The sequence below is a fragment of the Nicotiana tomentosiformis genome, chromosome 6 (assembly GCF_000390325.3).
Source record: "Nicotiana tomentosiformis chromosome 6, ASM39032v3, whole genome shotgun sequence".
Lineage (NCBI taxonomy): Eukaryota > Viridiplantae > Streptophyta > Magnoliopsida > Solanales > Solanaceae > Nicotiana > Nicotiana tomentosiformis.
Genome location: NC_090817.1, coordinates 73,085,130 through 73,229,308, shown reverse-complemented (window position 1 = coordinate 73,229,308; position 144,179 = coordinate 73,085,130). Strand labels below are relative to the sequence as shown.

The 144,179-nt window shown below is 38.4% G+C and overlaps 7 protein-coding genes and 1 non-coding gene across 8 annotated transcripts; 6 read left to right on the top strand and 2 right to left on the bottom strand.

Moving 5' to 3' along the window:
- Positions 1-146: 146 nt before the first annotated feature.
- LOC138894209 (uncharacterized) lies at positions 147-787 on the bottom strand. The gene is made up of 2 exons (XM_070178891.1): positions 535-787; positions 147-403 (listed from the first exon to the last, which is right to left on the bottom strand). The coding sequence occupies exons 1-2, from the start codon at positions 785-787 to the stop codon at positions 147-149; spliced, it is 510 nt and encodes a 169-aa protein (XP_070034992.1).
- A 60,879-nt stretch (positions 788-61,666) lies between these two features.
- LOC138894208 (uncharacterized) lies at positions 61,667-65,112 on the top strand. The gene is made up of 4 exons (XM_070178890.1): positions 61,667-61,886; positions 61,935-62,382; positions 64,763-64,896; positions 65,042-65,112. The coding sequence occupies exons 1-4, from the start codon at positions 61,667-61,669 to the stop codon at positions 65,110-65,112; spliced, it is 873 nt and encodes a 290-aa protein (XP_070034991.1).
- A 13,110-nt stretch (positions 65,113-78,222) lies between these two features.
- LOC104098558 (GDSL esterase/lipase At5g62930) lies at positions 78,223-87,073 on the top strand. The gene is made up of 6 exons (XM_009605330.4): positions 78,223-78,495; positions 78,586-78,663; positions 80,337-80,477; positions 85,090-85,166; positions 85,990-86,154; positions 86,611-87,073. Exons 1-6 carry the CDS (start codon positions 78,397-78,399, stop codon positions 86,783-86,785), a joined length of 735 nt encoding a protein of 244 aa, XP_009603625.1. The 5' UTR covers positions 78,223-78,396; the 3' UTR covers positions 86,786-87,073.
- A 2,161-nt stretch (positions 87,074-89,234) lies between these two features.
- LOC104098561 (transcription factor MYB98-like) lies at positions 89,235-91,497 on the top strand. Its single transcript, XM_009605334.4, has 3 exons — positions 89,235-89,995; positions 90,209-90,335; positions 90,714-91,497. The coding sequence occupies exons 1-3, from the start codon at positions 89,382-89,384 to the stop codon at positions 91,278-91,280; spliced, it is 1,308 nt and encodes a 435-aa protein (XP_009603629.1). The 5' UTR covers positions 89,235-89,381; the 3' UTR covers positions 91,281-91,497.
- A 3,354-nt stretch (positions 91,498-94,851) lies between these two features.
- On the top strand, positions 94,852-95,474 carry LOC138894207 (uncharacterized). The gene is made up of 2 exons (XM_070178889.1): positions 94,852-94,986; positions 95,040-95,474. The coding sequence occupies exons 1-2, from the start codon at positions 94,852-94,854 to the stop codon at positions 95,472-95,474; spliced, it is 570 nt and encodes a 189-aa protein (XP_070034990.1).
- Positions 95,475-107,229: 11,755 nt separating this feature from the next.
- Positions 107,230-107,301, bottom strand: TRNAQ-CUG (transfer RNA glutamine (anticodon CUG)). Its single transcript has one exon. It is a non-coding gene; the product is annotated as a tRNA-Gln (tRNA).
- Positions 107,302-111,282: 3,981 nt separating this feature from the next.
- LOC104098559 (large ribosomal subunit protein eL42) lies at positions 111,283-114,577 on the top strand. The gene is made up of 4 exons (XM_009605331.4): positions 111,283-111,421; positions 111,620-111,799; positions 114,018-114,092; positions 114,186-114,577. Exons 1-4 carry the CDS (start codon positions 111,419-111,421, stop codon positions 114,243-114,245), a joined length of 318 nt encoding a protein of 105 aa, XP_009603626.1. The 5' UTR covers positions 111,283-111,418; the 3' UTR covers positions 114,246-114,577.
- Positions 114,578-129,400: 14,823 nt separating this feature from the next.
- On the top strand, positions 129,401-131,977 carry LOC104085302 (uncharacterized). Its single transcript, XM_009589300.4, has 8 exons — positions 129,401-130,217; positions 130,301-130,334; positions 130,414-130,641; positions 130,759-130,848; positions 130,943-131,008; positions 131,100-131,191; positions 131,270-131,317; positions 131,457-131,977. Exons 1-8 carry the CDS (start codon positions 129,856-129,858, stop codon positions 131,572-131,574), a joined length of 1,038 nt encoding a protein of 345 aa, XP_009587595.1. The 5' UTR covers positions 129,401-129,855; the 3' UTR covers positions 131,575-131,977.
- Positions 131,978-144,179: the final 12,202 nt, after the last annotated feature.

The window sequence follows — 144,179 nt, the reverse complement described above, 5'->3', positions numbered from 1 at the left end:
AATATAGAGCCATCCATGTGGCATACTGAGACAATACCTGTGATCACTGTATCTGAAGCAACAACATCTGGTCTGGCAGGAATAGCATAGAATCTGGCCTGACCGCCACCTGATCGGCCTTCCCCTCTTAGGTCACCCCTAGCAGACTAAGCCCCACCCCGAGCTGGCTGGGCGGGTGGTGAAGTAACTGGTGTTAAAGTCGCTCTCTGACTCCTCATCCAAGATGGACCTCCCAAAAGGCGGGGACAATTTCTCTTTATGTGACCCAAATCTCCACACTCAAAATAACCCCTCCCTGCAAATGGCGGTGAGTACTGAGGCTGACCCTGAGAGCCAGAATAACTATCAGAAGGATCTAGTACAGATGAACCCTGAGCTGATGGTGCACGAGATGAACTCTGAGCTGGAAGGTCACTGAGATATGACTAACCCTGATAAGTACTGTATGAACTATGGTTGGATGATGCACCACGGTGAACCGGATGAGCCGTATGGGCATGCCTATAAGGACGACCCCTGCCTAGTAAAATTGACCCCCAGAAGCAACACCGTTGAAACCACCCCATCCATGAGGCCTCTTGGCCTCCCTCTCTCCATACTCCTGGCTACGAACCATCTTTATCTGCCAAGCAATGTCAACCACCTCATGGAAGCTAGCACTAGATACCCTCTCCCTAGTCATAACCAACCACAGCTGATATGTGAGGCCATCAATGAACCTCCTAATCATATCCCTATCAGTGAGAACCAACCAAACTGCATGACGAGCCAACTCAGAAAACCTCATCTTGTACTGCGTCACAGACATGCCCTCCTGACAAAGCTACTCAAACTGTCTGTGCAGCTCCTCCCTGCGAGACTATGGCACGGACCTCTCCAAGAAGAGAAGTAGAACTCATGCCATGTAAGTGGTGCTGCACCGACAGGCCTACGCCTCTCATAGGCCTCCCACCATCAGAAAGCAACCCATATAAACTTAAAAGTAGTGAATGAGACCCCACTAGTCTCTAGAATACCTTCCGTGCGAAGAATCCGCTAGCACATGTTCAAAGAGTACTGGGCCTCCTCAAACTCAGCCCCACTGAATGATGGAGTTTGGAGCCTCCCAAACCTCTCAAATCTTCTCTACTCATCATCAGTCATAACGGGACCCACTTGGGCCTGAGCAACTGCAACCGGCTAGGCTGGTAGTACCCCCGGTGTATGAAGTCCCTGCATCACCCATTTCTTGGAAAGAAATCCATTTTTTTTAAAGTCTTCACTACTAATGAACCTAAAGTTGTGATTTTCGGAATATTCTATTTGTTTATATTTATGATGGTGATCCATGAAAGGAAAAAAATTAAAGTGTGGATTATGAAATACGTCCATTGTGCCATGAATGAAGAATCATATGTATGGCCATGAGAGCTAATGAAATAATGATGTTGTAAGAAATCATAATTCCATACAAAATATCTCCCAAAATTGGGGTGTCACCGAGTACATGAGCATCTACATAAAAACACAGTCTAATACACTATCTAGGAAATAAAAACTGAAATGTAAAATGGAACATAAGGAGGGAGAGTCAAGGTCTGCGAATGCCAGGCAGCTACCTCGATAGCCTCCGAAAATCTGACTCCACAACTCAACAACCACCGTGACTCCACAACTCTACATCAACATGCCGATGCACATGTTGTATGCGATGCACCACACTAAAAGTCTCATGTACTCACACTCTCAAAATACTCAATCGCTCAGTACTGTATATATGGACAATCCAGCCCAGGGAAGATCCATCCCTATATATATATATTTATATATATATATATATATATATATATATATATATATATATATATATATATATATATATATATAGAGAGAGAGAGAGAGAGAGATAGATATATACCTCGACTGACAATCAGTCACTCAATACTGTATAAGGCCAATCCAGCCTAGGGGAAGATCCATCCCCAATTATAAATGATTCGGACAAGATCTATGTCCAGGAAAGATCCATCCCTCAATATAATCAATTGCACTCACTAGGGGTGTGTATAGACTCCGGAGGGGCTCCTTCAGCCCAAGCATTATAATAAGCCATATACAGGCATAAATCCATAAACATGTTGCGGTGTGCAGCCCGATCCCATAATTGTCACTCTCAATCAGGCCCTCGGCCTCACTCAGTCATCAATCTTTCTGGTCTCTCTCTCTCTCAGGCTCACAATGTCGTGAAACTAGCCCAAAAATGATGATATGATACAACAATAAATAGCAACAGAGATAGATATGATATGCAATGAATAAATATGACTAAGTACAAAATTCCAATGCAATCAATAAGTCAACAACAAGGAAAGGACCGATATAGGTCTCAACAGTACCAGCAATAGCCTAAACATGAAGTCTAGTATGAATGGCATCTCTATTACTTATCACATGATGAAAACACATATATCAACAAGATAAATCCACTATACACTTCCATGGAATCGACTAGGTCATAGTTCTTACGGTGCACGCCCACATACTCGTCACTTGGCATGTGCGTCACCTCAACACCAATCATATAACACATAATTCGGGGTTTCGAACCCTCGGGGCCAAGTTTAGAAGTGTTACTTACCTCAATCCAGGCAAATCTCTACTCCAACACACCTTTGCCTCAAGAAACGGCCTTCGAATGCCTCGAATCTAGCCACAAACAATGCGATACAATCAACATGGACTAAAGGAATCAATTCCATAATGAAATACTAAGTTATTAATCAAAAGTCCAAAATCGACTCAAAAGTCGGCCCCTGGGAACACGTCTCGAAATATGTTAAAAGCCATAAAACCCGAAAGCCCATTCAACCACGAGTCCAACTATGCCAAATTTGCAAAACTCCGACACCAAACTGTCCCCCAAATCATACTCTCCAAATCTCTAGCCTCAAACTCCTAATTTACAACTTAAATACATACCAACTAGGTGGAAAAATCAATAGGGAAACAAGATTATTGATCAAAAATGAGCACAAGGGACTTACCTCAAGAAACCCCTCAAAAATCCTCTCAAGAATCGCCAAAACCCGAGCTTAAAATGTTTGAAATGAAGCCAAATCGCGAACCCTTGTATTTAAATGTTCTGCCCATCCTTTTCGCTTCTGCGGACACTTAATTGCTTCTGTGCCGTCGCAGAAGAAACCACTCTTCCGCTTCTGCAATGAACCACTGGAGTTGGGCCTCTACTTCTGTGGTCCTCTCCCCCACATTTGTGCAACCGCAAGTGCGGAATTCCCCATCACACTTGCGCACCTTCCGCTTCTGTGCCCATCTCGCCGCACCTGCGGCCATGCAGGTGCAGAAAACTCCTCATACTTACGACCACCTGCACACTCCAGCTTGCATCTGCGAGCTCGCACCTGAGATCAAAGCTCCGCTGGTGCGGTTACACTAGCACACTCCAGCTTCAACGACCTCTCAAATTCAACTTTTGATCCGTTAACCATCTGGAATCAACTCGAGGCCCCCGGGACCTCAACCAAACATACCAATAAGTCTTAAAACACGATACGAACTTATTCAAGCACTCCAATCACATCAAACAACATCAAAAACATGAATCGTACCCCAATTCAAGCCTATTGAAACTAAGGAATTTCAACTTCTACAAACGACAATGAAACCTATCAAATCACGTCTGATTGACCCAAAATTTTGCACACAAGTCACAAATGACATTATGAACCTACTCCATCTTCCGGAATTGGAATCTGACCCCGATATAAAAAAGTTCACTCCCGGTCAAACAAAAATCTATTTTTGCCATTTCAAGCCTAATTCTACTACGGACCTCCAAACCACAATCCAAATACGCTCCTAAGTCCAAAATCACCCAACAGAGCCAACGAAACCATCGAAACTCTATTCCGGAGTCGTCTACACCTAAGTCCACATCTGGTTAACCTTTTCAGCTTAAGTTTTCATCCTTGAGACTAAGTGTCTCAGTTCATTCTGAAACCTCACCGGATCCGAACCGACTACCCCGGCAAGTCACATAACAGCTAAAAAGTACAAAATAAGTAGTAAATGGGGGAACGGGGCTACAACTCTCAAAACGACCGGCCGGGTCATTACACTTTTGAACTTATAGGAGGTTCTTCTTCCATTTTTGGAGGTGTTTTCATTTCTTTTCTTTTTATTTTGAGGTTTCTCCTGCTTTGCAAGAGTTTTTCCCTTTTTCTCCTTGTTTTTTTGATTTTTCTTTGAATTTGTGGAAATTTTCTTCTTCTTGCTGGATCCTCCTAATGAATGGTTGAGTTTCCCTTTTCTTTTATTGAAGTCATTTCTCTATTATCTTGAACTTTGCATCTTTCTCCTTTTCATGCTTGTCACCTTCATGTTGGTCTTCGTCCAAAGTTACACGTTTTCAGTGTGCTCGAGGAGGTTGGGCCAAAAGAGGGGTAGTGCTCGTAAGCACAAAGAAGAGTATAAGCTAAGATGTGGTTATCCAAAAAAAGGCTTAAGGCTCAAAGGGGGGAATACTAGGTATTAATGTCATTTTGTGGGCTCGAAAGGCTTAAACGGGTCAAAGAAGGCCCACAATCCTTTCCTAAACCAAGCGTTAATCAGGATTTCGCCTCAACAAATATTCGGGCCAAGTTCTAGATTAACAATATAATGCAATGAATTTTTAATATAAAGTCACCACATAATGCACAGGAAATGATGAGGCCGGCTTTGTTCTTACCCCAACTGTAAGCATGAGATTTTTCAAGTGTCACTAAGGTATAATTGAGAGGAACCACAGGAGTCTATGGTTTACCCGAAGTTGATCCTCTCCATCAAACCAATTAAGATGTTCTTTTCCATGCACACTCCTAACTATATCAGTACCAACCAAGTCAATATTTGGTGATTTTTCCTCTCTCTTTTTTTTTTATTTTTGATAAATAGGACCAGAGTCAAAAAAATATTTTCCCTCTTCTTTTTTTTATTTTTGATAAATGGGACCAAACCCGAGGAAGGATTCACCCTTTTTTTTATTTTGGGGTTTTGACTTAACAACAATTTTGTTTTTCTATATTTTATTTTTTGATTTAATCAAAAAAAATTGTGATTTTAAAAAAAATAAGACCGAACCTGAATGTTGCCTACGTATCTCGTTGAAATAAGAATCCGGTCAAGCATAGTTAGGGAGGATTGAAAAAAAATATTTTTTAGATTTTCATTTCATTTTTTTCTTTAATTTTGACTTAATAAATTTTTCTGATTTTTGAAAAAGAGAATTGAATGTAAAACGGGCTTTGTGGTTACCGTTTCGAAGCGCTATCAGAGCATTGAATGTTAGGCAGGCTTTGTTACCGTTCTAATGCGTTATCGTAGCATTGAATGTTAGGCAGGCTTTGTAGTTACCATTCCGTATAGGAGCATGGACAGGAAAGTAAAATGACAGGCTGTGTACCATTCCGTATAGGAGCATTGTTAATACGGGGCTGAGTACCTTTCCGTTTAGGATCGCTGACAGAAAAATAAAAGGATGGGTTGTGTACCGTTCTATATGAGAGCATTGTTATTACGTGGCTGGGTACCATTCCATTTAGGACCGCTAACAGAAAAGTAAAATGACAGGCTGTGTACCGTTCCGTATAGGAGCATTATTAGTACGTGGCTGGGTACCATTTTATTTAGGAGCACTGACAGAAAAGTAAAATGACGGGCTGTGTACCGTTCCGTATAGGAGCATTGTTAGTATGGGGCTGGGTACCGTTCCGTTTAGGAGCGCTGATAGAAAAGTAAAATGACAGGTTGTGTACCGTTCCGTATAGGATCATAGTTAGTATGGCACTGGGTACCGTTCCGTTTAGGACCGCTGATAGAAAAGTAAAATGGTGGGTTGTGTACCGTTTTGTATAGAAGCATTGTTAGTACGGGGCTGGGTACTATTTTATTTAGGAGCGCTGATAGAAAAGTAAAATAACGGGTGGTGTACCGTTCTGTATAGAAGCATTGTTAGTACGGGGCTGGGTACCGTTCCGTTTAGGAGCGCTGACAGAAAAAGTAAAATTACGGATTGTGTACCATTCCGTATAGGAGCATTATTAGTACGTGGCTGGGTATCGTTTTATTTAGGAGCGCTGACAGAAAAGTAAAATGACGTGCTGTGTATCGTTCCGTATAGGAGCATTGTTAGTATGGGGCTGGGTACCGTTCCGTTTAGGAACGCTGACAGAAAAGTAAAATAACGTGTTGTGTACCGTTCCGTATAGAAGAATTGTTAGTGCGGGGTTGGGTAACGTTCCGTTTAGGAGTGCTAACAAATAAGTAAAATGACGGGTTGTGTACCGTTCCATATAGGAGCATTGTTAGTATGGGGCTGGGTACCATTCCGTTTAGGAGAGCTGATAGAAAAGTAAAATAACGGGTTGTGTACCATTTCGTATAGGAGTATTGTTAGTACTAGGCTGGGTACCATTCTATTTATGAGCACTGATAGAAAAGTAAAATGACGGGTTGTGTACCGTTCTATATTGGAGCATTGTTAGTACGGGGCTGGGTATCGTTCCATTTAGGAACGCTGACAGAAAAGTAAAATGACGGGCTGTGTACTGTTCCGTATAGGAGCATTGTTAGTACGGGACTGGGTACCATTTCGTTTAGGAGCTCTGACAAGAAAAGTAAAATCTTTGCACGATGGGAGTAACTGGAATTGAAAATCTCAAGACGATGGGAGAATTTTTGTTTTTTTTGAAAAATGAGATCGAACCTGTGGAGGGTCCTTGATTGATGATTTTTTGATTTTTTTGAAAAATGAGATCAAACCCGGGAAGGGGACTTGATTGATGATTTTTTTTTATTTTTTGTAAAAATGAGATCGGACCCGGAATGGGTCCTTGATTGATGATTTTTTTTTATTTTTGAAAAATGTGATCGAACACGGGAAGGGTTCTTGATTGATGATTTTTTTTTTATTTTTGAAAAAATGAGATCAAACCCGGGAAGGGACCTTGATTGATTTTTTTTTTTATTTTGTTTGAAAAACTGTGACTGAACCCGTAGGTTGCCTACATTTCTCGTCGAAACGAGAATCAGGTCAGGCGTAGTTCCGGAAGATCAGAGATAAAGGAGAGAGATTTTTTATTTTGAATTTCCTCAAGGAAGAAGGATGATATTTTTTAGATTTTGATTTTGATGCAGAAAGACTTCTCGAGAAGAAACAGAGGAAGGAATATATATATATATATATATATATATATATATATATATATATATATATATTTAATTTTTAATTTTTTGGAGATGATCCTTTTGTAACGTTTTTGGTCAACTATGACCCAAGTGGCCAGACTTGACCGATTCGTCAAGTTAAGGACGAGAAAAATCGGACCCATGACAGGTTGCCTATGTATCTTGATACAAGGTCAAGAATCGGGCACGCATGGTTCGTGAAAATTAGGGACAGAGGAAGATGCTTCGGATTTTTTTGAATTTCCTCAAGGAGGAATTATGCAGGGATATGTTTTTTGGAATTTGATTTTCCCTAGATGTCTACAAAAAGGCTTCGAAGCAACAGGGGAAGATATATATTAAAAAAAATCAGAAATGACCCTTTCGCAAGGATCTTCGGTCAACTATGACCCAAGTGGCAAGACTTGATCGACTTGTCCAACTAAGGACGAGAAAGACCTGACCCATGACAGGTACACGTAGTTCGTGAATATTGGAGAGTATGAGATGTATGGGTTTCAACACTTTATTTACTCTCCTATTTCAAGGCATTGCGACTAACTATATTAATTGGATAAAAGATATGTATGAAATGCAAGGGTATAGACAACATCGAAGTGATGCCTCGTTATACCCATGATTGTGTGTGGTATCTCTGGAGTTGAAGAGCATCTCCCTCTAGAAGATCTGCCCCAGATGCTCCTTCGAACAGTTGCTTCGATGCCCCTGACTGATTGTGAGGCAGTTGTTGTGGTTGTCTCCCAATTGACTGTAGGGATGTCTTTGCAACCTTCCAACTGTCCACAGGAACCTTCGCGTGATCGTCCCCGGCTATTAGCCGAGGCGATAATCTGATCAAGATGTAGAAATATTGTAAGAGTAGTGTCATCATAAATAACGGAATCAAGAATGGTAACTAACACTCCCCTGATTGTTCGGTTGATGTTCCACAATGTCCGAGGTAGGATGTTATTTCTTGTGCAGTCTCTAGGATGATACACCTTTCGGTCGTCCATAGGAACCATTTGATGATCGTCCCCGATTGAAAACCGAGAACGATGTTATGATCTGAATATAGAAAGGTGGTGAGAGCAGCGAAGTCATGAAAAATTATGGAGTTCATTGTAAAACTACTACTCCCCTGATTATCTAAGTGATGCTCCCCCAAGTCAAAATCCAGATGATATCTTCCGTGAAGTGCCCAGGATGATGTACCCGCAAAACTCAGAGGAGAAAATTTTAGAGTCCCCTCTTGGGTGAAGTTATAAAATTAAGAGGGTATAGTGTTAGGCCATGCAGCTAGTGGTGTATCAGGTGCGTGAAGAAATGACTTGCATCCCATATGTTGGAATTTAAGTTGAGTGAAGGTCAGAGTAAGGTTGGCATGGTATTTCAATGTTTGGATTTTTTATATGAAGTTTGGTTGACGCTCTCGAAGATTTCTGGGTTTAGAGCATCATTGCATTGTTCCAAAAGAATTGCCCCAATTTCAAGTATTGAGAAAATTATTTTAAAACATTGGGGAAACCAAACCCTTATGTAGGGTTGCCTACGTATCTTGCCAAAGCAAGAAGCAGGTCGAAACGTAGTTCAGGCCAACTACTAGAACTATGGGATCTGTATAGTTACTATGAATAAGTGATTGTTCTTTGAGTAGAATTATGATGATGAATGAGAATCCTTGGGTGGGTGGGTGGAGACTGGTTCATCTTGAATAAGAGATAGATGGTTGCATAGCGCATGGATCTGTCTCAAATAACGGAAGCCAGTGTAAATGTAAGGCATGATTGAGAAGAATACGTCAAAATAGTGGAAGATGTACCAAGTTAGATAGACGTATATCTTAGAAGGATGGTATAGTCCAAATGATGGTATCATTATGAGAATGGTCATGAAGACCGAAATGGGAATGTGTATTTGAAAGATCAAGGTTCAACACAAGTCAACCTGAGTTTAGTCATATAGAGAGCACCTAACAATGGATAACAAACAGAATGTAAATGTAACAGATAAAGGATACATAACAATGGTAGGCAAAGAATATATAACAAATATACCAAGAATATGCAGCAAATAAATGATATGCAAGGATTAATTCAGCTAAAGCAAGCTGCAATATTGTGTGTGCAGTGACCTAGGAATTCTAAGAGTAGATTTACCTCGATTCGGACATGAGTTAAATACAAATGCGAGATGGTACGTAGTTAACCTGGTATGCCAATCTCTAAAACTAGAGAGATTTGAAAGAAATTTCGGAGGGGTGAAAATACAGCCCTCGTGTGACTTGTGTGTGATTGTGTACGAGCAAGAGTCGATAGAAAAGTGATGACAATTTGATAAGGCAGTACCAAAAGCATGTGACAAAGAATATACAACACAATCATGTGTAATAGAATATACAACATAGACATGTGGGGAGCATATACAACATGAGTATCACAGAGAATACACCGCTTGAAGTGTGTGACAAAGAATAAACAACTTAAAACATGACAAAAAATATACCACTTGAAGTGCATAGCAAAGAATATACCACTTGAAGTGCATAACAAAGAATACACCACTTGAAGCACATGACAAAGAATAGACTACTTGGAGTATGTGATGAAGAATCTACGACTTGAAACAAATAATATACAAGTTAAAGTAAGGAATATAAAGCTTAAATCAAAGAGTATACAAATTGGAGCATAGAATATACGACTTGACATGTGACAAAAAGAATAGAAATTGGAGTATTACAGAACCTATAATCCCTCAAGCAATTGATCGAGTCCGCTGTGGTTAAAACTTGAAGTATCCCCAGCAGAGTCGTCATGTTGTTGCACACTATTTTGTACAAGTCAAAACAATGTACAACTTATAGTACTCTACAAGGTTAGCTAAAGTTTAGAGTCACCACCTAATGTTTAAGGTACACTAGGACACCTATATTATACTATATAACATACACTTCGACAATGGTCTTGAGGGAAAGGTGTTAGGCATTCAAGATCTACAAAATGTGGTTCCTGTGGACTTGATCAAATAAGAGGGGGGGTTCAAGTAAATATTCATTATTGTTCACAAAGAATTCAAATAAGGGGGTGATTAACATGTACCCAAATGAATAATTAAATATATAATAGATCATGTGCAAAGAAAGTATGCCATTGACTTTGTTTTTTGAAACGAAATGATTAAGGTATATCGAATCATATAGAATATATGAAAATGTACAAAGAGTCATGTTTTGAAAGAATAGACCAAGTGCGAAAATTAATTTAGACAAAGAATGATTAAATATGTAACACAATATACAACAAGAATAGAGTATGAAAGGTATTAAAAATATATTAAAGAATCATATCGTAGTGTCAGTTGAATAATATAAAAGAATTGTGCTTAGAGAACACATATTGGCTCAAAATATTTAAACAAAGATTTGAATTTCATAAGAATAAGATTAAAAGAATCTACTTACGATTTGAAGACAAAAATTTTGAATGAGTGATTAAAGTACGAGAGAACATGCGTTAAGGAGTAAAGTGAAAAGAAAAGAATGATTATTTGCATATGAGTAATTTGCCCAGAGAAACAAAGTGTGACGATATTAGCATAAATGAGTAAGTGTTAAATAAATGAAAATATAAGATATTATGTAGTGACATGTGGAATGTTTATAAATTAACTAAATGAATATTAATTAAAGGATACACTTTGTAAGATTTTGATTTATGTGCAAGAATTAATAAGTGAAAAGTTAGAAATAGAAATTTACTCTAAATGATTGGTAAGAGTGGAAAAGAATAATCTTTGAACAATCTTAGTAGATAATGGGTAAACTAAAAGAATTAATTTAATGAATGGAATGAGTATGGTATAGGAAAAATGTATCAAAATGTTTATGACATAGAAAATTATCCCATCAATACAAAGAAATATTCGCACTAAAAAGAGTTATCATTCAATGAGTAACTAAAGACCATCTCTCGAGTCATGGTTTTGAACACAAATTATGTGAGCCAAGCCCAAACGACTATAAGGCCTAAGCCTCTCAAATGACTAACTACCTCACAAAGAATTCTTACCAAAGAGTAGCCAAAGTAATTGTCACATAGTGAGTGAATATTTGAAGTACAACTATTTCATTTATAGCAAGATATGTATAATAAAATGTACAAAGCAAATTAATAAACGAAAATCTTTTTGGAGTTTGAGTGGAAGAATTGGATTCGAAAGAAAGTATAAGGAAAAACCTTGACTTATAATTTGAAGCTAAGTGATTAACTATACAAGATCAGCCCTAGTTGAATACATAAAATGAGAGGTAACAAATTATCTTTAAATAAAAATAGTCATCAATTAACTTAAAAGGAATAATCAAGTAAGGTAGAAAGATTTATCACAAATAGGGGAGCAAGGGAAAAAATTATTCACACAAATCTTACATGTAACAATAGAATGATCAAGATTCTATGCTAAAGAGTTAGTCGAATAAATAGGGCTTAGGGAGACTTATTGTAACGACCCGACAGGTCGTTTTGAGCTCTAGCGCATCGTTTGGTGGTTTGAGGCCTTGAGTAGCTTCACTTCATGTATTATGACTTGTACGCATGGTCGGAATTAAATTTCGGGAAGTTTGGAGGGGTTGCGGACGGAAAATTCTAAATTCGGAAGCTTTAAGTTGGAAGAGTTGAGTAAGGTTTGAATTTTGAGTAAATAACCACAGAATCAGAATTTGAAGGTTTCAATAGGTTCGTATAATGATTTCAGACTTAGGCGTGTGTTCAGGTTGAGTATCGGGTGGTTTGGGAGTATTTCGGCGCTTAATATGGAACGTTGGCACTTTGAAGGTTTAAGAATTTTTTAAGTTTGATTTAAAGTGGACTTTGGTGCTATCGATGTGTGTTTGGGGTTATGAGCCTTGGAATAGGTTCGTATCATGATTTGTAACTTGCACGTAAAGTTTAGCGTCATTCCGGGATGTTTAAGTGTAATTCAGACGCGTTCGGCGAAGTTTGAAGGTTGGAAAGTTGAAAGAAATGTTTGGCCGTCGATTCATAATTTTGATGTTGTTTGACGTAATTTGAGGCTTCAACTAAGTTTGTATCGTGTTTTGGGATGTGATGGTGTACTTGGATGGGGTCCCGAAGGCCTCTACAGGTGCTACAGAGATGGATTTCGATTTGATGCAACATTTGGGTAGTGAAGGATGAGGAAGGACATGGCGGGAGGTGTCTCGCGGTGGTTGAATTTTTAGCAGGTCAAGTATGAAAAGCAGAGGTCGAGAAGTTTCTCAAATAAGATGGTTTAACCGAAGTGGGAGTGGCAGAGTAGCATATGGATTCTGTGGAAGGATAGCCACATGCCTTGAGAAAGTTTAGAGTGATTTGGGAATCATGGTGGAAGATGACTATGTCTACAGATTTTATTTGGGATAGTGACTATTGTACTGAGGAAGATTGAATATGGCAAAGAAGAGTTTGCTTGAAATGAAGAGGTGTGGAAACTTGATTATTGTTTTTGGGATGCAACGTGACTTCGAGTTTGGAATGTATTATCGGACTTTCAGTTGATGTCTATGGGGAATCTTTTACAGCCGGTAGATGAGCATGGGCTCAGGAGGGTTTACTGATTTTGTGGTAGTTGTACCCTGTGCAGCGTCATTGGAAGATGTCGGTATGGAATTCCACATGTGGGCTATCTCCTGTGGACAAGTTAGCGACTGCATGATTTTGATGAAGTTTCTACGAAGAGTTCTACTTACTACCCGACAGAAAGTCGAATATGTGATTGTGGCTGATAATTTGGAATGTTCATGAAGAGTTTAACAAGGGACTACGAGAAAATTAGCAAGATGACAATGCGAGATCATGGTAATTGAGAAGGAGGAATCTTTGTGGGTTCTACATTATTTGATGGTAGCTTAAAGCTAAGTGGGGGAGCCCACCATCTACGATGTGTGGTTGTCTGCTTGTGCAGCTTCTGGTTATCAGTGCATTGGTGGATTATTTATTACTAAGAAGAGAAAACATCAGGGGTAATTCGAGCAAAGGACTTAATGAATGTGTGCTATATTTCTCTTTGTCGATTCATGCGCAGGTTTTGGGAAGACTCAGAGTTTATGCTTCTTGTGGATGTAATGTACAAGGAAAATAATTCATCTGGTTACTTATTTGGGGGTGTTCATGTGCTAACAGAGTGTTGGAGTTTGATTATATTCGGGACCAGGTCAGAGTGGGTGACTCTCAACAACGGTTCAAGTGGGTTCAAGAATTTAAGTGCAGTGCCTAAGAATTTTGGGTCCGTTGTGTGGTTAAGGATCGAGTTATTGCAGTGGGTTATGAAAGGGACTTGAAGTGTTCTATGTTATCATCGAGTCTATGGTGCACTATTGGAGAAATGGGAGGAAACAACTTCGGATTCAAAGAGGATCATTCAGAATGGGTGTTCCGGTTGGAGATGCTATTGTGCGCATAAGGAGGGTATGAGATGGTTCATGGGTATCGAGACGATGTGCTCTCGTGATTCTGGTCACTCGGGATAAGTGTTGATTGAGTTCGTTATATTTTCGAATGGAGCTATTATTATTTCTAAGGCAAGCCAAGAGTAAATTGGAAAAAGTTGGGTCGATTAGTAATAGTTGAATCAGCATGATTGTGGTAATGATCAGTTCCTTCGGCGTGTTAAGTTATACATGTGGTTTGTGGTTGCACGTGAGGGCTTGACAGCCACCGTAATTTGATTGATTTGGGAGGTATTTGATTCAAATGGCCTTGTTATCTGTAAATGGATCCCGAAAGAGTTATGGTGGTTTAGACCACAACTGGAGGTTTGTATATTCTGCGGTTATGGGAATTCAGTTGTGTGTTGCGATGGTTCTTCTGAAATAAGTTAAGTGAAAGATTTATAGCCAATGGAGTGCTTATTCTACTAGTAGTTCAAGGGTTATGATGAATTCTTGTACTCTCATGTAGCGGCATGATAGGTGCAACGAGTGGTATGGAAATTTAGAAGTTGATGACCAAGGTCGAGGTTTGGTATTGATAAGAATGTCACGAGCTCGGAGGAGCGGGGGAAGACTTCAGAGGTTTAGAGTGAGCTGGCATTTTCCTTAGTGTCACCTGAGAATGGTGTCCTGTGTAAAAGGCTTTGTGTATTGATTTGCGGATCCTTGATTTTCTTTACAAAATTAGTGTGGTTGCTGGTATGGAGGTGCAAACATTGCTACGTGGTACGGAAGGTCGTGGGAGTGTGTCCCACGGGGAAATTTTTGTAAGTGTGAAATGTTAGTCACTTGATTATTAAGGATTGAAACCAAGTATATAGATTCTGGTACTATCACTAATGTGAGAGTTTATGCCTGAAAGGTGCTCTATTCATTTGGTTGTGGACTGTTGGAGTTTGTTTCAAATTGAACGGTTGCTCATGTGTATCATGAATAGGGCCATTATGGATCCTTGAAAGGTTGATGGCCCAGTATGGTATGATCAAAATCAGTTTAAGGTCCGTTGGTGGGTCTAATGTGAATGTGTTCTCTACTTCAGGTCGGATGTGTTCATTCGGGATAGAATTGCTTACGGAGGAGCCTTCGGGCATTGGATGTTATTCCCACCGTCAGCTATTCCATGTAATACTCTATTGTGCCATGTGGGTTGTGAGACGGCTTGATTGCTCGCATATGTGTTTGTGATCCCATGTAGTTTGTATGCAGGTCATTTATTGCACCTTAGTCGTGCTTGGCTTTTTGTAGCGTATGGCGCTACCCGTCTCCCCAAGTTTGTATTATGCACTTGGTGTACTTGTGGTCGATATTCGGGCATTCCGTAGGTATGAGAAATATGGCTCGATGAGTATTTCCTTATTGATTGTTATGAGTGGATTGGGTGGCACACCACCACAGTTTTGTTGTTTGGATCGGGTTGCACGCCGCAACGGTATCATGTGTGGATCGGGTTGCACGCCGCAATAGTGAGATGTTGAGTACGGTTCCATATACTTTTTTTTTGTGTATTTGTTTTTTATTCTCTGAGAAAGGTTCCTAGCATCTCTTCGGCCATTTTATTCGTTACACGAGCCCGGTAGTTATTTTTCCAGAGTTCGTTCTCCCTTATGTGTCGTATTTAGGTTGTAGCTTGTTGGCGCATTGATGGCGTCATATGAGAGCTTGGTCAGTGTTTGAGGTGGCTTATTGCCTGAGCAGCTTGTACTAGGTGAGACGAGGTTATTGGACCTGAAGTCAGTGCAATCGGAGTTAAGTATGTCATATTAAAGAGAAAATATCACTATTCAATTCAGAATGAGGTAATAGTGCTTGTCACGTGAAGAGACCCCATGATTTATTGTCTTGGCAGGTGGTTATGAGTTTCTACACATCTCTTTCATCGTGGTGGTATTGCAAGAGTTGGGACAGGGCTTACATGTGTTATGAGGCATATTGCGGGAATGAGATTCGTGAAATTGCAGCTATTATGGTCGGAGGATGTTATTATGGGCATGTGAATCATACGGTGCATGGTGTGAAATCAACAAAGGTGTATGATCATGTTTTGGTACAGTGTGTAGTGATTGATACGGTGTTCGTATGTCAGAATCATGTCTTGTAAAAGAATTCGTAGGTTGGAACTTGGTTATAAGACTTATTGACTAAATAAAAGGGTGATCTTCAGTCTGGCTCGAGCTAATGTGCTCAACTGGGTTTTGGTGGCACCGGTAGATGCACAAAGTGTTAAAAAGTGATTTTGGGGCAACTCCGGAGCAGTTCTTAGCACGTTCGAGGACGAACACATGTTTAAGTGGGGGAGAATGTAATGATACGACTGGTTGTTTTGAACTCTAGCACGCCGTTCGGCGGTTGAGGCCTTGAGTAGCTTCACTTCATGTATTATGACTTGTACACATGGTCGGAATTGAATTTCGGGAAGTTCTGAGGGGTTTCGGAAGGAAAATTCTAAATTCAAAAACTTTAAGTTGGAAGAATTGACTATGATTTGACTTTTGAGTAAACGACCTCGAAATCAAGATTTGAAGGTTCCAATAGGTTCGTATGACGATTTTGGACTTAGACGTGTGTTCAGGTTGAGTATCGGGTTGTCCGGGAGCATTTTGGCGCTTAATATGGAAAGTTGGCTTTTTGAAGGTTTAAGAATTTCTTAAGTTTGATTTAAAGTGGACTTTGGTGTTATCAATGTCCGTTTGGGGTTCCGAGCCTTGGAATAGGTTTGTATCATGATTTGTGACTTGCACATAAAGTTTGGCGTCATTCAGGGACGTTTAAGTGTAATTCAGACGCGTTCGGCAAAGTTTGAAGGTTGGAAAGTTGAAAGAAAAGTTTTGGCCGTCGATTCATAATTTTGATGTTGTTTGACGTAATTTGAGACTTTGACTAAGTTTGTATCGTATTTTGGGATGTGTTGGTGTGCTTGGATGGGGTCCCGAGGGCCTTGAGGGTGATTCAAATTGGAAATCGGGTTGAGTTTGGACTTAGGGAACTGCTGAAGTGCACCAGGTCTGGTGCGATCGCACCTGCGAAGGATTTGGTCATAGGTGCGAGACCACAGGGGCGTGTTTGGCATCGCAGGTGCGGAGTTGTATTGGGTAGAGGGGATGTGCAGGTGCGAGGTTTTGTCCGCACCAACGAGATCGCAGATACGCGAAAGAGAGGCGCAGGTGCAAAGGGGCGTAAGGTTGTCGTTTCGGCATAAGCAGAACCCGGGTCATAGGTGCGACTCCTCAGAAGCGGAGTCTGGTCCGCAGAAGCGAAGGCAGGGGACTTCAGGGGGAAACCGCAAAAGTGGAGATTTGGCCGCACCTGCGAGGCCGCAGAAGCAATTAAGTGAACCACATGTGCGAAATCCCTAGGCAGTGTATTAATTCGAAGGGTTCCAAGATTTCTTCATTTTTGGACTTTGCAAGCTCGGTTGGAGGCGATTTTTGAGAGGGATTTCACGATATTTCTTGAGGTAAGCCACTTTTGGTCATTTTTATCTATTAATATTGAATACCCATTGAATTTTCCCTCTAGAATATGTGTTTTTAAGGTGGAATTTGGAGAATTTTAAGCTAGGGATTTGAGAGTAAGATTTGGGGATTTGAGTGGCGATTTGATGTCGGAATTAGGTGATTTTGGTATGGTTGGAATCATTGTTTAATGGGTGTTCGGATTTTTGTAAAATTTGTTGGATTTTGAGGTGTGGGCCCGGGGTTGGCTTTATTGACTTTTCAGACAGAGTTGGTAATTGTTTAAAATTGATTAATTATGAGTATTGGAGTATATTTTTATTAGTTTTCATGTTATTTGATCAGTTTCGGATTGATGGGCATCAGATTGAGGTGTTAGAGAGGCATTTGATTCGGTTGTGGAACTTCGGAGCGAGGTAAGTCTCCTATCTAACCCTGTGATGGGGAATTTACCCCGTAGGTATTATATTCTTATGTGCTACATATTGCGGGAGCTACGCACGTATAAGGTGATGGGTGTCAGTGCGTATGCTAGAATTCCTGATTTTATCCGGGTAGACTTAGGTGCACGCCATGCTATAATTGTACTATTTGAGTTATATTTGCTCGTTTAATTCCTTTATTTCGCGTTGCGACTTGAGACTAGACTTGCATAGGGTGATAGACTCGCTATTGTAGGGATGTGACGAGCTACTTGATATTCCGCAGAATAAATTGTGTTTTTCCTTACGAAATTCTCGCGCGTTGTGCGTTTTCATTGAAAATCTTCTTTACATTTCATAACTCACACGTACCTTCGTGAGTGGGGTCCAGGACCCGTTAAAGTATCATATTCTCATGGGAGTCGGCCGTTCGCCTCGACAGTATAATAGATGCATCTACGGTTCGTGTTGTTCGACCCTCGGTAGTCCACATATTATTATGGGATCGGGTCGTACGCCTCGGCTTTTTCTATAAATACTCTAATGGGATCGGGTCGTTCGCCTAGGTTGCGTCGTGTGTAATATTTTGCAAAAAGCCATTGTATCCGTGAGTTTCCGTGATTTGAGTTGTGATGATCTATCTGGTGGGGACCATTTTCCACACATATATATAGGGCTTACGTTTTAGGAGGTGACTGATAATTGAGGGCTTGCGTTTACTGCTCAGAGGAGGATCGTACCACGTGCTTAACTTTGTTTACACTGTTTTTACCATGCCTCATACTTGTTTACTTTCGGTTGTACTTGATTTATTGGACCACTAGTAAGTGTCGATATCGACCCCTCGTTACTACTTCTCCGGGGTTAGGCTAGATACTTACTCAGTACGCGTTGATTTACGTACTCATGCTACACTTGCTGCACTTTTTGTGCAGGTATATATATATTCCTGGTTGTCTCTTTGGGCGCAGAGGCACGGCTATTGCGGGGACTTTATGGTGGGCTGCATTCCATGTTACGATCCATAGCATACAGAGTCTCCATCAGAGTTACTTACATTCTCCTGTGTAACTTGTATTCCAGACAGATGTTATATTTTATTATATTTCTTGGTAGATGATCATGCATTTGTGACACCGGGTTTTGGAGGTTCCTACTGGATGTTATTATTGTAGTTCGTGTAATTATTACCGTTTCAACTTGTAATTTATATTTTATACGGAAATTGAAAAATAAAATCAAGGGTTTTTCTACGAGTACCAGATTTTACTCTACCTATTTAAGGGGATTCATGATTTTAAAAATAATAAAATGAGTAACTAAGTTGATTAATCATTGTTGGCTTACCTGACGGCGGCGTTAGACGTCATCACGACCTATAGCGGATTTTGGGTCGTGACACTTATCAAGAATATACAAGCAAGAAAAGAATAATTTTCCAATGAAAGACTATGTAAAATAAAAACAAATCATTCCTATGAGTAAAATGTCAGACATGACTAAAAGGCTAATACCTTATAATCACATTGTTAGCCAAAGAATTATCCACAAAAATGAATTTGAGTGTATGAGTAGAAAATGTTGTAAGATTAGAGAAAAAATCCATAATAATTAAATATACCAAAATTATACTAAACTTAAGTAAATTATTCATAAATTCAAATTTATTCAAGTTAATCTAACTAGTCCAATTAGCTAATTAATATGAATCAAATTGCTCAAACCGATCACGAGAGCATGTATAAGAAGTAAGTGCTCAATATAAACTATTATTAACTAGAGTCTAGGTGATTAGATTGATTATTACCTAAGCATAATATTCTAAGCGTAGTTAATCTATCACATACAAGTGAGCCTAAGCAAAGCACATAAATAAAAGTTAATACGACATCGACTAGTATTTTACTATATTGTATCTTGAGTACAATCAAGAACGGGAAGTAACGAGGCGGGGAGTTTGACGGTGTATGCTTCGTCTCCGAGCGTCATCTTTCCAAAGTGTTTCGAATAAAGTACTTCGAAAGACAAGAGAAGTAAAATTGTTAGTAAAATAATATGTAAAAATCAAACTAATAGAGTGACATATTTTTGAAATTGTATTTGTTTTCAAATTTTATTTTTTTTTTTTTGGAAAATTATTCTTGAAAATGATTTGAAATTCTTTTTTGTTTTTATGAAAGATTGTTTTAAAAAATATTTTTGGAAAATAGTTTAAAAATAATATAGGAGGCTCATATATGTGTAATATTTGTCTAGACATGAGAACGGGAACCGCATCGGTAGCAACTTCGGTGGCCAACCATGTCGCCTCCCATACGTTGTTGGTTCGTGTTCTCGTCTTTTTTCTTTTTCAATGCTTATCATCATCGCCTCGTTATTTCGGCCCGATTCAGAGGGTCATTTCCGGAGAGTCGTGGCCTCAAAAAATTATTCTCGTCGGCCCAATCCAACAATGTATTATCCCATTTGTTCACTGAATAATGTTCAACTGCGAATGAAACCAACAAAATAAAACAGCCAGAACTTCATAGCAAAGTGCCAACAATTTAATGATAAATCGGAATCAACACTTGGGCATTAACCCATATTCTAACAAAGAAATTATGAAACACAAAAGCTCAAAGGCCATTCAACCAAAGGTTCATAATAGTCTGGAAAAAGGCCAAACAATACGAACTTAGTAGCGAAACAGTCATAGCAGTAATCGGAGTAAACAAATAGATGCATAGCGAGCACAAAAGACTATCATCAGTAGCTGAGAAGTAAATAATCAGAGGGCTAAAACGAGCAGAAACTCCGATAAGGAGGCAAACAGTGATGGCGGAAGTGGGTGGTCACCATGGTGGTTCACCGGCGACCTACGACAGTGGCCAACACTAGCGACAATTACAGTATTTTAAAAGGTGTGGGCGTAACGCGAGGCATTTTATATATGCCTCAGCGGGGCGTAAGGCCCGAGGCATGGGGCGTAAGCCCCATAGGTATTTAATTTTTAATATTTTACAAAATAATATAATGACAGTAAATATTTATAAACAGGTAAAATTTCATAAAAATTGAAGAAAACTATATATGTGTGTGCTCCATCCCCACAAAAAACTAATCAAAACAATCTATTATACGTTACTTACAAGCACAAGTAATTTGAGTCTAAAAAAATAAAGTTTTCTATATGGAGGAACAAAAAGTATGATTAACCTACAATTTGAACTTTGAATTTGCTGCTATGAAGAATAATGTAGTTCTCTTTGTATTTGTAAAATAAATTAAATATTAGTTACTTTTGGGAGATATTAGCAGACTAGCGGACAAGATAAAAAATTAGAAAAACTATGAATTAGGGCTTGAATCAATAAAAAAAAAAGGTCTTTACTTTTAAATGTAATACTTTTGAGTTCCTTTTTAAACTTTTTGAGTAATTACCAAACTGTCTTTTGAGAATTTGGGTATTATATGAAGTACTAATTCAACAAATTTTGTTTTAATTTAAAAAAGTCTCTGGGGCTTACTCCTTACTAAAAAACGCGCCTCGAACGCCCGGGCGTACGCCCCGAACGCCCGGACGTACGCCCCAAACGCCCGGGCATATGCCCCAAATTGCGGGGCGTACGCCTCTTGAGACTTTCGCCCAACACCATCGCCCACGGGCATTTTTGGTACGCCTCGCCCCGGGGCTCGCCCCAGAAATGCCTTTTAAAATAGAGGCGACATACACCTAAAGAAAGGGGCATCGAAAAAATGCTGGGTTTGCCCGAAAATATACAAATCGTCGGTGGCATAACAAATCCACAACTAAATTTAGAATAACCAAAACGAGCAGTCACTGCCGGCCAACCGTCTTAAATGAGTTTTAGGGATAAATCACTGGAGCAATCAAAAACTCAGAGACTGAAGGCCACCGAAAATGACGAACGAAAAACGGCTAGATCTGGGAGTGACCCAACCATGAAGATCGGCGGAGGTTCTTTTCTGGCCAGACCTGGTTCAATCCGGCTAGATCTGGTACTTCCCAAATGAGTTATCAACAAGCAAAGAGAAAGAAAGGGAGAGCAAGGAGGATTGGGGGTCAACGGCAGTGAGGTGTGCCAGCCATGTTCACCGGATTCTGGCTAGCAATAGTGGAGAGAGAGGCAGCCGAGGGGCTACATGGCACTCCAGTTTCTATCATTTCCGATCGAGGGGCTCAGTTCACGGCAAATTTTTGGCAGAAATTTCAGCAAGGTTTGGGTACTCAGGTGAATCTTAGTACATCCTTCCATCCACAGGCCGACGGGCAGGCAGAGCGGACTATTCAGACACTTGGGGACATGTTGCATGCCCTTGTTCTTGAATTCAAGGGTAGCTGGGATGATCATTTTTCACTCATAGAGTTTGCTTATAACAACAGCTTTCATGCTAGTATTTAGATGGCACCATTTGAGGCATTATATAGTAGCAGATATAGATCTCCCATTGGTTGGTTTGAGATTGGGAAAGCTGAGTTGATAGGACCAGACCTCGTGCCTCAGGCTATGGAAAAAGGTTAAAATCATTAAGGAGCGGTTGAAAAGTTCTCAGAGTCGTCAAAAATCCTATTCGGATGTTCGTCGTAGAGACTTAGCGTTCAAGAAAGATGATTGGGTATTCTTGAATGTTTCCCCCATGAAGGGTATAATGCGGTTTGGAAGGAAAGTAAAATTGAGTCCAAGGTATGTCGAGTCATACAAAATCATTCAGAGGATTGGTCAGGTGGCGTACAAGCTTGAGCTACCACCCGAGACGTCATTAGTGCACCCGAAACTCCATGTGTCTATGTTGAAGAAGGTAGTTGGAGATCCGTCAGTTATTGTGCCGGTTGAGACCATTGAGGTTAATGAAGAACTGTCATATGAAGAAATTCCAGTTGCCATTCTTGATAGGCAAGTCCGAAAGTTGAGGAATAAAGAAATTGCCTCCGTGAAGGTGTTGTGGCGAAACCAGCAGATTGAAGAGGCTACTTGGGAGGCCGAGGAAGAGATGAAAAAGAAGTATCCTTACTTGTTTGTATAAGCTATGTAACCTTTCTATAAAATTGTCGCCTATGGATTCCTGTATCACTTATTCAGTTAATGTAAAGGTGTTTCTTTCTAAATATATTGTATGTGAGGTCACGATTGGTGTTGTTATGAGTTATGTTACGTCATTGGATTATATATATGTTTTGAGAATGTGTTTTTGGGGATCTCTGACAGGTGGATAGGCCCAGTTACAGGGGAAACTCTGGCAAAACTTTCGGAAATTTAGGGAGTTAGTCGAATTTGGGGCTGCTCGTGTGTGGTATGAAAATTGAGTTGCATAGGATGCAAATAGTGAGCCTTGATCCTCATTCGAGGACGAATGATCTTAAGTGGAGAAGGATGTAAGGCCCCGTAAAATATTTCCTAAAAACTAGGGTTTCGTGATGCCGGGGTAGTCGAAGAGGTTAACAATAGTAGAAATTCTTCGAAATTTTCCTAAAAACCGGGGTTCGGACTTTTTGGATTGAGCAGTGCGCTGGGGAGTTGAAGGAAAATATTTTGCAGAGATAGGCCTTTCTTTGGCCCATTATTCGGCCGCATAATCACTCTGCGGGCCGCAGAATGGCCGTAGAGTGAAGCAACTACTTAAGCCATTTTTTATGACAATTTCGCGGCCAGTTATGCGACCGTACAACCATTTCGCGGGCTGCACTTTTGTTGCACAATCAGCCTTAGAATATTTGTGGAGGGAGGTTCTGCGGCACATTATGCGACTGCAGAACAAATCTGCGGGCCGCATAACGGCCGCAGAGAGAAGCAGGCTAACCCAGTTCAGAAAGCCATTTTTCGCGGTCATTTCGCGGACCACAGAATCATTATTGCGACTGCAGATCCTGTCCCGGGGCTTTATTTTTGGATTTTTATAACCCGACCCTACTTAGATAAAACATATGCCATAGTCAAATTTGAGCAAATTTCTCATACTTTTAGAGTGAGAAAGAGTGCTTAGTGTGGGGGAGTAACCTTCAACCTATTATCCATCAATATTTGCTCAATCATTGAGGATTAACAAAGAAAGTCTTCATCCTAAAGGTAAGAATATATGTCCTAGCTCTTAATTTCGACAGTTCTTTGGTGTGGGGGTTGTTATCTTGCATGCATGTGTTATCAAAGAATGTGGGAAGGGTGTGAGCTAAAAATGGTGGAGAATGGGTTGGGGAATGACGGAATCTTTCACATAAGGGGCTTAAAAACATTAATGCATACCTAGCGTTTGATAATGTGCTCAAATGAGCTAGAATCATGACCATCTTCCTAATTTTTGTCCAACTTGTTATATTTCTAAAATAGATCGAAGCTGCTAAGAATTCCAGAACGTTTTAAAGCTTAAAGGAATCTCAATTGAGGTATGTTGGCTAAACCCCCTTCTTCTTAGAATCGAATCCCACGGTGTTCATGTAATTGGTGTAAGTTCCAAATTGATCATAATAGAATTGGCTATTCCGAATGTGCTTGTGTTGAAGGATATATGATCAATATGTTTTGTAAATGCTTCATCATATCACCTTATCATTGAGGATGTACTCAAAATATGGAATATGTGTTAAAAATGTTTAAGACTTCAAGTCAAGATCGAAATAAAGGTTGTTATGCCAAATTGTATGAAAAGACTCTATGTGCCTAAGATTCCCAAATTGCTCATATGTGAATTTAATGTCTTGAATGGGAAGCGTTATTGTTGTTGATAATGATAATGATGTTTGAATGTAGAAAAGGGAATTGGAATTATGAAATACGGCCAAGTGCCAAGAATGACTTTATAATTGTGGCCACTAGTGCCAATGAATTGAAAGGATGTGAAAGAAGTATGATGTGAGATGATTGACTAAAAAAGGTAATGTCTCGGGTGAGGCGGCCTAGCCGATTGGGCCATGATCGGACGCCATGCCGCACACATGGTGGTGACTATGCTGGAAATTATAATGAAATTGTGGTTATGGTTAATGTCTCAAATGAGACGACCTAGCCGATCGGGACGTGATCGGACTCCGTGTAAGAATACGATGGTATTGTGAATTATGGTATATCGGCACTAAAGATCACCCAACCTAATAATATGGAAATTGACTTGAAAATTTATGTGATCTTTAACTTAATGTTTTCGTATTATTTGAAGCTCTTATTGAATTCTTGATTGTTCCCCCTTGTATTATTATTCAATCTATTGAGATGGTGTTTAGTTTTACATACTAGTACTATTCGACGGTACTAACGTCCCTTTGGCCGGGGGCGCTGCATCTTTAAATAGATGCAGGTGGTTCCGTAGTAGGCAGTGTTGATCAGCGATAGTAGTATATCCTCTTCCCAGCACACCTGGTGAGCCCCACTTCATCCCGGGGTCATGTATTGTATCTTTTGTTCATATTATTATCACGTTTCGAGGTATAGCCGGGGCCTTATTGTCGGCACTATCATAACACTCTTTTGTATCTTTTAGAGGCTCCGTAGACACTATGTGGGTTGTACATGGGTGCTAGAAAAGTCAAACAAGTTGTGTTGTGTTTTGATCACTTGTTCCACTCAAACTATAAGAATATGTGTATTTTGAGACTTAAAAGTGAAGTAACTAATGAAATGATTTAGTATTATGTACATGATCTCCCTACTATCTAATTAACGAAATTATGTCTTCTCTTGATCATGGGTGGATTGGGTAGAAAGCATATAACAGGCTTGCTTGACCGGATTCACTCGGTTGGGCGCCGGTCGCGCTTTCCAAGTTTGGGGAGTGACAAACTTGGTATCATATCCTATGGTTTTAAAGTGTCCTAGGATATCTCGGAGCCGTGTCTAGTAGAGTCCTCCTTATCGGTGTGTTGTCGACCACATCTATGAGTTGGAGGCTAATTGGACATTTAGGAATAATACCCTTCTTTGATATTCTGGATCGTACGATGAAACTGATTGTGAAATTGTTCCTCCTTTAACTCGTGCATTCATTTAAATTTCAGTACATGGCCCCTAAAAAGAGAGCAATAACTGGACAAGGAGCCAATGCCGCCTCAGGAGTGGCAGTTGACCCCTTATTTGGTGATGCGGGTGAATACCCGAGGGGTGGGGATAATCCCCTGACTGCTACACTGCCTGATTTCACTACACCTGACCAGGCCACACCAGTCCCTGCACCTACTGAGGGTGCAGCAGTTCCTCCAACTGATATTCCGGTTCTATCTCCAGCCCAAACTTCCGGTTCTGGTATTTTTGATGGGGATCTTAGGGGAGCTATCCAGATGCTGACACAGATAGTGGCTTCTCAAGCCTAGAGATCAAATGTTGCACCCACTTCTTCTAGCCAACAAGGGGATTCTAGTGATTCCAGGGTGAACAGGTTTCTTCAGTTGGATCCTCCGGTGTTCACAGGTGCTAATCCCGATGAGGACCCATAGGACTTCATTGATGAGATGCATAATAATCCCCGGATTATGCGCGCTACTGAGATGGAGGGAGTGGAGTTGGTCGCCTACCGCCTGATAGGGGTAGCCTATTCTTGGTTTGAGCTGTGGGAGGACTCTCGGGAGGAGGGGAGCCCACTAGCGAGGTGGAGTAAGTTTGCTGACGCTTTCATGGACCATTTCTTTCCGGCCAAGACTAGGGCAGCCCGTGTCGTAGAGTTTGAGAACCTTAAGCAATGTAGTAATAGTGTGTGGGAGTATCACATGGAGTTCGCGTGACTGTCTTAATATGCCATTCTCATGTTGTCTACTATGGAGGCTAGAGTGCGCCGGTTTGTGCAGGGCCTTAGCCCCTTGGTTATCAATAAGGCCGCTACCGCTGCATTGAATTCAGATATGAACTATGGGAAGATGGTAGCATTTGCTCAAGCTACAGAGAACCGTAAGTTGAAGAACAAAATGGAGCGAGAGGGTACCAGTAAGGCCCGGTCCGCGGGCAACTTTGGGGAGTCATTTGGTGGGGGAAATCAGCTTTTAGGGGAGGGTCATCAGGGCTATCCCAGTCTTTTGCTCAGTCTTCAGCCAGTAGGGCCCAGTTAGCAGTAGGGGAGTCGTTTCAAGCCAAATCAGGGCAGAAGGGGACCCCACCAACAGGGCCGATCAGCAGCAGCGGAGGCCCCTATACCCCAGGTATGGGAATATGCACTTGGGGATCTGCTACATGGACCTACCTATATGTTACGGGTGTGGATTGAAGGGTCATATTCAGAGGGAGTGTCGTTCATCCCGCCAGGGTACGGGCAGGGGCACAGCACAGCCATCCAGTTCTGCAGCTGCTACATCTTCAGCACCGCCTCCAGCTCGAGGCACTCCAGCACCAGCAGGGCGTGGTGCAGCTAGGGGTGGTGTGTAGAGTTCAAGAGGACTCAGCAAATCCTGTCCCGGGGCTTCATTTTTGGGTTTTTATAACCCGACCTTACTTCGATAAAACATATGCCATAGTCAAACTTGAGCAAATATCTGATACTTTTATAGTGAGAAAGAGTGCTTAGTGTGGGGGAATAACCTTCAACCTATTATCCATCAAAGCTTGCTCAATCATTGAGGATTAACAAAGAAAGTGTTCATCCTAAAGGTAAGAATCTATGTCCTAGGTCTCAATTTCGAAAATTTTATTAAAAATGGGATAATTAGAAAAATAATTCATGGGTGTGAGGGTTGTTATCTTGCATGCATGTGTTATCAAAGAATGTGGGAAGAGTGTGAGCTAAAAATGGTAGAGAATGGGTTGGGGAATGATGGAATCTTTCACAAAAGGGCCTGAAAAACATTAATGCATACCTAGCGTTTGATAATGTGCTCAAATGAGCTAGAATCATGACCATCTTCCTAATTTTTGTCCAACTTGTTATATTTCTAAAATAGATCGAAGTTGCTAAGAATTCCAGAATGTTTTAAAGCTTAAAGGAAGCTCAATTGAGGTATGTTGGCTAAACCCCATTCCTCTGAGAATCGAATCCCACGATGCTCATGTAATTGGTGTAAGTTCCAAATTGATCATAATAGAATTGGTTATTCCGAATGTGCTTGTGTTGAAGGATATATGATCAATATGTTTTGTAAATGCTTCATCATATCACCTTATCATTGAGGATGTGTTCAAAATATGGAATATGTGTTAAAAATGTTTAAGACTTCAAGTCAAGATCGAAATAAAGGTTGTTATGCCAAATTGTATGAAAAGACTCTATGTGCCTAAGATTCCCAAATTGCTCATATGTGAATTTAATGTCTTGAATGGGAAGCCTTATTGTTGTTGATAATGATAATGATGTTTGAATGTAGAAAAGGGAATTGGAATTATGAAATACGGCCAAGTACCAAGAATGACTTTATAATTGTGGCCACTAGTGTCAATGAATTGAAAGGATGTGAAAGAAGTATGATGTGAGATGATTGACTAAAAAAGGTAATGTCTCGGGTGAGACGGCCTAGCCGATTGGGCCGTGATCGGATGCCATGCCGCACACATAGTGGTGACTGTGCTGGAAATTATAATGAAATTGTGGTTATGGTTGATGTCTCAAATGAGACGACCTAGCCGATCGGGACGTGATCGGACTCCGTGTAAGAATACGATGGTATTGTGAATTATGGTATATCGGCACTAAAGATCACCCAACCTAATAATATGGAAATTGACTTGAAAACTTATGTGATCTTTAACTTAATGTTTTCGTATTATTTGAAGCTCTTATTGAATTCTTGATTGTTCCCCCTTGTATTATTATTCATTCCATTGAGATGGTGTTTAGTTTTACATACTAGTACTATTCGACGGTACTAACGTCACTTTGGCCGGGGGCGCTGCATCTTTAAATGGATGCAGGTGGTTCCGTAGTTGGTAGTGTTGATCAGCGATAGTGGTATATCCTCTTCCCAGCACACCTGGTGAGCCCCACTTCATCCCGGGGTCATTTATTGTATCTTTTGTTCATATTATTATCACGTTTCGAGGTATAGCCGGGGCCTTATTATCGGCACTATCATAACACTCTTTTGTATCTTTTAGAGGCTCCGTAGACACTATGTGAGTTGTACATGGGTGCTAGAAAAGTCAAACAAGTTGTGTTGTGTTTTGATCACTTGTTCCACTCAAACTATAAGAATATGTGTATTTTGAGACTTAAAAGTGAAGTAAATAATGAAATGATTTAGAATTACGTACATGATCTCCCTACTGTCTAATTAACGAAATTATGTCTTCTCTTGATCATGGGTGCATTGGGTAGAAAGCGTATAACAGGCTTGCTTGACCGGGTTCACTCGGTTGGGCGCCGGTCGCGCTTTCCAAGTTTGGGGAGTGACAAACTTGGTATCAGATCCTAAGGTTTTAAAGTGTCCTAGGATATCTCGGAGCCGTGTCTAGTACAGTCCTCCTTATCGGTGTGTTGTCGACCACATCTATGAGTTGGAGGCTACTTGGACATTTAGGAATAATACCCTTCTTTGATATTCTGGATCGTACGATGAAATTGATTGTGAAATTGTTCCTCCTCTGACTCGTGCATTCCTTTAACTTTCAGTACATGGCCCCTAAAAAGAGAGCAAGAACTGGACAAGGAGCCAATGCCGCCTCAGGAGTGGCAGTTGACCCTTTATTTGGTGATGCGGGTGAATACCCGAGGGGTGGGGATAATCCCCTGACCGCTACACTGCCTGATTCCACTACACCTGACCAGGCCACACCAGTCCCTGCACCTACTGAGGGTGCAGCAGTTCCTCCAACTGATATTCCGGTTCTATCTCCAGCCCCAACTTTCAATTCTGGTATTTCTGATGGGGATCTTAGGGGAGCTATCCAGATGCTGACACAGATAGTGGCTTGTCAAGCCTAGAGATCAAATGTTGCACCCACTTCTTCTAGCCAACAAGGGGATTCTAGTGATTCCAGGGTGAACAGGTTTCTTCAGTTGGATCCTCCGGTGTTCACAGGTACTAATCCCGATGAGGACCCATAGGACTTCAATGATGAGATGCATAAGAATCTCCGGGTTATGCGCGCTACTGAGATGGAGGGAGTGGAGTTGGCCGCCTACCGCCTGAAAGGGGTGTCCTATTCTTGGTTTGAGCTGTGGGAGGACTCTCGGGAGGAGGGGAGCCCACTAGCGAGGTGGAGTGAGTTTGCTGACGCTTTCATGGACCATTTCTTGACGGCCGAGACTAGGGCAGCCCTTGCCACAGAGTTTGAGAACCTTAAGCAATGTAGTAATAGTGTGTGGGAGCATCACATGGAGTTCGCGTGACTATCTAAATATGCCATTCTCATGTTGCCTACTATGGAGGCTAGAGTGCGCCGGTTTGTGCAGGGCCTTAGCCCTTTGGTTATCAATGAGGTCGCTACCGCTGCATTGAATTCAGATATGAACTATGGGAAGATGGTAGCATTTGCTCAAGCTACAGAGAACCGTAAGTTGAAGAACAGAATTTTGCGAGAGGGTACCAGTAAGGCCCGGTCCGCGAGCAACTTTGGGGAGTCATTTGGTAGGGGAAGATCAGCTTATAGGGGAGGGTCATCAAGGCCATCCCAGTCTTTTACTCAGTCTTCAGCCAGTAGGGCCCAGTTAGCAGTAGGGGAGTCGTTTCAAGCCCAATCAGGGCAGCAAGGGACCCCACCAGCAGGGCCAATCAGCAGCAGCGGAGGCCCCTATGCCCCAGGTATGGGAAGATGCACTCGGGGATCTGCTACATGGACCTACCTATATGTTACGGGTGTGGATTGAAGGGTCATATTCAGAGGGAGTGTCGTTCATCCCGCCAGGGTGCGGGCAGGGGCACAGCACAGCCATCCAGTTCTGCAGCTGCTACATCTTCAGCACCCCCTCCATCTCGAGGTACTCCAGCACCAGCAGGGCGTAGTGCAGCTAGGGGTGGTGCGTAGAGTTCAGGAGGACTCAGCAGATCCTGTCCCGGGGCTTCATTTTTGGGTTTTTATAACCCGACCCTACTTCGATAAAACATATGCCATAGTCAAACTTGAGCAAATATCTGATACTTTTACAGTGAGAAAGAGTGCTTAGTGTGGGGGAATAACCTTCAACCTATTATCCATCAAAGCTTGCTCAATCATTGAGGATTAACAAAGAAAGTCTTCATCCTAAAAGTAAGAATCTATGTCCTAGGTCTCAATTTCGAAAATTTTATAAAAAATGGGATAATTAGAAAAACAATTCGTGGGTGTGGGGGTTGTTATCTTGCATGCATGTGTTATAAAAGAATGTGGGAAGGGTGTGAGCTAAAAATGGTATAGAATTGGTTGGGGAATGATGGAATCTTTCACAAAAGGGCCTTAAAAACATTAATGCATACCTAGTGTTTGATAATGTGCTCAAATGAGCTAGAATCATGACCATCTTCCTATTTTTTGTCCAACTTGTTATATTTCTAAAATAGATCGAAGTTGCTAAGAATTCCAGAACGTTTTAAAGCTTAAAGGAAGCTCAATTGAGGTATGTTGGCTAAACCCCATTCCTCTGAGAATCGAATCCCACGGTGCTCATGTAATTGGTGTAAGTTCCAAATTGATCATAATAGAATTGGTTATTCCGAATGTGCTTGTGTTGAAGGATATATGATCAATATGTTTTGTAAATGCTTCATCATATCACCTTATCATTGAGGATGTGTTCAAAATATGGAATATGTGTTAAAAATGTTTAAGACTTCAAGTCAAGATCGAAATAAAGGTTGTTATGCCAAATTGTATGAAAAGACTCTATGTGCCTAAGATTCCCAAATTGCTCATATGTGAATTTAATGTCTTGAATGGGAAGCCTTATTGTTGTTGATAATGATAATGATGTTTGAATGTAGAAAAGGGAATTGGAATTATGAAATACGGCCAAGTGCCAAGAATGACTTTATAATTATGGCCACTAGTGCCAATGAATTGAAAGGATGTGAAAAAATTATGATGTGAGATGATTGACTAAAAAGGTAATGTCTCGGGTGAGACGGCCTAGCCTATTGGGCCGTGATCGGACACCATGCCACACACATGGTGGTGACTGTGCTGGAAATTATAATGAAATTGTGGTTATGGTTGATGTCTCAAATGAGACGACCTAGCCAATCGGGTCATGATTGGACTCCGTGTAAGAATACGATGGTATTGTGAATTATGGTATATCGGCACTAAAGATCACCCAACCTAATAACATGAAAATAGACTTGAAAACTTATATGATCCTTAACTTGATGTTTTAGTATTATTTGAAGCTCTTATTGAATTTTTGACTATTTCCCCTTGTATTATTATTCATTTTATTGAGATGGTGTTTAGTTTTACATACTAGTTTTATTTGACAGTACTAACGTCCCTTTGGCCGGGGGCGCTGCATCTTTAAATGGATGCAGGTGGTTCTATAGTAGGCAGTGTTGATCAACGATAGTGGTACATCCTCTTCCCAACAGACTTGGTGAGCCCCACTTCATTCTGGGGTCATGTATTGTATCTTTTGTTCATATTATTATCACGTTTCGAGGTATTGCCGGGGCCTTATTGCAGGCATTATCATAACACTCTTTTGTATCTTTTAAAGGCCCGTAGACACTAAGTAGGTTGTACATGGGTGCTAGAAACGTCAAACAAGTTATGTTGTGTTTTGATCACTTGTTCCACTCAAACTATAAGAATATGTGTATTTTGAGACTTAAAAGTGAAGTAACTAATGAAATGATTTAGTATTATGTACATGATCTCTCTACTGTCTAATTAACGAAATTATGTCTTCTCTTGATCATGGGTGTATTGGGTAGAAAGTGTCTAACAGGCTTGCTTGACCGGGTTCACTCGGATGGGCGCCGGTCGCGCTTTCCGAGTTTGGGACATGACATGGTTGGTCCGAGATTTTAGGGTTTTACCCATATTAAAAGGCGGATAGGTATTTGTAAGTGGGGTGGGGGTTGTGTAGATATTTTAAAACAAGTGGACTCAAATTAAAGTAAAAAAAAGGTAAAACATAAAAGAAAATATATGGTCAAAATGAAAAGATGCAATGTCACATAAAGCTCACATCAATGTCATGATGACATGTCACATTAGTGTCATGTCGCATCAATGTCTAGTCACATCAAATGTCTCGTCACATCAGATGTTGACGGGATATTGAATTTTGTCGGACTTGATCCGTATTTTGAAATTAATTCCACTGGCTTTCATATAATTACTAGATTGTGTTGTGAATAAAAATATAATTATTTAATTAGAAAATTTTGTAGTATTTACTCAAAAATATAACTACTACAATTATGTCATAGTAATTATAATTTTATTTTTGAAAAGACAATAAATTGATAGAATATCCTAATGTTTGAAAAATAGGACCATTATCAATAAATCGCTTAAAATTTAGATAATTGCACAAAAATGATAGTATTTACTTAATTGCAATAAAATGATAAATATTCTCATATTTTGTAAAAATAGGAGTAATTATCAATAAATTGCATTAAAGCTAAAAAATGTGCCAAAACTATATTTTTATCAATTTTGACTAGGAAGCCTGTAGAAGTTAATTTTTAAATACAGAAGGTCAAAATTGATTGTCAACGGTTCTTACTTGAGAAAGAGGAACTTAGTCTAGAAAAACTTGGCTAACAAGAAATTGAGCTAGTTAAAGTTTTGGATTAGTTTGATTAAAGTATTTGAACTAGAGATAAGGACAATCCCACTTGGACTCATATCAATTGTCTAGATTGCTATCCATTTGGTCTTGAGAAAGCTAATTTGGGGCATAATCACTCTTTAACCAAGAGGTATTGAGTGAGTACTTGAGCATTCACAATAAATCCCGATCTACCAAACAAGCATATATTTACTCTACCCATTAAGTTTACACCTAGGTGAAGGTTAAAACCCTAGGCTTTTCCTTTATTTGACAAAAACATCAAAAATATTTCAATACTTATTTGCTTACTAGTTAGTTAAATCTCCTAGAATCAATTTAGATTAAAAAATTTCACTTTTGTTTGAAAGCTAAATTTAGTTATTTCGAGTTCTTTTCTTAAGTGTTTACCTTAGCACCAACTTAAAATCCATATGGATTCGACCCCGACTCGTGTTGGGATTTATAATTGCAACGACCGTTTCATATTCTTTAATTGGGTATGAATTGGACGTGATCAATTTTGGCATCGTTCTCGAGGAGTTTATGGTGTTAGGTATATACTTGAGTTTGTTTCTTGAATTATCTTCATTTACTTTCCTGATTCTAGTTTGTTGTAGTGATCATAAGTTCCAAATGGTGAACAACGAACTTGGAAACTTGCCATTGGGAGAGGAGGATAGGGAAGAGGAGCAACTTGATAAAATGCCTCAAGCTCCACAACAAAATCATTGAGGCTGTGAGCAATAAGACAATGTGCCTCCACCTCCCCCACCTCCACCATCACCACAACCACGAGCGGCGCAATATTGAATTTTTCCCAATGAAGGTTATGCAAGTGTCACAGTCCCCCCTCGCATTAGGGCAGGAAACTTTCAAATTACAAATGTGATGCTTACTTTGCTCGAGCAATGAGGTTATTTAACCGGGTCAACAAGCCAAAATGCTTACAAGCATTTAAAAGGTTTTGTGAATACGTGTTGGGGGAGCAAACAAACAAATATTTCGGAAGATGCTTTGTCGTTAAGGCTTTTTCCCTTCTCACTAAGGGGTAAAGCTTTGGATTGGTTGGAACGCTTGCCTAATTATATGATATGACCGAAGGAGTACCCGAACAATTATATGACCAACAATATAATCCAACAAACTGTCTACCATGGTATTAATACTACGAATCAATGTTTGGTCAATCAATTGGCCGGAGGAAATTTTATGACAATACCTTATGCGGAGGCATGTGAGATTCTCGATGAGATGGCAAAAACTTCTTCGGCTTGGCAATCCTGAGCTATTGTTCCCTAAGGTGATCCCAACATGATTTATCTTCATAAAGAGTTGCAAGACCATGGGCAAGTAATTGTTGAATTGATCATAACCATGACTCAACTTGCTAAGGCCCAACTTCATCAACCCAAGCTCCTACGCAAGTTCATGCTACGGAGGGAGTAAATGTCTTGGCCACCAAAAATAGGACTAAAGGTCCACAATTTCAATCCCGAGTGGAATATTATGCACAATATGATGGTAGCTATGACCAAGATGACTCTTATCAAGAGAAACAAAAAGAGGTACAATTTGTGAATAATTACCAAGGGGAACAGAGTAATTTTCAAGGCTCCAATCAAAATCAATAGCATTCTCAAAATAACCAAGGAAATTGGGGTTCTAACAATCAAGGTAATTCGCATAACAACAACAATAACCAAAGGAATTTGAGAGGCAACAATCAAGGACATTGGGGAAATAATAACAATCATGCAAATCGAGGTTCTGGTTTTCAAAGGCCCCCAATCTACTAACAACCAAGCAACCCACCTCCTTATCCTTCCCATGGTTCAAGTTCTTCAAATAATGAAATGGTTCATATCAAGAACATGTTCAAACAAATGATGGAAAAGAATACGGATTCGGATACCCAACTTGCCTCACATACCACATCAATCCGTAATCTTGAAGTTCAAATGGGGCAAATCTCCCAAGCTCTTAATGTAATGACTCGACCAGTCATTTTGCTTTTTGGATCCCTATTCCTCTAATTAAGACTCATTGTAGTGCTTTTACTATTTTATGACTTGCGGGGATGGTCGGTCTAGGTTTGAAAGGGTTTGGGTTGAAATCGGAATATTTAGTTCCTTAATAGTGGCCTACGGTGGCCAAGTTTTACTTGAGTCAACATTTCGAGTAAATAACCATAGAACTGGGATTTGAAGGTTACAATAGGCTTGTATGATGATTTCGGACCTGGACGTGTGTTCGGATTGGGTTTCGGGTAACAAGGGAGCGTTTAGGCGCTCAATGTGGGAAGTTGGTTCATTGAAGGTTTTTCTAGTTCATTAAATTTGGTTTGGAGTAGACTTTGGTGTTATCGAGGTCCATTTGGGATTCTAAGCCTGGGAATTGTTTTGTGTGGTGATTTATGACTTACACACAAAATTTGGCGTCATTCCGAGTTGATTTGATAGGAATCAGACGCGCATAAGTGTTTTTAGAAGTTTTTTAGTTGCATGTCGAATTCATGAGTTCGTATTTTGGTGTTTCAACCATGCGAGTTAGTTTGTATTATGTTGTTGGATATACTAGTGTAATTTTATGGGATCTCGGGGGACCTCGGGTGCGAATCAGATTGGAATCAGACTTGATTTTTGTCATGGGGGGCTGTTGCTGGCTTCAGATCTGGTGCAATCGCAGCTGCATGGCAATGACGGCAAGTGAGAGCTCGCAGAAGAGGCCCAATGGTCTCAGAAGTGGACTTGAGGTTGGAGCTGGGTGGTCACAGGTGCAAGGCATTTTCCGCATCTGCGCGTCCGCATATACAATCGAGGCTCCGCAGGTGCGGAAATGGGCCGGCTAGCTGGGGATCAAAGAAGTGGAAGGAGGCCGCAGAAGCGGATCTGAGAAGCGGAAGAAGTCTGCAGATGCAGACCCACTGAAGCGCCTTCCCGTCCGCAGAAGCGAGGAAGCTGGAGGTTGTGGGGGATCACAGATGTGACCTTTGACCGCATCTACGGTTTCGCAGATGCGATTAAGTGGTCGCAGGTGCGGTAATCGCTGGGCACTGAGGGCTTTTAATCTGAGACATAGGACATTTTCCTCACACCTTCATTTGGTCTTGGGCGATTTTGAGAGCACTTTTGAGTGGGTTCTCATCAACAACACAAGGTAAGTAAACTCCACCCATTTTCAAGTTAAATACACGGATTATAGGTAGATCAAACGTGGAAAATTTGTGAAACTCTTGGGATTTGTGAAGAACCTAGGGTTTAATTAAAATTAAGATTTGATCTTGGATTTGGTGGTAGAAATTGGAATAAATTATATATTTGAGTTCGGGAGGTCATGGGTAATAATTGTATTCAAAAGTTTCCAGAATCCGGGCACGTGGGCCCGGGGTGAATTTCATGAATCTTCCTAATTGGGTTGGGTAGCTATTATAATAGCTAAATTATGAACTTACGAGCTTATATTTATTAGTTTATATAACTTTTGATTATTTCCGGAGTCCTCGGCGTCATTTGAGGAGTTCTAGTGAGGTTGAAGAGTCAGATTGAGGACTTGGAATCGAGGCAAGTCTCTTGCCTAACCTTGTAAGAGGGAACTTATCCCCTTAGGTGTGTTACTATTGTGTGATACTTGTTGTGGGTAGCTACGTACGCACGAGGTGACGATAGTCCGTACGTAGCTATATTTCATGATATGTCTGGGTAGACTTAGATTTACATCATGTATTTAATTGTACTATTTATGCTTATCATGTGTGTTAATTGCCTTGATTAGGACTGAGACTAACGTTTTAAATTGGAGATATCGACTTGGTTTCTTATTTTAGAAAAATCGAGAGATACTTGACAAGCTATAAATCCGTCCCTTCTCGTCTCGCAAGTGCTTCCGCGAGCGAGGTAAATTTCTCTATTCTTATGGGATCGGGTCGTTCGCCTCAGCATGATGGTAACACTACTCATATGGGATCGGGCCGTTCGCCTCGGCATGATGGTAATACTACTCTTATGGAATCGGGTCGGTCACCTCGGCATGATAGTAACACTACTCTTATGGGATTAGGCTGTTCACCTTGGCATGATGGTAACATCACTCTTATAGGATCGGGTCATTTGCCTTAGAAGGTTGATAACACTATTTCTATGGGATCAGGTCGTTCGCCTCGGCAACGTCGTGCTTAATAATCGAAATTGGTTTTGGGTTATTTATAATTGAGTTATCACCTTCACAGTCAGTTATGAGATGTTAGTGATTTGATATAGACTCATGAATGGATTTACTGTAGTTACTCTTATTTGCTTTGTTGTTACTTGTTGTACACCCACCATGTCTACTTTATGCATTTATATTATTATTTGACCTCAAGTAAGTGTCAAGTCGACCCCTCGTCACTACTTCTTCGAGGTTAGACTAGATACTTACTGGGTACGTATTATTTTCCGTACTCATGCTACACTTCTACACTGATGTGTAGGTACTGAGACAGGTACTATCAGTGGTCACGCGGGCGCATAGACGATCATCTACGGAGACTTAGTGGTGAGTTGCTTGCCTTGCTACTATATACAGCACCGAAGTCTCCCTCTACCTTATTTACCTCTGTCTATCACTTTCATACAGTAGTTATAGTAGTTTTGTATATTCTCTAGATTTCTCATGTACTCATGACGCCAAGTTTTAGGGGACCTTTAGCATTTATGTACTGTTGTATTTAGCATTTTTACCACTACAGTGGATGTACTTTTTATGCTGGTATTTTGTAAAGAAAATGACATGTACGGTTGCACGAGATCTTACTCACTTTGTTCTATTAAAGGGAACTTTTTGTTTTAAATGTTAAAAGGGGAATAAATAAATAGTAGTTTCACTTGTGGACTTGCCTAACAGTGACATTAGGTGCTATCGCGACCTATTATAGATTTTGGGTCGTGACACTTAATACTCCTCCTAAGGGTGCATTACCAAGTGAGACAGTAGTAAACCTAAAGGGTGATAATAACACGGGACATGCTATGGCATTTATCACAAGAAGTGGAAGAGGTGGGAATGAACCCCACCTTAAATGAACTGCAACTTGTGGATGATGACCAAGTAATCCAAGAGGAGGAAATTCCACGCAATTATGTTAGAGTACATGATAAGGTTTGGATTGATATTGATGATAGTGTGGGGGAGACCCAAGAAGAGGTGAACCCGTCTAGGGAACACATTATTGACATACCAGAACCGGTAGTGCAAAAGGCTAAGGCCTCCACCTCCTTATCCTCAACGACTTGCTAAGAAAAATGGTGAGAATAAATTCAAGAAGTTTATTCAAATGATGAAGTGTCTGTCTATCAATGTGCCATTGGTAGAAGCTTTAGAATAAATGCTCGGTTATGCCAAGTTTATGAAAGATCTTGTGACCAAGAAGAGGTCGATGAATTTTGAAACTATCAAGGTCAGTCATCAAATGAGTGAAATTGTTCATTCCATGGCTCCTAAGTTGGAGGATCCAGGTGCTTTCATGATTCCTTGTACAATTGAAAGTGCCGATTTTTCTAAATCTCTATGTGATATTGGGGCGAGTATCAATTTGATGCCCTATTCGGTGTTCAAAACTTTGCGGATTAGGAAACCAAGACCCACATCTATGAGTTTGCAAATGGCCGACACTATGAAGAGCCAATTAGGAGTGATTGAGGATGTTTTGGTCCGAGTTGATAAACTTATCATTCCGACGGACTTTGTGATTCTAGAGTGTGAGGTTGACTATTAAGTGCGTATAATTCTTGGGAGGCCTTTTCTTGCTACGGGTAAAGCCCTTTGTGATGTGGAAGCCGGAGAACTCACTTTCCGGTTTGGTGATGAACAAGTGGTATTCCATGTGTGCAAGTTTATGCGTAAACCAAATAGTAATGAAGTGTGTTCTTTTGTGGACTTGGTGACCGACGTCATTATTGATAACACAAGTGCTACAATCAATGTTGGTGATATGTTGGAAGCCATTTTGCTCAACTTTGATGATGATAAGATCGATGGTTTCATGGAATGTGTAAACTCTTTGCAAGGAATTGGGTCTTACAACTATGCACCCCGAAAGCTATCTTTGGATCTTGAGAATAGGAAGACTCCTACTACAAAGCCTTTGATTAAAGAGCCACCAACATTATTGCCACCTCACCTTCGGTATGAATTTCTTGGTCCTTGTTCAACTTTACCGGTTATTCTTTTCTCTTGTTTGACTAACATGCATTAAAAACCATTGCCACCTCACCTTCGGTATGAATTTCTTGGTCCTTGTTCAACTTTACCGGTTATTCTTTTCTCTTGTTTGACTAACATGCATGTTGATTCCACATTAGCGGTGTTGCAAAAGAGGAAGAAATCTATTGGGTGGACGTTGGTGGATATTCGAGGTATAAGCCCCACGTTTTGCATGCATAAGATCAAATTGGAGGATGGTGCCAAAACCATCCTTTAAACATCAAAGAAGACGCAATGAAGCTATGAAAGAGGTGGTCAAAAGGGAGATTATCAAGTGGTTGGATGTCGGGGTTGTCTACCCCATTTCTGATAGTTCTTGAACCTCTCTGGTCTAATGTGTTCCAAAGAATGGGGCATGACGGTTGTTACCAATGATAAGAATGAGTTGATTCCTACAAGAACGGTCATCGGTTGGAGAGTTTGTATGGATTATTATAAGCTCAACAAAGTCACAAGGAAGGATCACTTTCCTCTTCCTTTCATAGATCAAATGCTTGATAGGTTGGCTGGCCATGCTTTCTATTATTTTATTGATGGTTAATCAGGCTACAACCAAATTCTTATTGCTTCGTAAGATCAAGAGAAAACCACTTTTACATGTCCATATGGTACTTTTGCTTTCAAACGGATGTCTTTTGGATTATGCAATGCACCGGCGACTTTTTCAATAGTGTATGATGGCTATTTTCACGGACATGGTGGAATACTACCTTGAGATCTTCATGGATGACTTTTCAGTGGTTGGAAATTCATTTGATGATTGTCTTGCTAATTTGGCAAAGTGTTGGCTAGATAAGAGGAAATAAAGTTGGTACTCAGTTGGGACAAATGCCATTGCATGGTTGAGGAAGGCATTGTCCTTGGCCATAAGATTTCAAAGAATGGTATTGAAGTGGACAAGACGAAGATTGAAGTTATTTCTAAGCTTCCACACCCCACCTCGGTGAAGGGTGTGTGGAGTTTCTTGGATCATGAGGGATTCTACTGGAGATTTATCAAGGACTTTTCTAAAGTGGTGAACCCTTTGTGCAAACTCCTTCAGAAGGATGCCAAGTTACTTTTCAATGATGATTGTAAGAGAGTTTTTGAACAATTGAAGCTCAAATTGATAACCACTCCTATCATTATATCTCCAAATTGGAGTTTGTCGTTCGAGCTCATGTGTGATGCAAGTGATGTAGCGGTTGGAGCTGTTTTGGGGTAACATATTAACAAAGCTTTTCATTCACATTACTATGCTAATAAGACCATGAATAGTTCCCAAGTCAATTATACCATTACGAAGAAAGAGCTCCTTGCTATTATGTTTGATATTGAAAAGTTCTACCCGTACTTGATGGGTGCCAAAGTTATTAACCACACGGATCATGCGACACTTTGCTATCTTATGAGCAAAAAGGAATCTAAAGCTCGGTTGATGAGATGGGTGCTTTTGTTGTAAGAGTTTGATATTGACATCCAAGATAATAAGGGAAGTGAAAATCAAGTAGCAGACCACTTGTCTCATTTGGAGTAGGGGAGGCCAGATGATAGCCTTGAAATCAATGACTTTTTCCCCGATGAGAAACTTTTGGCACTTTCAATGAAACAGGTACCGTGGTTCACGGATTTGGCAAATTTTCTTATGAGTGGTATCATTCCGGATGAGTTCTCTTAAAACCAAAGATAGAATCTCAAGAGGGATTGTCAAGACTGCTATCGGGATGAACCATACCTTTTTCAGATTTGCACATATGGGGTGATTCGAAGGTGTGTGCCAAAGTAAGAGCAAGGTGATATTCTTGGGTCTTGTCATTCTTCGACATATGGTGGTCATCATGGTGAAGCGAGAACGGCGGCTAAAGTCCTAAGTCGTGGTTTCTATTGGCCCATTCTCTAAAAAGATGCAAATGATTTGGTGAAAATATGTGATGAATGTCAACAGGTCGATGGAATTTCAAAGAAACATGAGATTCCCCTTACAACCATCTTGGAGATTGATATTTTTGATGTTTGGAGTATTGACTTTATGGGCTCGTTTTTGAGTTCTTATGGAAATACCTACATTTTGGTCTTGGTGGATTATGTATCTAAATGGGTTGACGTCGTTACCTTACTCAATAATGAGGCTAGAAGTGTGGTGGTTTTCTTGAAGAGGAGTATTTTTACAAGATTTGGTACTCTGCGAGCAATCATAAGTGATGGAGGGTCATATTTTCTCAACAAGGCTTTCGACACTTCACTTGGAAAGTATGGTGTTACTCACAAAGTAACAACTCTCTATCACCCACAAGCTAGTGGTCAAGTGGAAGTCTCCAGTTGGGAGATAAAGAGTATTTTGTCCAAGACGGTGAATGCAAATCGGGCAGATTGGTCTAAGAATCTTGATGATGCTCTATAGGTATATAGGACGGCTTACAAAACACCTAATAGAATGTCCCCATACTCGTTGGCATTCGGAAAAGCTTGTCATCTTCTGGTGGAACTAGAGCATAAGGCAATGTGGGCCTTGAAGAAATTGAATCTTGATTGGGATGTTGCCGCTAACTTGCGAGTTGCACACTTGAATGAATTGGATAAGTTCCGGTATCATGCATATGAAAGTTAATCCTTGTACATAGAAAATATAAAATATCTTCATGACAAGTATATTTGGAACAAAGAGTTCAAGGCCGGTGATCTAGTGTTATTGTTCAACTCAAAGTTGAGAATGTTTTCGGGGAAGCTAAAGTCAAAGTGGACTTGTCCTTTTGAAATTGTAGGTGTGACACATTTTGGTGCCTCTGACTTGAAGAACAAGAACAATGAAATATTTTGAGTCAATGGTCACCGGATGAAGCACTATTTGGGAAAGTTGGTGAGAACCACGTGGTGGCGGTTCTTTACTTTGCTTGAGGATGCTATGACATTGAGTCATTCCACGACATTAAATAAGGCACTTCTTGGGAGGCAACCCAAGTTCTTTTCCTTTTTTTCTCTTTTAGTTAGATATTATTTGTTGTTTTAAACTTGATTTGAAGTGTGTTGCAGGGATAAGTATTAGATGTAAAATGATATTTAAAGTTGTGTCATACAGGGAAAAAATGCGGACCACACTTTTCTTAGTGCGGCCTCAGAAAGGAATGCTGGCCGCAGAATATCTTGCGCGATCGCAGATTTTATTTGCGGACCGCAATTGCAAGGATTGTCTCAGGTGCTAAATGGAAGGTCTTCTGAACTTTTCTCCCAATAGTGCGTAGTGAGTTTGCGGATCATCGCGAATTATCCGATCGCAAAATAGCATAATCAGAGAAGTAGCTAGAACTAAAGTGTCAGAAGTGCGGCTGCACTTGAAAAAGTGCGGAATGCACAACTAATTGCTTCCCTGATGGCCAGGTAACAGAGTGCGGACCGCACTTGAAATTGTGTGGCCGCACTCACCTTCTTAAACCCTCACTTTCTTCTGAGTATAAATAGAACAATGCCCCCTCCTTTTACACTTTTCACCATCACCACTCTCACACTGTTACTCTATGAGTTGCCCACGTACTTGCACTTTGGATTACAAACAATCCTTCATACTTACTTGGATCTTAGTATACTAGCACTATTTGGTATGCAACACTTCAATCTTGTTGTTTTTATTTTTATTTTTGAATATATATTTGCTTTTTAACTTCTTTTTAGGTCATCTTCTATTGGATCCCTTTAATGTGTCCATGTGGGGTAGTTTAGCATTTGGTTTTTGTCAAAGCATGTTTAGATAAAGCTAGGTTGTTGATTATCATGCCTTTACCATGTTTCCCAGTAGGATTGAACACATATTTGCATAACCTAGGTAAAAATGACATGTAGCCATTTCTATTCTTGATTATGCGGACTGCACTTGAAATTTTGCGGTCCACGGACTTCTGTTTGGGTAACTTGAACAGCTAGTTGTTCATGCGGTTGCGCTTGATTGTGCGGGCCGCGCATTAAATTATGCGGTCACAAAATGAGCTCCGCACTGATAATCAGAGAACCTCTACTCTGAGCTTTGAGCACTTCTACTCAAGTACGGATAGCAAAGTTTTTATGCGGACCGCTGATCAATTTTGCAGCCACGGAATGAGGACGCACTGTGCATCAGAGACCTTGCTCTGAGGACCTGGCACAACTATGTTGAAGTGCAGCCCGCAATTCGAATCGTGCGGTCCGCAGCTCCTCTTTGCGGACCGCACTCCAAAATATGCGGACCGCAGTTTTAACTTGTCTACTTCATGTTGCATACTTGAAACCTCATTGCTTATATGGTGTCCTTCAATGCTTATGTGACTCTTAGCTATTTTACAACATTTGAAAAATCTCTTTGTGCATACACAGGCAATGGTGCGATGTCACGACCCAAAATTCTGCCTTAGGCATCGTGATGGTACCTAGTCTCTAAGACTAGGTAAGTCGATTACTTACCACAATTAAGCCAATTTAAAAATGATATTTAAATTAGAGAATTATATAAAATACTGAAATACATGTGAAATAAGCCCACGCGGCAATAATCACTACAACCTTCCAAGACTAGGTAATATAGAGTCACGAATTCTAGTTGAATACTTGGAAACATCTCAAAGATCGAAATACAATACTGTTCAAATAACAAGATGGCAGTACAATGAAAGGAAAGGACTCCAAGGGACTGGGACGACCAAGCAACTCTATCTTGAATCCTCGCGATCAATAAGTTAACTCTGTCTGAGTCCAATATCTCCAATACTTGGATCTACAGAAAAATATGCAAAAGTGTAGTATGAATACACCACGGTCAGTACCCAATAGATATCAAGACTAACCTCAATGGATTAGTGATGAGGTACAAGTCAAGACACCTACTAGTCAAAATAACTTGTGCGGTATAAAAGTATAAAGTTAATAATGAAAGCATGAATCAGTAAATGGCAACAAGAATCAACATGTGATATAAATAGTAAAGTAATAAGAACACCGTGAAAGTACCACTAAAACCAAATAGGGAAGAAAAATAACAACCAATTAATCAAGCCGTTCTAACACAGATTCTGCAATGAAATTACTCTGAGATATCACATCTCATAATCACAAGTCATGATGTCACGCCCCGAACCTAGGCCTGGACGTAACACGGCACTCGGTGCCTGACTACATGTTACCGAGCGAACCAACTGGTTGGCTGAATCAACATGTGATATCATAACATACTGAATGCGAAAGATAAAATAACACATGCTGATATACTGAAAGTCTGAATGATATAAGTTAAAGTGTGTAAACACTAATACAAATCTGAAACATATCTGTAGTCAACATTGCTTAACATAAAAAACTTGTGACTCTGTCTAACTGTTACTCTAGTATATGAAGCCTCTAATGAAATACTGAAAATGCCAACTATCTGTAAATACTGGACGACTATAAAGTAATGATAATGACCCGAAAGGACTGGGGCTCACCCAATAGCTGGTACGAGAATCCTAGCGCTCTGAATCATCAAACTATAAATCATTTCCTGCATCTCACGATGCAGGCCCCAGGAAAAAAAGGACGTCAGTACATTTGAATTGCACTGGTATGTAAAACAACTGAAAGAAGGAACTGCAAATAATGAAACTAAAACTGATAACTGATAACTAAACTAAACATAAGAAGTAAGGTTATGAACACTCCCTCTTCTGAATGATGAACAAACTATTTATCAGAATAAATAAACTGCGACCTCAGGCCCAATATATATATGCGGCCTCAGGCCCTATATATATATATATATATATATGCACAAACTGCGGCCTCGGGCCCAAGTATACGTATACATAACTGTGGCCTCAGGCCCAAAAATGCATAAAGCATAAACTGTGACCTCAGGTACAAAGATGCATAAAGCATAAACTGCAGCCTTAGGCCCAAATACAGATGTTCAACATTCAAGAATTCATAATTAGGAACTGATAATCATACTGCAATATATGATACTAAAATACTGAACCATATTGAGTTACATGATACTGGAATGATGAATAGAACTAGACTTAGACATGTATTCATAATAAATTGATTTTTCATAACTGAAACTCATAGGATATTGAACGATTATGAAACTATGCTATCTAGAGAATAGAGGTTCTACAACTATTCATGGGACTAAGGCATAATTACGTTCTGAGGAAACTCGTAACAGTCATAAAGAATGGGACGTAGGGAGAATCATAAACATTCCCAAACGTAAAGAGAGTTAGCCTTACATACCTTGACACTGGCCCTTTTAAGCATATCATAATGTTTGTCGCCTCTTTCAAAGACAATCTATGTCAATATATATATCAAGAGAAACTAATATTAGCACTAACGCTCATGTTTTAGTCACTTAGGCATTTTATCAAACACCTTATGGGCGTAAAGCCTCATAGCCCTTAGTAATTAGTCTTTTCTTCACCAAGTTCTCATTCTACTACTTCTAGGTGATTCTACAATCCCAAATAGATGTAACTAACACCATTTCTCATCACCCAAATATTTACAACAATTATAAGTCAACAATCCAAAACCTTAGCATAGTTCTTATGGTTCTCTTTATTAAACTCATTTACTATTCTCCCAAAACTCATTAATTCATAGTTATAAATGTAGGGAGTAGAAGCATTACTTTTTTGAAGTTCACTCCTATTGAATTCGAGTTCTAGGGTTTCGTTTTTCAACAATGGTGTCTCGATCGAATATCTAATGATTTGAAGGATTTACTCATGTTAATAAGGTATTGGAGAATTAAAATTAACTTAGAATAATCATTAGAACTTACCTTGGATGACCTTAGGGAAGTTAGGTTCTTGAGAACTCCCCTTTCTAAAGCATATGTACGTGTTTGGGGTTGTAGGGAATGAGGTAGGGTTTAAATAAGTGAACACGTCCCAAAATTGAGTAGGAAATAAAAGTAGCTCGGATAAATATCGCCGGTGCGAGGCATCGTCAGGGGAACCAAAATAACTGTGCAAGGCGCCATCAGAGGTGCCAAAACTACAGTGCCTTGCACTGTCTGGGGCGCTGAGGTTGATGCCATGGATAGTGCCTTGCACTGTCTGGGGCGCTGAGGTTGATGCCATGGATAGTGCCTTGCACTGTCTGGGGCACTGAGGTTGATGCCCTGGACAGTGCCTTGCACTGTCTGGGGTGCTGAGTTTTTATGGCCTTGCACTATCTATGGCTGTGAGTTTTCATGGCCTTACATTGTCTATGGCTATGAGTTTTCATGGCCTTGCACTGTCTAAGGCAATAAGACGGACCTCCCATAAACTTAGTCGATTCTATTGAGTTTATGCACCTCACTCTCGGTCTTGATTCTAAAACAATTGTTTCCAACCATACTCATCTCGATAGGACTTCACATGTCTAAAAGGTCACATTAATACTCATTTAATGCATCCACAACTAATCCGAATTTACGTAGTGTTACACATGGGTCTCAACCCACAAATCATATGCTCACAGCACCTTGTGCCCACATTTCTAATCATGACCGCACGGACAACTCACGTGCCAATATCTCAATCCACCCGGCATGATCACAGGCTCATAATCCGCCTGTCATGGTCATAAGCTCACTATCACCATCCGCCCGGTGTGGCCAGAGGCTCAATATCATAATCCGCCCGGCATGGTCACGGGCTCAATATCAACACGAAAGCAGATAATACAAGAACATATGGGCATGATCGATAAATATTAAGCTTCATACTCCAGAACTAGTATAAGTGGCATGCTACGGTGTATGCTTGTGCGAGTGTACTATTACAGCCCAAGTCAACAAGTAATATCAAAGACATCGAGTAGCTCATTGAAAGCAGCACAACACATCATGTAAGTTGTATGGCATACATAAGTAGAATCACACTACACACGAATATCGTCAACATAATGCCCCCAGGACATCACACATCTTCCCTGATATTTTCCGCCCTTATCTCTCTGATAGCCACCCGTATCACTCTGCCCTGACAATATCATTAGCCATTTGTATCACTCCGATATCCACCCATATCACTCTGTATAATAGCCACCCTTATCGCTCCGCTCGGACAATAACATAATAGTCACTCGTATCACTTTGCATAATCAACAACAGTGAGATGCCACCCTTATGCCCCGCATAACAACAATAGTGAGATGCCACCCTTATGCTCCGCATAAAAACAACCAATCTACACAATAATTCATATGTGCTAACATCACAACAACATGACATGTCAACTCCTACCATACATGCCCATAGGCCACAACCTTTTCAAAAAAACCGACAATATCAATATTTTCACAACAAATAACCCATAGCTCAAATACAATGTGTACAGAATCTCAATAACAACAAAATAACGGGAAAGTAACTCAATAATGAACGACGCCCCCTTTAAACACAACTTCAACTTCAATTAATTGCTTAGGAATAAACTCGATAATTAAGGTATTTTCATGAAATGGTAAACTTCAGATTCTAGTATATGAAATAGGCTAACAATGAAAGAGATAGCACAAACTAGTAACTACGTCTAAATGCATGAGAATAACCCGGCAACAAAACGATATTATGTAACAACAAATTTCAATTAAGAGTAACTCAACAATAAAGGAAGTCATGTAATGATAAAAGACATAACAACTTCAAATAAAGCATATAGGAGTAAACTTGGCAAGTAAAGGATGTGACATGTAACAATAACTCCAAATAAAGCATGTGAAAGTAAACATAACAAATAAAAGATATAACATGTGCTAACAATTCCAAATAAATTTATGTAAGAGGCCTAAGAGTCTAAACCGACCAACTTCCACATATAAGCCCGAGTACGCACTCGTCACTTCGCGTACACGACTTTCACATAACAAAAATAGCACAAACAACTCAAATCCTAAGGTGTAGTTCCCCCACATGAAGTTAGACAAGATATTTACCTCAAAAAAGCCAAATCAATACTCTAAAATGACCTTCTCATGTGAAACAATCCTCCAGACCGCTTAAATCTAGCCAAACTAACTCAATATCATAAATAAAAACCATAGGAAACAATTCTAGATAATAAAGCTTTGATCTTTAATGAAAACTAAAAAGTCAACCCAAAAGGTCAACCTCAGGTTCGCATCTCGGAACCCGACAAAATTTACAAAATCCGAACGCACATTCCAATACGAGTCCAACCATACCAAAATTATCCAATTCCGACATCAAATCATCCTTCAAATCCCCATTTTACATTTTTAAAAGTTTTCACGAAAATTCTCATTTTCTCCAACTCAAATCACTAATTTAATGATAAGAATAAAGATGGAATTATGAAATATAATAAAATTCGGGTCAAGAATACTTACACCAATCCAAATCATGAAGAACCCCTCCAACATCGCCCAAACCTGAGGTCTACAACTCAAGATATGATAAAAATAACCAAACCATCGATATATATATATATATATATATATATATATATATATATATATATATATATATATATATGACGCTGCCCAACGATTTCTGCATCTACAGAAAAGATAGTGTATCTGCACTCTCGCTTTTGCAAGCCAACACCCGCATCTACGGTTATCACTTAGCAGACCAGCATCCGCACCTGTACAAAAGCGGACGCACCTGCGCCGCAGAAGTGCCCTCGCAAACACAAAAGCGGACTCTATCGCATCAGCGATCCAAAATTCGTAGATGCGCCAATCGCACCTGCGATCCGTCACCCCCAGAAGCGAATCTTCCACCCAGAGCTCAGCATTGTGTAAGCTGCACAAAACACATAGAAACGGCCCCGTTCCTGCGCTCCAAGATGCGCAGATGTGAAGCACCAGAACTAGACTTGCCCAAAAATATGGAAATAATCTGAAACTCGTCTGAAACACACCCGCGGCCCCCGGGACCCCATCCAATCATACCAACAAGTTCCATAACATAACGCGGACCTTCTCGAGGCCTCGAAACACATCTAAAAACATCAATACTACTAATCACTTCTCAAATCTAACTTAATCTCAAATGACACAACGGAGCTATTCCAACTCTCTCAATCGCAATCGGAACCTGATATCAATAAAGTCAACTCCCGATCAAACCTCTCAACCTTTTAAACCTTCAACTTTCAAACTTTCGTCAAAATGCTTCAAATCAACCTACGGATCTCCAAATCTGGACATACACCTAAGTCTAAAATCACTATATAAAGCTATTAGAATCATCAAAATACCATTCCGGAGTCGTCTACACAAAAGTCAAACTCGGTCAACTCTTGCCACTTAAGCTTCTAAAACAAGGATTGTTCTTCCAAATCAATTCTGAATAATCAGAAAATCAAACCCGGACACATATACAAGTCGTGATACACAATACAAAGTTGCTTGAGACATTAAGCTACCGAACGAAATGCTAATTCTCAAAACGATCAGTCAGGTCATTACATGCGATCAAGAGGATGAGGAGAGACTTCAAAAGGAAGAGGAGAAGTTGGAAAAGGCAGAGGCAGAGGTGCCATGCACCCGAGTGTGCAAAGGGTCGTTATAAAGAAAACCACTGTAGGCCGGGGGAGAGGTAGAAGCCTCTCAAAGTCAAGTTCTTATGCCCAATCTAGGGAGGCCTTGGAAGGGAATTTTGTGTCTCTACCTGAAGAGCATAACGAGGAGAAATCTAGGCTGCAGGGGTAGTTTGAGCCTCTAGATGTGCCTTCTACATCTCACAGTACCTCTCATGGCTCATCTAGTGACAACATGAGTTCAACGCAACTTTTCCGGACTCTGATTCTGATGATGCCCCAGATTATGGGAGAGGCGGATCAAGTGAAAAGGCACGCATGGCATGAACTAAGAAGAAGGTGGTCTGGGAAGATCATTTTTTAATCTTGAAAGCATACACAAACTTCTAGATGTGGTGGAAGAAAAGATATCGTACCCATGAAAGGCAATTCCTCCTCAAAAATTTAGACAAATACAACCCCGCAGTCTTAGAGCAGTTTACCAAGAGAAATGGATGGATGTAGTTTACTTAGAAGTTGGTGGACGTGAAGGAGCATCTTGTCTGAGAAATCTACGCCAACACAGTGCATATTCTCAAAGGGACAAAGATCACCAAAGTGCGCAACCTGAAAGTAAAGTTTGATCAGCACACTTTGAATGTGTACCTTGGATTTGATTATGTAGAGCCAAAGGAGTACTTGGCAAAGTTGGCTGAGAAGGAGGAGGCTAGACCATGGCTTGCTGAGATTCTTGCACTTGGACCTACTCCCCCTTAGATAAAGTGTGGTCGCAGACTAAACCTTAAAGCTTCAAAGGATCCTAGCAGTAGCGCGGTCCGCACACCAAAATGTGCGGTCGCATTTAAAGCTCGCACTGACAAGATTGAGAGATCATAAGAGATGCAAAAGAACAAGTCTGAAGCCTCCTTAAAGCGCGGTCCGCATCCAAATTATGCGATCGCAGAAGCTGAAGTGCGGCCGCAGAAGTTTATGCGCGGCCACAAAATCCCTCCAATTGACAAGCACTACAAGAGAACTAAACTGAAATGCGGACCGCAGATGAAATTATGCGGATCGTAGATAAAATTATGCGGACCACAGATAAAATTATGTGGCCACAGAACCTTCCAAAGGGTATTTTTGTCAGTGAATTTCATAGCACTATAAAAGATGAGAAATACATTTTTAGGGCAACTTTTATACTGTAGCAGTTGTGAGTAGTTAGACTTAGCCATTTTGGGCAATTTATGACTATAATTAGAGAAGACCCATTTGTGATCCAACCCTTGTGTGTAAAACTTATGGGTGTTTAATATTAGTGCTTGTTAATAATATGCTATTTAGCCTTGTTTATATTTTATATCTAGAATTAATGGTTACAAACATTGATTCATGCCTATTTGACTAAGTTCTTACTTGAGAAAGAGGAACTTAGTCTAGGAAAACTTGGCTAACAAAAAATTGAGCTAGTTGAAGTTTTGGATTAGTTTGATTAAAGGATTTGAACTAGAGATAGGGATAATCCAACTTAATATCATATCAATTGTTTAGATTGCTACCCATTTGGTCTTAAGAAAATGAATTTGGGGCATAATCACTCTTTAACTGAGAAGTATTGAGTGGGTACTTGAGCACTGGGAGTCATAACAAACCCTGATCTACCAAATAAGTATAGATTTACTCTACCCATTAGGTTTACACCTAGGTGAAGATTACAACCCTAGGCTTTCCTTTATTTGAAAAAAACATCAAAAACATTTTAATCCTTATTTGCTTACTAGTTAGTTAAATCTCCTAAAAGTAATTTAGATAACAATTTCTCACTTTTGTTTGAAAGATAAATTTAGCGATTTCGAGTTCTTTTCTTAAGTGTTTACCTTAGCACCAACTTAAACTCCCTGTGGATTCGACCCCGAATCGTGTTGGGATTTATAATTGCAACAACAATTGCATACTCTTTAATTGGATGTGAATTGGACGTGATCAGTAAGTCTCTTGTCTAATCTTGTAAGAGAGAACTTATCCCCGTAGGTATTCTATTTGATATGTGTTACGTGTTATAGGAGCTACGTACGTAGGAGGTTACGAGCATCCTTGTGTATGCTAGATTCTTGATATGTTCGGGTAGACTTAGACTTACATCATGCTTTAACTTTACTACTTGAGTTAATTGCTCGTTTAAATACTTGAATTCGTGACTAAGCTTGAGACCAGAATTTACATAGTTTACCGAGCCTTGTTACTTTAAGATTTTGTGGGATACTTGATTATCGGTACAGTTTGTGCTTTCTCTTACGTACATGTCCTCGTGTTATACTTATTTATGCGGTAGTTTTGTGACTACTTAAACTCGCACGCATCTTTGCGAATTTGTTTTTTTTTTAGCAAATAAACCACTAGGCATTATACCTAGTAGCTATTATATAAATAATAATCCAAAATCTCAAATCCATAGTTTACAAGTTATCCAAACCGAAAGATGAAAACATCTAATTTAAATCTAATAAAGTTGTAAGTGCTAACTATTACATATGTAAAACTGGACAGCTCCCAACGTAAGGTGTTGTGTGTATCCACCAGCCAATTACAAAACCTCAATGTAGCACCTCAAACGTTCTCACCAGGCGCCAATTTTTGCATTCCAATGGATATGGCAAATGTGAATCTTCAGGCAGCACCATCAACTTCCGGGGCTAATCAACAACCAAGCAGCATGCTGGAAAAATGAGAATGGTCTACAATGCCCAGAGCCTACTCTTTCCTCTGTACGTGAATGTGTGCAGAATAGGCCATATTGTATCTATGTACTGCGTCATGATGCAAGCAGTAACCTACACATCTTTGCGAATTGGTCTAGTTGACCCGTTGAAATTTTCAACACTCTTATGAAATCGGGTTATTCGCCTCAGCAATATTATGAAATATACTTATAGGAGTGGGTCGTTCGCCTCAGCAATATTATGAAATACACTTATGGGATCTGGTCGCTCGCCTTCGTAGTATTATGAAATATTCTTATAGGAGCAGGCTATTCGCATCAGCGGTATTATGAAATACATTTAGGGATCAGGTTGTTCACCTAGGAAGTATCATGTAACACCACTCTTATGGGATCGGGCCATTCGCCTCGACAAAATTGTGTGTAGTATTTCGATAGGGAATTAGTGTATATATGAGTACCCTAACTCGGATTTGACATTTGCACATGATATTGGTCACATATATTCCATTCGAGACAGTACAGGTATTTGATGATATTGTACATATTTATCTATTTTGTTGATACTTGTCATGCTTTATATTTGTCTACTTTTATTATCAATTGATTGGACCATTAGTAAGTGCCGATGTCGATACCTCGCCACTACTTTTTCGAGGTTAGACTAGATAGTTACTGGGTATGCATTGATTTATGTACTCATACTATATTTCTGTACTAATTGTGCTGGTACTGAGATAGGTACATTTGTTGGTCATATAGGTGCGTAGGCACAGCTGCTGAGGAGACTTTGTGGTGAGTTGCTTCCTATGTTACGATCCGCAGTACACGGAGTCCTCTTCCTATCCATTTAATATATTCCATCTATTTTCTATTTCGGACAGTTATTATAATAGTATTGTATATTCTACTAGATGCTCATGGACTTATGACACCATGTTTTGGGATTGTGGACCGATTGGTTGTACTTTTGTATTAGTTGATTTGACATTTGCCTTGTAGTTGGATAATTTTACGAATTTCCTTTTATGATACCTAAAATCTCCTGATTGGTTGAGAATTTTGTCTGATTATTTTGATTCTCAAATTATTTTAAGATATACTGTGGACTACTTGTTACGGTGTTTAGTTGTTGACTTGTCTAGCGGCAGCGTTATGCTCCATCACGACTCATGATGGGATTTGGGTCGTGACATCCGGTTTGCAACCTAGTTATTTTACCAAGGAGACCCAACTAGATTAAAAGATTTGGGCTTCAATATTTGCTTCTCGCCAAGGATATGAAGGAACTTATCAAAATTATCCTTCACTTTTTTAACTTTTCGCACACATATGGATCACTTGGCTGAACACCACAAAGCCTGCATGGTCTTCTTCTACCAGCATCTTTATCAAACTCACTGTTAATGTATGGTGAACTAGGAAGACTCCCAGCTAAAGGCTCATATCATCAAACCCACCTTCCTCATTATGCTTTAAATTCACTCTACCAGGTGATTTTTTAATGACATCCACCTATTCCAAATCAACCGTCAAGTGGTCGATTATAGGGCCATCTACTTCATCATCATATAGCACTAAATTCTTCATGTAGTCCATCTCCAGCTCGTGTAAGGTAAGGATAAGATAAGGGTGTGCCTCCTAAAATATAGCATAGGTAGAAGTCAATAGACAAATAATACTACACAATCGACAAGAGGTCTATAATAATCTTCTATTATGGTTGAGTCTAAGCAATTGGTGTAGTATTACTGCACTTCTTATCTTACCACATCAGAGTCATCCACTCGCTGCTTAAATAGATCCCAATCAGGGTCAGAAGTCACTTTCTTCCTATGTTATTTCAACATCCTTGGCAGCAACAGCGACACGACCTTTGGCTTTTCGGCATTACGTCCAAATTAAAGAATTGCTTCGTATGCCTAAGGCTATATTTCATATGAACAAAAAAATAATAATTTCAATACACTATAATAAAATAACAACCTTTTGACCACTTATCATGAATACTCATGGGAAACCATACATGGCATAACTAGCTGATTTGGACTTCTTACATGGGATTTTTCTTTCCTTGTTCTTTGTCATGTATAGTTTGTAGATTGACAACATGTCCTTCTTCAAGTAATCAATTAAAATCACAAAATATTTCTTTCCCAGTGGATACTTCATGAAAAAATCCAAATTAATAGCCATACAAATTCACTAGACAAACCACACCAAAGAAAGCTTTATCTTCTCTTCAGCGCTAAATCTTGCCCTTCAACAACTTCAAAAGCCCTTCTTCTTCCACCCACTTCCTACTATTTAGGCACACCTTCTCGAATAAGACTTCACCATCCTCTAAGACTTTAACCATTTCTTCTTGAGTGGGTATAGCACCGCATTTCAGTTCAGTCATCAGAGCAAACTCCTTCAAGCCAAAACGAACATGCTTGTCTCTGACTAAACGTCATTCTCGTGCTTTTTCGCTCAATTAATTTGGCGAATACGCATGGAATGGACAAGTTGTACGTTGAACTGGATCCAATGCTCTGAAAGTTTAGAAAACTATCCAAAACAACTACTCTCAAACTTGGCCAGAATTTTGACACTTCTTAACATTTCTTTAAACTCATAAAACTAGTTGATCCTGGACCTCACTTTAATCTTGGCTAGAAAACGTCTATACTTAATTCGGAAATATCCTAAAATTGTATTTGAATGCACCAATCGCCCTTACAAATACCGAAATTGATAGGCGATCATGGTCATCTTTATCTCCTTCACCAGTTTCACTTTCCAACTCCTCTTGACCATCTTCATCATGTTCATCGTCTTCATCTTCTACAATATCTCCTTCTTTATCATCTTTTTCACCATCCTCATCATCTTCACCATTTTTATCACCCTCCTGACCATCATCACCATTTTCTTCATCCTACTAACCATCTTCATCATTTTTATCTTCCTCCCCACCAAAACCTTTATCTGCACTGTTACTTTTTCCTCATCAATTAATTTTTTTGATAACGGGTGTAACGACTCGGCCGATCATTTTGAGTATTTTAGCCCCGATCCCCTAATTTATGCTCCCTCTATGTTATATTGTGGTTACATGACTTGTCGGGGTGCTTGGTGTCATGTTCGAGAGAGTTTCGGAGTGATATGGGACACATAATCCCTAAGTTGGAAGTTTAAGACGTAGGAGTTGACGATAGTTTGACTTGTGTGAAGATGACTCCATAATGGAGTTTCGATGGTTTTAATAGTTTTGTATGGTGATTTTGGTCGTAGAGCATATTCGGATGTTGATTTGGAGGTCCATAAGTCGTTTCGGCATGATTTGGCAAAAGTTGGAAATAGAAGATTTTTGGGAAGTTTGATCGGGAGTTGACTTTATTAATATCGGGGTCAGATCCTGATTCCGGAAATTGGAATAGGTTTGTAATGTCATTTATAACTTGTGTGAAAAATTTGGTGTCAGTCGGAGTTGTTTTGGTATGAATCGGCGTTGGTTTCGGAATTTGAAAGTTCATAGTTCATAGGCTTGAATTTGGGTTGTGATTCGTATTTTTTGATGTTGTTTGATATGATTTAATGGATTGACTAAGTTCGTATTGTATTTTAGGACTTGTTGGAATGTTGGGATGGGTCCTGGGGACCTCGGGTGTGTTTCGGGTGTGTTTCGGGTGAGTTTTGAACAAGTTTGGCCATTTCGGCACTTTGATGATTGTTCTGGAGTAGTTGAAGTGCGAATGGCACATTTTGGAGTGCTGAGGCAAAGCCTCATGTGCGGCCGCAAACTTCCTGAGTGCAGAGGCAGTGGAAAATGTGCGACAGGGAAAATTCGTAGGTTTGATGGTCTGACTTCAGAACCTTATATCTTTTAATCTATAAGGAATTTGAAGATGAACCAAAATGAAAGTTGCAGCCCTTTGAGTCTAGTTTCTAGAAAATCAAATTGTTCTTCATTTGGACATTTGTACAAAAGGTTATGATCAATTTACTGAAGCCTAGTAGTGCAGTTGCTGCTGAAGTGCGGCTGCACAATTTGGATCGCGGCCGCGGAGCTTGGAAGTGTGGACCACACAAATAATGTGCAGTCAGCACTTTGGGAGATCAGATATGGTACTATATAAACGAGGGTTTCATCTCATTTTTTATTTGTGGACCTAGAGAGCTCGGTTTGTGGTGATTTTTTGTGGGTTTTTCAAGGAATTTATTGTAAGTGATTCGAACTCGGATTTTGTTAAATTATATGAATATATCCTTTATTTCATCATTTAATTAGTGATTTGGGTTGAAAATTTGAGAGAAATGGAGAAAACTTCTTAGGCCGAATTTTGGGGATTTGAGCGAGATTTTGGTATCACATTTGAGTAATTTTGGTATGGTTGGACTCGTGATTGAATGGGTGTTTGAATTTTGTAACTTTCATCAGATTTCGAGACGCGGGACCGGGGTGACTTCTTGGGTCAATTTTTCAATTCTTTGCAAAGATCGTAATTTCATTATTTCAATTAGTTTCCTATAGTTATATTTATAGTATAAAATTGTTTTTCGCTAGATTCGAGCCGTTCGGAGTTGAAAAATTAAGGGAAAGGCCTTCTAGTTGATTGATTTAGCATGGTTTGAGGTAAGTAACTTGTCTAACCTTGTGTGGGTAAAATTTCCCTTAGGATTTGGTACTTTTTTTTAAGTGTACGCAAGGTGATGAGTGCGTACACAAGCTAAATGTGAAATTTCTAGTTTTTAGCTATGTAATTTTCCTTCATGCTTTAATTGAATTACTTTAACATGTTGTAGTCACGTACTTAGTCTAATTTCACATGTCTACTTGTCTTATCTCTTATTTGCAACTTGTCCTACATATTTAGTTGAATTACTTGCTTTTCTTTAATTTTGTATCCATTATTTAATTGTGGGATTCTTTACTTGAAATTTGCTATACTTTGAATATCTTGTTGTTAAGTTTGGTATTGAGTTGCAAAGGTCGTGGTTTCTATTGAGGCAAAGTGTAAGTTGTGAAATATCATTTATTATGTTACTCTCTAGTTGCTATTGTTGAGACTTTGTGTATATTGTGGTTGAGACGTGGGCTCCTTATTGTGAAATTTTGTTATTGTTGGCTTTTCTGGCAAGTGTGATATTGGTCACTTGAGGTTTGCACGAGATTTCAGCAGTGTTGTTGTTACTATTGATACGCATGTAGTGGTATAAGGTCTGGGTGTTGAAACGCATCTGGTGAGATAAGGTGGGCTTGATACGCGTGGCTAGTAGGAGAACTACTGGAAGCCATGTGATGTGATAAGGTGGGCAAAAATGCGAGGTGTTATTTTGGATAAATGATTTTCAAAACTAAATATAAAGGCTCTTGTGGTGGTATAAGAAAACGATTGTGAGTTACTTTTATAATTTGGGACTACGAGGCGATACCTTGGTAGTGGCCCTTGTTGATCTTTCTTTATTTGCTGTATTTGCCTTGATTGTTTGTTTCTTAACGTGTAAATCCTTGTTTCCTTCTGTGTTGTATTAACTGTCTTGGTTCTGTATTGTTAACTTTCCGTAAATTCCTTATTTGTTTCATTTCCTTTGTGATTATCATTATATCGTTATATCTTTCGTCTTGTCTCTTACTATCTCTCGTAGGGCCTTGACCTGACCTCGTCACTACTCTACCGAGGTTAGGCTTAGCACTTACTGGGTACCATTATGGTGTACTCATACTACGCTTCGCACATGCTTTTGTGCAGATCCAGGTATATCTTACCAGTCCCGACACTAGTGCGCTGAGTTGTATTTGAAGACTTCAAGGTACACCTGCCCGCATCCACAGGCCTCGGAGTCCCCTTCTATCTTATTCTTTATTATTTAATTTTTCTTTTATAGACAGTGATGTGTACGATTGTTCGGCACTGTACTTAGCGCTTGTGACTTATATCTCACCAGGTTTTGGGGAGGTGTACGTATTGCATTTACAGATTTTTTTTTTGAAATTGTTGGAGTTTTGAAATTCTAAGGTTTTATTTAATGTTTTCGCATGTTGTGAGGCTTACCTAGTCTTAGAGACTAGGTGACGCCAAGACATCCTACGGAAGGAATTTGGGGTCATGACAAGTTGGTATCAGAGCTCTAGGTTCATAGGTGTTATAAGTCACAAACAGGTTTAGTAGAGTCTCGCGGATCGGTACGGAGACGTATGTGCTTAACTTTGGGAGGTTATGGAACTATTAGGAAAATCTTCACTTCTTTGATTCCTTATCATACGAAATTTTTGATTTCGGGATTCTAAACTTATGTCTTTCTATTCTCTCACAGATGGTGAGGACACGCACAGCCGGATGGGATGACCAGACACCCACGCCCCATGCTAGAACCGCGAGAGGTCAAGGTCGAGGTCGGGGTAGAGGCCGAGGATGTCTACATGGTGCGGCCAAAGCACCTACACGAGCTACTACAAAGGAGCCACCAGTAGCTCCAGTTGGAGAGCAGGCACCCGAGACACCTGTTACTGCCCCAGCACTCCACGAGACCCTCGCCCAGTTTCTGAGCTTGTTCGGCACTTTAGCTCACACAGGGTTGATCCCACTTGCTCCTACCACATCTCAGGTTGGGGGAGGAGCACAGACTCCCGCCGCCCGCACCCCAAAGCAACGGGTCCAGGTTGACCAGGTCCCAAAAGTCATACCAGTGTAGCCGGTTGCCCCAGTTCAACCCAAGGCTAAGGCAACAACTACTGAGAGGGAGTAGCTCTGGCTTGAGAGGTACAAGAAGTACCATCCTCCTACTTTCAGTGGCTTGGCTTCAGAGAATGCCCAGGTTTTTCTTGATGAGTGCCACTGTATCCTCCGTACTATGGGTATTGTGGAGTCTAGTGGGGTTGCTTTCACTACATTCCAGCTTAAGGGAGCGGCTTATCCGTGGTGGCGAGCATATGAGTTATGTAGTCCAGCGGAGGCAGCTTCGGTCACTTGGACTTGGTTCTCGGATATGTTCTTGAGAGAGTTTGTTCCCCAGAGTCTCAGAGATACATGGCGCGCAGAGTTTGAGCAGTTGCGCCAGGGTTCTATGACCGTGTCGGAGTATGCGGTCCGGTTTAGTGGTTTGGCTAGGCATGCACCAGCCTTAGTTGCTACTGTTAGAGAGCGAGTCCATCGATTTATCAAGGCGCTCAACCCCGATATCAGATTTAGCATGGTCCGTAAGGGTGGGCATAATACCGGCCGAACCAAAAAAACCCAACCGAACCGTAAATTTTGATTTTTTAGTGTCGAGTTAATCGGTTATTCGGTCGGTGTGCGGTTTATAAATTATTAAATTTCGGTATTCATTGCGGTTAACGGTTTTGGTGTTTCGATTTTCGATTAAATCGAAAAACCGAAGTTTTGGGTATGAGTTGAGAAAAATAGGTTTGAACATATGGGCTCAACACCTGGCCACCAACATTTTAGCCCAATTTAGTAATTTACCCAATACCAATCTGAAACCCAATTTACCCAATACCCATCTGAAACCCAATTTACACAATACCATTACCTAAATACCTACAAGCCAACAGACTTACGTTACTTCCTTTCCTTAGAAATTAGAAATTGTTTAGTTCTAATAGGGTTCTTGACTTCTTGAGTCCCGACTTCCTTCCTCCTTTGTGCCGACCGATGTGACGCTTCTTCCTCTTCCGTCGCTCATCCTTCTTCCTCAAGTTAGTGGTTACCTCCTTCTTCTGAGTTCCTTTTTAGTTTTCCCTTGTCGCTCCTCCTTCTTCTTATTATTTTGAAAATATATCTTCTTATTGTTGCTTCTGCAGTATATACAGTTTGCAGCGTGCAATACATCCAAAGGGATAGTTAGGCATTGGTTTGTCGGGGCAATTCTTCATTCTTTGCCTCGCCATTTTTGTGACTCTCTTTGAGGCATAACCTGGATAAGAAACTTCTTTGATTTAGTAAACGGGCTTGAAGTGTAAATGAGTGAAAGGTATATCAATCTGGATAAGAAACCATTACTGATGATTAAAACATTGAATATATAGCACATAACGTTTACAAATGAATGAGGTAACTAGAGGTTAAACTGATGTCAAGGCATGTGTTCAATATCATGATATACCTAGAGGAATAAAGAAGAGGCTTTCACCTAAATCTAAAGAGAAACCAAGCTTGTGCAAGCTTTGTAGTCTCCAAGGTAAAAAATCTCAGAAGAGCTACTTCATTATTTAGTGAACAGAAACAATTTAGTGTAATCAGCTTCTGCTTAAATGCTAACACTGACTTTCGTTCTTGATCAAAGAAAACAACTAGAGAGTTCATTTTGAGAGTGCCAAACTGCCAACTAGAAATAGTGAACGCTACAATAAAAATTTGTGCTTACAAAATGCAAGAGCCGCAGATGACATAAAGAAAGCAAGTGAAAAGAATGCTATGTAAATCTAATCCAAAATCTCATCGATACAATAATATCAATCAAATTTAATATATCTGCCAATTGCAGAGGGTAAATATCTGTAGTCTACATCGGATATAAAAATCTTGAACCGTTAATAACTGAAAAACTAAACAGAAAATAACCAAACCGAACCTTGAAAAAACCGCACCGAACCATAAATTCTTTGGTTTGGTTTGGTTTGGTTATTAATATTACAAAACCAAAAATCGATAAACTGAATCGTACTTTCATACTAATCGACCGACGCCCACCCCTAATAGCCCGAGAGTTAGAGATGGACATCGCATACCAGGAGGTAGTGGGGATCGCTAGGATATTGGAGGGTATGTGGACCCGGGCGAGAGAGGAGAGGGAGGACAAGAGGCCTCGAGATTCTGTCACATATACTGGTACTCGTGCCCCAGTTGCAGCTTGTCATAGTAGGGGCTATGTGAGTCGCCTTATTCATTTAGTACTTCCAGCCTCCAGAAGTATTCCGGCCACTCCTAGGCCTCAGGCTCCCTATTATGCAACACCATTATCTAGTGCACCTCTTTCACGGGGTGCTTTCAGTAGTCAGTCCAGCCGATCAGGCCCAAGCCAGCCACAGTAGCCATATCCTCCAAGAGCTTGTTTTGAGTATTGTGACATGTCATATGGTGAGGGATTGCCCCAGACTCATGAGGGGTGTACCTCCACCGACTACTCAGGCTCTGCGTATTCCATCGGGTCCTCAGGCTTCTCAGTCCATGGTCGTCGCACCAGTTGCCACTCCACCTTCACAGACAGCTAGAGATAGAGGTTGGGTAGGTAGGGGTCGCCCTAGAGGGAGAGGCCAGGCCAGATATTATGCTCTTCTTGCTATGATGGAGGCAGTTGCATCTGACTTAGTCATCACAGGTATTGTTCTGGTCTATCATAGAGATGCATCAGTATTATTTGATCCAGGCTCCACTTATTCTTATGTGTCATCTTACTTTTCTCCATATTTGGGTACATCTCGTGATTCCTTGAGTTATCCCGTCTATGTATCCACACCCGTGGGAGATTCCCTCGTTGTTGACCATATGTATCGGTTGTGTTTGGTTGTTCTTAGTGGTTTTGAAACTAGAGCCGACTTATTGTTGCTCAGTATGGTAGATTTTGATGTTATCTTGGGCATGGACTGGTTGTCACCCTATCATGCTATTATTGATTGTCATGCCAAGACGATGACGTTGGCTATGCTAGGTCTGCCACAGTTAGAATGGAGGGGTACTTTAGATTATGTTCCTAGTATGGTTATCTCATTCCTAAAGGCTCAGTGGATGGTTGAGAAGGGGTGTGATGCGTATCTAGCATATGCAAGAGATGTCAGTGTTGATACTTCTACCGTCGATTCAGTTCTAGTAGTGAGGTATTATCCAGATGTATTCCCGATGGATCTTTCGGGCATGCTGCCCGACAGGGATATCAACTTTGGTATTAATTTGTTATTGGGCACTCAGCCCGTTTCTATTCCTCCATATCTATGGCCCTACAAGAGTTGAAGGAGCTAAAGGAGCAGTTATTGGAGTTTCTTAATAAGGGTTTCATTCGACCTAGTGTATCACCTTGGGGTACTCCGATCTTGTTTGTAAAGAAGAAGGATAGTTCTATGCGCATTTGCATTGATTATCGCTAGTTGAACAAGGTTACAGTGAAGTACAGGTATCCATTGCCATGTATTGATGTCTTATTTGATCAGCTACAGGGTTCTATATTATTCTTCAAGACTAACTTGCATTCAGAATATCATCAGTTGAAGATTCAGGAGCCATATATCCCGAAGACTGCCTTTAGAACTCGGTATGGTCATTACGAATTCCTTGTAATGTCTTTTGGGCTGACCAACGCCCCAGCAGCATTCAAGCACTTGATGAACAGTGTATTCAGGCCCTATCATGACTCATTCATCTTTGTGTTTATTGACGAGATTCTGGTGTACTCCCGGAGCCAGGAGGATCATGACCAGCACCTGAGGACTGTGCTTCAGACTTTGAGAGAAAAGAAGTTATATGCAAAATTTTTGAAGTGTGAATTATGGCTTGATTTGGTGGCATTTTTGGGTCATGTAGTGTCGAGTGAGGGGATCAAGGTAGATCCAAAGAAGATTGAAGCAGTGCAGAGTTGGCCCAAATCGTCTTCAGCTATGGAGATCCGGAGTTTTCTTGGTTTGGCGGGGTATTACCGTCGATTTGTAGAGGGTTTTTCGTCTATTGCAGTGCCTATGACCAGATTGACCCAAAACTGTGCTCCATTCAGGTGGACTGAGGAGTGTGAGGAGAGCTTTCAAAAGCTCAAGACATCTTTGACTACAACCCCAGTGTTGGTGTTACCCTCGGGTTCGAGATCTTGTACTATGTACTGTGATGCGTCTCGTAGTGGTCTTGGCATGGTGTTGATGCAGGACAGTAGGGTGATTCCTTATGCTTCTAGATAGCTGAAGGTGCATGAGAATAACTATCGCGTCCACGACCTCGAGTTAGCAGCTATTGCTCATGTTTTGAAGATCTGGCGACATTATTTGTACGGTGTCCCTTATGAGGTCTACACCGACCACCGGAGTCTACAGTATATGTTCAAAAAAAAGGATCTTAACTTACAGAAGTAAAGGTGGTTAGAGTTTCTTAAGGACTATGATATCACCATTCTATATCATCCCGGGAAGGCCAATGTGGTGGTCGATGCCTTGAGTCGCTAGGCGAAGAGCTTGGGCAGTTTAGCATATCTACCGGTAGCAGAGAGGCCATTAGCCTTGGATGTTCAGACCTTGGCCAACCAGTTTGTTAGATTGGATGCTTCTGAGTCGAGCCGAGTTTTGGCTTATGTGGTTTCTCTGTCTTCTCTTTATGATCATATCAGAGAGCGTCAGTACGACGACCCCTATCTGCTTGTCCTCAAGGACACAGTTTAACACGGTGATGCCAAGGAGGTCACTATTTGGGATGACGGTGTATTACGGATGCAGGACAGGCTATGTGTGCCCAATGTAGATGGCTTGCGTGAGTTTATTCTCCAGGAGGCTCACAATTTGCGGTACTCTATTCATCCGGGTGACGTAAAGATGTATCAGGACTTGAGGCAGCACTATTGGTGGAGGAGGATGAAGAAGAACATAGTGGAATATGTAGCTCGGTGCCTAAACTATTAGCAGGTGAAGTATGAGCATCAGTGGCCTGGTGGATTGCTTCAGAGGTTAGAGATCCCATAGTGGAAATAGGAGCGAATTACTATGGATATTGTTGTTAGGCTCCCACAGACTCTGAGGAAGTTTGATGCAGTTTGGGTGATTGTGGATAGGTTTATCAAGTCAGCTCATTTCATTCCAGTGGTGACTACTTATTGGGTATAGACTTGGATCAGGATGCTTTGGAAAAGGTTAAATTGATTCAAGATCGATTTCATATAGCCCAATCCAGATAGAAGATTTATGCGAATTGGAAGGTTCGCGACGTTTCATTCATGGTTGGGGAGCGAGTATTACTCCGGATTTCGCCCATGAAGGGTGTTATGAGGTTCGGGAAGAAGGGCAAGCTGAGCCCTAGGTATATCAAACCTTTTGAGATTCTTGAGAGGGTTGGAGAGGTGGCTTACAGACTTGCACTACCACCTAGTCTAGCTGTAGTTCATCCAGTATTCTATGTTTCTATGCTCCAAAAGTATCAAGGCGATTAGTCTCATGTGTTGGATTTCAGCTCAGTCCAATTGGACAAGGATTTATCTTATATAGACGATCCAGTGACCATTTTGGACAGGCAGGTTCAAAAGTTGAGGTCGAAGAACATTGCTTCAATGAAGGTTCAATGGAGGGGTCAGCCAGTTGAGAAGGCGAGTAGGGAGACCAAGCATGATATGCGTAGCCGTTATCCTCATCTTTTCACCACTTCAGGTATGTCGATATACTCGTTCGAGGACGAACGTTTGTTTTAAGAGGGGGAGGATGTAACGACCCGGTCGATCATTTTGAGTATTTTAGCCTTGATCCCCTAATTTATGCTCCCTTTATATTATATTGTGGTTACGTGACTTAACAGGGTGCTTAGTGTCGAGTTTGGAAGAGTTTTGGAGTGATATGGGACACATAGTCCCTAAGTTGGAAGTTTAAGTCATAGGAGTTGATCGTAGTTTCACTTGTGCGAAGATGACTCCGGAATGGAGTTTTGATGGTTCCAATAGCTCCGTATGGTGATTTTGGTCCTAGGGGCGTGTCCGAATGTTGATTTGGAGGTCCGTAAGTCGTTTCGGAACGATTTGGCGAAAGTTAGAAATGGAAAATTTTTGGGAAATTTGACCATTAGTTGACTTTCTTAATATCGGGGTCGGATCCCGATTCCGGAAGTTGGAATAGGTCCGTAATATCATTTATAACTTGTGTGCAAAATTTGGTGTCAATCGGAGTTGTTTTGGTATGAATCGACGTTTTCAAAATTTGGAAGTTCATAGTTCATAGGCTTGAATTTCTGTTGCGATTCATGTTTTTGATATTGTTTGATGTGATTTGAGAACTCGACTAAGTTTTATCGTATTTTAGGACTTGTTGGTATGTTGGGATGGGGTCCCAGGGACCTCAGGTGTGTTTCAGGTGACTTTTGAACAAGTTTGGGCATTTCGGCACTTTGATGATTGTTTTGGAGCAGCTGGAGCGCGGAGGGCATATTTGGGACTGTTGAGGCAAAGCCTCATGTGCGGCCGCAAACTCCCTGAGTGCGAAGGTAGTGGAAAATGTGCGGACCATAGGGGAAAATACGCAGGTTTGATAATCTGACTTCGGAAGCTTATATCTTTTAATCTATAAGGAATTTAGAGATGATCCAAAAATAAAAGTTGCAGCCCTTTGAGTCTAGTTTCTAGAAAATAAAACCGTTCTTCATTTAGATATTTGTACAAAAGGTTATGATCAATTTATCGAATACGGGTAGTGCAGTTACTACGGAAGTGAGGCCGCACAATTTGGATCGCGGTCGCGAAACTTGGAAGTGCGGACCACACAAAAAATGTACGGTCAGCACTTTGGGAGATTAGATGTGGTACTATATAAATGAGGGTTTCATCTCATTTTTCATTTGTGGACCTAGATAGCTCGGTTTGTGGCAATTATTTATGGGTTTTTCAAGAAATTGATTGGGGTAAGTGATTCTAACTCGGATTTGGTTAAATTATATGAATATATCCTTGATTTTATCATTTAATTAGTGATTTTGGTTGAAAATTTTAGGGAAATGGAGAAAACTTCTTAGGCCGAATTTTGGGGATTTGAGTGAGATTTTTGTATCGGATTTGAGTAATTTTGGTATGGTTGGACTCGTGGTTGAATGGGTGTTTGGATTTTGTAACTATCATCGGATTCCGAGATACGGGCCCGGGGTGACCTTTTGGGTCGATTTTTCAATTCTTTGCAAAGATCGTAATTTCATTGTTTAAATTAGTTTTCTATAGTTATATTTATAGTATAAAATTATTTTGGCTAGATTCGAGTCATTCGCAGTTGGAAAATCGAGAGAAAGGCCTTCTAGTTGGTTGATTTAGCGTGGTTTGAGGTAAGTGACTTGTCTAAGCTTGTGGGGGGAAAATTCCCCTTAGGATTTGGTATTGTTGTGATAATTGTGATATGTGAAAGTCATGTACATAAGGTGACGAGTGCGTACACAAGCTAAATGTGAAATTTCCGGTTTTTAGCTATGTAGTTTTCTTTCATGCTTTAATTGAGTTACTTTAACATGTTGTGGTCACAGAACTTAGTCTAATTTCACATGTCTACTTGTCTTATATCTTATTTGAAACTTGTCCTACATGTTTACTTGAATTACTTGGTTTTCTTTAATTCTGTATCCATTATTTAACTGTGGGATTCTTTACTTGAAATTTGCTATCCTTGGAATATCTTGTTGTTAAGTTTGGTATTGAGTTGCAAAGGCCGTGGTTTCTATTGAGGCAAAGTGTAAGTTGTGAAATATCATTTATTGAGTTACTCTCTGGTTGCTATTGTTAAGACTTTGTGTACATTGTGGTTGAGTCGTGGGCTCCTTCTTATGAAATTTTGTTATTGTTGGCTTTTTCTGGCAAGTGTGATATTGGTCACTTGAGGTTTGCACGAGATTTCTGTCGTGTTGTTGTTACTATTGATACGCATGCGGTGGTATAAGGTCTGGGTGTTGAAACGCATACGGTGAGATAAGGTGGGCTTGATACGCGTGGCTAGTAGGGGAACTACTAGAAGTCATGCGGTGTGAGAAGGTGGGCTAAAACGCGAGGTGCTATTTCGGGACAATGATTTTCAAAACTAAATGTAAAGGCTCCCGCAGTGGTATAAGAAAAAGACTGTGAGTTACTTTTCATAATTTGGGACTACGAGACGGTACCTCGGTAGTGGCCCATGTTGATGTTTCTTTATTTGTTGCATTTGCCTTGGTTGTTTGTTTCTTAACGTGTAAATCTTTGTTTCCTTCCGTATTGTATTAACTATCTTGGTTATGTATTGTTAACTTTCCGTAAATTCCTTATTTGTTTAATTTCCTTTGTCATTATCATTGTATCGTTATATCTTTCGTCTTGTATCTTATTATCTCTAGTAGGGCCTTGACCTGACCTCGTCACTACTCTACCAAGGTTAGGCTTGGCACTTACTGGGTATCGTTGTGGTATACTCATACTACGCTTCTACACATGCTTTTGTGCAGATCCATGTACATCTTACCAGTTCCGGCACTAGTGCGCTGAGTTGCATTTGGAGACTTCAAGGTACACCTGCCCGCGTCCGTAGGTCTCGGAGTCCCCTTCTATCCTGTTCTTCTTTATTTCATTTCACTTTTATAGACAGTGATGTATAGGATTGTTCAGCATTGTACTAAGAGCTTGTGACTTATATCTCATCAGGTTTTGGGGAGGTGTACGTATTGAGTTTACAGATTTTATTTATGAAATTGTTGGAGTTTTGAAATTCTAAGCTTTTATTTAATGTTTTCGCATGTTGTTAGGCTTACCTAGTCTTAAAGACTAGGTGCCGTCACGACATCCTACGGAGAGAATTTGGGGTCGTGACAACAGGCTTCCTTTGATTGTGCTACATTCATGTCCACACTTTTCCTTCTTCTCATCAACTCCCTCTAACATCAAATACCTTGCTATAGGTTTTTACTTGCAGGGGCATTCTCGTCAACTACTCTAGAACTTTATTTTATTTTTTACCTGTGTGCAGGTTTTGATGGCTCTTTATTTTATTTTCTGTTATCATGCTTAGAAACCTCAGTATTTACTTTACTAGTGGAAGCTTTAGAACTATTTGCATTATATTTCCTACTAATAATTTTTGGAGCATCTTTTCATTTCCTGGTAGCATACTTTAAAGGCTTGGCAATTGCTTTCCTAGTGGCAAGCTTTGAAAGCTCTGTAGTTGCTTTCTTTGTTGCGATTTTTTTTGGATCATAATGCTGCTTAGCAAGAATCATTTTGTTTCTCGTGTTTACAACATTCAAATAATTAATATCACGGTTTATAATTTGAAGTATCGACTTGGAATAAGAAAATTAAACCCAGTTCCAACAAACAGCTAAAAGCAGATAGTAATCGATCATAGGTTTATTAGTATACATTAGGCCGCAATAACGATGACAGTTGAAAAAATAGAGCCCAAAGGTAGCCGAACAAGGAACAATATCCATCAACTAAATACAAATAGCAAATGCACACGCAGCTCACTTAAAAATTCTATCTTCAACCCCAAAATCAATGTTTTAAGAAAAGAAAAGAAAAAGAAATTTAGGATTTACCTATAATTGATGATTCTGAATAAATACAATGCGATGGAGGGTTTATATGAGGAGAGAGAGAGTCTATTGTCGCATGATTTTGGTTTGTAACTATCGAAAACCAACGTGGTGGAGTGGGTCGATGGTACAAATCTTGGGGGGGGGGGGGGGGGGAGGGGGAGAGAGAGAGAGAGAGAGATGAAGCGCGAGAGTGAGGAAAATAAGAATTGATATACTTTAATATCTAGCTCATAAATTTTTAAAATGCTATAAAGGCCCTCGACCCCACCCCCCACCCCTCTCCCATAAGCCATTAAATCATGTCTTAGCAATTTTGGGCCCAAAAAAAGTGAGAAAGAAAAATGAAACTTTTTCGTATATATAAGAAATTTTAAAATATTTACCCGGTTTGTCTAAGTTTTCCTATTTATATAAAGTAACTTAAGCTTTTTATAAAATATAATATAAATTCAGTCAAAATCTACAATTTATCTACAACTTGTATAACGACCCGACCGGTCATTTTGGAGCTCTAGCGCGTCGTTCAGTGGTTTGAGGCCTTGAGTAACTTCTCTTCAGGTATTATGACTTGTACTTGTGGTCGAAATTGAACTTCGGGAAGTTCGGAGTTGATTTGGAAAGAAAATTATAATTTCGGAAGTTTTAAGTTGGAAGAATTAGCTAAGATTTGACTTTTTGAGTAAATGGCCTTGGAATCGGGATTTGAAGGTTTCAATAGATTCGTATGATGATTTCGGACTTGGGCGTATGTTCGGGCTGAGTATCGGATCACCCGGGAGCATTTCAACACTTATTATGGAAGGTTGGTATTTTAAAAGTTTAAGAAATTCTTAAGTCTGACTTGAAGTGGATTTTAATGGTATCGATGTCCGTTTGGGATTTCGAGCCTTGGAATATCTTCTTTATGTCATTTATGACTCGTGTGTGAAATTTGAAGTCATTCTGGATTGATTTGGTATATTTCGACACAAGATATTGAATTTGGAAATCTGGAAATTTATAAGTTTGATTCAAGGCGCGATTCAGGATTTTGATGTTGTTTGACGTGGTTTAAGACTTTGACTAAGTTTGCATTGTATTTTGGGACATGTTGGTATATTTGGTCGGGGTCCCAGGGGCCTCGGGTGCGAATCGGATTGAAAACGGATCGAGTTTGGACTTGGGAGAAGTGTTGAGGCAACTGGGATCTGGTGCAATCGCACCTGCTTGGAAAGGGTCGCAGGTGCGAGACCGCAGAAGCAGCCCAGGAGTCAAAGAAGCAAAGAAATGTCAGCCATGAGAAGGGCCACAGGTGCGGAGCTTTGGCCGCACCTGCGCAAGCACAGGAGCAGAACCCTGGGCGTAGAAGTGGGTGAAGGCGCAGAAGCGGAGGAATCTCGCACCTGCGATGCCGCAGAAGCGAGGTATGTTTCCGTAGGTGCGAGGCTTTGTGTTGGGGGATTTTCCGCAAAAGCGGAAGAGTAGCCGCAAAAGCGAGGCCGCAGGTGTGGTATTTTGTCCGCATAAGCGAACTTGGCTTGGTCTAGTGGAAACCGCACATGCGATGGGGATTTCCGCAGGTGCGGAGCCGCAGAAGCGGCTAAGGGACCGCAGGTGCGAAAGGTCGTTGGGCAGTGTGTTCTTTTAAAATGAGGGTTTGGCTCAATTTCACTTCATTTCGCCATAGGGGCCAATTTTGTATCTTCATCAACTATTATGGGGTAAGTGATTTCTTCACATTGTGAGTTAAATACATGGTTTATATATGGATTTAGACATAGAAATTAGTAGAAATTTGGGATTTTGATAGAAAACCTAGAATTTGGCATTGTTGGATTTTTACCACGAAATTGGACATGGAATTAGGAATAAATCATATATTTGAGTTCGTGGTGTTATGGGTAAAGTTTATCTTCGAAAAATTTTGGAATTCGGGTACGTGGTCCTGAGGGTTATCTTTATCGACTTTTCGAGTGGAGTTGAGAATTGTTTAAATTTATTAATTATGGGTATTAGAATATATTTTGATTGGATTGCATATTGTTTGAATAGTTTTGGATCGACGGGCTTTGGTTTGAGGTATTAGAAAGGCTTTGGAGCTGGTTATAGAACTTCAGAGCGAGGTAAGTCTCATGTCTAACCTTGTGAGGGGGAAATTACCCCTAGGTGATATTTATTATTATGTGCAACTAGTTGTGGGTGCTACGTACGCACGAGATGACGAGATTTCGTACGTAACTAAAGCATGTTTATGTCTAGGTAGTCTTAGTGCTTTATCATGTATAATTGAATTATTTGAACTCGTTCTGCTAGCTTAATTAACTGAAGTCATAAATGAAATTGATTTAGAAATAAATATATTAATAATAGGCCAAGCCTTAACACTTGGAGTTGTGGGCGAGTTATTTGAGAAACGGTAAAGATTATATCCATTTTGTACTCATGTACGGTATTGTAAACACGTGTTTCATTATTCGGTAACTTCCTTCCTTTTCTTGTGGAGCAGGTCAAATGCCTCCGCAGTATATAGATGCATCTATGGTTCGTGCCGAACGACCCTCGGCAGTGTACACATTATTCCGGATCGGGATGAACGATCTCGGCAGTATCATGCGTTATATCGCTAGTAACCCGAATATTTACGAGCTAATCTTTCCACTGAGGCCCGGCATTTTGTAGTGTTTCTTAATTATTTGGTATTGACATTTGGCATGTTCTGAGATATTAAGGAAGAATACAAGATTGAGAAAATTTATGCTTTAAAGGGAATAAATTAGAAAATTATGAGATTACAGATTTACTTCGCTATAGTCGTACACTTCATATCTGTTATGAATTATCATATTATTTATTTAGACCTCTAGTAAGTGTTGATGCCAACCCCTCATCACTACTTCTCCGGGGTTAGGCTAGATACTTACTGGGTACGCGTTGATTTACGTACTCATGCTGCACTTCTGCACTAAATGTGCAGGATCTGACAGGTTCATTGATGATCACCTTGGCACGTAGGCGTACCTGTTGAGGAGACTTTATGTGAGCTGCATCCCAGGCTACGCATCGCAGTCCACTGAGTCTCTGTTGTACTATTTATTTTATTCTATCTTATTACATTCGGGACAGAGGTTGTATTATTATTATATTCTTTAGAAAATGCTCGTGCACTTGTGACACCGGGTTTTGGGGGTTCCTATGGGTTGTTCGTTGTTGTAATTGTGTGAATATTATCACTTACTCTGTAAAAATCTATTTCATACGATTTAAGTAAAGGAAATTTTTTTATTTCAATTACTAAAATAAGTAAGTGAGTTAATAGATCATCGTTGGCTTGCCTGACGGCGATGTTAGGCGCCATCACGACCTTTAGCGGATTTTGGGTTGTGACAACTTGGCTATAATTTTTTTATACAAAATTTGATCAAACCTACAATTTACATTCAATTTATATATAAATTTTATAGATTTATGTTAGTTGTATGTCGTTTTTATACCCGAAATAGAAAATATATATAATTTATTTATGTCTTCTTCTTCTAGTTTCAATATAAATTTCTAACCAAAATCACCCCCAAATTCTCTCAAAACTAAGATATAAACTCCAAAGGATATTCTCAATCATTTGCAACAACACCCAATCCAAATAAATAACAATTTTGCAAATTTTGATTTTTAAATTCAAAGCTTTGAAACTTTTTAATGGCTGTCAATGGAGTTTTTAATGGAATAATAGGGTTTTCAATTTAATCTACTCGCTTCTGATTAATACTATTTAGTTTATTGATTCCAAAATTAAAATAAATCATTAATATGTTTACGTTTCACCAATTGCAAATCCAACCACATCAATATTACTGGGTTGCGTTTATGGAGCTTTCTGGTGGTACTACTAGGCTTGGGATTGAATTGGAGAGGAGAAAAACACATAGAGAGAGGGAGACAAAGAGAGAGAGAGAGAGAGAGAGATTCAGTTACTAAGTTAAAAGGCCTACTTATTTAATACTAAAATGTATAAAAGTTGTAAATTGTATATCAATTTGTAATTAAGTTGAAACTTCAATAGTGAGGCTAAATAAGTTTCAAAAGTAGTATAGCTAAGTAAAACTTCCAAGAAAAATGGAGGTTGTTTTCTTCATTCAAGTTTTCAAGAGGTTTTTTTACAATTAGGGGTCATTCGGTAGTCGGTTAGAGAGGAGTAATCCATGTGTTAAAACTAGGATAACTTTATAAATATTTAGTTATAAAAATAAGAAAAAATAATCTCCACATAGAATGTAGCATAAGTTATATAATATTTAGTTGGTTTTTTCTTTTTCCACTTAAAACATAGTATTGCTAATATAGTATTTGGTTCATACTTTTCTTTTTGCATAACTAAACATGTACTAAGTAATGAGAGAATCTGTGTATTATTTTTGTAGGGTAGAAGATGATGACTTATACATGTATTAGTAATACTTGTATTAAAACACAAAATAATAAGAATACCCTCTAGTCGAACTTTATATTTTTATTTTAGAACATATATTTAAAATATAATGATAATTTTAATAGAATAACTAGACTAATAATAAATAATATTCACAGTATATTTTTATATTACTAATCTTTACATAACTACTGTATAACTAGTCCCTTCATAACTATCCTTGTATAATTAGACCTTGCATAACTAATCATAATATAACTAACTCTTGCATAACTAATTTTGACATAACTAGTTCATGCATAACTAATCTCTACTCCCTCCGGTCCACTTTAATTGATTTTTTGGCCTTTTTTGTGATCCACAATATTTGATTTTTTAAGATATCAAGAAGGAAATGAACTTCTTTTTGCTAAATTTGCTCTTGGAATAAAGAGCCTAGGAGTAATTGTTATATTTTCAATGAATAAATTAAAGTTAGTATGGTCAATTTAATTGTTAATTAATACTAAAATGTAAATCACTTAAAAATGCCAAAAAATTAACTGCATAGTGCATAGCTCTAACCAGCAACCGAAGGACCCTTAACCAAAGGACCCCTTATTTCTTTATGGGAAAATGTCTGAAATTGCACCTCTACTATACTATATTGCTTACTTCTGCCACATGTTATACTGTTCATCCAATCTAGCCCCTACCGTTAATAAACTTTTAAAAATTTCCCCTAACCCTAACGGATCTACACCTTGGCAGCTAACCCACTCCATTTTTTCTATATCAGCTACCAAGTCACACGACCCTACCAAATTAAAACCCCACAAACTCCTTTACATCCTCAATTGACGAAGTTACACCCGACCTCAATTAAAACATCACACATTAGAGTCCATGTCACTAGTTTAAATATAAATAACTATACCCACTTAAATTTAATCATCCACTTAAATTTATTCTTCTCCATTAATAAATCACTGTCATGACCCCAAATCCCCTCCGTAGGATGTCGTGACAATCCCTAGTCTCTAAGACTAGGTAAGCCTAACAATATGCAAAAACATCAAATAAAAACTTAAAATTTCAAAAATTTCAACAACTTCATCAATAGACTATAAGCTCAATACGTACAACTTCCCAAAACCCGGTGAGATATGACTCACAAGCTCTAGATACAATGCTGAATAATCCTATACATCATTGTCTATCAAAAACATAAAAAAATAAGGAAAAATATGGTAGAAGGGGACTCCGAAGCCTACGGACGCGGGCAGGTGTACCTTGAAGTCTCCAAACAGCAACACATCGCACTAATATCGAGACTGATAGGATGTACCTGGATCTGCATAAAATATGTGCGTATTAAGTACACCACAACGGTATCTTGTAAGAGCCAAGCCTAACCTCAGTAGAGTAGTGATGAATTCGGATCAAGGCCCTACCGGAGATAATAAAAAACAAGACAGAGATGATATGATATAATGAAAATGACAGGGAAGTGAACAATAATGAATTTACGGGAAATAACAACACGAAATCAAGGAAAGCTAACACAACACGAAAGGAAAACAAGAATTTTACATATTAAGGAACACAACAACCAACAATATAGTAAATAAGGAAGATTAACAGGGGCACTCCCGAGGTACCGCCTCGTAGTCCCAAATCATAAAATAACTCAATTTCCTTATATCACCGCACCGCGGGGCCTATACATTTGGTTTTGAAAATTATTTTTCTGAAATAGCACCCTGTGTTTTAGCCCACCTTATCACACCGCATAGCTTCTATTAGTTCCCCTACTAGCCACGTGTATCAAGCCTCTTATCTCACCGCATGCGTTTCAACACCCACACCTTATACCACTGCATGCGTATCAATAATCATAATGGAACGGCTGAAACCTCGTGCATCAATAACAACTGCACGACAGAAACCTCGTGCAACAATAACAACAGCACGGCAGAAACCTCGTGCAAATAGCCAAACAATCACCTCAACAATAATACGAAAGCCAAAACGCAACAACTAAATAAATGATATTCTAAGGATAGCAATTTCAAGTAAAGAATTTCCACAGTTTAGTAATGAATACAAAAATCAAGAAAAGCAAGTAATTCAACTAAACATGTAATACAAGTTGCAAATAGGAGATAAGACAAGTAGACATGTAAAATTAGGCCAAACATAATGACTATAATGTGCCAAAGTAACTCAATTAACGTATGAAAAGGAAACTACATAGCAAAAACTAAAATTTCAACATTTAGCCTATGTACGCACTCGTCACCTTGCATACACGGCCTTCACATATCACAAATTATCACCAAAATACCAAATCCTAAGGAAAAATTTTTCCCCATAAAGTTAGACAAGTCATTTACCTCAAACCACGCTCAATCAATTAATTAGAAGGCCTTTCCCTCGATTTTCCAACTACAAACGGCTCGAATCTAGCCAAAATAATTTCATACTATAAAATATAACTATAGGAAACTAATTTAAATAATGAAATAATGATCTTAGCTAAGAATTGAAAAATCACACCAAAAAGTCGACCCGCGCTCATGTCTCGGAACAAGACCAAAATCATAAAATCTGAACACCCATTCGATAGCAAGTCCAACCATACAAGAATTATCCAAATCCGAGCTCATCTAGCCTTTCAAAACCCAAAAACTTGGTCTAAGAACTGCAACACTATTCCCCCAATTTTAAACTCCAAAACAATAATTAAAAGGTGTAATTAACAGTAGATTCATGGGAATTAATCAAAAATGAGTAAAGAATCCTAACCCAAATGCTTCCTCTGAAAATCCCTCAAAATCTCGCCTCAATCCGAGCTCTCAAAGTCCCAAAGTGAAAATAAAATCAAACCTTCGATTCTTTCCCTTTTCTGCCCAGTTATGTCGCGCATGCGACCTTACTGCCGCAGGTGCGGATTTTACTTAAGTCCACAGAGTCCGCTTCTATGAGCCAAGGGTCACACCTGCGCGTGCGCGCCTGCGACAAAATGTGTCGCACCTGCGACTACAGTCGCTCCTGCGTATCTCCCCACCGCAGAAGCGATGCCGAAAACCGCTTCTGCGGAACCTTTTCTGCACATGCGAGCCCTGGCCTGGGCTTCTTTCTCCGCCTCTGCATTCCCTCACTCACACCTGTGGTCATAACCTCCGCAGGTGTGATGACACCAGAAGCTGTGATTTTTCAGAACAAGCACAAGTCCAACAATTGATCTGATATCGATCCGAATCACCCCCGAGCCTCCGGGGACCTCAACCAAATATACCAACAAGTCCTAAAATACGATACGAACTTAGTCGAGGCCTCAAATCACCTCAAACAACATCAAAAACATGAATCGCACCCCAATTCAAGCCTAATGAACTTATAGATTTTTAACTTCTACATTCGATGTCGAACCCTATTAAATCAAGTCTAATTGACCTCACATTTTGCACACAAGTCATAATCGACATTACTGACATATTTCAACTTCCGGAATCAGAATCCAACCCCGATATCAAAAAGTCCACTCCCGGTAAAACTTTTCAAAATCTTGCAACTTTCCAACTTTCACCAATTAACGCTGAAATGACCTACGTACCTCCAAATCAACATCCGGACACGCTTATGAGATCAAAATCACACTACGGAGCTATTAGAACCATCAAAACTCCATTCTGGAGTCGTCTGCACACAAGTCAAACTACGATAAACTCCTACGACTTAAACTTCCAGTTTAGGGACTATGTGTCCCATTTTACTCTGAAACTAAAAAACAAACCTCCCGGCAAGTAACATAATCACAGTATAACACAGAGAAGGCAATAAATAGGGGGTCGGGACTAATACACTTAAAACGACCGGTCGGGTCGTTACAATCACCAATGTTGAAACACTAATGTTCATCAGAGGAATCACAACTCAACACCTTCAATATGTCAACAATGGTTTTCTTGAAAAATTTAACCACCGAACTCTTCAAAAGCAATGACTATTTTGTTTGAGCTCAAAAAGTGATTTTCACTTAGTTTTTAAACTTCAAAACATCACAAATTCTTAAATCTCAGAATTGGATTTTCATACCAAACTTCATGAGAAATTCATGGGGAACATCTCCCAGAGAGCCCGAAAGAGGAAGAAACCAGAAGCTCGACTTATTTTGGCAACGATGGTCGATGAAGCATTGGCGAGCTCATCATTTAGGTTACAAGGAGTAGATGCATCTGATTCATTATCTCTATCGCGTCATTCAAGTCAGTTAACAGTGGTGAGAATCTCGAAACCCACTATAGTGTGTTCTTTGGGTGTCGAAAAATTGAAGTTGACAATTCGATTTGTTGATTATATATGGAGGAAATCAGCTGGGTATTGTTGTTTGGAGCTTAAAATCTTGAATCAAACATTAATTTTGTGGATTTAAGTGAAGAACAAATTTGTGCTCCATTTTTGGGTTGCCGAAATTTGAAGTTGAAAAAAGACTCAAGAATCTGAAATTCTTGCTTCTTTCCTGCTGAAATCGAGTGAAAAAAATAAAAATTGAAGCTTGAAACGGGAAGAATAACATTGATGTTTATATATTTGAAAAAAATCACCATTGAAGAATTTGTAAGAATGCTTGAGAATATAAAATGGGTATTCTAATTTGCTGAAGTTTAAGCAAAGTGTTAGCTGGAATTTGTTGAGAATATTATTGTTGAGAAATTATGGTTGCAACTTGAGTCAGTTTGTTGAAAAACTTGGCCTAGTTTGGATTGAAAAATTTGAAGCAAAGATGAAGAACTCATGGAAGAAGAAGAAGAATAGGGAGTCCGGAGGGGGTGGGGTTGGGGTTGGCGGGATATGTTTTAATTTTGTTTTTTATTGAGTAAATAAGTGAATATTAAAATAGTGACATGGACGATTATGTGGCATTTGATTGAGAGGTTTGGTGCCACTATGGATAGTCGTTATGTGGTGGGGTCGTGTGACTTGGCAGCTGATATAAAAAAAATGGAGTGGATCACCTATCACGGTGTACATCTATTAGGATTAGGGGCAATTTATAAAAGTTTATTAATGATAGGGGGCTAGATTGCACAAATTGTATCATTAATGGGTCGTAATTTTTTTTAGATCTTTTCCCTTCTCTCTCCCATCTTTCCCTCGTCTTCTTGTGCAATAGTATAAAAACAAAAATCAAAGATTTTGGTTTGAATTTCAGGAAATTTTTTAACTTCTGAAAATGAGGCCTCAAATAGTATTATTTGGGGACTCCATTACTGAACAATCTTTTAGATTAGGTGGTTGGGGTGCCGCTCTTGCTGATACTTATGTTCGCAAGGTTCGTTTGTTTTATTTTTAATCAAGTTGATCTATTGAACAATTATACGCATCTATTAATTAAAAGTCATTGGATTTGATAATTGTGAAGGCTGATATATTGAATCGTGGCTACGGTGGATACAACACCAAATGGGGATTGTTCTTGCTCCACCACCTATTTCCACTGGTACGTTACACGACCCCCTTTGCATTTTCCATTTTTGGCACATTTGGTAATACCTTTTGTTTTTGGATCTTGTTACCTCATGATTATAATTGGAGCTAGGATATTTAGATGGGTTGTAATGATTTAGGATATTTTGTTGGAGTACATTGCTAAAAAAAATTATAGTTTTGATATAGAGTAAGATCAGGAATTTTGCTGAATTTGCAAAAAAATCAATAGGGTCTAAGAGAAAAAGATTTTGTTTTTGTAAATTGTAGTTGGAAATCTACTGAGTTCGTTGATATTTGTTTAATGAAATGGGCTTTAATAGAGCACTATGGATATTGTCATACTGAGGATTCATATATCCAACCTCAACTGATGTTGGATCTTTATTACTTCATGATTATAGGACATTTAAGTATTGTAATGATTTAGATATGTGTTGATGCTAGTTAGTGTGTGCTTTTGGATGGTACTTTAATTTCCCATTTTGGGAATTTTGTTGGAGCTCATTGCTATATTTAATAAGTAAAGGGTAAGATCAAGAGTTTTACGAATTTGCAAAATCAATAGGGATGAAGGAAAGGAGAGATTGTGTTATTTGTAGTCTGTATTTGGAAATTGTGGGAGTTCTTGGAGGGAAGGATGCCGAGGGTCTATTGGAAACAGCCTCTCTACCTCATGGTAGAGGTAAGGTCTGCGTACACACTACCCTCCTCATACCCCACTAGTGGAATTATACTGGGTTGTTATTGTTGTTGTTGTTGTTGTTGTAGTCTGTATTTGGAAATTGGAATGGAATTTATATGCAACAATTTAGGGAGGGAATTATTTCAAGTATATATACATGAGTTTTGATCCTCGTGAACTGGGCTTTTCTGTAACTTTCTTGTGGCTCACTTGATTATGCTTTATTTTGTTTTTGAAATTTGAAATTTTATGGAGTCGATAGCTTTATGCTTAATTTGAGCGTTCATGGAACAATGAGATCAAGAAAGACTTATTGGAAAAAATAAAATAGAATGCTATCAACAGGGTTAGGAGTAAGGGATAAGAGAAGAGTCATTATTCAATTTGTTGTTCTTCACTGGGATTGGGAAATGGTACAGTGGTGAACCCCAGTTTTCCTCTCACAAGTTTTTGTTTCAAAAGGTAGAAAAGAGATCTGTGATGTTCTATGTACCAGAGGGTACAAGGAAAGAAGAAAATGTGAAATTTCCTAAGATAAGTTTCATGACTGACCAAAAACTGAGTTTCTTGTTATGGAATGTTCAAGTAATTCAAAATTTTATGAAGAACAAAAGATGACATTGGCCATGGAACAACAGACTTCTGTGACCAGCCACATCAAGAAGCTGAGTTTTTGTTGTTTGATTTGGCTGTTTACTAGTATAAGAACGGTATACTGTCATACTCTCTAACTGTTTTTGCTGCAACAAAGTTGCTCCTTCTTTTCAACATTGATATCTCTAATTTATAAGTGAGTAAGTTTGTTCAGGATCCTATTCAATCAAGCTAAGTTATGAGGCTATTTGTTAGATTCAGCTGCCTCATACTTGAGGTTATTAGTACAATACTACGATACACATAGTTTGGGAGTTTGATATATGCAAAGGTCTGTTGTGGTCCTGAGCTGCACTGTTACTTATTGCCAAATCTTCTGATTCGTGTATCTTTGGTTAATATTGCAGGATGCTCCAACACCTCCTGTTGCTGCCACTATATTCTTTGGAGCCAATGATGCTGCTCTTTTGGGAAGAACCAGTGAAAGGCAACATGTCCCACTCGAGGAATATAAGGAAAACCTAAGAAGAATTATACAACATTTGAAGGTTTAGAATTTCCCAATTCAATCATGCTTGTTTGTTGCTAAATTCTGACTGTGCTAAATTTTTCCTCCTAATTATGTTTGTCTATGGAAGATTTATCAAACAATAAAAATGGCAGGATCTGGAAGACATAAAGGGATAGAGTTAATGGTAACAATGGAAATAGTAGTAGTATTAAGCCAATGCAGCAAACAACAAGTGTTATATGCTATGAGGACTAAGTAAAAAACACAGAGTTACTCAATCTCACCATAAAAAGAAAAAAACTATAAAATTTATTGCTAGTTTTCCCACAAAATTAGATATAGAAGTATTGCAACAATTTTATGTCATATGACCAGGATACTGAAGAGTCAAAATTGAGCCTCCGATGCTGAGCTATTATTTAAAGCTTGACATCTTATGAATAATATTTTTGAGGTCAGGTTAGTAATCATTTTTATCTCATCGCAATTTGGTTATTCGTGGAATAACTGAACTGAATGAACACTATAAAGACCTTAGTAACAGACTTCTGAAGCTTCACTACCGGCTGTGATTGTGAATTTCCTGTGTTAATCAAATAATTTACCACATACTAATATATTCTTGAAGGTTGATAGGGTCATCCGCCTCTTAGTTGTTCCTTTTCCTCTTCTTCTTCCCCCCTCTAGAAGAGGAACACCTATATTACATGGACTTACGTATGAGTAAGGATTCAGATATGACTTAGGCAGGAAATGTGCAATTTTTAGCATGTTTGTATTTTTTATTTTTTCAAGGTTCATACAAAGTACAGATATACATGTCAAACCTGTTTGACACAATTACATATTGGCAAAGTTAAGAGTCGGTGTAACATAGAGGAACACATATTCGTCAGTGTTTTTAAGAGCGAGAAGCGCAAAAAAGCGACAAGGGCTCGCCTCGCTTCAAAAGCGAAGCGCACGCTTTATTAAAGTGAAGCGCAATTCTTAAAAAACATAATGTAAATCTTGCAAAGACACAATATAAAATTATAAATAATCAAAAAGTTCAATTTAAAAACTTAAAAGTAGGTACTAGGTACCACCAAATCCTCCACTAACCATAGGACAAGTAAAATCAAAGCTGCTAAATTACTAGAATCAACATCTTATTCTTCTACTCTTCTTGTTCTTCTTCAAGATTGTCAAAATCTTAAATTCCTCTATTATCTTCATATTGCTCGTCATCTTCTTCTTCCCCCTCCTCTTCCTCTTCATGATCACTTTCATCTTCATCAATTAGGGCTAGGGATCGACTTGTAGTAGCCACACTTTTTCCCTTCCTAATCGAGCTTGAACTTAAAGTATTCCCCCTTAAACCATAAGGATTCTTCCCAACTCCACTAGCAACCGCAACATCACCCCAAGTGAAATTAGAGTCGCCTTCAAATACTTCTTCATCTTCACAATTTTCGGGGACTCCGGTTAGCCACTCATTAGCCTCATCAATATTGTCCAAAAGAATTGGATCAATTAGATTGCGGTGGTTGTAGCGACGCCTCAATGCTCTATTGTATTTTATGAACATTAGATTATGGAGGCGCTTCAAGGTTAGTTGATTCCTCTTCTTTGTATGAATCTGCAAACAAGATGTGTCAACTAATTAGTAGGAGTTAGGACAATTGAGATATAATTCTTTATCTCAAAACACGAAATAATTCTTTTTATTTCTCACGTGTTCAAAAACGCTCCAGTTCGTTTCACATCCGGATGAGCTACAAGTTAAACTTAGAACTCTGATGGCGAACGTCTGTAAATCCGGAGTTAACAAGTCGGAGTTTAAAAAGTCCCTCAGCTGCCTTGTAAATAGCAAGCTGATCTACTATCTTTTCTTGCAAGTCTTCATCTGGGGTAAACTTGATAACAACCTCATGGAATCTTGTCCACACTTCTCTAGCCAATGAATTATTCTCATGCTAATCATAAAAGAGTGACGGGTTCAGAATAAGTCCAGCTGCATGCAAAGGTCTATGAAGTTGCTCACTCCATCTTGCATCAATGATCTGAAAGACCTTTGCATATTTCTGCTCATCAGTGAATGATGCTTGAATAGCCTCCTTGGCCCTATCCATAGCTTCAGAGAGGTAGCCCATTGGTGGTTTTTGCTCCCCATCCACCAAACGGAGTACTTTAACCAAAGGGCCACCAATTTTAAGAGCATGAAGGACATTATTCCAAAAAGAATAAGAAAGAATAATGCGTGCAACATCTTTCCCCGCACTTTTCTTTGCAAATTTACTCTTGCTCCATTCCTCTGAAGTGAACAACTTCCTCAAATTGGCTTTTTGCAAGTGGATACTATGCAAAGTCAAGAAAGCAGTGGCGAACCTTGTCTTGCCCGGTTTCACCATTTTTTTTTGTCTGGTGAATCTTCTCATCATATTCAATAACAAGGGCGGCTGAGAAATATAAGAATGTACCCTAACGCCCTGGCCAAAAACTGTAGAGAAGGGTTTTTCCTTGAAAATGTCCCCGAATATTAAGTTGATACAATGAGCCGCACATGGAGTCCAATAGACATTCTTGTACGCTCCTTCCACCATGCCACCCGTTTTCATATTTTCACTCGCATTATTAATGACCACTTGAACAACTTTGCTTGGGCCAATCTTTTCAATGGTGTTCTGAAACAAGGTGAACATTTTGATGTGGTCAGTGGATGAGTCGCTAGCATCAATGGACTCAAGAAACAAACTTCCCTTGAGAGAATTCACCAACACATTAATAATCATTATCCCAGTTCTTGCCGTCCACTTATCCATCATAATGGAGCAACCATACTTGTTCCACGCAAATTTATGTTCCTCCACAATTTTATTAGTCTCCTCCACTTCCTTATTTAGATAAGGACCTCTGATTTCATGATAAGTGAGAGGCTTCATTCCAAGTCCGTATTGACCAACGGCCTCAATAAAGTCTCCAAAAGTGTCAGTATAGTTGACACAATTGAAGGGGAGCCCAGCATCATAGACCCATCGTGCAAAAGCTCTAATTGCACGATCCTTCAAAATGTCCTTAGTAATGTTTTGTACATCTTTTCCACCGCTCTTTCCTTCCGGCTTCTTTGGGAAATAGCAATCTATAGGACCTTTAGTCTTACTCGTACCCGTCGATCCATGGCTTGAAGAGATTGCATCTCTTCCCCGTTTTGTTGGAAGTGACAATTCTTCAATATAATCATCATCATCATCATCAAGATTGGTCACCAATGGTTGATGACTCATTTGATTTTTTTGCTCCTTCTTCTTCTCAACAAAATTCTTTATTTCATCCCTCACCTCCGGTGGGCATTTCGGACAACTTGTGACGTTTCTATCGCCACCAATAAGATGGAATTTAAAGCGATAAATTCCATCCATTGTAATCTTGTTACAAAACTTGCATACAACATTTGTATTCTTCTCATTAACTCTATCGCCAAGCCGGGTCTTTCTCTTTCGATCTTTGAGACATTTTGAAATCCCTATTAAGATATAAGAAAATACATCTAATATATATAATAATTAATTTTATAAATCGAAATACACATTAAAAAAATCAAATAAACTAAAATATAACATATATAATAAAATATAACATATATATATATATATATATATAATAATTAATTTTCTAAAATGAAATACATATAAAATTAATCAAATAAACTGAAAATATAACATATATATAATAATTAATTTTATATACTGAAATATACATTAAAAAATCAAATAAACTGAAAAATATAACATATATAAATAATAATTAATTTTATATACTGAAATATACATTAAAAAAAATAAATAAGAAGAATAAAAGGGGGAAAAAAAACAGAATCTGGACGGGTTAGAGATAAAAGGAAGAAGAAGACGCTGAAGTCTGAACAATGTGCAAATTGGACTGTTCAGAGATAAAAGAAGAAGAAGGAAGAAAGAAGGAAAAAGAAAGAAAAAAAAGCAGAATCTGGACGGGAATAAGAAGAAGAAAGAAAAAAAAGAGAAGAAGAAAGCGACACTGGGTCGCTTCGCGCTTAAAGCGACGAAGCGATCGCTTTTCTAAACGCTGGTCAGTAACATCAGAAAGAGTAAAGAGTCAGCGTAACATAGAGGAATACATATTCATAAGTAACATCAGAGAGAATGAATATCTATAAAACAAAGCTTTGCCTGTCTCTATGCAAGTTGTGTAATGGTAGTCTCAAAACCTAGTTGCTATGCTAGTTGGAAGACATGCAGATTCTGCCCACTGGAGTAATTAATTGTACCAACTATTCACTTTCACAAATAATGTGCAGAAGTACAATGCAAGAAAATGGGAATGGTAGATTGGCATGAACAAACATAAAAGATGTCTTGTTAACTTTATAGTTCATACTCTTGTTAATGTGCTTGTTGAGAAGACATAAAATATCCCAAGTATATAGAGATCATGAATCCACCTGCTGGCAAATTGAATTTAGTTTGAATCTCACTCTTCTGGTGATACCAATCCAATTGCTCGATTCCGGGGTTGTTTAGAGTACAACAGGATACACTAGACCCTTGTCTTCTGTTATGCTCTATATATCTTTAGAATTCTGGGTTGAGCTTTGCGCTCTTTTGTATATCTCATTCATCTTATTTACGTCACAGAAATGCTCCCCGTCAATCCTAGCAGTGCTTATAACTCCACCACCAGTTGATGAAGCAGGACGGTTTGAACAAGCAAGGTACAATCCACCTTCTCTTTATTGGTAAAATAAATTATGAGGCAACCAATTGCTCTTTTTCTTTTTATTTCTTTTTTGAACTCTATGGTATCTGAGATGTTCAAGAACCTTCGTGACACAACCCGGAACTCCTTTTAGTAGTGGGATAGGGCTTTAACTGTTCAAAAGCTGAGTAGATAACAGTATCCAATAACTTCTCAGCATATAACTGGAGAGATTAACCAACCTCTCAAACATACACTGGAGAAATAAGCAGACTTCTCAAAAAAGAACCCCAAAACGAGGGCAAAAAGAAAGAGGAATAAGCAGATTGGTTTTTGTGTACAGTGCCTCTTTGAATCATAATTACAGCTATTGCTGCAAAGGCAACTTCAGCATCACTAGAGACTCCCTTGATCATGGCTATCGAGCGGTACCCAATGTAGGAGCCGAATATGCAGTTGTCACACAAGAGATCAATCCTTCAGTAGTGGCCCCGCATCAGAGAGTACATTCCTTTCAATAACTTTTACAGCAACAGTAGTGCAAATTATCTTTCTAATCATAGATGAATATTTCAGGACCCAGTAGCCTTTTAGCAGTATGACCTGTGCCTTTATCATGTACTCATGGACATGACGTCTTTTGGTCATTTTCCTTTTATCCACTTTTTTCCTCTAAAAGCAAAACTCTATCAGTGAAACCAAGTTTTACGTTTCCAGCTTATTTTTTGTTTCATATATTTAGCTTTTGGTATGGCACTTTTTTAAACGTAAGCGTGTCACTGTCAACTGAATCAAATATTATTGTACTGGGATCTGTTACTTTTTAATTTGAAAAACAGGTCTATGTATGGAGACAAAGCAATGGAATTGCCAGAAAGGACAAATGAAGTGACAGGAGAGTACGCAAAACAGTGCGTTGAATTGGCAAGGGAGCTAGGTCTCCCTTCCATCAATCTATGGTCTAAAATGCAGGAAACAGAGGGTTGGCAAAAAAAATTCCTCAGGTAAGTGACAAATGTACACATGCTTTTAAGTTTAACTTTGCATAGTCCCCATTGATAGTTGAAGTTTGTGGTGCAATATGGTGTTAGAGGAATGATCATGCTTATAATGTTTTATAAGAACGATTGGGAGTTCGGGGGAAGGGGTGGGGAGGATTGGCATGGAGATGCGCCGGTGGCCTCAATTAGCAGCAAACAGTGGCATTCTTGTCATGGCATCATCAATATACATGTGTCTTGGCAGTTACACTGAACTCAGTACTTCTGGGGATATTTTTAGTAGTGAAATGAACAACAACAACAACAATAACAGACCCAGTGTAATCCACAAGTAGGGTTTGGAGAGGTAGTGTGTACGCAGACGTTATCCCTACCTTGTGAAGATAGAGAGGTTGTTTCCGAAGACCCTCGATGGTGAAATGTGAAAACTCTTATTTTTTCTGTTTTATTTTGTTACAGTGATGGCTTACATCTCACGGCAGAAGGCAATGCCATTGTTCACCAAGAAGTTGTTAAAGCGCTCAATGAAGCAGGTATTTCTGCCCAAAAGATGCCTTATGATGTCCCTCACCATTCAGAAATCGACGGACAAAACCCCGAAAAGGCCTTCCAGCTACAATGCCCTGCTGTATAACCCTATATTGTGTCCTTTATGTATTATCAGTGAGAAACTAGTGTTCAATAATTGACAAAATTATCAATTTCTGGGTGTGATAAGCAATTTCCAGCAAAAGGATTTGGCCTTTGTAGGGTAATGTCTTTCCTGACTCCACCATCTAGTTCAAAAGTGGCAGTTGATTTCAAGTTCCCTAGGTTCCAAGATATTACATGAGACCTTTTCATTAACACTTCAAATATTCTAAAAATGACAGTTGAATTCGCATCTATACTATTTTCATCAATAAAAGAATGACTTTTAGATCTGATTTAAATACAGAAAATTCTACGGATTTTTACACAAATAGTCCGTCGTATTCATTTACTTTTTCTAGCCATATACATACATTATACATTGATTTTACATAAGTATACACATATAATACATAAATTATGTACATATTATACCTCCACCGGCTATTTATAGTGTAAGTGATTGGATGAGCGGCTAGTTGAGTTAATTCTTCAAAATATTTTTATTTGCGTTAATGAACGTTACCCTTTCTGCCAGTGCAATAGTATCTACAGATTTGAAATGCAACAGAATAACAGAAAGCTCAACAAATGTTTTGTAGTTCCAAAATTGCTTTTACTACCAAAAATGAAGTGAGAGATGCTGAGACTTGAGCATGTTCTTGTTACTTTTTCTCTCCTATGATAAATATAAATTAAAAAATCAGCCTTTTTTCAAGTGAGTAAAGTCATGACAGGGTCAAATGAGCGTCACATAACATCGAAAGGAGAAAGTACTGAAGGAGAATCATTTTATTCAAAATTGCTTTTAAAGGGAATTAGCTGTAGATGCAATCTCGTTCCTATTTTAGGCTATGTGACTTATTTGATGGCAAAGTTGATTTAAATTTAATTAGTCTTTTTAGTTCATAATATTTAGGTGGATATAAATATATTGTTAAGCTTGGAATTTAAGTTTCATAAAGTAAAAAAGGGGCAAGATTTCAACATTTATACCTGTAGAATTGAACACAATTAGTTAACAATTGTATTTAACGTTTCTATGGTTCCACTGTGACTTCTGCAAAACGTGTACTGAGTTATTCTAATGGATTCAACATTACGTTTACTGAGTTATTCTATGTCATCTATGATAATTTACTGACTACTAATACTACTTTTAATGACAAGTAGTAATTTCAGAATTTAATGTGAGAATGGAAAGAGAGAAAGAGAGCTTCAGTTAACAAATCTAATTACTCATCTACTCTCCTACTATATGCTAATAATATCTTTGGGAAACCTCTCTCATGTAGAATACTTTTGTGCAAAAGCCTATTCAAAGGTACTAAGACGAACATTCTGGTTGTCCAATTACATGGTCAAAGAATTAACTGGTGGACTATAATGGTAAAAAATCTTTATGACATTTAAAGACTAGAATAGAATACAAATATTGAACTAAAACACGAAACATGTTTTTGTGTTTACCATGGTAATTAAGTTGTCCTCTCCAAAATAGAGTTGGTTTTCAACATATATAAATTTTCGCTTATCAATATATGAAAGTTTTAACAAAAAATTCCATTTTTGAAACTTTTAGAATATTACTCTCTTTAAAACAAATCCTATTTTATTAATGCAAAGGACCAAAAAAATGCGTGATGAAAATTTGAGGAATGATACAATTGTATGATTTTGATAATATATCTCGGAGAACTGATGTTAAAGAAGACTTATCGCAAAAACTTTTATTATATTAAATCGCAGTAACTTCTTATTACATCCATTGGCTAATTTTAACAAGGAATTGCTACTATTGACTGCTTTAATTAAAGAAATACCATTGACTTATTCCTCCGTAGTCTTTGTGCACATCATTTTAAAGTTAAAGTTTAAAAGAAAAGGGAAATTACGATAAATTTCACATAATGTGAATTTACTAAGCTGAACAATTTAATGGTTACATATTTGCTATATCAATTAAGCAAATAAGTAAACTCGTCTTTTACATTTATGTATGGATCGAAAAGGAAAACAAGGAAGAGGAAGAATAATTTAATTCCTTTACTTGTATTTACTAATTTCAACACTACTTTTTAATGTAATTATTAACAATAACATTGTATGTACATGTTAGTTTTGTGCCTAATATAAATACATATAAAATACTCAATTTTGTATGTAACTCGAACCTCGATATACATCCGTCAATGGAAAAGATAATAGACTCAATAAAGAAGATGCAAATCTGGCAGAATCAAAAATCAAGTGAAATCAGATTTTGCAATCAAATGATAAAATTCAACAAAAACATATATCTAACTTGTGAATCTAATCATTATAAAACTACCTATATTTTGTACATACTTTGTTTAATTAGTCCTAAACAAAACAAGCCTTTGTCCTTTAGAACACTTGCAATTAGATCACCCTTTGATACAAACAGTCCAGATACATTCACACTGCAATAAATGCCACTCCTTTACTACTACCATTAAGATAACAAACAGAGAAGGAAATTCAATTAAATTAAAGATCAGAGAATGAGATAGAGATTAGAGAGCTCCCTTTTCCCCCCTCATTTCCCCTCCATTTTGCCTCAAGCTAATTTCCTTCCAATGGAACTTGATCCAAGTAATAAACAAGACCTTTCCTTTCACCCAATTTTTGTGCCTAATAACAATAGCCTCAAACCAGAATTGGATGATGATTTTTGCATAGACTCTAAAGATTATTTTCAAGATTTTCAGCACCTTGATCTTAACTTTTCTCTTTCAGGAGGAGTACTACCTAACTATACCTTCAACAACACTGAAAATTTTATGATTGATACCAATGGTTATGACCCCTTTGATCCATTCTCCAATGAGGATAATTTTTCTTCATTAGGAGATTTTAACTTTAGTTATGAGCTTAAACCATTTGATGAAGAAAATGGTAACACAATCAAGGAGAATCCTATGGATGTTAATTATACGTACAATGGGAGCTGTTTTAATTCCTTGAGTTGTGAAGATGTGAAGCCTTTAAACTTTGTTGTGCCTGATCAAAGTTCATCATGTGTCACTAATGGTTCTAATTGCAAATTAGAAATTGGTGAATTAAGAAAGAATAAGAAGGTGAAAAGAAATGATCAAAGCTACTTATTATCTTCATCAATGAAAAAACTAGGTAGAGGGAGGAATAAGAAGTCTAAATCCGCCAAAGGACAATGGACGATTGAAGAAGACAGGTAATCATATCATTTTATCTCATTTAAAAGCTTGAGTTGTTAGATAAAATATACTTTTAAATTATACGTAATTATGTTTTAACATCATTATCTATGAATTTCTTTGGTTATTTCATGTTTTTTTTCTTTTGCCGTGAAGATTGTCTTAGTAGGTTAAATTCCTATTGAGAAACTTGATCATGTACTTATCAAAATAAACTTATATATGTGCAGGCTTTTGATCCATTTGGTAGAGAAGTTTGGAGTTAGAAAATGGTCTCAAATAGCACAATTGCTCAAAGGGAGGATAGGCAAGCAATGTAGGGAGAGGTGGCACAACCATCTCAGACCTGATATAAAAGTATGATCTTTTATTTCTTTCTTTAATTTGCAAATAATATTAATCTTGCTTTCTGTTTAGAATCTTCCCTTAACATCGTATTATCTTTATGCAAGTTTATCACATTCCATGTAAATTAAAGGGTTTTTTCTTTCTTTAATTTGTGACTGCTCTTCCTTCTATATCCATGCATGCATGTACAAGAATTTCTTTTTCCCAATATTCCTCAAGACTTATGGAAAATTTTGTTAACGATTTCCATCCATATGCTTTTAAGTTATATACACGGTTAAAGATTATTTGCAATAGTAGTCGTATTTGTAAATAATTGCCTAATACATAAATGACATCATGACTATCTAATTAAATACTTCTAATTAAAGATTTGTGTTGTTTCAGAAGGATTTGTGGACAGAGGAAGAAGACAGAATCCTAATAGAAGCTCATGCCGAAGTGGGAAACAAATGGGCAGAAATTGCAAAGAGACTTCCTGGAAGAACTGAGAATTCAATTAAGAATCATTGGAATGCAACAAAAAGAAGGCAATTTTCAAGACGAAAATGTCGTACCAAATGGCCAAGGCCTAGTTCTCTCCTCCAGAATTACATCAAAAGCTTGAATTTGGAAAAGGGAAGCAGCAAAAAAAATTCTCAAACTTGCAATGCCACAAACTCTAGTGCCAAAGTAAAGGTATCGACTAAGCCAGAAGCCACTGATCAGTTTTGCCAAGGGAATATGGAGCAAGTTCGTGATTTTGATTTCAGTGAAGTCCCAGAATTTGCATTGGATGATAAATTTTTTGAAGAGAATACAATGAATTCTTTTATGGAAGATATGCATGTTGGTCCTAATTCCACTATGGAGAAATGCATGGGTTTGGAGATTATTCCTTATGAACTCAGGCAAGGTGAAGTCAGTAACAAGGAGATTGACTTGATGGAAATGATTTCTGGAGTTAATCCATAGATATTAATTCCTCATCGAGAAATATATAGATACTTTTTTCAAGAAATATGTGGTCGTGTTGAAATGTTAAGTATAACAAAAATAACTAGCGTTAAATATTACTAGTAGTAGTGTTCTCTCGAGTTATTTTGTGCTAATTGTACCAACTTTATGTAGTGAAAGACTTGGTCTAGTCTAAGTAATACGATGCGTATTTCTTTGGTCAGACCATGCATCAAAGGTGGTAGCCTGGTAGCTAGGTTATATATATTAGTGTGTGTATACATGTGTAATAAAAGATTGGACGTTGTCTTTGCCAAATATATATGTGCAGCTTTTCCTCAGTGATAAAGTGCTCTTTTCCTTGTCTTGAAATTAGTTTCTCTTTCTTACGAAAAATCTGCAAGTTCTAATATGGTAATGCCTAAATGACTTTTGATAAAACGTGAACAAGTAGTAGACAACTTTGTCGAAGGATAATATGTGAAAAGTTCAATATTTTTATTTACCCGAAAAACGAATAGAGTTGAATTTGTACGTAATTCTAAGGATATGTGATATAGCCTGATACAAATCGTATGGATAAATAGAAATATCAAATAAGGATTGCAAAAGAATTCAGAAATAAACAAGGTTGGAGAGAAGGTGATTTTTAGGACTAAACACAATGAATCAACTAATGAAACTTAGAAGAATATGGTGCTTGAATTACAATGTAAGTAAAAAAATGTCCTTACAGAAATATAGCCATCATCTTTATAGTGGAGGATCCTACTTTAGATATAATTAAAAATACATAGTGGAGACTCCATGATAAATCAGCTTTTCCCTTATTCCCGCCGAGATTCTCTCCCTTAGTGTGTTTGCAACGGCTCTTGTCTGTGGGATCGAGCTCGATCGGCCTCGGTGTCGGTCGGTAGTGCTTCTAGAGCTCGATACGGACTCGGGATCAGGTGATGATTCGGACTCAGTCCCGGTTGGCCTCTGCCCCTTAAGCTCGAAATCATCTCATCATAGTTCGATCCGGACCAGAGCTCGATGATGACTTCGAACTCGGTGTTTGACTTATACCTGAAATCCGAAGCTTGTTTGTACCATCTTAGGAACCCATCTCGATATTAAGAAGTCTTTCTTCAATCCATTATATTTCGACCTTGATCAATCGTACGAAGGCCGAAATTTATTTCGACCATATACAGATAGTCCCCTAGTTTCTCGGGAAGGATGTGGTGAGAAACGATATGATTCTTCAATGGCTCGATTGGATTATAAGCTGACGTTCACATTGAGCTTGATCATGACGCACGTGATAGCTGTCCCGTCGATTTAGTTTTCCAAGGCATTTAATGTATGTCAGACGGTGGTCGTCCACCGTTGATATTGAACCGCCATTGCTTTAAACTATAAATAGTCATTCTTTTTACCATTTACCACTTTTACATCTTCAATCTTCCAAATTTGCCAAGTTCTTTTTCGTATCCTCTGATTCTATTCGCAATTTTGTGATTCCTCTTTGCAAAAGACCTTCTTCAAAATTACTAAATCTTTATCACTTTCTTCTATTCTTGACCTTTAGATTCGAAAATGGCGAAAATATCACAAACCATTCCTCAGAAAGAGAGAGCTTCATCTTCATAGTATGCTGCCGACGAAACATCGGTAGAGCCACGGCCTGAGGAGTGTGTTCCTGGGGCGTATGTTCTTACCTCTGATTTTAAGGTCGATAAAGGCTCGTCGGTTCCCGGCCGATGTGAGCCAGTATCGAGGTACATGTATTCGATAACCGAGAGGCACCTCAAACAGCTGAAAAAAGATTGCAATTGGGAGGGTAAAGAAATAATAATCCTTTCTTTTGACGAAGATATCACCACTCACGTGAAATGGTTTTTAAGTGTGTATACTTACCCTTTCACGTTAGGTCCCCTCGATTCTGTTATTATTGACTTCTGCCGTCAATACCAAATAACCCTAGGTCAGGTCTATCCTTCTTTTTGGCGGATCATTATTTTGATTCGATACTTTGTGAATAAAATTGGGGGGATGTTGTTCACCCTCAACCATCTCATCCAATTGTACCGTCCTCGCCTTTTTCGATGAGTGTTAATAAAACTTCAGCGTCGGACTACCAAGGCTCTGTTCTCGAGCATTGACGAGTACAGGGATCGAGGCTAGATGGGCATGTTCGTTCGAGTAAGGACTTCATACCTCATTCCGACTGAAAAGATGCATTTTTCCAAGGAGTGGAATATGAAACGTAAGTGTGATTCTGCTGTTACTTCCTTCTATTTTGCCCTTTCATTTCTTTTCTCACTGATATTCCTCTTTCTGTGATGCAGCGGTTCCTTGGATGCCCGGAGCAGTTCCCGATCTCAAGAATTGGGTACGAGCTTTGGCTTCGACCTCCACATACGCCGAGCGCTCATGGCGTGATTTGTCAAAGGGCCGATGGGAGGCAAAAAATCACGGTAAGCCCTTTTCTCGTACCTTTTGGTAGTTCGAACGAGACGTTTTCCATATACTTTAATAAAATTTTTCATATGTATGGGTGGGCAAAGATGCGGTTTTGAGTCCCTCATCCGTCGAGGAAGAGGCTTCGACCTCTGTCCCAAAGCCGGTGAAAGATAATAAGAGGAAAAGAGCCTCCGCTCCCGAAGATCCAAAACCGAAGAAGAGGACGACTCGTAAGACGGATAAGAATACCATTCCTTTGACCATAGAATCAGTTCTGCGTCTAAGGGATGAAGAAGAAGAAGAAGAAGAAGAAGAAGAAGAAGAAGAAGAAGAAGAAGAATAAGAAGAAGAAGAAGAAGAATAATAAGAAGAAGAAAACGATGGGTCCGCGCTGGCAGCCCGAACGAAGAAGACCACCGACATTCCACAGGCAGCTGGATCGATGGTGGTTCATAAGGATCCGCCTCGAACTGAGGATAATTCGGAGAAAGATTCGGGAGGAGTCCCCGAGTTGTTGGAGATCGAAGATGCTTCCCATCGAAGCCAACGGATGGGGGATATGTCTGAAGGGGCTCTCCTCGAATCTCTTCGAACCGAAAAGAATGCTCCAAGTGATTCACTTGGGGCAGTAGCAATCAAAGATTCACCCATCTTCCCTGCTTTTTCCGCAGGGGCGATTCGGGATGCCCAAGCTTTGGGGGCCCTCGAACTAGACATGCCTCATGATGTAGAGGATCTTTTTCGTGACTTGTTTACCGATGTCGAGGGCGTTGTCGGTACTAGTGATGCATCGAATCTTTTCCATGGGGTGCAACAAGCTTCGAATTAGGTAAGCCTTAAATTATTTTGTTGGTATTACCTTTATGTTTGCTCTTCTTTTCTAACTTTATTTCTTCTTTCTTTGCAGGTCATGGTAGTTCAACGAGAAGCATGTTCTCGGTCCCGAACCGAGCTGCTTTGATACGACGCCGAGCTTCAACGGGTTACAGAGGAGAGGAACTCCCTAAAACTCCTCTTAGACTAAAGGGGGGAGGATATAAAAGACCTCCGAGCTGAGTTGGCCAAGGCTCACCAAGATTAGATCGATCTGTCCGAGCAGGTAATAATACTTTTCAAAGCCTATGGGCTCGATACCAGAATGATGGCTAATTTTTCGGTCTCACAACTGCAGCAGAAAATTGAGATGATCGGAAAACTTTGTGAAAAAGTTGATGTGATAAAAGCGGAGTCTTTGAAATGGAAAGAAGGAATGGGCCGTTTTGCTGCAGAGAAAGAAGTTGCTCGAGCCCAATTATCATCGCCGAAAATCAACTTCAAAAAATGAAGTAGAAAGGCTCGGTCCAAGCAAGAAGTATAGAGGAGCTCGAGGCTCGGTTGGCCTATGAACTTGCCAAGGCCGAATCTGACGCCGAAAAGGCAAAGGCCGATGTGGATGCACTCGTGGCCGTCTATCGGGCCGATGCTGAAGCTGCCCAGGTCCAAGCAAGAAAGGCAACCGAGACCGCCGATACTCGAGCACATTGGGTCGCTGTACTTGCTAAGTGCCGATCTCGGAGGGAGACCCTCAAGGAGATCCATGCTCGAGGTTTCGACCTCGCTGAAGAGATTAAAAGGGCCAAAGAACTCGAAGCCGATGCCGAAGCCTTGGCTTTCGATGACGATGATGATGATAATGATAATGATGATAGGAGTAAGAGCGGGTCCGATAATGTGGGGGAGCCCGGTAGAGAAGAGACCGCTCCCGGAGATAGCCAAGAAACTTAGCCCCTTAGTTTTTATGTTGCAATCGATCATGTAAACAATCTTGTAAATAAATATCTTTTTGTTTTACTGACTTATTTCTGTTTTGTTTCCTGCCTTGTGAAGATTTTGTTCCTGTCTTGTGAATGTTTTCATAAGGATATAGGCAATTTTGATCGAATTTGGACTTCGTAGCCTTTATAACCGAGTGAGCGCTTACTCAAACTTGAAATAAGGTAGCTCACAAGATTAGTAGTCGAGTTGAGTGATTTCTCAAACTTGAGATGACGTAGCCCTTAGGCTTATTAGTTGAGTGAGTGATTCGAACTCGACGTAATATATCCCGTAGGCGTAATAGTCGAGTGATTGTTTCGAACTCGAAGTAACATAGCCCGTTGGTATAATGGTCGAGTGATTATTTCGAACTCGAAGTAATATAGCCCGTAGGCTAAGTGGTCGAGTGAGTGCTTGCTCGAACTCGTAATAAAAGTAGCCCGTAGGCTTAATATTCAAGTGAATGTTTCGAACTCGAAGTAATATAGCATGTAGGCTAAGTGGTCGAGTGAGTGCTTGCTCGAACTCGGAATAAAAGCAGCCCATAGGGTTAATATTCGAGTGAATGTTTCGAACTCGAAGTAATATAGCCCATAGGCTAAGTGGTCGAATGAGTGCTTGCTCGAACTCGGAATAAAAGTAGCCCGTAGGCTTATTAGTCGAGTGAATATTTCGAACTCGAAGTAATATAGCTCGTAGGCTAAATGGTCGAGTGAGTGCTTTCTCGAACTCAGAATAAAAGTAGCCCGTAGGCTTAATATTCGAGTGAATATTTTCGAACTCGAAGTAATAGAGCCCGTAGGCTAAGTGGTCGAGTGAGTGCTTACTTGAACTCGGAATAAAAGTAGCCCGTAGGCTTAATGTTCGAGTGAATGTTTCGAACTCGAAGTAATATAGCCCGTAGGCTAAATGGTCGAGTGCTTGCTCGAACTCGGAATAAAAGTAGCATGTAGGCTTAATATTCAAGTGAATGTTTTAAAATCGAAGTAATATAGCCCGTAGGCGTAATGGTCGAGTGAGTGCTTGCTCGAACTCAATCCTGTTTGCATAATAAATCTCGAATAGAGACATTTTTTTTAGATATAAGATATCGGTAAAGAAGAGAACTTTCTTTGCAAGTCATTATACATGTGTTCATTTTTTGTGTCAGGGCTCGGGCCAACTACATGAGCATGGTTCGTTTTGACCATTTGGCTCTTACAACTTTTCCTATTGGAACCCTGTGGTTACGAAATAACTTTCTTGCATCAGAACTTGATATATTTGAGAGCTAATGCCCCCCCAGTATTCGAGGTCGATTGTAAAGAGGCCTCAGATACTATCGAATTATTTCTAAGTATAGCACGATCATTGGTTGCCTCATTAAAAACCTTGCTGAAAAACTCATTTGGGATAAAACCGATCTAAGGGAAAAAAGTGCAACGTGTGCTTTCAGACCTGGGTCTTCGTATTGAAGGATCCATCCTAGCTCTTGATTGGACTCCTGAAGGGGTTAGTTTTGAAATGTAAATGAATATGGTAGGGTCGTACCTTAACAGTAGTATCGTTTTAGGTGTGACATATTCCAATTGCTTGATAGTTGTTTGTCGTTTATAATACCGAGCTTGTATGATCCTTTTCTGAGTTTTCGAGAACCTGATACGGTCCTTCCCAGTTCGGTCCTTCCCAGTTCGGTCCTAGTTTTCCTTCGTTTGAATTTCGGGTACTGAGGGTGACTTTCCTTAGCACTAAGTCCCCGGGTTTAAAATGGCTAAGCTTGGTTCTTCGATTATAGTATCTTTTGATTCGTTGCTTTTGGGCGGCCAATTGGATGAGAGCAGCTTCTCGTTTTGCATCTGATAATTCGAGGCTAGTGTTCATAGCCTCGTTGTTTGGCTCTTCTGTTGTATATCGAAACCTGGCACTGGGTTCCCCGACTTTGACTGGAATCAAGGCTTCGGAGCCATATACTAAGGAGAACGAGCTTGCCCCCGTACTATATTTTGATGTTGTTCGATATGCCCAAAGGACTTCGGGTAGGATTTCACTCCATTTTCCTTTAGCGTCGTTCAGTCTCTTCTTTAGGTTTTGAATGATAGTTTTGTTGTTGATTCGGCCTGTCCGTTCCCACTGGGTGATACGGTGTTGATAATATCCTTTTTATTTTGTAGTCTTCGAAGAATTTCGTCACTTTGCTGCCGATAAACTGTTTCCCATTATCACAAACTATTTCGGTGGGTATCCCGAATTGACATATGATATGATCCCAGATAAAGTCTATAACCTTTTTCTCTCTTACTTTCACGAACGCATGTGCTTCAACCCATTTAGAGAAATAGTCAGTCATAAATAAAATGAACTTAGCTTTATCTGGGGCCGATGGCAGAGGGTCGACGATATCCATTCCCCATTTCATGAATGGCCATGGGAATAGGACTGAATGAAGTTGCTCTCCGGGCTGATAGACTATTGGTTCAAACCTTTGACATTTGTCACATTTTCGAACAAAATCCTTTGCATCTTTGCCCATATCGATCCAATAATATCCTGCACTGATTACTTTTCAGACTAATGAATCGGCACCGGAGTGATTTCCATAGGTGCCCTCGTGCACCTCACGTAGGATGTAATCGGTGTCTCCTGGACCTAAGCATACTGCCAATGGTCCATCGAATGTCCTCCGGTATAGCGTTCCATCTGCAGCTAATGTGAATCGAGCAGCTTTGGTCCGTAGGGCCCTCAAATTTTTAGGGTCCGATGGGAGTTTTCCATTCATTAAGTATTCAATATACTTATTCCTCCAATCCCAGGTTAAGCTCATAGAATTTATCTCGGCATGACCTTCTTCGATTACAGATCTCGAGAGTTGAACGACAGTCCCCGATCTTATCTCGCCTTTCTCGACCGATGATCCCAAATTTGCAAGTACATCAGCCTCACTTTTTTGTTCTCGTGGAATATGCTGTAAAGTCCATTCTTTGAAATGGTGCAAAGTGACCTGCAGTTTGTCCAAACACCTTTGCATTCTATCTTCTCGAACTTCGAAGGTTTTGTTTACTTGATTTACCACCAGCAAAGAGTCACACTTGGCTTCAATGACTTCTGCTCCCAAGCTTTTAGCTAGCTCGAGACCTGCAATCATGGCCTCATACTCGACCTCATTGTTAGTCAACTTGGTAGTTTTGATAGATTGCCTAATAGTGTTACCCGTGGGTGGCTTTAAAACAATGCCTAGCCCGGACCCTTTCACGTTCGAAGGCCCGTCCGTAAAAAAGGTCCATACCCTCGATGACGTACCCGATTTCAATAAGAGTTCTTTTTCGACTTTGGGTATGAGGTTCGGCGTGAAATCGGCCACGAAGTCTGCTAAAAGTTGAGACTTGATGGCCGTACGGGGTTGGTATTCGATATCGTACCCATTGAGTTTGACGGCCCATTTGGCCAATCGGCCTGATAGTTCGGGCTTTTGCAAAATATTACGAAGCGGGTAAGTGGTTAATACGCATATGGGGTGACATTGAAAGTACGGTCTTAACTTTCTAGAGGCGCTTATCAGTGCAAGTGCCAATTTTTCTAGGTAAGGATATCTAGTTTCTGCTTCTCCTAATGTTTGACTTATATAATAAACGGGAAATTGCGTACCTTGCTCTTCTCGAACTAGGACACCGCTTACCGTGATTTCCTATACTGCCAAGTACAAGCAAAGTTTTTCGTCTGTGTTTGGAGTATGAGGTAGTGGTGGGCTCGATAGATATCATTAAAATTCCTCTAATGCATGTTGGCATTCCGGGGTCCAAATGAAATCGTTCTTCTTTTGATTAGAGAGAAAAATTTGTGACTTCGATTTGACGATCTCAAAATAAATCAGCCTAAGGCTGCAATCCTTCCCGTTAGCCTCTGTACGACTTTCACGTTGTCCATGATAGTGATGTCTTCGATGGCCTTGATTTTATCGGGGTTAATCTCGATCCACCAATTTGATACCATGAAGCCGAGGAACTTGCCCGAACCGACCCCGAAAGCACATTTCTCGGGGTTGAGCTTCATGTTGTATTTCCTTAAAATCTCGAATGTTTCCTGCAAATGGGTCAAATGGTCCTCTGCGCGCAGGAACTTAACTAGCATGTCGTCAATATAAACTTCCATTGATTTACCTATTTGTTCCTCGAACATTTTATTTACTAGGCGTTGGTAAGTAGCTCCTCGGACTCGAGTCTTCTCTTTTACTTCACCGGTTTGAATCTAGGGTCCAAGCTTAGCCGATGCGTCGCTATGTCCGATGGGATCCCTGTTATATCTAAATGGGACCGGGCAAAGAAATCAATGTTATCGATAAGAAATTGAATAAGTTTTTTCCTGAGCTCGGGGGTCAACCCCGTTCCCAGGTATACCTTCCGTTCGGACCAGTGCTCGATTAGTGTAACTTGCTCCAATTCCTCAATCGTTGATTCGGTAGCGTCGGAATCATCGGGAATCACAAAGGATCGAGGGATCCTTTGGTCATCATCTTCGTCGATCTTCTGATTATCTGGTCAGGTTAAAGCCGATGTCTGTGATTGCTATTTGGTATCTCGTTCCCTTTTTTAGCCTGATCCCTTTACTGGTGAAGGCGGGGATATTGGATTCGCTTCCTCGATGACAAATATTTCTCTTGCGGGCGGTTGTTCTCCGTACACTATTTTGACTCCTATCGATGTTAGGAATTTAAGGACCCGGTGTAGGGTCGAAGGTACAATTCTCATGTTGTGGATCCATGGCCTTCCAAAAAGGGCGTTGTACCTCATGTCGCCTTCGATTACGTGGAACTTCATTTCCTGGATGGTCCCGGCCACGTTTGTCGGTAAAACTATCTCGCCTTTGGTGGTTTCACATGCCATATTGAATCCATTTAGAACCAGGGTTGCAGGTACGACATGGTCCTGTAAAACGAGCTGTTCTACGACCTTTAATCTAATGATGTTGGCCGAGCTACTTGGATCAATTAACACACGCTTAACTTTAATTTTATTCTTAAGTACGGATATTACAAGTGCATCATTATGAGGTTGTATGACTCCTTCTGCATCTTCATCACTGAAGGACAAAGTTCCTATGGGTGTGTAATCTTGAGTTCGAGATCGCTTTTCTCTCACAATCGATGTCTTAGTGCGTTTAAGCACTGGTCCCTAAGGGGTATCGGTGCCGGCGATGATCATATGAATGACGTGCTGTGGTTCTTCTTGTTTGTTCTGCTTGCCGAAATCCCTGTTATTAAAATGGTTCTTCGCCCTATCGCTTAAAAATTCTCGAAGGTGACCTTTGTTGAATAACCGGGCTACCTCCTCTCATAGTTGCCTGCAATCTTCCGTCCTGTGGCTATGGGTGCCATAATATTCGCATATTTGATTGGGACTACTCTGGGCAGGATCGGTCTGCATGGGTCGAGGACATTTAGTGTCTTTGATGCGTCCGATAGCCGACACGATGGCGGATGCATCGATGCTGAAGTTATACTCCGATAACCGAGGCACTTCCTTAGATCCGGCAGGCCTGTCGAACCTACCTCTGTTCATAAGCCCCCGGGATCCTTGACCTCGATCACCTCTTTTGTTATTTTTCCCGGGGTTATGTCTCGATTCACCGATTTTGTAGTTTTCGTTATACGGTCGGTATCGATCCCTGATCGGACCTTGTTCTCGATTAATATCCCTTCGAGCAACGGGTTCCAACCCCAACTGATCATTTTCGACCCTAATTTTTGATTGGTACCGATTATGCTTGTCGGCCCATGTGATGGCTGGGTATTCGATCAGGTTATGCTTCAACCTCCGTGAAGCCGTCGAACTTCGTTCGTTCAAACCTTGAGTGAAATCCTGAACGGCCAAATTGCCTGTGACTAGTGGAAGATCCATTCGTTCCATTTGAAAACGAGATATGAACTCCCTTAGCATCTCGTTATCCATTTGTCTTACCTTGAAAAGGTCTGATTTCCTTGTTCCGACTTTTATGGCGCCAGCGTGTGCTTTTACATAAGAATCTGCTAACATGACAAATGAGTCGATGGAATTTGGTGGTAGGTTGTGATACCAAATCATTGCTCCCTTCGAGAGGGTCTCTCCGAATTTTTTTAACAACGCAGATTCGATTCCATCGTCTTCTAAATCATTGCCCTTGATGGCACACGTGTAAGAAGTGACATGCTCGTTGGGGTCAGTCGTTCCATTATATTTGGGAATTTCTTGCATACGAAATTTTTTGGGGATTGGTTTTGGGGCTGCGCTCGAGGGAAATGTTTTTGCACGAATTTTTTGGAATCAAACCCTTTTATCATTGGTAGAGCTCCTGGGATCTGATCGACCTTAGAGTTATATGTTTCTACTTTTTTATCGTTGGCTTCGACTCGCTTTGTGAGCTCCTCGAGTAATTTAGCAATTTCGGGAGTAGTCCCCGATTCTTGCTTATTTGACCTCACTATGGCTGGCTCCGTTCTGTGGGCAATTTCTCGAGCTGGACTGGGCTCCGGCCTTCTCGGTAGCTAGGTTTGGCTCTGTAACTGAGCTATTGCTGCCTGTTGAGCTTGCAACATTTCAAAAATCATACGCAAGCTGATGCCATTTCCCTCGACGTTATGGGTATCTCGAGCTGCAGACCGAGTGACACCGTGAATGTTATTTTTAGGTTCAGAATGTATGTTCGCCTCAATGGCCACATGCGAATTGATATCTATCGGCACTTCGATTCGAGCTCTAACGGCGTTGAAAAGTGATCTTTCAGTACTGGGTGTCAAGTTGTTGTTCTCATCTTGAAGACTAGCTTTGTTGTCGATAGGTGAGGCCATTTGATTGGTAGTTAGTCATTGCTAATACGAAATCCAAGATACTTTCGGAAACAAGCGCAAAACAGTGTGTTTTTGCAGATTCGTATCAAATAACCATTGTTATCCTTAGCCCCACGGTGGGCGCCAAACTGTTTACCCGAAAAACGGATAGAGTTGAATTTGTACGTAGTTATAAGGATATGTGATATAGCCTGATATAAATCATAGGGATAAATAGAAATATCAAATAAGGATGGCAAAAGAATGCAGAAATAAACAAGGTTGGAGAGAAGATGATTTTTAGGACTAAGCACAATGAATCAACTAATGAAACTTAGAAGAATAATCCTTGGATATAGGAGAATATGGTGCTTGAATTACAATGCAAGTAAAAAATTGCCCTCTACAGAAATGTAGCCATCCTCTTTATAGTGGAGGATCCTACTTTACATATAATTAAAAATACATAGTGGAGACCCCATGATAAATCAACTTTTCCCTTATTTCCGCCGAGATTCTCTCCCTTAGTGTGTTTGCAACGGCTCTTGTCTGTGGGCTCGAGCTCGATCGGCCTCGGTGTCGGTCGGTAGTGCTTCTAGAGCTCGATACGGACTCGGGATTAGGTGATGATTCGGACTCGGTCCCGGTTGACCTCTGCCCTTTAAGCTCGAAATCATCTCATCATAGTTCCATCCGGACTCGAGCTCGATGATGACTTTGAACTCGGTATTTGACTTATACCTGGAATCCGAAGCTTGTTTGTACCATCTTCGGAACCCATCTAGATATTACGAAGTCTTTCTTCGATCCATTATATTTCGACCTTGATCAATCGTACGAAGGCCGAAATCTATTTTGACCGTATATAATTTTATGCCTTGAATGGTGTAAAAAATATTTAAAACCTAAATCACTTTAAAACCTGTTGCATGTCAGTGTCTAGATTAAACACACTTTAGGATCTCTCTCTATATAAATAAGGCCAAATACATAGACAGCTCATTCAACCTGGCACCATTTTTTATTTTGGCGCTCTATCTCAACCTTGTTCCATTTTGGCCCTCCAACCCTATTTCTTATGTTTCACTTTAACACAAAAACTGACTAGTCACAAAGTGTGACTCACCTGGTAGGCGCATGAGGTAGATTTTTTCTTAGCAAAATTCCTTCTAATTACTATTGGCCCCATATTTAATCCCCCAACTTCCTTTCCCATTATTTCATCTTCATTATTTCCTTCCCCATTTACTGTTTTCCCATCGTCATTCTCAAAGTTCCAAAGTTTTCATCTGCCGATTTCATACCTGGCCATCTAGAAGGCTTCAAACTTTTATAATTTTGTTGTTCGTTTATTTAATCTGATAAATTTTTTGTGGGTTTATTTCATAGGACTGCTATGTAGTAAATTGCAGAAGAATGAACTTTTTAAGCTTCTGATTGACAAGCCTCAAGCAATAACAAACACAAAAAAATTCAGATTGTTAAAAGGTCTCAAACACTAGATGTCAAAGTTTCATTCTTTACACAAAGCCAATTCTAGCAAGAATTGAATAAAGTTCAAATAAAGCATAAATCAGCTGCCAAACAACATAACACTTCAGCTGCCAGATGCCAAAAGCCAACAACAATCAAAACTACTCTTCAAATCAGTCTCGAATGTTGATGAATATAAAGAAATAGTTGATGAAATATGATTCTCGTCTTCAAATGATGAAGAAACCACCGATAATCGATGGGTTCTTCATGTGCGATTATGAATCTGGGAAGGAGCTTAGGGTACTATTAGTCGGGTAGAGATTTGTGATGGGGAGAAAATAAGAAGCGGCCTTAATTTTACCCAAATACGGTCGAGTTCGAGTATTTTAGTATTGATCTGTTTGACATTGATGAAAAAAATAGGTGGCAACATTTAATTGGATATTTATTATACCTCAGATTTGTGTATACACACGCGCTATATTGTTTGCACTGGTTTCAGCTTTTGTGTTAAAGTAAAAAATAAGAAATAGGGTTGGAGGGCCAAAATGGAACAAGGCTGAGATAGAGTGCCAAAATAAAAAATGGTGCCAAGTTGAATGGGTTGTTTATGTATTTGGCTTATATAAAAAGGAGAGTATGGAAAAGATGACTTGGCACCTCTCTTTGGCCAAAAAACCTAATTATCTTTTTTCTCTCTTTTTTGGTCTTTTCTCCCTATTTTTTCCTCATATAATAAGAACAAACCCACTCAATTAAAGGCGTGCTTTCCGAATAGATTCCTTTCTCTTCCTCGGACACCGAATAAAGGGAACCCTGGCTTCACTTGTCGTAGTAAGACCACCCCTCTATAAGCTTTCCCTATTGCTCTGATGAATCTCTTTCCGCCTGTTCTCTAGAGTTCAAGAACAAATTCTTGCATATCCCTTATTTGTCCATTAAGTCCGTTTTCTACTAAAGACAGCATTCCGTAACGGTTCAATAGTTAAAGGAACGATGTGTTACTCAATTAAAGGGGCTGTCATTCCATGGTACGAAATGGTGCATTACTTAATTAAAGGAGAGTAAATTCATTTGTTATAAAAAGGTGTAACTCTTCCTTTCATTTCTCTCATACTATAAATGAATGAAAACAATATCCTCCAAACTATATTAAGCCATGTTAATGGTGAAGTGGGGTTAATTAGTCACAATATTTGCACACTGTTCATCTTCCCACCCCATCTTTCACCTATTTTCTTCTTCGTGCTTGCTTTGTATATTTTGTCGCTATCTACTTGTGCATAATGTATAAATTCTGAACTACAAGTAGGGCATATCATTATCACCATGCTTCATTTTTTGAAATTATCACCACTGATATGGTTATATGCTTCATTCTTTAAATTTTTCACCACTGATATGGTTATTACAATTAATTGACATAGGTTCCTTCTTTGTATGTAGTTTTTGGAAGAAGTTACACACATATGCTGATGCGTTCAATGGAATCACAAAGAGTGTATAAGGTTATTTAATTTCCTCTCTCTCTTTCACTTTGAAAAATGGTAAGTTTATGTAAATCGTTGCAAGTCTCATGAATGAATGAATTCTTCGTACTTGCTTTGTATATATGGTGATATCTACTTGTGGATAATGCAAAAATTCATTTTTTTTTGTTTGCGATATCGGGTAAAGCTAGAATAAACAAGGTGATGTGGTAACTTTCTATGGCCAGCAAATATATTACTCTCTTATCTTTTTTGTAATATTTTCAGTCATTATCTCATTATTTATGTGAAGCCAATAAAGAATTATAGTCAATTAAAATAATGAAGAGTCATAGCATGGACAGTGTTACCTAAAAAATGAAGAGTTGTGAAAGCAATGAAGAATTTGAATAAAAGAAAATAATGAAAAGTCATAGCCTGGAGTCATCTTTGCAACACAAGTATAGCATTATATTTGCAGTTTCCATTGTGGCAATCACAGAATTGTGTCCTCCAGTAAATGAGCATATTCTGCTAGGCATGGGACAGACAGTTTGCAAGGCTATCAGACAAGTTTTTTGTAATTTGAAGCTGTCATTGTTAATACTATGGTTGCAAAATCTTTTTTCCTATATGCTGTAATAATTATGTAGTATTGTAAATCTGAAAGACATGTAATTCCTGCTTTGGCATTATACACTAATTTTTGCTGCTTCTACCTTCCTTGAAAGCCTAAATTAGGTGGACTTGGATTTTCTAATGTTTAAATCTATCTTACCCATAATACAATGCTTTTGAGGGCATAAAAATATTGCGTTAGAGAATTTGATTTCTTTTTTTTTTTTCGTGACAAATGGCTTATCACGAAAGATGATATCGCGTGAACTGTTTGAGAGAAAATTAAGCTTCTGGAGAAGGGGGAGGAGAGAAGGTGTGGCACCCACAAAGATTAAAAAAAAATCTGTAGGTATCTATTGTATTTATATACAGTATGTTATTTCACCATTTCCTCATATTTGGTTATATAGATGTAATACGTCCTTCATGAATTAGTATGTGATTTAAAATTTGAATGAAGGATAAAGGCTAATTTAAGATTTAAGCTCTATGCCTTCAAGATTTAAGATTTTTAGTATTGAACTCGTTGTGTTTTTAAAAACTATAACTTTAAATTTACTATTTTTTGTAATTTTAGTGAATCTTTACGTATTAATTTCTGTATTTTATATTTCCGTATAGGAATAAATTTGAAAGAAAGGTCTTGATTAAGAATTAATAACCCCTTTTTCTCTTCACTTTCAGAAATGGTGATTTTATGTAATAGTTTTAACTCTTATGAATGAATAGCCTATATCTCTATGTTTTTGCGTACAGAAGATTTGCCACATAGAGGTGAAAGTATTAACATTAATATATACTTTCACTTTTTCTCAGTATAACATAAACAATATCAACAGTTAATATTTCGTTGTTCACTAAGCATATATTATCTTAATTAATCATCTAAATCTATTTTCATAGATTTTGCATTGCAATCCAAACCTCCATAATAGAGATTCTTGAGAAAGACTAAAATGCAATAGTGAAAATTCAATTAACTGTTAGCGTTACGGTTGGAGAATATAGAATAAGATAAAATTGATCAAAGAATAAATATTATTTTGTTATTAATACAAATTATAACAATAATTTTTTATCCATATTTTAATAATAATTGCTCAACCTCAAGACTTTGAGAAATTCTGTTGTAATTATCCTAGCGTCATAGTTTTACTGACTTTCAAAGCTTTGTGAAGTAAGATGATTTGTCTATACCAATTACTCTATAGCCACATTTTAACATAATACTTATGTGATTTTAAAATTTTTGTACTCACTGAACACATGATAATTGCACGTATTCTGAAGATTAATTACCTCTAAATTTAAAGGATCGTTTAAGCCTTTTTCTCCGTAGTAATTCTTCTGTTCGGTGTTATGAACCGAAAAAGATATTAAAAAAAGAAGGTTCCACCGAGATTTGAACTCGGGTTACTGGATTCAGAGTCCAATGTCCTAACCGCTAGACCATGGAACCATTTTTTTTTAATCTGGAGTACTAAAAAATATAAATACACTAAAATAAGCAAAAGAGGAAGAACTCGAAAGGCTTAGTTGATCATCACAAAAGGAGGAGGAGGAGAAGAAATAATCAAGGTTTTATAACTTTATTGACGTTGTTGAAACTCCAATTTTATTACTATTAATTATTTATATGCAAACTTGAGAATGAGTAATGTAAGCGATTCTTTTTCAATAACTTATATTTAAAAAATTTAAATTAATAGATGGAGTAAAAAGGGCAGCCCGGTGTACTAAGCTCCCGCTATGCAGAGGGTCCAGGAAAAGGCAGGACCACAAGGATCTATTGTACACAGCCTTATCCTACATTTTTACAAGAGATTGTACAATTAATAGACGGAGTGCCTAAAAATAAACCTCTTCAAATGCGTTTGTATGTGCACTTTGAGATATTATACAAACCACACCTTTTAGTAGCTTGACTTTGTGTTTTACACTTGAACTTTACTACAAACTTATTAGTGTGAGTATGAGCAAAAAGTTATGCTCTAAAAAACTTTTGTGAATAGAAATCGAGTATCTAACTTAAAATTTTAAGGTCAATATTGATTTATAAGAATTTTACACTTGAGCTTTAATAAGACTTTACGAGTATAATTATGACCAATATTTTGGTTAATGGAGTCCATCTCACATAAGCATAAGTATCTTTGCAAAGTGTAGACTTTGTTGACAATATTCTTTGGGACTCAAAAATATTGCATTGTGTGGTGGACATTATTTGCACAAGTTGTATATCTTCTTTTACACCTAAGAGGCCAAGACTTTTTTGCCTATAAAAAGAAAGGTCATTAGTTCATTTTAGACATACCAACAAGACTTGAGTCTTCATTTCTTGTTTCTTCCTTTATTCCTTTATTAAGAGTGTTTTGTATAAGAATTAAGTGTAGGGAAGCACTTGTGTGAACCCTTTCTTTGGAGTGATCTTGTGAGGTTATTCTCTTAGAGTTTTTGGGATTAATTAGAATGTTTACTCTAATTTTGTACTCTTATTGGCATAGTAAAATTGCTCATCTCCGCTTGTGGACGTAGGTCACTTTGACTAAACCACGTTAAATTTGTGTCTTCTTTATCTACTTTAATTGCCGTTATTATCAACTTGCATTGTCTTTGTTATTTTTATTATAACGTTCTTTGGATAAATTTCGCACTACCCGATTCCCGATCCTAATAAATTGGTATCAAAACCGGATTTAACTCGATTTGTTTCAGTAGCCAATATGACTTTAACAAAGACTTATGTTGAGAAATTACCTATATTATAAGAATTTTACACTTGAACTTTAATATGACCTTACCAGTATAAAAGTTACTATATCAGAGGATGTCATGCGTACCATATGTAAAAATTTGAATTTCTTGCTTAGACCTTAAAGTGATGATTGAAGTGACCCAAAACCTTCGTAAACAACTTGAACATGTTAGGCGAATTAATTCAAAGTTATAGTAGAATATTTAAATAATTACCTAAATGATTTAGGATTTGATATTTGCAAGTTCATTTAATTTATGCTTAATTAAAATTTGAAGTCAGAACTATATAAGAATATATTTTTTAATTTTTAGTTAAAATATATTTCGTACTATTATAAATAGAAATATTACTAGCTATTTTTAGGTGTGGAGATTTTATGGAGTATTGTAGAGAATATTCAGAGATTTAATAAAATAATTTTTCCTTCAAATGCTCTACTAAGCAAAGAGATGAGAAGAAAGAACGCATCTGGATCTTTTTATGCTTACATTCCAAATATTTCTCAACAGAACATTTGGAAATCAGTAATAATACATGCACTTAGTTTTAAAGAATTATTTCATGAAGGGGCATTTACCTACCTATATTATATATGAAACTTATTTATCCTCCTTAATTAAGTTTTAACTTAATTACATGGGCATATGCAATTTACCAATTATATACAAAATAGTATTAATGAGTATCCATTTATATTAGGAATTGAATAGGAATAGTTAATTTTTCCATCCATGTTCTCTCTCTGTGTGTGTCTCTCTCTCTCTCTTTCTTTCCATTTCTGTTTTTTCCCAATTTTTCTTCTTTCGTTTTTCATTATTTTTATCCTCTTTTTTTATCAATGAATTTCAATTGTTTTAATATAAAATTTTAACTTAGCAATTTTCTCTCATGTTGCATAATTGGTGTTTGAATTGAAATTGTCAATCAATAAATTTTGAAAGTGTTTGATTCTCCACCATTGACAGCCATGAAAAAGCTTCAAAGTTTTGAATTCGAATTTGGGTTTTCAAAAACTATTGTTTGTTTGTTTGGATTGGGTGTTGTTGTAAACAATTGAGAATATTTTTTGAAATTTATATCTCAATTTTGAAGGTGTTTGGTGAATATTAGACTTGATTTTGGCTGAATTTCAGATTGAAACTCGAATAAGAAGAAGAAGAAGAAGAAGAAGAAGAAGAAGAACACATGACATACACTATACGTACGGAATTGTATTAAAGTTGTATATAAATTGTATTTAAGTTGTATTCTATTGTAATTATATATATTTTTATTTGAATGTTGTATGAAAGCTAAAAAATAGTTATATAATGAATGAATCATTATATAAAATTTGTATTTAAGTTGTAAATATTATCTTTTTACATAAAGTTGTTGATATGTATCAAAATTATATTAAGAGGGGAAGTTTTGATTGGAATTTCAGAGAGGAAGAAGAACACACCACTTACAAAATATATACAAAATACATACAAAGGACATATTGTATAAAATTTGTATGAAAATTATATTTAAGTTGCATGATATTGTAGTTGTATTTAACTAGGTAGAAATGATGTATGAAAGTTGTAGATAAGTTGTATACTATATAATTAGTTGTATAAAATTTATTTTTAGTTTATATATTGTTGTAGATGTATCAAATTTGTATGAAATTTTATTTTTAGTTCGTATGCGGCAGAGAATAGGGAAAGATAAGATGATAGAAAAAAGAAAAAATGGATTGTATATGAAAAAATATGGCAGAAAATGAAAATAAGGAAAGGGTCTAGATTAGCTCCAGTAGTTGAAGCTCCTGTAATTATCAATAGGATTCTAAATTAAGGCCATTTGTCCGTCCATAATTTAAAAAGTCATGATTGTTTGCTTCACTTTCTTTATTTTCTCACGGTTTAACCGAGAAACATAACAAATATGAATTTGATGTTTGATTTGTTCACCGAATTATCTTTTTACCTTCTTCGTTCATTTTCGTTTTCTCCTCAATAACTTTATTTAGCTACTTGATTTTCAAAAACAAAAAATTTACTTAATTCGATAAAAATTCATAGTTCTATATCCACTTTAGTCCCATACTCAGAAATCTAATCTGTTTTCCGTTTCTGTAACTCCTCTTGGGTTGAACACAAAAGTATTTTAGTGATGGAGATATAGACTCCTTTTGAGTAATTTTAAGAATAGGAGGGAGATGAAAAGATATTGATTTTGACCACGGTTTGCATATGAGTTTCTTTCAGATTTGAGGAATTTTGTTAAGTTAGAAACTAAACATTGGCAGGTGGGTTGTAATGGAGATTTCGTGACCAAGAAAATGAAGAAATTTGAGGAAACAATCATGGCCTTCTAAATAGAACCTAATTGATAATTACTAGAGTATCAACTACTCGAGCTAATCTAGACCCATAAGTAAAGAGGAGTGGAGAGGAGAGGAGAGAAAAAAGAAAAAGGATATAACTAAATCACCTAATTTAAGACATTAATAATATATTGTATATAATTTGTAAATGAAACACAGTTAAGTCGAGTAATATATAAATCTAGAACAATTTTGATAAATAAGTTTCATATGAAAGAATTTTTTTTTTTTCATCAAGCCCGAACTGAATTTCTTCATGTCTGACCCGTAAAGTCAGCTAGGCCCAAGAACATATCTTTTCTCTGGCCCAGTCTACTCGGCCCACAAACAAATCCACCTTCATAGCACACTCTTCTCACTAACCCTAAGCTGCACTACAAAAACTAGTCTTTCATATATCAAAGGGCTTTTCAACGGCGACAATTCCCTCTGCCATTTCTGTCTCTCTCTTCGCCGGCGACAATGGTAATATTTGATTTTCCATATCTGATGTTGTTTCATTTTCTCGTAAAATACAAATTGTCGAATACATTATGTTAGATGTACAATTCCTGCTTTTGATTATGATTTTTTTTTCTCGAGGATGTCTAGGTTTGAGTGATGTTTAATGTTTTGATATGTTATTTGTTGGATTAACTGAGTTCTGAATGAAAAATGTTGAAGGTGAACGTTCCTAAGACAAAGAAGACTTACTGTAAGTCAAAGGAGTGTAAGAAACACACTTTGCATAAGGTCACCCAATACAAGAAGGGAAAAGATAGCTTAGCTGCTCAAGGAAAGCGTCGTTATGATCGCAAACAGTCTGGATATGGTGGTCAAACAAAGCCCGTCTTCCACAAAAAGGTGAGAAGCATTTGCTAACATAAAAAAAACTTCCATGCTTCAATAACATGCTAGTCTGTATGGATCTTCACTATCCATGCCGATCTATTTCGACTGGTCTCAATCCAATATTCAATAATTTAGTTTTTCTAACGCTCGAAGTTTTCTGTATTTCTACTGGCATTAATATATAATTAAGCATCATAAGAAATTAAGAGCACGTTTGGTTTATCAGCAAGTGCCAAAAATCATCTTTTAAGTGTTGAGGCTGATTATACGAATAAGAAGTTACATGTTTAGTTGATGTGTTTGGATAAACCCCTTTTTATGTTAAAGTAACTTAAATGCCGTTAAATTTGTTTAGACTAAAATAGAGCTTATTATTGCAAGATTTTTAGTTCCAACTTGATTCCAATATAGTACAAATTGATTTATATCTCAATTCACTTTATGTCCTAAACTGCTTAGATAAAGCTCTAGAAGTATTTGATAAATATAAATCATAAATCTGATAATTCTTCTTTTTTATTCCCCTCCCCTTTGATTCCCGTTTGATCCCCTTTGTTGGAGCTATTGCTCCTTTGGTGACTCGAACCCACCTACCTTGGGGTTGTGGATGAGGGTGCTGACCATCTGGGCAACCCCCTCTTGTCGGTATTCATTACAGAGGATGATGGTTTTAATTTTAATAAAGATCTTGAAAAACTCTTAAACAAGAACAGGATACTATATATTTTTAGATTATATTTGAGTAAATTTGCTAAAATTTAAATAGTTAACAAAAAAAATTGTTGCTCTAACAACACTAAAACCCCTGCAAATTTATGAAAATTCAATGTATATAAGAGAAAGATTATACAATATCAAGTGTCAGTTAAACCATACACATGTTTAACCATAACAAAATTAAAGAACTCAAACAAAATACTCCATTCAGAACCTAATACCAACTTTTATATGGACATAGATCAACCTGCATTAACATAATGAGTTTGCACAAATGCCTGATTAGACTTAGAAATATTTAAAAAAAATAACAGAAGCTTTATAGAGTTGTAGGTTGAGATTTAGTGACAATTTGTATTTGGCAAGGGAATGAAAAAAATGAGAAAAATAACTAAGAATCTTACTAATGATACAAAATATGCATATCAGGATGTCCTGAAAAAGAAGCTAAAAATTACTCATGTGAAATAGTAATATGGAAATTAAGTTTTTGTTGATTCAAACCTCAAATAAATTTATAAATACATGTTGCGTGAAATCTTAAAAGAATATATTATTTCATAGAGATGTTCCCATATTGGTAAACCACTAGAGAGCCAAAAGCTGGCAGCAAAGGCCAAAGGGTATTTGATTAAAAATGTAAGGGATAAAAAGGTAAGATGCTTGGTCAAACCAAAAGAGCTTTTAAGCTAAAAATCCATAAGTGTGGGGTGCACAACTTATGTCTTTTGGCTTATTTTGGCCTAAACGCACTTGATTTTGAAGTCACTTTTGTAAACACCAAAATAAAAGGTTGTTTGGGTAAGCTACGAGCTTGTCAATCCAACTTTAGAACACTTTTTAAATTATTTGCCAGTTGGGAGGTTCTATTTTCAAAGTTTGCTTTGTTATATTCTCTCATATATATGCAAAATATTAAATGTCCCCTTGGATTTTTCTTTTCTTGATGTTTGAGAATATAACGTGAGGCTATAAAAAAGATGTGGATTTGGCGGCTTCCATCCCGAATTTGAGATTCATCTCAAACTAATCATATCTGATTAATTGAACAATTAAAGTGAATTGAGCATAAGTAAATTTGTATTTGAATTGAATTAAAACAAAAAATCTTGCAATAGCTCCTTTTTAGTGTTGGCAATTCTAAGGACATTTAAGTTATTTTGACAAAGTAAGTGTTTATCGGCACTTTTTACCAGATACATAAACTATTTATTTTCAGATTCAACACTTCTATCCAAACACGTAGTTGCTAATTCATAAAATCAACTCTAGCACTTAATTCAACTAAACCGTACAAGCTCTTAGGCCATTTTCAATCTAAAATTCAATTAACATTCAATAACTTAATCTACTTAAAACAGAAATATATCGAGAAAGAGGGAGAGAAATAAGAAGATTCCAGTGATTAAGCGCCATTGTCTGTATTACTGTGGGTGGGCATAGATGTTAGACATTCAAGGCTAGTTTTTTTTATAACTGATATGCTTCTCTTTCTTTTGCCATTCCAAACCAGGCAAAAACCACAAAGAAGATTGTGTTGAGATTGCAATGCCAGGGTTGCAAACATGTGTCGCAGCACCCAATCAAGGTATGTTAATTGATAGATCTCTATTCTCCAGTTGAATTTTTCATAATCATATAGTTGAAAATATGTGTTGTCCTTTTCCTTGGTGTTGTGCAGAGGTGCAAGCATTTTGAGATTGGTGGGGACAAGAAAGGAAAGGGAACCTCTCTTTTCTAGATTGCCTGTGAAGCAGAACGTGACAGATCTTTCTCCCCTTCTGTTCTGTTATACTGTTCAGATACTTTGGTTACATTTGACGTAGTGCAGGAGTTTCCGTTATTGAATCATGTAATCAGTTTTGTGCTCTCTTAGTGACATATCTGATCAGGAGACAAAATGAATATGTCAAGTTTTTGGTTTAGTAATTTGCTATTGTTAGCTTAATCTGTTGCAAGAAAGTTATGCTGCTCTACTGCACTTGGCTGCATCAATTTGTATGTTGGGATTATATTATAGTTTTGATTCTCCAAAGTAGTCTATATTGAAATACTTGCGTTGGTTAATATTTATCTTACTGTGTCATTTAATTTTTAAAATGCATTTTAGCATCTTGTCGGTCTATGCCATGTTGAGAGTAGTTTACTGATACTTGTACTGGTGGGATACATGTGCCTGATGGAATAGTCTAGGTATGCGGAAGCTTGGGCTAGACTCTGCCATTATAAAAATTGCATTTCAACATCTCACTCAGTTCCTCCTTGGTGTGCGAGTATCATTATTTCTTTGATGTGGTCAATTACTGTACTACTTTAAAGTCCTAATCGGACTGTGAATGATGTTGCGCAAATCATTGAATAAACTGCGTCGTAGTGCTTCTTTGTGCACAATAGCTAGCAAAGCACAACGGCTGATTCGATCAATCAGCCGCAAAATGGCTTACTATAAAGAATAATAGATGGAAAGACTAGAGTGGCTTGTTAAAGTTTCTTTTCTCACGGATATTGGTGAGGCTGAAATTCCTTCGTTTGTGAGAAAGTTAGCTCTCGGCTACTTTGGGATTGAAATTTTCACCAAAAATCTCTATAACAAATGGGGGAGGAGAACGTTGTAAGTTCAATACATATAATCTTTCCAACATGTAGTCAAAGATGCACGAGGATCAGTTAGTGTGCAAGAGTAAGAAAGGATATAAGGGCAGTTTAATAGTTGTTTTATAATCGATTTCTCTAATAAGTCCTTTTCAATTAAGAGATTTTTACCTTCCTATACTACACATATTACATGTGAAACTTTATTATCTTCCCTAATCAAGTTTTAACTTAATAACATGGCCATATACAATTTGTCAATTATATACAAATTACTTTTAAATGAGTATCCCTTTAAATTAGGAATTGAATAAGAAATCAATTATTTCCCATCCTTGTTCTCTCTCTCTCTCTCTCTCTCTCTCTCTCTATCTCTGTTCTTTCCCCAATTTTTCTTCCTCTGATGTTCTCTACTTTTAATCCTTTCAAGTTGTATATATTTATAATGTAATTTATCAATGGATTTCAATCGTTTTATTATAGAGTTTTAACTTAGCAATTTTCTTTCATATTGCACAATTGGTGTTCAAATTGAAATCGTCAATCAATAAATTTTGAAGGTGTTTGACTCTTAACCATTGACATCCATTAAAAAGCTTTGAAATCGAATTTGGGTTTTTCAAAATCATTATTGGTTTAGATTGGCTTCGAGTTGCAAGCAATTGAGAATATTGTTTGGAGTTTATATCTCAATTTTGAGAGTGTTTGGTGAAGATTAGACTTGATTTTGGCTGAATTTCAGATTGAAACTTGAAGAAGAAGAACACCTGTCATACAATATACTTACGAAATTGTAGTAAAGTTGTATTATAATTGCATGTAAATTGTATTATGTTGTAGTTATATATATTCTTTATTTGAATGTTGTATGAAAATTAAAAATAGTTGTATAATGTATGAATTGTTGTATAAAATTTGTATTTAAGTTATCAATACTATATTTTTACATAAAGTTGCTGATATGTATCAAAATTATATTAAGAGAGTAAGTTTTGATTGGAATTTTAGAGAGGAAGTAGACACCACAAACAAAATATATACAAATCAGATACAAAATATACAAAAGACATATTGTATAAAATTTGTATGAAAATTGTATTTAAGTTGTATGATATTGTAGTTGTATTTTACTGGATAAGAAAGATGTATGAAAGTTATAGATAAGTTGTAAATAAGCTGTATATTGTATAATAGTTGTATGAATTTTTTTTAATTATGTATGTTGTTGTAGATATATTAAATTTTGTATTAAATTTGTATGAAATTTATTTTTTTATTTGTATGTTGTTGTACCATACTAATTTATCATCTCCCCGTTCTACTTACGCTTCAACTCCAACTGATCTCGAGATCATTGATGTATATGTCATGTTTGCGATATTTACCACTATAATTCAGGTTTGGTACATGGCTATTGTTGGGTCCTTCCAATTCTTAGAAGAATTGTACCTTTTGTGATTATCTGAACATATATAAGAAACAAAACAAAAAAAAGATTTGTTTTACTTGGTTAATAAAAGGTCGAATCAAACACAATAAAAACCAACCAACATAATAAAAAGGGGGGGATGGAAAAAAGGGAAAACGGCAATATTTATAAATTGGAAAATAAAAGAAAAGAATTTCCATAAAAAAACATATAATAGGGAACGAGGGATATTGAACGATTGAACGAGGGACTTACCAGCATTTTAGCATAAAAAATCCCCAAAAAAACGTGAAGTTAGGATATTGAACAAAGGACTTACCGGCACTTTAGCCAAAAAAAAAATGAGGATTGTAAGTGGAGAGAGGAGGCAGATAATAGGGAAAGAGGAGTGGAGAGAAAATAGAAAAAAGATTTAACTAAATCCCCTAATTTAAGTCACTAATAATGGATTATATATAATTTATAAGTAATTTTTGTTTAGAACGGATAATATACATAATTAGGATAATTTAGGTAAATAAATTTCAAACATTGTATAGCAAGAAAAAATCCCTTCAATTAATAGCCAATCTATTTAATATCTTTTGATAAGTTTTTTTTTTTTTTTATCTTAGTTAAGTTTTATCAATTTTACTTTTTGAAAAATTCTTGAGTAATGTAATCGTTGAGAAAGAAGGTGAGTAAAAATAAAGAAAAAGGCAAAAAGTATGTAGGCTTTTTCTAGAATATGAAGAGATTGAAACATTGGCAAAACTATTTATCTGCTCAGTCAAATCTTTACTTTGTTTATATATCTAAAAGATTTTATTTCCTTTTAAATAAAAAAACTATTTTTATACTAAATGTACTAAACATTATTTTTGAAATACTTATAAACCTATCAAATATATAGATTATTTCTAAAAAATGAGGCCCTCCAGAATTGGGGGCCTAACACACAAGTCTTACTAGTAATAACAGTAGAGCCGGCCTTGGGTGGGATATTCAACTCACAGTCTTGCGATATTATGATGGGAGCAATATTTTAAAAGGCGTGGGCGTAAGGCGAGACATTTTACATATGCCTTAGCGAGGCATAAGCCCCGAGACACGGGGCGTAAGCCCCATAAGTATTTAATTTTTAATATTTTATAAAATAATATAATTTCAGTAAATATTTAAAAACATGTAAAATTGTATAAAGATTAAAGAAAACTATAAATATTTGAAAAAAATATATATAGATGTGCTTTATCCCCACAAAATATTAGTCAAAAGAATCTATTATACGCTACTTAGAAGCATAAGTAACTTGAGTCGAAAAGAATAAAGTTTTCTATATGAAGGAACAAAAAGGATGACTAATCTGCAATTTGAACTTTGAACTTGTTGCTACGAAGGAGAATAAAGTTCTCTTTGTACTTGTAAAAAAAATTAAATATTCGTTGCTTTTGAGAGATTAATGTTGTAACGACCCGACTTGTCATTTTTTTTGAGTAATTACTCTCCTTTCAACTATTTGAAATCTCGAATAACTTCCTACGAGGTATTATGACTTGTACACAAAATTTGAGTTCATTCCGGATTGATTTTCTATGTTTCAATGTCGATTCTTCAAGAATATGTAATATCACATCAAGAAAATGACCTCCAAATTCAGTTTTGATTGAAGTATTAGATCCGTATTGAAATTACGGAGCCATAGCAAAAAGAATCGTTGAATTCGGACATCGTATGAGAAAGTTATGCCTATTTTCGTAACTGGAACGATTTTTCCGTCGCCGCGAGCGCCCAGGGTAACATGGGGTGCTAGCCCTGACGCTGGGAATTTTTGGGTACTGGAAACTGCGCTACAGGCAGCGCCCCACGCTACCTGTGACGCCCGAAACATCTGAGGGTCTATAAAACGGGATTTTTGACTATTTTTGACAAAAATAGAGTTGGGGAGCTCGGTTTAGGCAATTTTTGAGCGATTTTCATAGAAAAATATTGGGGTAAGTATTCCTTATCCAATATTGATTATATTTCATGATTCCATATTCATTTACATCATGAATCCATGAATTTATGGAAGAAAAATCTGATTTTTGTAAAATCTTCCAAAAATGTAAAATGAAGATTTGAAGGTCAATCCGATGTCGGAATTTGATAATTTTTGTATGGTTGGACTCGTATCGGAACAGGTATTCAGATTTTGTAACTTTTGTCGAGTTCCGAGATGTGGGTCCCATGGGCTATTTTTGAGCTAAATTTCGGGTTTTTTTATAGAAAATTAGCATTTTCATATGGAATTGATTTCTATACCTCGTGTTGATTGTATCAAATTATTTTGACTAAGATTCGAGGCGTTCGGAAGCCGAATCATGAGGAAAAGGTTTATTGGATTAAAGAATTTGCTTGGATTGAGGTAAGTAACTCTTCTAATCTTGGAGTTGAGGGTATGAACCCTGAATATATGTATTTTGTGAATTGTTGGGAGGTGACGCACATGCTAGGTGACGGGCGTGCACTATAAAAATTATGACATAATTGTTTACGTGGAATTTTATAGTTAAATAACCTTGGTATTTTCCATGCAGTTTTGTGTGTTAAAGAAATTGAGCTGAAAAATATATTACAAATCATGTTGAGGCTATGTGCCGGTATTATTGGGACCTACAGAGGTCATATTGCTGTGAATTATTATGTTAAATTGAAAAGTCATACTCAGTCATATTCATTTCATTGCATATCATAACTCAGTTTTATGACTATATTTTGATGCATATAAATATTTTGGGCCGAATGCCCTATTTTACTAAAATGCCCGAGTGGCTTGATTTGTGAGGATGAGTGTGGATCGGGGCTGCCCGCCTGCAGCATACCTGAGTGAGGCCGAGGGCCTGATTTGAGAGGATGAGTGTGGATCGGGGCTGCCCGCCTGCAGCATAACTGAGTGATTTATGCCATGATTTGGCTTGATATAGCGCTTGGGATGAAGGATCCCCTCCGGAGTCTGTACACACCCCCAGTGAGCGCAGGTACCTACTGAGTGCGAGTGCCGAGTGCTGAGTGACTGGGAGGAATGAGTGATGGTGAGGTATGCCCTAGTGGCAAGAGTGATTGTGAGATATGCCCGAGTGGCATGAGTGACTGTGAGGTTTTTGCCCGAGGGGCTGTATATGAGTGATGTTCTGCCCGAGGGGCTGTTTATGATTTTTATCATTGAGTTGCATCGCATTGGCATGCACACATGACATACATGCATAGAGATGTATTTCCTCATGCTGTACAACATCACATCACTCATGAGTTTTCACACATTGTTGACAGATGAGCATAGTGATGCATTTGTTTTATACGGGTTATCCGGAAGGAAAATAAAACATCTTATTTATTATTGACAAGATTTTGGGAGAAATTTATTATTTTCAAACTATTTATATTATTGGAAACTTCGGCAAACGATTTGGGTTTTCACTGAGATATTTGGAAGGAAGAACTACAATTTTTGAAATCATTATTTGGCTGAGTATTTTATCCCTGAGTTATTTATGGTATTATTTATTTTATGTTGTTATGGATTGTTGTGTACTATTGGTTGTGGACCCGACCTTGGTAGAAGCTCGTCACTACTTTCAACCTACGGCTAGGTTTGTTACTTACTCAGTACATGTGGTCGGTTGTACTGATACTACACTTCTGCACATTGCGTGCAGATGTTGGCTGTTGTTGTTGCTGTGCTCGATGGTTGCGGGACTTGAAGATGTACCTGCGTTCCTGTTGTAGCTGCCTCTTGTTCAGGGTAGCCTTAGATTTATAAAAGCTCTGTTTATGTAATATTCAAACAGACTATGTATTTATTTCATTTCCGCTTTGTATACTCTATTCTTAGAAGCTCATGATTTGTACTACCAGTTCTTGGGGAGATGTATCAGTTTTAGATATTTTCTTTTAATTAATTTCATTGGAATTGGATAGTTGGAAATTGGCTTACCTAACAGGTTGGGTTAGGTGCCATCACGACTAGTGGGATTTTGGGTCGTGACAAGATGGTATCAGAGCTCTAGGTTCATAGGTTCTACAAGTCATGAGCAAGTGTCTAGTAGAGTCTTGCGGATCGGTATGATGACGTCCATACTTATCTTCGAGAGGCTACAAGGCATTTAGGATAATTTCCCATCTTTCTTTCCTTTTCCTGCAGAATTGATTCAGCTTGAAATATAACTCTTTGAATTCCTTCCACGTATTCGTATGAGCACATGAGCGCTCGGTATCAGCTGTGCATTGCCGGCTTATGATTCTATGAATAAGGTTCGAGGTGTGTATTTTGTGTTTTGGTGATGGGCCAATTTGGAGGACTTGAGGCAAAGTTTAGACCGCAGCTTAGGCTCGGTAGCTTCAGTTGTAACCTGTACATTTGGACTCATATGTCCGGTAATATCCCTATGAGTGAAAGTTGTGGCTCGATGAGCGGTGGAATGGCTTTGTGATGAGTATGATGTAAATGCAGGATGTGTTTAGACGATTTGAATTTGACGAGAAGTATTTCCTTGAAATATAAAGGAAAGGCCATTGGGTGCTTGTTTTTTCGAATTGATGTGGTGTACAGTCTCTAGTATGAATGTTTTGAAGGATCTTTCACATTGTTAAATTTTGGGGTAAAACTAAATTCTCACGTCTGGTTAATGAGTTTGGACTCAGATAGACTAAGTGATTGCATAGTAATTGTGAATGCGAAAGGGTATAACAAGATACCAGATTGAGGCTAAGTAGGTGGATTATCCCCTGCGGAGTAATCTACGTAGGAGTATTCCTTATGATGTGAGTAGAGAGTTTCTTTTCTACCGACGGGGTGTATGGGTGGAGATTTGAATCTGAATCTGATTGAGAAAGTTGACTTGTGTGTTAAGAGGATGAATACGAGCTTAGCAGATGATTGAGGTATTTTTATGGTTGGCATTGTATGAACTTGGGAAGAAGTTTCATTTGACTGACTGTGCCATTATGGCAGTAAGAGAGTATTGGTATTGTGATTTATGAAATATTTTAATCTATGGCTTTGAGCCAAGTGGGGGAGTCTGCTATTGACAATTTGATTTCATGGTTAGGTGTTAATTTTTAATTTTGGTCTGAGGCATACTTGTGAAATAGCTATGACTTGCAAAAGTTGAGATCGAGTATGACTCGAATAAGGAAATTCCTGAATAAGGATTATATTGCACGTATGAGTAAATGAAATTCACGGGATGAGTAAGTTGTTATTGGTGAATGATGTAGTACGCACGGAGTATGAATTTGATATATGGTGTTAAAGTAGAGTTACTTCTTTGAGTGTTGTGGTGCTAATGGGGAACGTGTATTTTGGCCCATTTGGGTGGTGCACTTAGATTTGAGCAAAGTGGGTGACTCCCGAGAAAATTTCAGTGGGTTTGAGAATTATATGTAGCAATTGAAAATATTTCCGGACTTGTGTATGGACAAAATCCGAGATTTGCGTTTGATGGTGCCTGGACTTGCAAAAATTCTATATGACTAAGGATTCTACATTTTTGTATAAGGAATGTAAGAACAACAATTTCAAATTCACATAAGGTATTCTCAAAGTGAGTGTTATAATTGTGATATTTTTGAAAGTGCTTAAGAAAAAGAAAAAAAAAATACAGTTGCTTATGGACTGTAGGGCGTTGTGGTTCTATGCTAAGGTTTGTAGGGTAAGTCGTGGTTAAAGATCATAGTAATTTAGCAAGAAGAAGTATCAATCTAAAGAAAAATTCGGAAGGGACCCGGAGAAAATATGACAACTGGGTAGTAGGTTGGATCAGTATGGTAATGGATATGATCGGTTCTTTGGGTGCTTGTGATGTGGGGGTTTTCTACAGGTGCTTTGTGGCAATACACCTGGACTTTGCGACCTACGTGGCTTGGTCGAGTTAGAGAAATTTAGTTTTAAGGGCTTAATTATATGCAAATGGATTCCAAAGTATTCTTGATGGTTTCTACCGGTGTGGAGAACTTGTTATATATTGTGATTTCCTCCTGGAAAGAAGCAAGAGAAAGGTTTCTAACTAAAAGGGTATGTAAATTATTGGTGACTCAAAGTTGATAATGGGATCTTTATGCTTGTCACATGATGGCATAATAGATGCGGTGAGTTGTATGGGATTAAGGTTGGCGTGTGCAAGGTCACGGTTTAGCCTTGAAAGGGAGGTCATAAATTCTTAGAGGCATGAACAATTTTCGATGTCTAGATGAATACTATTACTACTTGGTGTTGTATGAGAAGGGGGCGGATTTCAGAAGGCGCATGGTATTTTGACTTACGGATGTATAAATTGGTATTGCGATACTCACACTGTTGATAGAATGCTGATATTCAAATTTTGACAAGTGGCACGGAAGAATTTTTTTTAAAGTATTTCTCGTGGGATGATCTTGTATTAGAGAGGTGTTAGACATTCGGGCAGTGGAGATGGAATCAAATATGGTGATTCACGTGTTCTATAAATTTGGAGATTGGGAGTTCTCAATAGCGGATTGTTTCATGGTTATGGATTGTGAAGTGGTGGCCGGAGCTAGCCAGATGATAGAATGTGTTATGATTCAGTCATTATGGAGTTTCGGAAGAACTTTTATCTATTTATGGGTAACCCGAGTTGATTTGGCAGTCCATTGGTAGGCCCAATTAAGATGTGTATTCTATACCGAGTCGGAATGGTTGGCTCCATACTGCTATAGTTGAGGGATGTGTCATTCGGTTGATGTTGAGCTTATTCGTGTTCTGAGATGATCTGTGAATTGCTCATTTATGTTACGAGGAGTTGTGATTCATTGGTTATGTGCACAGATGGTGCGGTCCTATTTGAGTTTTATAGTGGAATTTGAGCGTGATGAGTATTTAGGTATTGCATGATCGATTGCGTAATGGTTATGTTCTTTCAGGTTTTGTGTGGCATTTTTGTCATTTGCCTCTCCGTGATTATTGATTTTGAGCAGGGTGGCTCGGGGTATATTATATGGACCAACGTTTGGATGGGAACACACATTACAGCAGAACTATATTAAGTATGAACCTTGTGTTAGAATCGGGTGATGGTTCTATGGTGTATGACAAAGGACTGCAACTATTTATCCAGCGAAAATATTCTACAGAAGGCAACTTTTATAAGTGAAAATCCTAAACTCTTTTTCTGTTCTTTTGATAACATCTTTTACAAGTCAAAGCTAAAGTCAATTGGGGCCTACTGTAAATAAACTCAGCCTCAAACTACTCTCTTTTTTTAATCTGGGATACATATGGATAATTCCTACTGGTGAAATTTGAAATTTATTGTACAATTAGGCACTACCCATATCATCTCCATATAAAATGTCAATTAGGAATCAAATTGTTGAGCATCTGAAAGATTAGTTATTTTTACTAACTAATTTCGACACTGCAAGTGAACCATTAATTGTGAAATCCCAAAATATTAAACAAAACTCTAACAACAAAGCGCCAAAACTCTGCTACTAAATGCATGTCATGATTAGAATAAACAATATAATTTAGTTGTGTTTAGTAATATAAGGTCATTGGACCTCGAATGGGTACTATCATGTTTGATTACGGTATGTTAGGTAGGATAATATTAAAAGTCGGCTAAAAAAAAAGCGATTATGGTTCTGGTTGGGCGAGAGAGCTCGGTGACTTGTTTATTTCGCGTGTTTCTTTTATTATCAATAGGGTACAAAGATTTTGGGATGAGGTTTGGCATGATATGAGGTTTTATACTAGTACTTGGTTGGTTGGAGTAATTACTATGATCGGGAATAGTGCTACGAGCAAGTGAGTTGTGTAATATGTTGGTTGATTATATCCAAGGTGATAGTTATAGCTCGATGCAACTTGTTTGGATTTATACGGTGTGTAAGTTTAAGACTTGTGTCTTGAAAGAAATTCTAAAGGTTGGAAATAAAATTCCAAGGTTTATGGGCTAGAGTTAAATTAATGAATTCAATTGGATTGTGTTGTTAAGCCTATATGGAATAGGGTGACGTGGGTTCACCCTCGGGTACGTGTGTGGTAAGATGGAACAGTGATTTGATGGCTTGGAAACAACTCTTAGCACGTTCGAGGACGAACGTATGTTTAAGTGGGGGAGAATGTAACGACCCGACTTGTCATTTTTTTTGAGTAATTACTCTTCTTTCAACTATTTGAAGTCTCGAATAACTTCCTACGAGGTATTATGACTTGTACACAAAATTTGAGTTCATTCCGGATTGATTTTCTATGTTTCGATGTCGATTCTTCAAGAATATGTGATATCACATCAAGCAAATGAGCTCCAAATTCAGTTTTGATTGAAATAGTAGATCCGTATTGAAATTACGGAGCCATAGCAAAAAGAATCGTTGAATTCGGACATCGTATGAGAAAGTTATGCCTATTTTCGTAACTGGAACGATTTTTCCGTCGCCGCGAGCGCCCAGGGTAGCGTGGGGCGCTAGCCCTGGCGCTGGAAATTTTTGGGTACTGGAAACTGCGCCATAGGCAGCGCCCCACGCTACCTGTGACGCCCGAAATATCTGAGGGTTTATAAAATGGGGTTTTTGACCATTTTTGACAAAAATAGAGTTGGGGAGCTCGGTTTAGGCGATTTTTGGGCGATTTTTATGGAAAAACATTGGGGTAAGTGTTCCTTATCCTATATTGATTATATTTCATGATTCCATATTCATTTACATCATGAATCCATGAATTTATGGAAGAAAAATCTAATTTTTGTAAAATCTTCCAAAAATGTAAAATGAAGATTTGAAGGTCAATCCGATGTCGGAATTTGATAATTTTTGTATGGTTGGACTCGTATCGGAACAGGTATTCAGATTTTGTAACTTTTATCGAGTTCCGAGATGTGGGCCCCATGGGCTATTTTTGAGCTAAATTTCGGGTTTTTATAGAAAATTAGCATTTTCATATGGAATTGATTTCTATACCTCGTGTTGATTGTATCAAATTATTTTGACTAAGATTCGAGGCGTTCGGAAGCCGAATCACGAGGAAAAGATTTATTGGATTAAAGAATTTGCTTGGATTGAGGTAAGTAACTCTTCTAATCTTGGAGTTGAGGGTATGAACCCTGAATATATGTATTTTGTGAATTGTTGGGAAGTGACGCACATGCTAGGTAACGGGCGTGTGGGCGTGCACTATAGAAATTGTGACATAATTATTTATGTGGAATGTTATAGTTAAATAACCTTGGTATTTTCCAGGCGGTTTTGTGTGTTAAAGAAATTGAGCTGAAAAGCATATTACAAATCATGTTGAGGCTATGTGCCGATATTATTGGGACCCACAGAGGTCATATTGCTATGAATTATTGTGTTAAATTGAAAAGTCATACTCAATCATATTCATTTCATTGCATATCATAACTCAGTTTTATGACTATATTTTGATGCATATAAATGTTTTGGGCCGAATGCCATGTTTTACTAAAATGCCCGAGTGGCTTGATTTGTGAGGATGAGTGTGGATCGGGGATGCCCGCCTGCAGCATACCTGAGTGAGGCCGAGGGCCTGATTTGTAAGGATGAGTGTGGATCGGGGCTGCCCGCCTGCAGCATACCTGAGTGAGGCCGAGGGCCTGATTTGTGAGGATGAGTGTGGATCGGGGCTGCCCGCCTGCAGCATAACTGAGTGATTTATGCCGTGATTTGGCTTGATATAGCGCTTGGGATGAAGGATCCCCTCCGGAGTCTGTACACACCCCCAGTGAGCGCAGGTACCTACTGAGTGCGAGTGCCGAGTGCTGAGTGACTGGGAGGAATGAGTGATGGTGAGGTATGCCCGAGTGGAAAGAGTGATTGTGAGGTATGCCCGAGTGGCATGAGTGACTGTGAGGTTTTTGCCCGAGGGGCTGTATATGAGTGATGTTCTGCCCGAGGGGCTGTTTATGATTTTTATCATTGAGTTGCATCGCATTGGCATGCACACATGACATACATGCATAGAGATGTATTTTCTCATACTGTACAACATCACATCACTCATGAGTTTTCACACATTGTTGACAGATGGGCATAGTGATGCATTTGTTTTACACGGGTTATCCGAAAGAAAATGAAACATCTTATTAATTATTTACAAGATTTTGGGAGAAATTTATTATTTTCAAACTATTTATATTATTGGAAACTTCGGCAAACGATTTGGGTTTTCACTGAGATATTTGGAAGGAAGAACTACAATTTTTGAAATTATTATTTGGCTGAGTATTTTATCCCTGAGTTATTTATGGTATTATTTGCTTTATGTTGTTATGGATTGTTGTGTACTATTGGTTGTGGACCCGACCTTGGTAGAAGCTCGTCACTACTTTCAACCTACGGCTAGGTTTGTTACTTACTCAGTACATGGGGTCGGTTGTACTGATACTACACTTCTGCACATTGCGTGCAGATGTTGGCTGTTGTTGTTGCTGTGCTCGATAGTTGCGGGACTTGAAGATGTACCTGCGTTCCTGTTGTAGCTGCCTCTTGTTCAGGGTAGCCTTAGATTTATAAAAGCTCTGTTTAGGTAATATTCAAACAGACTATGTATTTATTTCATTTCCGCTTTGTATACTCTATTCTTAGAATCTCATGATTTGTACTACCAGTTCTTGGGGAGATGTATCAGTTTTAGATATTTTCTTTTAATTAATTTCATTGGAATTGGATAGTTGGAAATTGGCTTACCTAACAGGTTGGGTTAGGTGCCATCACGACTAGTGGGATTTTGGGTCGTGATAAATGTAAATTAGCGGACAATATAATGAATTGGAAAAGACCATTTAGGGCTTCAATCAGTAAAAAAAATCTTGACTTTTAAATTTAATACATTTAAGTTCCTTTTTAAAACTTTTGAGTAATTATCAAGCTGACTTTTGAGAATTTGGGTATTATATGGACTTATTCAATAAATTTTGCTTTAATTTAAAAAAGTCTTTAGGGCTTATGTCTCACTAAAAAAACGCGCATTAAACGTCCGGGGCGTACGCCTCTTGAGACTTTCGCCCCACACCATCGTTTCAGGGCGTTTTTGGTGCGTCTCGCCCCGAAAACGCCTTTTAAAGCATTGGATGAGAGCAGTGGCAGAGTCAGAATTTTTGTTAAGGAGTGTCAAAATATATAAAAGTAAACATACTAGGAAATTAAGGGGAGTCAATACATAGTATATTTATATATAATTTATTTTTTTACCTATGATTGTTGTTGTGATACTAATATTGTCTCCTTTTTGTCATTTCGTCTTTTTATTTTTTTGAGTCGAGGGTCTTTCGGAAACAGCCTCTCTACTCCTTCGGGGTAGGGGTAAGGTCTGCGTACACACTACCCTCCCCAGACCCCATTACTGGAATTTTACTGGATCGTTGTTGTTGTTGTAATTTATTTTTTTACCTAGCTACACAATGTATTTTTCCGGCGAACCCTTCCTATAAGGTGGCTCCGCCACTTAATCTTTTACCTCCAAATTAATTGGGAAAACTAAAACCTTAGGAAAAGGAAAAGGAAAAGAGGTGGAGGGCATATTGCGTTGCTTGTGAATCAAGCTTGACCCCCAAGAAGAAGAATGAAAGTAGAGATATTTTGTGGGTCATAGGATGTGGACACTTCACCGACAGCTAATATGCGTGTAGTATGGGCTTGTACGCTAACCGTCTGCGTCTTGGGTTCTCAATTCTCAATTCTCAATTCTCATGTTGTATACGTATAGGACGGTGGCCCCCACCTAATCTCTGTTGCAAGCCCGGTGAAAGAAGAAGCCATTCCTTATCATCTCATCTCGATTAATCGGACTATCTCACCATATGAGAATCCGCTAGAAAATACATTTTACTCATAAAAGACTACCACTAGTTTTATGTGATATTAAGAACTAACTAAAGAAATTAGAATTAATCCCACTTTTTGTCCTTTTGTGCCTACTAGTCACTTTTTCTCATCTCTAATAAATAATCACTAACGTTATTTTCCCTAATTTTTTTATGTCAGCCCCAACCCCTCCTCCCTACTTCCATTGAAGTAAAACCGTTCCATTAGCATTGTCTTCCATTTCATATATGGATGCCATTGTAATGTAATAATGATCTCACTTAACAAGCAACTAGTAATAGAGAACACACTTCTTGAGTCAATACAATCTTCGTTGAGCAGATGATATATCTCGGAGACTTGCAATTAGTATCATTTCAATTTCCTAGAACTTTGCAAAGTGCAAGGTTTCTTTTTTTGGGAACTCACATGTATTAGTACATTTTTTAGTTAGACCATCAAAATCGACAAGCAATCCGACACAAAATCCACAAACATAGAGTAGGTGGGTCCTCCACTTCCCAATTATCTATCGCATTTGAAAATTCAAAGACCAAAAAAGATTGCAACAAACTATGCTAGAAAAAGATAATATATGCTGTACATGTCTTACTATTTTATAATTGCATGAGTAGATTGTCGCCATTGGCACATCTTATTGGGATAACAAATAAAAAAATATGCATCAAATGGCGTGACCTAATAAAATAAAACGGGAAAAAACTATGGGAGGTTAGAACTCAAATTCTAGCGGAGATAAAAATGTGAGGTGAAACTGGTTATCTTCTTAAATTTTGGTGGATTGAGTTTTGTAATGGTCGCGTTGGTGAATTGCTCGAATATCACTATAAAACATATATTATAAAAAATCAAGAATCTATCCTCAAAGAAGACCATCCTTTTTATCAGATTAATTCCTTTTCTTTTTAAGAAAATTAAAATCTACAGAGGCAAAGAAGCAAAGCATCTCTTACACCCCACCGCCTTGTATTTCTTTCCCCTGTAAGCATCTCAGCTTTCCTTAGCTTACAATTAAAAACTTACCATCTTCCCACCTTTTCTTTGAGGAAAAATACATTAAACTAATGTTTTATATCTCTTTTTTATTTAATGCAAATACATGCAGAAAAGTTTGGAATCTCTGCTTACTTTGAAACATCAATGTAGGTCAATTTCTTGCCACTTGTTTTGCATTTTCTGACCCAAATCCAATAAGCTGTACAAATATTCCCCCCCTCTCTCCCTCTCTCTCTCTCTCTCTCTCGTCCTTGAGTTCTTGGGATTTGCATGAGAAACTTGCTTTATACCTTTCAGCTTTGGCCTTAGCTTGCTTTAACTTTTAGTCTTTTACTGCTGCTTTTACAGTACAAACATATTCCCCCCAGCACATTATGACCGCCTTACAGTTCATACCATAATCTCCGTTCTCTCTAATTTCACATTCCCCTTTTTACCTTGATAGGAATTTGGGGTTTCAAATTCTTTGTATTTAAGAAAACTATTTACTCTTTCTGTTGTCAATGTTATAATGAGTATTTTAAGAGCTCCAAAAAATTCTTGGCAAGCAGTTATGACTGCTAATACAACCATTCCTAGTTACTGGCTTAATTGGAGGCTTTTGCTCTGTTCTATTTGGGTTTTAACATCAATGGTGTTTGCAGCTATCCTTGTAATTAAGTATGAAGGTCCGAAAAATGGAAGCAGTGAACATGAACCCCAGAAAGATTCCCCTGGCCTCTTGTATCAAGATGAAGTTTGGAGGCCATGTCTTAAAACTATACATCCTGTTTGGCTTCTTGCATTCAGAGTCTTTGCCTTCATTATTCTTCTTTTATTGCTAATCCTTAATGTTATTGCTGATGGAGGGGACATTTTTTACTATTACACACAGTAAGTAATTCAATTTCTTAAATAAATTGTAGGATATTGAATGTTGCTATCTAAGATTTCATACTCCATTTGCTATTGAACAGGTGGACATTCACATTGATTACTATTTATTTTGCGGTAAGTAAAGGAAACATCTTATTATACATTTTTCATCTTTTATATTATGTTGCTTATGTTACAATGTTTATTTATGTAGCTTGGATCTATTCTCTCAATGTATGGATGTTACCATCATCACAATAAAGTTGGTATTGATGGAACTAATAGTGAGAGGTTAGATGCTGAGTATGGTTCACAAGGATTGGCTACAATTAGAGAAACCTCCATTAGTTCAAATGCTGTAAAACATATGGGGAGAAATGCAGAACAGCCTTATTGCAAAACTGCTGACTTTTGGGGATATGTTTTTCAAATTATTTTCCAGGTATTTGAAGATAATAGGGATTTCACAATGTGATAATTCATATTGTTGTTTCAGTTCAATGAAATTTTTGCCTTTTTTTTTGTTGTTGCTAAAGTTTGTTCCTTTTTCTTGTTAAAGATGAATGCAGGGGCTGTAACGCTTACGGATTGTGTCTTCTGGTTCATACTTGTTCCATATCTGACCATTAAAGGCTACAAGTTAAATTTTGTAAGTAGGCTACACTACCTTAGTCAAGTTCTGCACATTACTGTTGGAAATCTTTCTTTGTTAATTTCTAAATGTTATGTCATCTATCTTGCAGTGGATTATAAATATGCATTCAGTCAATGTTATATTTCTACTTGGTGACACTGCTCTGAATTGCTTGGTAAGTTGCAGATTTTTCATTGATATATACCAATGTGATGTTCATATATTTGATTACTTATCTTAAGTCTCCCATTTCTATGCTATTTCAGCGGTTCCCTTGGTTTCGGATTGGATACTTCTTTTTATGGACAGCAGTTTATGTTATTTTCCAGTGGGCCGTTCATGCCTGCATCTCAATCTGGTAATAATAATGCTGTACCCCTATGTTGTTGCATTTCAATTATGTTTAATCAATCAATTAATTACTAGTTTGAACCAGGTGGCCCTATCCATTCCTTGATCTATCATCTGCATTAGCACCTTTGTGGTATGTACTTCCTATCATGTCCTGAACTATACAAAAAATCCTGAATTTGTTTTGGCAAATAAATTAGCAGATTTACTATTGATTCTTGGTGGTTTTTCTCTTTAATCAAGAAAATGAACTCCCTCATTGCTATTTTCAGGTACTTGTTGGTGGCATTTATGCACATACCATGCTATGGTATTTTTGTTTTGGTTATGAAGCTGAAACACCATTTGTTCTCTAAATGGTTTCCTCAGTCTTATCAGTGTGCGAGATGATACAACAACAACCACGCCCTAAATCCCAATTGGGGTCGGCTATATGAACTCCTCATTGGCCAAGACCAAATAAGAAATTTTCAGCTTTCAAGACGGCTGTACTAGGGAAAAAAAAAGAATCTACATATGGCAGAGAATACGACATCATCTCGTGTTTTGAACATTAAACTTGGATATTTGGTCCTTTTTCTGGAAGGAAGAAAGAAAAACAAAATCAAAAATTTTATGTAGCAAAGTAGCTGTGAATCCTTAGAAGTTCTGGTTTGCTAGATGTACATCTTGGGTAGCTATGGAAACAGAGATTTGTTGTTATAAGTTATTGTTGACCTCTTTCTTGCAATGTGTACAGATGATTGAAAATACATACAATATGAATTCTAAAGAACGTCGAGCATTATTTTTCCCTCTTTCTCTTTATCTACTTGATAATGTTCATTGATCTAACTTAAAATTTGAATCTGGTAAAGCTCAATGTGCGCTTTGTCAAATTAAACTGGTAAGACTCTACAAGTCTATTGTTTGATTGATATGAAACAATAGATTTTTCAAAATTTTATGTTATTTAAAAATTAACGCTTGAATTGCTAATTCATTCTTTAAATTTGGATGTCCCTCTGGGTCAGTAACTTGTGAATATCATCAGACTAGATGTTACAGGTTGCAATTTTCTAATTCAGGTGTAATAATAAAGAAAGAATACACCTGAAAATTTTCAAACTACTCCTTTCTTAGGATATAAGTAGTAAATCACCAAAAATACTGGTATTTCTAAAAGTAGTTTTGGCCTCTGGGTCACCTAAGATAAAGAACGCCAAGGGGCCAAATATACCACTTTATTTTCGAAAATGGTCTAAGAATACCCCTTGTTATATTATTCGATTATTTATACCCTTGCAGTCAAACTTTGGGTTCAAATATACCCATCATTTAAACGGAGGTACACGTGTCATCATTCTGTTGGTCAATTCTAAATATATCCTAATTAATTAAAAAGACTCATTACCCATATCCGAAAAGCAATTTTTTTTTTTGTAAAAACTGAAAAAAACTGAAATTATTTTTATTAAAAACTGAAAAAAACAAAAATATTTTCTTTTTCAGTTTTTACAAAAAACTGCTTTAGAAAAAACTGAAAAATATTTTCTAAAATAATATTTTTGTAAAAACTGAAACACAAAAGCTGAAAAGCAAATTTTTAAAGCAATTTTTTTTGTAAAAACTGGAAAAATACTGGAATTGTTTTAACTAAAAACTGAAAAAAAATGATTTTTTTTTTTTTTCCAGTTTTTACAAAAAAACTGCTTTAAAAAAAGTTGAAAAATATTTTCTAAAACAATGTTTTTGTAAAAACTGAAAAAAAACTGTAAAGCAATTTTCTAAAGCAATGTTTTTGTAAACACTGAAAAAACAAATATTTTCTTTTTTTTTTTCAGTTTTTAGTTAAAAATATTTCAGTTTTTCCAGTTTTTAATTGCTTTAGAAAATTATTTTTCAGTTTTTACAAAAATATTGTTTTAGAAAATATTTTTCAGTTTTTTTAAAGCCTGGAATTTTATTTTATTTTCGTTTTTTTCAGTTTTTAGTAAAAATAATTTCAGTTTTTTCCAGTTTTTACAAAAAAAAAATTACTTTTCGAGTATGGGTAATGAGTCTTTTTAATTAATTAGGAGATATTTAGAATTGACCAACGAGACGATTACACATGTCCCTCTATTTAAATGAGGGGTATATTTGCATCCAAAGTATGATTGTAAGGGTATAGATAACCCAATAGTATAACGAGAGGTATTCTTAGACCATTTTCGAGAGTAGAGTAATATATTTGGCCTTTTGCCCGATAAAGAATAGATGCCATAAAAAACATGTCTAACAGTAATAAAAGCTGTCTAAAGTGTCCACTCTCTACTGTTCAGATCTCAACTTTTTGGTGGGGCAATGACTTCATGCTGGAGAAGAAACTCAGTCCCAGTTAAAAGCTGGTTAAAGGGTGTGATAATGCGACTCATCATTTTTTTATGATTATATCATAAAGATTGAAAGAGGAAAATCATAGAAATAGCTCCTGGTCATAGATTTTGGATTTTTTTAAAAAAAAATAATTTAAAACATTATTTGTTCATAAAATACGATCATTTTTTGAAATAACAATTCAAGTTCCAAAAGCCGGTTTAGGACCGTTTTTGGGTGAATTCTTTTCTGTCAATCACAAAACTTGAATATTTTTTTAAATAAAATACATGTCCAAACACAACTTCAATTTCCAAAAATTATTTTTCAACACAACTTCAAAACTCCTTTCAAATTTCAATCAAATCTATATCCGAACGCTAGCATTGTTTCTGCGGAATTATTTCAAATGGGATACGGAATTCTGGCTTTTATCTTTTGAAAAAGTCCAATTGGCTCTTGGCTTTCATGTTTTAACAGGTCCCATTTGCCCTTTTAATTTACGAAAGGACTGGATTTGAACATACTCCTGTGTTTCAATTTTGTTTCAATTTAGATGAGATTATTTGACTCGACACGGAGTTTAAGAAAAAGATTAAGACTTTTAAAACTTGTGATTTTAAAAGTTTAAGGGGTAAAAGTTTTGTGGGGCCATGATATTTGTGTGGTTATAAAAATTTCTCATTAAGAGTAAAATGGGTAAAATGAAGAGTTTAAAGTTGAATTATTTTTAATTTAGAAATGTGTCATTTATTTTGGAACAAACTAAAAAGGAAAGTACCTCATCTAATTTGAAACGGAAGGAGTAACTCCCAATACCTCTATTTACCCTAAAAAAATATATAACAATTAAATTTGTATGTGATTTTAAGGATACGCGGATTAATTCAATACAAACGATAAATTGCGTTAGATTAAACAGATAAAGGACATAATAGATTGTCAAACCACTGGGGGGGGAGTGATTCTGGACTCAATAATAGCCTTAATGAGATGCCTGCCCTCGATCCCGGACTCACAATAACGAAGCACTCATGAACAAGAGTAAGAACTTTGAATAACAGAAAAAATAAGAGTATATTACCTTGATATGCGTGTTATAATGTCCCTAATGAATAATGAGACCCCCTTTATATAGTATGGGAGTTTTACTCTAAGTACAATTTCATAAAAGGTAAAAATCTTGTGTTTAACTAATCACCGGTTCTCTGCCGATACGTGCCGAGATCCACGTTGTGATATCCGGCTAGTCGCGGACATCACAATCTTTTATTGGTCGTGCTCGATTATCTAGTAATGCTCTCCGAGGCTTTGAGATTCGAACCGAACCTGGGGGTCACGGCCCCGATACTCCTGAGGGCGAGTGGTTCCTTGCCTCAATTCCGGTTCTTTGCCTTTATATTTCTTGCTCCGTTCACTTCATCAGAAATTGAGGCGTCCCACGAGCTCGGTTTCACCCTTATACAGATAGTCCTCTCGTTTCTCGGAGAGTAAGTTCACGGAAACGAAGAGAAACGATATGAGCACCTCGATTCCTTTTTCAATACGTCGTGATAGAAATGACAAAGAATCCAAAACGTTCTGTCAGTCGCGTCATAATGACTTCAAACGCGTGTCGTCCATCGACAGACCGTCTCCGGACACAAAACGGCGCGAAGCCTCTATAAATACTCCCTTCATTCGTTCAATTTTTACTTTACCAAGTTTCTACCTTCGTACCTTCAGGATATCACTGCCTCTCTTCATACCCCATCATTTTTAACTTCGTTTTTCAAGATTTTTCAGCAAATTGCAAGTTTTTATTTATCTTCTACCCAAACCAGTGCGTTTGATTTTTTCAGCAAACTTTTACCCTTCATCTCCTAATCTTCTTTCTCACTTCTTCAAACCTTTTTCCAGATAATAATGACGAAAACTTCCAAGACTGTTCCCCAAAAAGTTGCTTCTTCTTCTTCATGGCTGACCACCAAAGTCGAGGAGACCGCTCCCGATGTGGTTGACCTAGATAGGTCCGCTCCGGGTACGGCTACCGATGAACCGACAACTGAGCCTCCCTTGAAAATGTTCGTCCCCGGGGGGTGTTCGGTCGCAGATGACATTAAGGTCGAAATGCCCTCATCGGTGCAAGGCCGATGCGAGGCGATATCTAGGTACATTTGCTCCATCAACGAGGCCGCCCTTCCTGCGGTTCGTAAGAACTGCGGCTGGGCGGATAAGGACATAATAATCCCTGGACCCGATGACGACATTACTACTCATGTTGAGGGGTATCTGAGTATTTACACTTACCCCTTTACACTAGGCGCGGTGGACCCGGTTATTCTAGACTTCTGTAGGAGGTATGAAGTGTGCCTCGGTCAGATCCACCCATCGTTATGGAGGATCGTAATCCTCCTTTGGTTTTTTGTGAACAAAATCGACTCCTGCTTGTTCACCATCGATCATCTACTCCGCATGTACAATCCCCGAATCTTCTGGGGGGGACTAATAAAACTCATACGCCGGGCTAGCAAAGCCCCACTTTCAAGCATCGACGAGAATCGGGATCGGGGCTGGCAGGGATGTTTTGTTCGGGTGAGGACCGCAGACTTATTCCCTGCCGAGTTCAGGCTATTCCCCGAGAAGTGAAATATATCACGTAAGCATAACTTTCTTTTAAATGTTGATTTTATTTTATCTCCTTTTCTCTCATCGGTATTTGCTGTGATGCAGCCCTTGCTCGAGTCCCAAACGCCATTCCTCGGCTCAAGGAGTGGATCGAGGGCATTTGCTCGCAGATGCCTTATTCTGAGCGCTCATGGCGCGAGCTCTCGAAGGGCCGTTGGGAGGCTTGTTCTCATGGTAAGATCTCTTTCCCGAATAAGTAACATTAGGCTCCCCTTTTAGCATCACATTCTCATTTCCTTTCTGTTCTTTTCGCAGGCTTGCCTAAAACCATTGAGCTTATGCCTTCAGTAGGGGATGAGAACTTGTCCGTTGATCCCTCCGCCTCGGGACAACTCGGGGCTGCTGCCGGAGAGAAGAAGAAAAGGAAGTCTCCGAGTTCCCCAAGCTCGGAGAAGAAGAAGCCAATGAGAAGATTGGCCCACAAGCCAAAAGAGAGTTCTGGCTCTCGAGCACCTGACTCGGACTCGCTTTATCGGCTCAGGGATGAGCCCGGGGAGGATGATATTCTTGTGGACCGTAGACCGATCTCCCCCGAAGAGCGATGGTTGTTGAACATGAGATTCATGAGGCCAATCTCCCTCAAATTAGGGAGGTTGATGAGGAGATCGGAGCCGAGACTTTCCGGGATACCGGCCATGCCCGAAAAGAGGCACCCAGTGTAATAGATATTTAGGTTCGCCTTCTTATACCGAGTCCATGCTCGAAGAGGCTCGAACGACGAATGAGCGATCCAACATAGGGGCTCATGGTGTTGATGATCCCCTCCGTTCCTTTTTTAAAGGTGTGGACTCAACCTCCTTGGAAGACTTCTCTGGGTTGGGTGATTTGGAGGTGCCGAGGAAAAACCCATCTTCGGAGGTCGGTGGGCTGAACTCGAGCCCAAAATTAATCAATCGATTCCCCTCCCCGAGCATGGATCCCGGCCGAAAGTGGTCAATAATCATCACTGTCCCAGAGGATACCCGGGTTCTTTCCTCCCCAGTTGGAGTAGCTAGCTACCTCCAGTGCCTGGTAACCGAAGAAGACTAGGCAAAAATGAACGAGGTGGATACGCCCTTGTTCAATGAAGTACAGCAGGCGCTGAACCGGGTAAGGCATCATTACACTCTTTCATCTTCGGATTTAGTTTTTGATATCTCTCATGCCTTTTCTTTTTTATATTTTTTGTTGGCCTCGGTACTTCATCATGAAAGTTTTCTCTGGTAATGGGCTGAGGTTAAACAGCTCGAAGCTGAGGTCAAGGTGTATGCTCAGAAGAGGGACATGTATAAGCTTCTCAGCGAGCAACGTTATGAAGAAGTCAAGAGTCTCCAGGCTGAGTTGGATACAGCTCAGAAGGAGCATGCCGACCTGGTGGAACAGGTAAAGATTTTTGAAGTTAGTGATGACGAGTTAGACATGGTGACTAACGGACAAACCTCGCAGGTCTAGCAGAAGGTTAATAGGATCAACCAACTCCGAGCTGAGATGAACGGGGTCAAGGCCATGGCCGAAGGGTGGAAAGGAAAATAGACCGATTGGCTATGAAGTAGGAGACTGCCCCGGAGTAGCTGGCATCGGTGGAGGTCCAACTCCGAGTGGCGAGTGAGAAAGCCGAATCACGGGCTCAATGAACCAAAGACCTCCAGTCTCAACTAGGCTCGGCCATTGTGATGTGTGGCTATAATTCCATAGTTTCGTACATTATGTGCCTTGCATTTTACATACTTTAATGATAAATTACACTTTATTTGTGCATAATGGAGTCTATTTTATGAGTAGGTGAATTGGAGATGAAAGTAGAGCAAAAGGGATACTTAAACGTTGAAAGTGTGCCCAAGAACAGTGAAAAGGAGAGACTAGGCTTTAGCCTGGCGAGGCCAGCCTAAGGCCAGGCTGAACCAGGCTTTAGCCTGGCGAGGCCAGCCAAATTCCAGGCATTAGGCTAGCGACGCCAGGCCTAACGCCAGGTCCAATCCGAGTTTTGAAGACTTAATTCGTTACAGATTTGACTAGGACCCGGCCCACACGTTTAGGATTTCTTCTACACATATAAATAAACCTAAAACACCACTTGGAAGGGGTATTTCAGCATCCATGTTTTTGGGCAGCCAAAGGCAAGGAGAACTGGTAGAATCACCTCTTGGGAGTTAGAATATTCTATTTCTACATCTTTTCATCTTTACTCTGTATTTTAATTATGCAAAATATTTGGGATATTATTACTATGAGTATGAGTAGCTAACTTCTTAATCTAGGATTTTGATTGAACTTATTGAAGGAAGATTTTCTTGTTATGTTAATATAGATTTGCCGTAGTATTTTCTCTATTTGTTCAACTATATTATTCTTGTGGTTGATTGAAGGCCCCTCAATTAGCTGTGCCTATTTAGTATGTATTACTCGGGAGAGAGTACATATTTAGGTAGTTGTTGAACAACATCACTCTTAAATGTATATGAGGGATCAATACGGAGGTTTAAAGATGGGTTTAGGGATAACGAAACCTTGATGCGATCTGAGTGAGATGTACTTAATGCCAGCTAGCGTAATTCGGGAGAATATGCCTAGTAAATTGTGGTAATTACTCGAGAAAGAGTTACGACATTTCGAGTGCTCATGGTCGATAGAGAAGACTTAGGCAAATTTATAGGAAATGTAGCGGAAAGGATTTTGACAATAGGGGAAATCACAACTCTAGACCTCCTTAGTCTTGTATAGAATTTCATCCATGTTAGTTGATAATTTTACTGCTTTATAATATTTGCTAGTTAATTAGTAGAAATAAAAATCAAATCTTTATAACTAAAAAATTATTTAAACTTGTGTTTCTTTGCAATATTGAACAACTGTAGCTAAGTCTTAGTTCTCTGTGGGATTCGACTCCGGACTTATAAATCGGATTATATTTGCAACGACCGCTTAGTCCTTTTTATAAGGCATAGTTGGGCGTGATCAAATTTTGGCGCCGTTGCCGAGGAGCTAACGGTTTAGCTGTAGGTGTATATATTGCTAGGTTGCAAGTTTGAACTTTTATTTTTGCTTTCTTGTATTTGATTTTTTTTATTTTTGTTTTACTTGTTAATTTTAGAAACATGGCATCTTGGAATTATGACACTTTTGATGTTGGTAATTCTACTTTTGATCCTCCTTATGCATATTGTGGAGAAAACCACCCATGACAAAATTATCAAAATATTCCTGAGAGCGAGTTATGTGCACCAACTCAATCTTATGTGTGGAATGTGTGGTGGTCAAGATGGTCACTTTCATGGTTGTGCTTATATGTCTTTTACTCCCCCAACCCTTTACTTTAATGGTTCTACATTTTCATGTGAAGTGAATAAGAACAAAGAATCTTGGGAAGCTGACCTGAAGGAGATCAAAGATATGTTAAAGGTCCTCATGGAACAATATGATGAGAAATTATTGCAGATACTAAGGCAAGAGGCAACTATTCACAACTTGGAGGCTCAAGCTAATAAACTAATTGAACCTTGTAAAGTGCAACAAGCTTACATTGTGGATAATAGCCAAGAAGAGCATGAATGGGCCGTAGAAATTGCCATTATAATGGAGGAGTTGAGAGTAGAATTTGACCAAACCAACCAACTAGAATTTGATGATGCCTATGTTGTAGAAGAGATACTAGAGTCAAGCAAGGACATTGATGATACATATTTAGTTGACTCTAGTGTCATTAGTGTTGATGATGTAGACAATCCCAATGTTCATGTAGTTGAATGCATTGATCCACACTCCAAGCATTTTTCCACATTGTGTTTGGATGATGATATAGAAATAGAGTCATCCGAGCCACTTGAGGAGTCAAGGAATGAGGAACAAGGCACCTACATTTTGAAATGCTTCTTGCCAGAAAGTCGGGAATACACATCTCATCTAAAGGTCAAGAAGTGCAGAATACTATATTGTTTTATTGGGCCAGTCAGATTCATTCCACCACCCAGGAGCATGATAATAGAGCAGAATCAAAATTTGGAGTCCAATTCATAAGTTCAAAATGGAGGCAGAAAGTGATTCGTGTCGTGCCGCGACGTTAAATCAAGCGCTTGTTGGGAGGAAACCCAACTTTACTGCTTTATTTTATTATTATTTTTATAGTGTCAATTTTTACTTTTCTAGGAGCATGGAAAGCTAAGCTATTGGAAGTATGCAACAACAAACCAGATAGTTGGAACTAAGTGTGAGGTACCCGCACAAAGGACCAAGCCTGGGAGAAGTCTGAGTACCCCATGAGTTGCTAGTGCTTCGGCCTTTGGCCTACCAGGTAGTCTCTTTTACCCTATTATTAGTTATGGTGTGCATTGGGGACAATGCACAATTTTAAGTGTGGGGTGAGAAGATTGTCTAGGTGACTTTCTATGCTATTTTAATTATGTTAGTTTAATTGAATTGTTTTTAGAGAACAGAAATAGAAAAGATTGGACTTTTCCTGACGATGGATCTATTAGACAATTTTCTTGAGGGATTTAAGTCAAAAGGAAAAATACAAAAAGATTTTCTTTTGTTAGGTAGTGTAGCAATTCCCCCTTGGTTTTTCTTTGTACCGCGGTTCTTTTCCAAGGGTTTTGTTTGAACCGGGTGTAGTTAGTTTTATTTGTTTTTAGGAATAGGAACCATTGTGCCATGAATTGAATTGAAGCAATATCTCTTAGCTTTGTTATACCTTGAGAATAGTTAGTACAATGGTTGTGACGCTTAGGCTCGGGTTTTGACTCTCGCATAAGTACCTTAAATCGTAGATTCTTAATTTTGCTTAACTGCTTTGACTGAAGCATCGCGATGAAACCAATTTTGAGTGAGTTATGTGCCATGTCTGTGTGAGGTTTTGTATGTATTCTATGCATTACATTTGATGTCTAGAACTTGCCTCGTGTGTTTGCAAAGTGAAATAGTAGTATTGTTCAGTCTAGGAAGTGATATAGGCGTTTCTGTGTTAAGCCAGATATATAAAATTTACCCACCTAAATGTTATGTACCGTAGTTAACCCCGTTGAGCCTATAATCTTATTTCTTTGGTAACCACATTACAAGTCGTACCCCGTTGTTTTAATCGACCATATATTTGAACCTTTTCACCTCTCATGAGCACTTGAATTGTTATGAACTTTGTAAAAGTTAAAGTGTGAGGTGGTTGGTTCGGCTTTGGCGTGGAACTAATGAAATAAGGAGAAAGGTGCATTGTTTTGAAAAAGTAAGAGCCACTTGAATTGAAAAAAAGAAAGAAAAGAAAAATTAGTTGTATTGCTGTGAAAAATATTCCTTGATAGTGGTGACTCTTGATGTAATTGTGCTTAAAGAAATATGGAGTTAATATATATTGAGGTGAAGGTGGAGTTATGGTTTGACATAAGTATGTGATGTGTGTTAAAGTATATGTATTAGAGTGCTTAAGGGAGGTGTAGTCACTCATATCCAAATGTATCCTACCCGACCCGCAGCGTACATTACAACCAATGAAAGTCCTACTTGATCTTAGACTGAATGAACTCGATTAGTAGAGTATTACACTACGGGCAAGCCTATGGTTCATCTTTTGTAGCATATGAATGTTATTTCTGAGAGCGAGTGAATTCTTCCTATATTGAGTTCCTACGGTCTTAAAATTCATTGTGTGTGGAACTAATCTCTTTGATTGGTGAGGGCACATGATTCATAAAGAAAAGGTAATGTTGTTGACATCCATGTTAGAGTAAGTAAGTGAATTGTGAATAAGGCAATGTATTTGTGAGTCGAATCTTGAGATGAGGATGTCACACTTGTGTGCTTAAACTATTTTAAAAATTCTTGGTGTAATGAGTTAAGAGAATTGCTTAAAATGGCCGTATCTATAAGTGTAGTTTGATTGCTCGAGGACGAGCAATGTTTAAGTGTGGGGTATTGATGTGTAGCTATAATTCCATAGTTTCGTACATTATGTGCCTTGCATTTTACATGCTTTAATGATAAATTATACTTTATTTGTGCATAATGGAGTCTATTTTATGTGTAGGTGAATTGGAGATGAAAGTAGAGCAAAAGGGATACTTAAACGTTGAAAGTGTGCTCGAGAACAGTGAAAAAGAGAGACCAGGCTTTAGCCAGGCGAGGCCAGCCTAAGGCCTGGCTAGACCAGGCTTTAGCCAGCCTAAGGCCAGGCTGAACCAAGCTTTAGCCTGGCGAGGCCAGCCAAATTCCAGGCGTTAGGCTGGTGACGCCACGCCTAACGTCAGGTGCAATCCGAGTTTTGAAGACTTAATTTGTTCCGGGTTTGACTAGGACAAGGCCCACATGTTTAGGGTTTCTTCTACACATATAAATAGACCTAAAACACCACTTGGAAAGGGTTTTTCAGCAGACACATTTTTGGGCAGCCAAAGGCAAGGAGAGTTGGTGGAATCACCTCTTGGGAGTTAGAATCTTCTATTTCTACATCTTTTCATCTTTACTCTGTATTTTAATTATGCAAAATATTTGGGATATTGTTACTATGAGTATGAGTAGCTAACTTCCTAATCTAGGGTTTTGATTGAACCTATTGAAGGAAGATTTTCTTGTTATGTTAATATAGATTTGCCGTAGTATTTTCTCTATTTGTTCAACTATATTATTCTTGTGGTTGTTTGAAGGGCCCTCAATTAGCTGTGCCTATTTAGTATGTATTACTAGGGAAAGAGTACATATTTAGGTAGTTGTTGAACAACATTACTCCTAAACGTATATGAGTGATCAATACGGAGGTTTAAAGGTAGGTTTAGGGATAACGAAACCTTGATACGATCTGAGTGAGCTGTACTTAATGCCAGCTAGCGTAATTCGGGAGAATATGCCTAGTAAATTGTGGTAATTACTCGGGAGAGAGTAATGACAGTTAGAGTGCTCATGGTCGATAGAGAAGACTTAGGAAAATTTATAGGAAATGTAGCGGAAAGGATTTCGACAATAGGAGAAATCACAACTCTAGATCTCCTTAGTCTTGTATTGAATTTCATCCATGTTAGTTGATAATTTTACTGCTTTATAATATTTGCTAGTTAATTAGTAGAAATAAAAATCAAATCTTTATAACTAAAAAATTATTTGAACTTGTGTTTCTTTGCAATATTGAACAACTGTAGCTATGCCTTAGTTCTCTTTGGGATTCGACTCCAGACTTATAAACCGGATTATATTTGCAACGACCGCTTAGTCCTTTTTATAAGGGATAGTTGGGCATGATCACATTGCCGAATGGGATACCCTTGGCAAGGAGCTCGAAACAGCGAAGTCTGTGTCGGAAATAACCAGGGCTGATGCTGAAGAGATGGTGGCCCAGTACAGGACTGATGCCGAGGTAACTCAGGACCGCATGAAAGTTACTGTTGAGTACGTGAAGTGCTTGTTCCGAAAGGAGGCTCTCAAGGAGGTCCATGCACGGGGTTTCAACCTGTCAGCCGAGATCGAAGATATGAAAAGGCTTGAAGCTGAGGCCAAGAAGCTGGCTGACCTCGAGGGTGAGGAAGGCTCTGAGGGTTCCGGTGAACCCTAGGATGGAGAAGACCCCGACGACTCCGGTGACGAGGCGGGTTCTGGTGAATATCAGGCTTAGGTGCCTTAGGAATTTTTTTTGTTTCTGCATTTTGTTCATTTTGTTAAGTCTGTCATCGTTGGCCTTTGTAAAAGAATTTTATTGGAATGTATATAAGGCTTTTTCCCCTTTGGCAATTTTTAAGTTTGTTTCTTTTGGCTTACCCTTTATGATTGCAAATATTTCAAATACCTTAGCACGGAATAAAATGTAGTAATAAGGTCTTGTTCGGAGGTTTGAACAAGAATCATTCTCGATGTAAATTTTGTTTCAAACTTGTGGGGGGCTCGGTATGACCGGAAGCTTTCCTTGAATTTCTTGTTTAGATGCTTTTAGATTATAGTTTTGTCGAGGGTAGCCTTTGAACCAGTTTGGAATTTTTGAATGCCTTATGTTTAGATTACGGGCTTCGGACGTCTCTAAGCCACTTCTAAAGTGGCCGTAG

What these genes read in the sequence shown, in the direction of transcription:
- LOC138894207 (XM_070178889.1), top strand. Translation starts at nt 94,852, where the DNA reads ATGGCTAATTTTTCGGTCTCACAACTGCAGCAGAAAATTGAGATGATC. An exon ending in GTTTTGCTGCAGAGAAAGAA is followed by an intron (nt 94,987 to 95,039) that starts GTTGCTCGAGCC and finishes AAAATGAAGTAG; the next exon opens with AAAGGCTCGGTCCAAGCAAG.
- LOC138894209 (XM_070178891.1), bottom strand. Translation starts at nt 787, where the DNA reads ATGAGGTTTTCTGAGTTGGCTCGTCATGCAGTTTGGTTGGTTCTCACT. An exon ending in CAACGGTGTTGCTTCTGGGG is followed by an intron (nt 404 to 534) that starts GTCAATTTTACT and finishes GTGACCTTCCAG; the next exon opens with CTCAGAGTTCATCTCGTGCA.
- LOC104085302 (XM_009589300.4), top strand. Translation starts at nt 129,856, where the DNA reads ATGAGTATTTTAAGAGCTCCAAAAAATTCTTGGCAAGCAGTTATGACT. An exon ending in TTTTTCAAATTATTTTCCAG is followed by an intron (nt 130,642 to 130,758) that starts GTATTTGAAGAT and finishes TTCTTGTTAAAG; the next exon opens with ATGAATGCAGGGGCTGTAAC. An exon ending in CATGCCTGCATCTCAATCTG is followed by an intron (nt 131,192 to 131,269) that starts GTAATAATAATG and finishes AGTTTGAACCAG; the next exon opens with GTGGCCCTATCCATTCCTTG.
- LOC104098561 (XM_009605334.4), top strand. Translation starts at nt 89,382, where the DNA reads ATGGAACTTGATCCAAGTAATAAACAAGACCTTTCCTTTCACCCAATT. An exon ending in TGGACGATTGAAGAAGACAG is followed by an intron (nt 89,996 to 90,208) that starts GTAATCATATCA and finishes ATATATGTGCAG; the next exon opens with GCTTTTGATCCATTTGGTAG. An exon ending in ATCTCAGACCTGATATAAAA is followed by an intron (nt 90,336 to 90,713) that starts GTATGATCTTTT and finishes GTGTTGTTTCAG; the next exon opens with AAGGATTTGTGGACAGAGGA.
- LOC138894208 (XM_070178890.1), top strand. Translation starts at nt 61,667, where the DNA reads ATGAGGGGTGTACCTCCACCGACTACTCAGGCTCTGCGTATTCCATCG. An exon ending in ATCTGACTTAGTCATCACAG is followed by an intron (nt 61,887 to 61,934) that starts GTATTGTTCTGG and finishes TATTTGATCCAG; the next exon opens with GCTCCACTTATTCTTATGTG. An exon ending in GATTCAGTTCTAGTAGTGAG is followed by an intron (nt 62,383 to 64,762) that starts GTATTATCCAGA and finishes CATTTTGGACAG; the next exon opens with GCAGGTTCAAAAGTTGAGGT.
- LOC104098558 (XM_009605330.4), top strand. Translation starts at nt 78,397, where the DNA reads ATGAGGCCTCAAATAGTATTATTTGGGGACTCCATTACTGAACAATCT. An exon ending in CTGATACTTATGTTCGCAAG is followed by an intron (nt 78,496 to 78,585) that starts GTTCGTTTGTTT and finishes ATAATTGTGAAG; the next exon opens with GCTGATATATTGAATCGTGG. An exon ending in GGACGGTTTGAACAAGCAAG is followed by an intron (nt 85,167 to 85,989) that starts GTACAATCCACC and finishes TTTGAAAAACAG; the next exon opens with GTCTATGTATGGAGACAAAG.
- LOC104098559 (XM_009605331.4), top strand. An exon ending in AGCCCGTCTTCCACAAAAAG is followed by an intron (nt 111,800 to 114,017) that starts GTGAGAAGCATT and finishes ATTCCAAACCAG; the next exon opens with GCAAAAACCACAAAGAAGAT. An exon ending in TGTCGCAGCACCCAATCAAG is followed by an intron (nt 114,093 to 114,185) that starts GTATGTTAATTG and finishes GGTGTTGTGCAG; the next exon opens with AGGTGCAAGCATTTTGAGAT.